Source organism: Carassius carassius, chromosome 9 (assembly GCF_963082965.1).
Source record: "Carassius carassius chromosome 9, fCarCar2.1, whole genome shotgun sequence".
NCBI lineage: Eukaryota > Metazoa > Chordata > Actinopteri > Cypriniformes > Cyprinidae > Carassius > Carassius carassius.
Window position 1 is genome coordinate 25,629,399 of NC_081763.1, and position 118,405 is coordinate 25,747,803.

General features: G+C 37.3%; 4 protein-coding genes across 7 annotated transcripts; 2 read left to right on the top strand and 2 right to left on the bottom strand.

Moving 5' to 3' along the window:
• Positions 1 to 2,076: 2,076 nt before the first annotated feature.
• On the bottom strand, positions 2,077 to 7,360 carry il21r.2 (interleukin 21 receptor, tandem duplicate 2). Its single transcript, XM_059557341.1, has 6 exons — positions 6,905 to 7,360; positions 6,397 to 6,805; positions 5,801 to 6,304; positions 5,583 to 5,670; positions 5,347 to 5,431; positions 2,077 to 3,083 (listed from the first exon to the last, which is right to left on the bottom strand). The coding sequence occupies exons 3-6, from the start codon at positions 5,940 to 5,942 to the stop codon at positions 2,604 to 2,606; spliced, it is 795 nt and encodes a 264-aa protein (XP_059413324.1). The 5' UTR covers positions 5,943 to 6,304; positions 6,397 to 6,805; positions 6,905 to 7,360; the 3' UTR covers positions 2,077 to 2,603.
• Positions 7,361 to 13,915: 6,555 nt separating this feature from the next.
• il21r.1 (interleukin 21 receptor, tandem duplicate 1) lies at positions 13,916 to 21,447 on the bottom strand. 3 transcript variants are annotated; one of them, XM_059558604.1, is made up of 8 exons: positions 21,270 to 21,447; positions 19,773 to 19,896; positions 19,457 to 19,640; positions 19,149 to 19,345; positions 18,370 to 18,515; positions 18,015 to 18,271; positions 17,041 to 17,134; positions 13,916 to 15,019 (listed from the first exon to the last, which is right to left on the bottom strand). In XM_059558604.1, exons 2-8 carry the CDS (start codon positions 19,873 to 19,875, stop codon positions 14,348 to 14,350), a joined length of 1,653 nt encoding a protein of 550 aa, XP_059414587.1. In that variant the 5' UTR covers positions 19,876 to 19,896; positions 21,270 to 21,447; the 3' UTR covers positions 13,916 to 14,347. The 3 variants fall into 3 exon arrangements, with proteins under 3 accessions (XP_059414587.1, XP_059414586.1, XP_059414588.1); XM_059558603.1 differs by lacking the exon at positions 21,270 to 21,447 and adding an exon at positions 20,210 to 20,505; XM_059558605.1 differs by lacking the exon at positions 21,270 to 21,447 and adding an exon at positions 20,210 to 20,503 and having other exon boundaries at positions 19,457 to 19,565.
• On the top strand, positions 21,071 to 25,778 carry ube2ia (ubiquitin-conjugating enzyme E2Ia). 2 transcript variants are annotated; one of them, XM_059558606.1, is made up of 7 exons: positions 21,071 to 21,225; positions 23,465 to 23,559; positions 23,995 to 24,078; positions 24,317 to 24,389; positions 24,482 to 24,591; positions 24,882 to 24,961; positions 25,053 to 25,778. In XM_059558606.1, the coding sequence occupies exons 2-7, from the start codon at positions 23,494 to 23,496 to the stop codon at positions 25,111 to 25,113; spliced, it is 474 nt and encodes a 157-aa protein (XP_059414589.1). In that variant the 5' UTR covers positions 21,071 to 21,225; positions 23,465 to 23,493; the 3' UTR covers positions 25,114 to 25,778. The 2 variants fall into 2 exon arrangements, with proteins under 2 accessions (XP_059414589.1, XP_059414590.1); XM_059558607.1 differs by having other exon boundaries at positions 21,075 to 21,112.
• A 7,420-nt stretch (positions 25,779 to 33,198) lies between these two features.
• On the top strand, positions 33,199 to 84,425 carry baiap3 (BAI1 associated protein 3). The gene is made up of 34 exons (XM_059558608.1): positions 33,199 to 33,507; positions 40,731 to 40,892; positions 55,131 to 55,218; positions 58,797 to 58,874; positions 58,997 to 59,104; positions 62,110 to 62,169; positions 62,751 to 62,817; positions 63,353 to 63,566; positions 63,645 to 63,689; positions 63,778 to 63,855; positions 63,991 to 64,096; positions 64,196 to 64,303; positions 64,732 to 64,824; positions 64,910 to 65,013; positions 65,237 to 65,354; positions 72,342 to 72,466; positions 72,873 to 72,963; positions 74,275 to 74,331; positions 74,595 to 74,692; positions 75,065 to 75,116; positions 75,229 to 75,380; positions 75,572 to 75,695; positions 76,545 to 76,688; positions 76,842 to 76,937; positions 77,224 to 77,439; positions 77,726 to 77,794; positions 77,877 to 77,956; positions 78,139 to 78,247; positions 80,585 to 80,656; positions 80,736 to 80,819; positions 81,509 to 81,629; positions 82,527 to 82,650; positions 82,722 to 82,927; positions 83,739 to 84,425. Exons 2-34 carry the CDS (start codon positions 40,738 to 40,740, stop codon positions 83,840 to 83,842), a joined length of 3,546 nt encoding a protein of 1,181 aa, XP_059414591.1. The 5' UTR covers positions 33,199 to 33,507; positions 40,731 to 40,737; the 3' UTR covers positions 83,843 to 84,425.
• The last annotated feature ends 33,980 nt before the right edge of the window (positions 84,426 to 118,405 follow it).

Consider the following 118,405-nt stretch of genomic DNA (forward strand, 5'->3'; position numbering starts at 1 on the left):
AGTGTTTAGTATATTAAATATAGTGTATTATTAAATGTACACTATATGGACAAAAGTCTTGGGACACCTGATCATTACACCAGTAGTACACTTTAATGACATCGCATTCTACAGTATATGCAAAGACATTAAAATGGAGTTTGTCCTGCAGCTATAACAGTTTCCACAAGAGTTTGGAGTGTTTCTGTGTGAATTTTTGCACTCTCATCCAGCAGAGACTTTGTGAGGTTAGGCACTGATGTTGGATGAGAAGGCCTAGCTCAGGATCTCCATTCCAGTTCATCCCAAAAGTGTTCCAACACATCCAATCATTATGGACCTTGCCTTTTGCACTGGAGCACAGATGCAGAAAAGGGCCTTCCCCAGATTGTTCCCCCAGAGTTTTTCATTTTAATCCTAATTGCTCAAGCATTAAGAGAATTTGCACAAAGAAGCAGTTTCAGAATATGGATACAATTATTAAGGATTCTGTATTCTTAAAGCGGACACTATATTGAACTGTTACAGAGGAGTGTAGGTGGCCATAAGTATACAGTCACCGGTTTCCGTGAACTGGTGGAGCTAGGTTTCATAGTTCCCTCCTTGGAAGCACAAGGTGGGCGGGGGGAAAACTTGTGGGTGTTTTTTTTTTTTGTTGTGTTTAAGTTCTGAAGAAGGCCCAATTGTTCCTGTTTTGGTTATAGTACGGTTTCATAATTGTTTTATTTTTTCTTCTTCTTCTTTGTAATTACATAAATTTCGATTGATACTTATGATAAAGATTACAGTGATAGACTGTTCAATATTAGGCTCATCAGCTGGAATGTCAGGGGTATTAATAGTCCTGTTAAGCATTGAAAGATTCTTTTACATCTCAAAACTTTAGGTTTTATTGAAGAAACACATTTGAAGAAGGGAAGGGAGAATAGATTTAAATCTAATTGGATTATACAATTATCAATCAATCTACATTCTCTATAAGCTATTTTGATACGCAAGAATGTACCATTGGTTCATCATAAGACTATCTTTGATATAAATGGTAGATATATTATTGTGTTGGGCTCTATAAATTCAAAGGAAATTACTTTAGTTAATTTATATGCAGCAAATTATGATGACCCCCTCTTTTTTCAAAAACAATTTAAATTAATCCCCAGTATTTCGGAATCAAATGTAATTATTGGAGGTGATTTCAGTTGTATGCTGGACAATGTGCTTGATAGACAACCAAGTCAGACTGCCAATACGGCATCTAAATCTAATTCAATGTTAAGACAGTATATGCAATCTCTAAACATTGTAGATATATGGAGAATTCTTAATCCCTCAGAGAGAGATTTGTTTTATTATTATATTCATGTGCATAAGTCATATTCGCACATAAAATTTTTTTCTGCTCAATTCAAATTTAGTACCAAATGCATGCAAGTCACAATATGACAACATTATAATATCAGATCATGCTCTACAGTCAGTTGATCTCAGATTAGATAATTTAAGAGGAGAATTTATATGGAAATTAAATAAAGCACTACTATGCGTTTTCCCGCATTTGTATGATGCAAATGTCATTCTTATACCTGAACCAGGTCAAAATCGGCTGCTAGTGTCATCATATAGATCGATTTCTTAACTGAAACCAAAATAACTGGGCAAATTATTGCAAATAGACTGAAAAAGCATATCTGTGATATAAAAGCCTACATCCGGATCAGACAGGCTTAATGCCAGGTAGACATATGTATTTAAATCTATGTTTTATATTCAAACCATAAAGAAGATGCAGCAGTAATGTCATTGGAAGCACAAAGGGCATTAAACCAAGTAGAATTGGGATATATGATGTCAGCCCTGAAGATATTTGGTTTCGGCCACGTGTTAAGAGAATGGATCAAAACAATATAATCCTGTCCAGAACCCTCAGTAGTGACTAATCATATTATCTCAGCTCCTTTCTCAATTTATTGATAGAGCCATTGGCTCCATACATTCAGCAACAGGCAGATATTCAACCAATCTTGATAGGTGGCCTCCCACAACATATTTCACTCTCTGCAGACAATAATTTTTTTAATAAAAAAAAGTAAGTCTCCTCACTGCAATTACAAGATTCAGGAATGTATCAGGTTTTATTGTTAACATGGGAAAAAAGTGACCTGATGACTATTGCGCCCAATACTTTTAAGCAGTACATAAGATCCACCCTATTCAAGATAGCAGAAAACTCCTTTATTTATCTTGGTGTAAATACAGTACTTGTGAACAGTTAAATGTCTATCTTGAAATTGCAGTCAGTTTAAATCTTCTCAGTACAAATATCACAAATGGAAAATATATTCAACACTAATATCACTTAATGAATTAAAGAAAAATACAATTGTTCAATCACTGCACACAAAAACTCAAACCTCACTCGAAATGTAAGCAATAGTAGAGGGAATATCAGAGCTACTTTACCACCGGACAACTTGTTTTTACTGAGGAATAAGAATGACTAGATATTTTTTTTATTTATTTTTTTTTTATGATCAGTCTTAGATATAAATTGAGGATGTCCACATATCTGCAGATGTTCGTTGTGTAATGCTTTCCTGCGTTTAATCATTGGAGGTGTTTTCGTCCTACTCTATATCTCTGTTGAAGGTGGGAACAGGGCCTTTGGGAGTGTTGGTGAGTGTGCAATAGTCTTGTTTGAAACACACAGGCATTGGGTTAATGACAACCGGTGCTTCGGAAGCCTCGAAGTCCTCGAGACACTCGAGACTAAGAGCCGAGTCCTTCAGAGACAGAACATCCCCACTCAGACACGTCACGTTCAGAGACTCGATGAGGTTCCCCATTTTATCAGGCAACTCTTCGCAGAACAAAGAAAAATCCTCACACGAGATGCTTGTCTCGCTGTGCGTATCAGTCATTTGGCACGGGGCCCAGACCTCAGTTGTGGGGCCCACATAAGCTGTGGGGCACTGTGCTGTGGGATACATGCCCATTTTCTCAACCTGATCCTGTAGTGTGGTTATGACCTCGGAAATCTTGTCAATTTTTGAAAAGTCTTCCATAACTTGAAAATCTTGTAAAGGACTTTTTGCCAAAACCCAACACTAATAAAAAAAAGGAGGACAAATATGAATTTATTATTAATATATGGACATATACAGTCATGGCCAAAAATATCGGCACCCTTGGTAAATATGATCAAAGAAGGCTGTGAAAATGAATCTGGATTGTTCATCCTTTTGATCTTTTATTTTAAAAAAAATTCACAAAAATGTATCCTTTCATTGGATAATAAGAATTTAAAATGGGGGGAAATATCATTATGAAATAAAGGTTTTTCTCAAATACTCGTTGGACACAATTTTTGGCACCCCTAGAAATTATTTTTAGTAATATATCTCTGAAGTATATTCCCATTCATATTCATAATTTTGAACACTCCAGCGGGATTATAAACATGAAATTTTCCAGCCATGGCTTCCTGTTTCACATAAATATAAAGAGGAGAGAAAACAAAGCCCAATTTACCTTAAACATCCATCGAAATGAGAAAAACCAAAGAATATATTTCTGATGTGCAGCAAAAGATAATTGAACTTCACAAATTAGTGGAGTGGCTTTAAGAAAAGAGCTAGAACTGCGAACATTTCCACCATCTGGGCAATAATTAAGAATTTCCAATCAACATAAAATGTTACGAATCTGCCTGGAAGAGGACGTGGGTCTATATTATCCTAATGCACGGTTAGAAGGAGAGTTTGAGTGGCTAAAGACTCCCCAAAGACCACAGCTGGAGAATTGCAGAAAAAAAGTTGAATCTCGGGTTATGTCAAACAGAACCTACATCAGCACATGTTGTTTGGGAGGGTTACAAGAAAAATTATCCTAGCTCATCCAAAAACAAACTAAAGCATATTCAGTTATCAGACATGACTGGAACTTCAAATGGGACTGGCTTCTATGGTGAGATGAAACTAAAAAAATTTGCTTTTTAGAAGCAAACATTCAAGATGGGTTTGGTGCACACAGGGATAAAAAGTACCCCATGTGTACAATGAAATATACTGCTGTATTTTTGATGTTGTGGCCTATATTTCTGCTGGAGGTCCTGGACATCTTGTTTAGAGACATGGCATCATGGATTCTATCAAATACCAACAGATAAAAAATAAGTAAGTGACTGACTCTGTTAGAAATCTTATAATGGGCCACATTTGGATCTTCCAACCACACAATAACCCAAACACAAACCTCAAAAACAACACAGAAATGGGTCACTGAGCACAAAACCAAGCTTCTGCTATAGCCATTCCAGTCCTCTGACCTGAAGCCTCTAGAAAATGAGAGGAGTGAAATGAAGAGAAGAAGCATCAGCATGGAGCTGGTAATCTAAAGGGTCTGGAGTGATTCTGGATGAAGGAATGGTCTCTGATCTCTTGTCAGGTGTTCTCTAACCTCATCAGGCATTTTAGGAGAAAATTTAGACCCGTTAAACTGGTAAATAGAGGTTTCAAAAAGTATTGAATAAAAGGGTGCCGTTAATTGTGGCCAGTGTGTATTAGAGAAAAATATTTATTTCATAATGATATTTCCCCCCATTTTAAATTCTAATTATCCAATGAAAGGATTCATTTTTGTGAATTTTTTTAATAAAAGATCAAAAGGATTAACAATGCAGATGAATTTCCACAGCCTTCTTTGATCATATTTACCAATATTTTTGGCCATGACTGTATTACAATTTAAATAATTATTTTCTATAAGAATATAATGTAATTTATTTCTGTGATGCAAAGTTGAATGTTCAGCATCAATACTCCACTCTTCAGTGTCACATGATCCTTCATAAACCATTCTAATATGCTGATTTGCTTCTCAATAAATATTTATTCTTATTATTAATGTTGGAAAGCAGTTAAATGTTTTAGTAAGTAAACTTTTTAAGTTTTTATTTTTTCAAAATGAATTAATACTTGCATTCATCAATGATGAATTAAAAAGATTAAAAGTTATAGTAAAGACATTTATAATATGTATTTAAATTAAATGCTGTTACCCCCCCCCCCCCCCCCCATGATTCTTTGTTGAATGGGGGGGGGGGTTACATCATTTATTTTAAATACATATTATAAATGTCTTTACTATAACTTTTAATCCTTTTAATTCTAATAGCATTGATAATAATAACACTAATTATAACTTAGCAACAAATCAACATGTTAGAATGATATCTGAAGGATCATGTGACCCTAAAACATTATAAAGTACCCACTGTCTCACAAGCCATTTCTACTCAATTAATCAAACCCCAGAATATTCAAACTCTCCATTATAAAATCCTATTCTATTTGAAGTGTGAAATGTTACCTGAAAATTGCCTTGGTGATTTTTATCAAGTGGCTGGAAGTACGTTGCTGGTGTTGGAACCCATGAAATTTCTTTCATCTTAAATCTGTAATGGATAAATCTCACATATTATTTCCAGTTATCTTTCCTGTGACACCTGAGTTGTTCACTAGCTCTGTATATTTATCCCATGTACTGCATACCTACGCAATAAATTTACTTCAATTCACTTCAAGCAGTGTATGATAAACAATTACCTTGCAGCAGGAATGGCCATCAGCAGAATTAAAAGTCCAACCACTGAAAACATTCCAATGGCAATCTTGCTGACTTGACTGGGCTCATCTTGTACAAAATAATAAATAAAAAAAAAAAAAAATACATGGATGGATTGACTTAGATTTTACATTAACAGATTGATTCAAAATTTACATGGGCGTGTAAATGTGAAGCAGTAGTTACCACCAGTATTCACCTTTGTAGGCTGTTTTCCATTTCACTGCACTGCTCCAGTCACTCCACATTCCCCTGTAGTCTGTTCCACGCTCTATCATAGTCTTCACCATCACAGTGTATGTAGTGCCCGGATCAAACTTCATTTCATCAATCTGAATCATATCTTTCTCTGCTTGAACACTAACCGCCTTGGAAAAGTAACATTAATGTTAAGCCATTCATAGAAGTCATTCATTTTCAAAACAGGAATACACAGATAGATGGTGTAATATAAGTTTCTTTGATGTGGGTGAAACAGAGGATGTTCTCAGAGAACATGCCCAATGAATGGCGGACATTCATAATTCAATCATCGTTATAATCAATCTTACACTTGTAGTATTTCCATCTTTGTAGTACTTGAATTGGTGTATGATGGGTAGAGCCATTCTGTAAACATGATTTTCATATCCGCTCTTCCAAGAGAAATTATACATTCCATTTGCATATTGTAACGTCAGATTAAACGGAGTCTTTGGTTTAACTGAGAAAAGAAAGAAGTTTCATGTATGTGATATATAAACTGTCTAAATCATTATTTGTTTTCATTGATTACAAATCTAAAAATCTACTCACTATTTTTTACTGGTTCAAAAGATGCATCCAACAGAGTTGAATTCTCAGTTTCATTTTCCAAATAATAAAGTATATATTTATCAACACTCCTGAAGTTTGATACTGTTAAACTGCAGATGTGATCTTCACGTACTCTCTGCAGTTGGCAGTCATATTTCCTGTGTGTGAAAATCCATGTTTGGGAAAATCTTACACTGTACTGTAAATGCATACTACCATTCGCATATAAAAACTGAAACACAGTCCATGAATTACTAAACAGACAATGGCAATGAATAACTGGAGCATACTTACGGTCCATTGTCTTTTAATTGAGCTTCCAGTCGGTATGATATGTTTCTAGTGGATGTGACTGGTAGTTTTAAAGAGCAGCTGATGGTAGAGTAGTAATCTGACACACAGATGTGCCCTTTATTCAGAGATGAAATAACGAAATGATCATATATTTTTGGAAGTACATGCAAAATCCATTTTGACTGAAACTTCAGATTTAATAGACATGTTTTACCTTGTAAAGTCGCTTTAAGTTGCACTGAAAAAGCCAAGAAAATGAAGAAAATCCCAGTGCGGTTCATCATTCCTGTACAGGACTGAATGAACACGCTCTTCTGGATTTCAGATTTCCAGATTTCAGAACACACACAAGTCAGCACATGCAACTGACAAGAAGTGACTCATATAAAATGTTCACCATAAAGGCAACAATTGAATCATTTAGCAGACTTTAAAGACGACTAATGAATGAGGAATACAAGCATTTTATCTTAAACTGATAAAAAAATACCTTCAATATAAAGCCACTCAGGTGCCATTCATTTAAATCCTAAGTGATTAAAAATCTGGTGCTTATTCTGAACATTTATTTGTAATAAAAATAAAAAGTCAGTCAAAACACCCAAGATGCTTAAAAATCAAGTATCTATCATACATTTCTGTATTTATGCTCTAATTTTAAAGAAGACACATAGCAACTCACCAAACTGATTCTGAAGCATTAGAGAAATATTACATAATAGCAAGAAAGCTGAAGTCTGTGGCAGAAAAGGGCATCAAGATTGCTTTATATACAGAGAAGTGTTCCTGTTTACGTAGGAGGTCTAAACCTCAACATTATCTAAAAAATCTCTCATTAGTGAAGATGGCATCTCATGAGTCTTATCATACGTGAGTCTTTTACATTAATTAAAGGTAACACTTTATAATAACCTTAATTTATAAACCATTAACACACATTATATACTGCTTAATGCATCATTAGATAATATATATGAACATGGCTAGAAATATGAGATAATGTTCTTGTTAACCTTTACTAATGAACTTACTAAACATTATGTAATGATTAATAGATATTTATTTACTGTAACTCGAAATGCTTAAAAATGTCAGTAAACTTTCGTGTTCATGTGATCTTCATTTGTTGGTCTTTGTTTGTTGTGTAGACCTCTATTTATACATCTTAAAGGGTTAGTTCACCCGAGAATGAGAATTCATCCATCATCTACTCACCCTCGAAGCATCCTAGGTGTATGTGATGAAGTTACATTAAAAATTGTCCTTGCTATTCCAAGCCTTTCAATGGGTTAAGCAGGTGTTTGTTGTCAACCATTCAGAAGACTTGAAATAATGTGCGTGCATCTGTAATAATACAGGGGTGAATAAAGGCCCCTTGTAGTGAATCCATGCATTTTTGTAAGATAAATATCCAGCTTTCAAACGTTATAAACACTTTTTTCCTCACTTCTGCTGACTGCTGGGAACCGGAAGACATGCAGGCGGATCCCCACAGTCCAGCAGAAGTGAGAAAAAAAGTGTTTATTAGTTTGAAATCTGGATATTTATCTTACAAAAACGCCTTTATTTACCCCCCGGAGCCATGTGAGGAACACCTAGGATGCTTCGAGGGAGTAGAAGATGGACGAATTTTCATTCTCGGGTGAACTAACCCTTGAATTAATAATCTTTAATTAATTATTTGTTCATGTTTTTGCAGTAGCCATTCTGAAGTGGAAACTATTAATCATTTGTAAATGTTTTTAAATTATTACTAATCATTTAGTATATCTTTATGGGCATTGGACTTATGTAACACGGTTTATGCAAATGCTGGCTAAAGACATAACAGACTGTAATTTTGGTGCAAAAAAAAATAAAAAATTGTATTGCCTCGACACTCACATTAGTAAACCACTCTTCAGTATATCATTAAGGATAGATATTCCTTGAATCAATTTTATATATAATATAATATAATATATAATCAGAAGACTGAACTGTGTTTCCTTAAAATCAAACCGACCCCCTGTTGACCCTTACATCAAACACAAACACATTATCTCACGTTTCTTACTCTTTGAATATATTAACTAATGATCCATTAAGCATTATATAATGTTTGTTAATGATTTATTAATTAAAGTTATTATAAAGTGTTACCAAATTGAATATTGCAGGTAAACACAACCGTCTAGGCGATTTTAAACAGTATATACAACATCATGTAACAGTGTAAGCAAGGAGAAAGTTTTACAGAAGAGGTCATACAGGTATTATACCAAAGGGAGAACCTGAATGCATTTTGAATAGGCCTATAATAAAAGGCACATAATTATTTGTTTTATTATTCTAAATATTCTATGTACTAACATTTCCAGGCAGAAACATCTTGATATGACTTTTCTCATGTAAATGATTCTATAAATGACTGAGCTGACATTTAGTCACGTGATTTGAAAGATAACAAGTTAGAAATATGAACCTTTATTTGTGGCTTCCTTCTGAATGTCACGGTGTCTTATTTTTTTTTTTTTTTATCTTTTAGTTTCTAATGCTGCAGAACGTTTAAAGTGCTCCTGCACATACAATTCCAAAAACAAGGCCACAAATGTTGCTATATAAGTTGCGGTGTCTTACAGATGATTATTAATACTAACAGCATAGCTTTTAAACAAAACGAATTGTACAGTAATAAGACAAAAAAAATTTAAGGTAATGTAAGTTCAAACAGTCCATTCTACTTGTAAATAAAGTCAGTAATCACCTCTAATCATCAAAGTGTCTACTTCCTAAGTAATAAATAATCAGATCATTAAAATAAAGTGCATTGATAATTTCATGAAAATGTAGGCATTAATGGAAAAAAATAATAGGTTAAAAAGCACCAAAGTCCCCCCCTTATCCAACCCCCCACCCCCCACCCCCCTCCGCCACCCACACACGCACCATCTGCTGAGCTCATGATTTATACAAAAGATCTGATATGTAGAAATACCCGTAGTATTATCAGGTAGCTGCCATTCTGTAGATCTGTCTGACACATGCCTTATCTTGCTCTGAGCAAACTGTGATAACTGCAACATTGTGTGCAAAGACAGAAAAACTGCACAGCTCAGGCATTTCTCACGAAAAAAAAGTCACGAAATGCATAATTCTCAGTCTTACCTCATTTCATTATCAGTACCTAAACACTGATCGCACCTCACATCCCATACTTCTGCTACACGCTAAATAAACATACTTCATTTGCTGCTGGGAAAGTAGAGCTGCGGCTGAGTATGTATTTAGACGCTATGTTGGTATTGAGACATACAACCACATCATAAAATCACCACAGGCGTGTTATGTACTGTTTGTGTTTGCATGACGCTAAATTCATAACTTACATACGTATTTTAGGTTCAACATTTATACACATCCTGCAAATATTCAAAGTATTAGTTGATCACAGTATTGCTTTTTAAGTGACTAAATCTTGAACTTTAACTTATAAAGCATGAACAGATTTATCTGTCTTAGCATGTTATTTTCAGTTAGCATGTTAAGTCGATGTTTTGGGATGCACTAAATCTACTCTTGCATAGTAAATGCAGAGGTTGTGTTAACCAAACAAGTGACCATAAATTGAGAAAATTGTGATTGCATAATGACAAATAATTACAAATGCTTTCAATCATTCACACCAAGAAAGCTAACTATAAAGATAACTATGTAAGTGTCCACACCGATGCACATTAATGTTCTGTTTAATATCGGGGCACGCTTTCATTTATCATTTTAAATGCTTGAGCATGTTAAAGCAGAATGGTGTTTTATTGTTCATCAGCTAGAAAACATCTGTCTGAAAGTGTTATATTGATATTGTTCTTCTAAATCGTTATAGTTCTGGTGTGAATTCTCTTAAATAAAGAATGATTTTTAGATCTTTACAGTTATCGTTCTTGGTGTGAACGAGCCTTAACCTCTTGACTGTTACTCCCCTCCCCCTTTTTTTTGAACATAGACGTGAAAGTACACTATTCAAACTTAAATTGTTATAATTCATAAACGCTTTTGAATACAGACCAAAGGTTGACAATCTGTAGATTATTGCAGAAGTGATTTTAATCATTTAATCATTTTAAAAAATGAAAGCTTAAAGTTATAGAAGTTTAAATTTACTGTAAAGGAAATGTACTGTACTATTTTGATTATATTTTATATAAAATAAATATTTAAAAAATATGTTTTAATCCAAAATTGCTAGAAAAAATTTAAGCCATATGTCTCAATAAGTTACAAATTTGAAGCTGATATATATAAAAAAGTAGCATTCTGTAGAATTGTGTTTAGGCATTATACCACAAACAGCCACCTGGTGCCATTCAAACTCCACTGAATTTTTTCGATACATTTTTCTGTCACAAATGCATAAATTTCTCTCTCAATATTATGTCTATGACAAAATAAACCACCAAATATGGAATCTTTAGACTCAGACCTTTCAATGACATGTATTTTGTCAAGACTATGAAAAGTTTTGATTCTAAAAGACATCATATATTTGGAATATGAAACCTCCCACTAAGGGGGAGGAGCCCACTGATTTCAGTGTCTGATTTCAAAATGGTTTTCACAGGATGAATTTGGAGGTGTTAAGGGACACTAATTATGCAATCCTGCCTCAGAATAAAAATAAATAATTAACGTGACTTAATGTTACTTAATTTGTTGCTACTTTGAGCTATAAATAGTCACAATTAACTTATTTATGTATTGGTTTTTACAATTTTATTCCTTGTTATTTCCTACTTTATTTCTTGTGACCTCTAATCTCACAGTTGTTATACCATATATCCCCAAATGTAATTATCTTTCTTATCTTAAACTTTATCACAATTACCAAACAGATTTTTTTTTTACTCCTAGTTGAAAATGGCCTTCCATAGTTTTAGTGATTAGAAGTGAGAGAAAGGGGAGAAAAAGTTTTAAAACGCAAAACATACCAGGAAAAGTAGGATTTGAAAATAATAATTAATGGGATTTTGAAGTTCTTGTGACAAAGTCACATTAGAAATACAGTGTTACAAAATTTTACTGAAATAGAGCATGACAGAAGAAGTATGACCCAGTCCATTAGAGTGACAGATCATTATAATTAGTAGCACAACCTCTGACTTCAGAACTTAATCAGGTTAAACACATATTTAATTTAAGATGAATGAAAACAAGGTGTGAGGGGTAGACTTACAATGTCTTTATAATGTCATGGACACAACTAAAGAGTAAATCGCATCCAAAATAAAAATTTTGTTTACAAAATATATGTGTGTATACTGTGTGTATTTATTATGTATATGTAAATACACAAACATGCATGTATATATTAAATATATATATATATATATATATATATATATATATATATATATATATATATATATATATATATATATATATATATATAATTTATATTATACAGGTGCATCTCAATAAATTAGAATGTCATGAAAAACTTCATTTATTTCAGTAATTCAACTCAAATTGTGAAACTCATGTATTAAATAAATTCAAAGCACACCGTCTGCAGTAGTTGAAGTCTTTGGATCTTTTAATTGTTATGATTTTGGGTCACATTTAACAAAAACCCACCAATTCACAATCTCAACAAATTAGAATACTTCATAAGACCAATAAAAAAAAAATAATAATAATAATAAATCAAATTAAAAAAATTGCGAATTGTTGGCCTTCTGGAAAGTATGTTAATTTACTGTACATGTACTCAATACTTGGTAGGAGCTCCTTTTGCTTTAATTACTGCCTCAATTCAGCGTGGCATGGAGGTGATCAGTTTGTGGCACTGCTGAGGTGGTATGGAAGCCCAGGATTCTTTGACAGTGGCTTTCAGCTCATCTGCTTTTTTTTAGTTTTTTGTGTTTTGGTCTCTTGTTTCTCATTTTCCTCTTGACAATACCCTATAGATTCTCTGTGGGGTTCAGGTCTGGTGAGTTTGCTGGCCAGTCAAGCACACCAACACCACGGCCATTTAACCAACTTTTAGTGCTTTTGGCAGTGTGGGCAGGTGCCAAATCCTGCTGGAAAATAATAATCAGCATCTTCAAAAAGCTGGTCAGCAGAAGGAAGCATGGAGTGCTCCAAAATTTCTTGGTAAACGGGTGCAGTGACTTTGGTTTTCAAAAACCACAATGGACCAACACCAGCAGATGACATTGCACCCCAAAACATCACAGACTGTGGAAACTTAACACTGGACTTCAAGCACCTTGGGCTGTGAGCTGCTTCACCCTTCCTCCAGACTCTAGGACCTTGGTTTCCAAATGAAATACAAAACTTGCTCTCATCTAAAGAGAGGACTTTGGACCACTGGGCAACAGTCCAGTTTTACTTCTCCTTAGCCCAGGTAAGACGCCTCTGACATTTTCTTTGGTTCAGGAGTGGCTTAACAAGATGAATACGACAACTGTAGCCAAATTCCTTGACACGTCTGTGTGTTGTGGCTCTTGATGCCTTGATCCCAGCCTCAGTCCATTCCTTGTGAAGTTCACTCAAATTCTTGAATCAAATTTTGCTTGACAACCCTCATAAGGCTGCGGTTCTCTCGGTTGGTTGTGCATCTTTTTCTTCCACACTTTTTCCTTCCACTCAACCTTCTGTTAACATGCTTGGATACAGCACTCTGTGAACAGTCAGCTTCTTTTGCAATGAATGTTTGTGGCTTACCCTCCTTGTGAAGGGTGTCAATGATTGTCTTCTGGACAACTATCAGATCAGCAGTCATCCCCATGATTGTGTAGCCTAGTGGAGCAAACTGAGATACCATTTTGAAGCCTCAGGAAAACTTTTGCAGGTGTTTTGAGTTGATTAGCTGATTGGCATGTAACCATATTCTAATTTGTTGAGATTATGAATTGGTGGGTTTTTGTTAAATGTGAGTCAATATCATCACAATTAAAAGACTTAAACTACTTTAGTCTGTGTGCTTTGAATTTATTTAATACATGATTTTCACAATTTGAGTTGATAAACATTCATATTTTATAGATAAGTAAAACATATTTTTCTTAAAAATATACAAGCATAATAAATATACACAGTACACCCACATATTATATGTAAACAAAAACTTTTGTTTTGGATGCGATTAATTGCGAATGATCAGGTGACAGCACTACTCACAAATTTGAAAACGGTTTATAAAGTTTTTGTTAACTTACATTTTTTTTCAAGGCATACATTTCCGTTAAGATGTTTCGTTGGCTGAACAATTGGTATATTGTTAAACAACAGTACAATCCTTTGAACGCAATGTACTTCAGTCTCTCACAGCCTCATTTTCAATCCTGTAAAATATTAAATATGGCGCTACCCTGACCAACGTCTATAGGCCTAAAGGAATGATAGTTTGCAAATCGAGATAAGGCCATACATACTGTCCTGCAGTCGTAATGTACAGTAGACCAATGTCCTGTGAACAATCGCACAGCTGATGTCTAATGAGTCTATTTATGTCATTATGCCACAAATACAGTTCAGTGTAACAAAAAAACTGTGAGCAAGTTAGGTGCAACCAGTGAGGTCTTCATACATTTTGTAGATGCTTCCACTTTCTATTGTTCATTATTCAGTTGTGATTGATTTAGTTTGATGTAGCAATCGAAGCGCCCATGAACAGCTAGTTTCCAGTGCTGTGGGCATCAACTTGAACTGATGTAAAAGTCACCCACTGTTTGACATAATTGGAATGGGAGCGACCCACGCCATCCAGTGATGAAGTGTCTATTTGCTCGTTCCCATCAAATGCTGAGGGGCTGGAACAGTCTGACTCCAGAAATCCACTGTCTATGGTGTCCAAATCCAATCCCATTTGTGGGTAACCATCATCGGATTGCTCATTAGAAACGTAGGAGTCTAGCGAGACTTGCTCAATGTTCTCCAGGTCGTGCTCCTGTAGATGCCAGTCATCACAGTCTGAACCCTGTAAACTCCTCCTGCCATCAGGTATAAGAGGCTGCCTTGCATCGATCTCAGCCGCTCTCTGATTGGCGTCTTTGTCGTTGAGGAAGTCCTTTAGGCTCCGTCTGTGGCTGTCACCGGACCAGTCGGCCACGACACCCTCCTGACCGGACACTGTAACGGTGTCTATCGATATGTGGCCGCCGGAGTGTGCGATGCTCTGACTTTTGCTTCCAAGGAAGTAGAGTTTAGATGAGTTTTGACCCACTGGACCACTGCTAGCAGGTTCCTCTGAGCTTTCATTCTGCTGCTTCTCACAAAGCACCTGCAAAGTAGTGCTCTTCTCAAGGACATCAAAGCTGTTGAAGGTCAGGACTGGTCCTACCCATTTCTGAAATAAAACACAAGTAGATCTTTTTTCATTTTGTCATGAAAATGTATTTCTTTATGCCCCCTCAACCATAAACAAATTTCAATTCTTAAAAACATTTTCGTCTACAAGAGGTATATTCAAGTGCATTGGTGATATGAAACATATACACTATCATTCAAAAGTTTGGGATCAGCAAGGCTTTTTAATATTTTTGAAAGAAGTCTCTAATGCTAACCCAGGCTGGATTAATTTAATCAAAAATACAGTGAAAAGTGTACTACTGTGAAATATTACTACACTTTACAAGAACTGTTTTTGTAATATATTATAAATTGTAATTTATTTATTTCGATTTTATACACACTACACTCTTCAGTGTCACATGATCCTCAGAAATAATTATAATATGATGATTTGCTGCTTGAGAAACTTTTATTATCATTATCATTGATATTGAAAAGAGTTGTGCTGCTTAATATTTTTGTGGTAAACTGCAATCAACTTTGATGAATAAAAAGTTCAAAACAACATTTATCTCATAAAGAAATCTTCTATAAAATTATAAATGTCATTTATTTCACTTCTGATCAATTTACTGCATCCTTGCTGAAAAAAAAACATTCATTTATCTAAAAAAAGGGAAAAAACCTTTACCTATATATATATATATATATATATATATATATATATATATATATATATATATATATATTTAGCTTAATGAAATTCAAAGTAAATGAACTTGTTAAAACACTGATTGATATTAACCCACTTCATCACAAACAAAGCCTACTTGCAGAAATAACATCTGTTATCATTGTAACCATCGTTTCCTGACTTTAAAAAAGAAAAGAAAAAAGGGGTGTTAAAAGAGAGAGAGAGAAAAATCATTCATTGAATGCTTTTTATCTGTATGAATGGTTAGTAAATGTTTTTCGATACTTGAAGTAACAATGAACCACAAAACAACATTTATCAGGTCTTTTGGTGCACACAGAATGAAAACTAGTTTTATAAACAATAAATAGTCCAACTACACGAAATAAAAAAAAAATACATAGGGTAAAATTCAATGTTGAGTTATGTCAATCATTAATTTTGTAACATATTCTGAGAGATCTATTCTATAGATTAGAATAAGAGGGGTTGGAAAAATACAGAGGGTGTCACGGAACAATTTACACCAGATCAAAACACTTATCCCACTTACACCTTACTGTTTTGACACTGTAAGGGAAATTCTACTCTTTTAAATATGTCCTTTTGGAATTATTTAAAAAGTTGTTAAAGATGACGCTTAACGTTCCATTTGACGTCACACAGCTCTCGCTGTTGTTAATGCAGCGTGTTACTGCCCCCTACTGGAATATGTGTTTATTTACAGGTTAAAAAAATACAAATCATACTGTACAACCGCCACATTTCCTCAGTAACTGTTAAATGAAACAAAACTGGTGCCACAAGTCTTCCGAGTTCAATACACTGCCACATTTCATAACGCTGATGTTTTACAGAAATCCTCAAGCTCAGAGTTGCCGTTAGTATTAATATCTTGTCAGAGTTCGTCTACTAAAGTTCTATGATGGACAAAAATAACTAAGAAGTAGCTCTCAAACTCCTTGAGAGCTACATTTGTTTTGTGCCAAGCCTGAGATTAAGGGTAGTATTTTCATCTAACATTACCAGCGGAATATTTACTAAATTCCCCTTTAGTTAAAATCAACTATTTATAACTACCCACCTTACCAGAGTTTGAGTTTGAACTCATAGTACTTTCCATTGGAGGGGAAAACTGCTACTTTCAGTTTTTACGTTTAACGCAATCACGTTTAAGCCCTCCTGTTCCTTTGAAGCCCCTACAGACTGACTCATTTGAAAAACATTTCTCATTCCCCGCTTGCAAGTGAGGTTAAGCATGTCGCACAAATGAAAGTCCCCTAACAAGACTTGTTTTCAGGCTCACATACGCACACAGAGACTTCAGCTTATGTACCAGAGATGTATACACACAGCTAGCTGAAAGACAAAAGAGAACATACCTTAAAGTCTCCTTGATATGTATGGTAGAGTGGTGTGAAGTACTCATGAGGGCTTGGGATGTGTTGCCATAAGGATAACTTTTTGATGCCCCCTCTGTAGATGCAAAACAAAGTGTTATATTACTGAAGTGTCGTTTGGTGGATTCATTAAAAACAGGCTGTTATTGTAGGACACATCAAGTCAAGTCAGCTTTATTTTTTAAGTGTTTTAGACAAAAGAGACTGCTTCACACATCATTCAAACATGAAAGTAACAGGATCAATTATGTACACTTCAAAAATAAGGCAAATCCAAATTCTGCTATAAACATATGCTGATTATGTGCTGAAAAAGAAATGAAAAACAGCAGCTGTCATGAGAAATGCCACTCTTTATGCACTTGCACACTTGTAGGTCTGACTTCCTCCAGTTTTAGACCTACATGAAAATCGACTGTCTGCAAAAACATCTCTGCTGCTGTTGTGGTTTTCGTGAACGTGGGACTATTCATATACGGTAAGTGCTGTCATCTCGATTACTGGAAGACTCGTTTAGAGGAGACACTGTTGAAATTTAAGATCATACTCATCTATAGACTTTTATTAAGCCTGCCACTATGTGGGATATCAGCCAAACTTCTCAATACATTATCTTTCAGATTTTTAGGAACATGAATGAACTGATCTCGATGGTTTGAAAGGTTAATGCAGGCTTCAAAGGCTTACGACTTACAGATAATAAAGTGACTCATGTGATTTATAAACGAACTAACGGTCATAATGAAAGAGATTTGAGTTTTCTTCACTTCTCCATATTCCACAAAGTGACTTCTGTACAATTTGTACAATTCCCTAAATGTGCCTCATGGCCTTTATAAAGGAGCCAGACTTCTTGATTTCAATTTTGTCTGTCAAGTAAACAGATCTATTTCATACTACTGAACTGAAACAATGTGAACTATGGGATAATTAAAACAAGTACGATTGGTACTCACAATTTCGCACTGGACACAAGTAGCACCACCACCAAAACAGGAAGTGCCAACAGCAGGAAATAGTACTGTTCTGACTCTGGGTGTTCAGAATCAGATGTCCATTCAACACTGTTGCTCCACTCACTCCACATAGATGTGAACCATTTAGGATCCACAGCAACCTGAACGTCTGCCTCATACTGCCTTCCTGGCAGGAGCTTTTTACTGATGATAACCATTGATTGTTGGTTCTGCTGCAGCGGGTAAATTTTCGCCATCTGTGGAAGCATTACATGGTATTCAGTAAAAAATGTGCTAAATACGTTTGATTTTCCTTCCCTATATATACATATATATAGAAAAAAATAGCTTTTACCTCATCCGGGTCACTTTTAGATCGTAATCGTACTCTGTAGTATAATTTTGTACACAGTTCATGACCCGTATAAGCCACATCCCAAGTGAGGTTGAAGGCATCATCAATTTTTTTAATATTTAAGTTGAAAGGTTTTATTGGCTTAACTATGAAATGAAAAGAAAACCAATGTTAGTGCACAGTACACAAGTAAACAAGACATGTTTACATTACAGTGGGGCCCAAAAAGCCTGCATTTGCATTAAAATCTCTGGGACTAAGTTCTAATTTCAACCAGAATGTTTTAGGATTTAGTATTATGTTCTTCGTCCATTACAGCTCAAGATGCAGCTCAAATCATGCTGGAGAACATAAGCATCAGGTTTGAGCCAAACTTCATGCAGCTTGAGCAAAAGAGGATAAACCGAATACTATGAGATTGTGAAGATCATCATATTAAATTACAAAATCTAAGCAGTAGTGCTCCTAGACATTTGGATCTCACTGTATCCACCTTATTTCGTAAAGCAGAAATGAGCGATTTTCTGTAAACAAACAAAAATTCCTGTTCATCATCCACAATAAGAATAACAGTGCGGTTAATGGTAAAACTACCTGTTTGATAAGAAACAGCGGTTTGCAGTATAAATCAGCATAATAGTGTTTTTCTGCTGCTAAAACAACCTGAAGCGAATTACACCAGAAGTCTGAACAATGTCCACCCGTGCTCTTATGTTAAAAATGAGGTGGATATGATGTTCACTTTTTACACCATTGATCAAGTAGATATTGGGACGTACCAAATTTGTATAAAAGTATTGTTTCAGAGTGACTCTTTGTAGGGGTCTCCATGTTGCCTTGTTTGGCCATTTGTGTTACTATGATAGAGCAGTTAGTATCATAGGACATAATACAATCCACATCATTTGGTTCCATTGTGCACCAGGATTGTGGGGATTTGATACTGCAGCTCCCATTCGCAGAAAGATATTCATCCCTGGAAAACATGAAAATGTGCTAATTAAACAACATGTTGGTCAAAACCAATGAGTAGGCTGGACAATGTCTTCAGGACTCAAAGTAAGAACATGATGTGCTAGATCTGTACCTGCAATCAGCCTCAACGAGACACGAAGCTGCTCCTGCCGAGTCAGAATTAGAGCAGTTCAGCATGGAGATGAAGTCTGTGGTACAGGTCACGCTGCACACGCCATCATCTGCAAACAGTGATGTGAGAGGAAATGTGGTCGTTCGAGATACAGAAGCGGTAGCATTTCTTCTCAAAGCAACACCTGAATAGGTCAAAGGACACCGGCTAAATCACTTTTTCTGCTTTTACTTTTTTAAAATGCTATACATCTACACTTGCTTTACAAGATGCATGATGTAGAGGAATGGATATATTGCAATAAATGTACACTTACTGCACTCAGTAAGTCCACAAATTACAAGCAAGGCTATGGCTTGCCATAAAGCCATCATGGAGGAACAAGGTACGAATCTGCAGTCAGCCCTGCTCAGATGCATTGTACAGAGCCCACATGCAAACTGCAATGAAAGTAAACATGTTTTTGTCCTGCTATTATGTATTAATGTGTAATAAATGAATTTGTTGTAATTCAAATGAACAATGGCATTTATTTTTAATTTCCAAAAAAGAAAAAAAGAAAAACAACAATAAATGTAATAAAAAAAAAACATTTTAATACCTATAAAAAGCTCAAACACATCAAAGTTTTTATTAAAGATTTTTCCTCTTAATCATCATATATAGACTACTTTAGTCTATAATCAATTTGTTTTAATTAAACAAGAAGAAGAGATTGTAGAGTTCAAAAAGAAGATGAAATTTAAGACTTACCTTGATAATATTCCCATTGAACAGGTTTGCAAAAATATTCAATTTGAATGAAAATTTAAAATTCTGTTCTCAGTCAAATACCAGTTGTACATTGCATAAGCATTGCCATTAATATGCCAATCTACTGATCTACATGCACAGTCAGAGTGCTTGTGACGAAAATATGACTGAAGGATGTGGTTATGACTAAAACAAAAGACGCCTAGCCCTCTGCGAAGCCAGTTAAGGATATTTCCTGTTATGAAGGTGCTGTCCTCAATGGCATAAAAGTGCAATGTCGTCAAATTCAGACAGACGATAACAGATAAATCAGAAAATACAATATGAATATATTGTATATAAATATGAGAGAGAGAGAGAGAGAGAGAGAGAGAGAGAGAGAGAGAGAGAGAGAGAGAGAGAGAGAAGAGAGAGAGAGAGAAGTTATAATGTGTGACATTTTATATTTTGGTGCTATCAGATTAGATTGTGTTTTGAATATTAGACTTGAATATTTATTCAACCTTATCTCCTCTATCATATTTACAACACGAATACAATACATGTGCACTGAAGAGATACGAGATCCCATAGGTGTCCGAGAAATGCCTGACTAAAATCTTTACATCTTAAATCAGTGGGTTCTCTAACTCGGTTTGTAAAAACAAGCAATACGTAAGTTGAAATGTATTGTTATTGCACATACTATTAATTATTATGTTTAAATCAGTTAAGTCTTCGTTGTTTGCTTTAAATTGGAAATTCAGGTGACTCTCATCAGCTTGTGTTTATAGAAAAAAATATTTCAACTCATCAGGTTGAAATGAAAGAAAGCAATCCATTCAGGATTCAGGACGTACAGGCATTGCAGAAAGTTTCACACAGGCATCTGGCGTGTGTGCTCACGGGTCCTAATTATCTTGGGTAAATGTCTATGTTTTCTTTTTTACAGGAGAGAATTTTGGCTCTGAGTTTGACTTGAATTCATACTAAAACGGTGCTTGGCCTAAAGTACAGTACTCGTCTTCACTGAAAAGGTACGTATGACATAAAAAAGAAGAGTTAATTTGTGAGCACTTACCGTAGTTTGCGGTGTTTTTGTTTGCGGCTCTTGTTAGCTAGCCACCTATGCTAGGCTAACAGTTCACCCACACACGCGACGCGACAAATACGGCGCGCATGCATTATAATTCAGTAATTGCATTTCATACATGTAGTGTTTACTCGGGCAGATAATACCAAAAAAAAAACAGCGATTTGGACCACATTGAACGGCTAAAATGCTCAGTGAGGGATGCTGGTGTGCGGCAGCGCGCTGAAAACTGCGCATCTGACAAGTCGATTAATTCTGTTCGCGTTGCGTTATTCGCTCTAATCAAACATAGGAGAGTATATTCATTATAGTACACTGCTTTGTTTGCGCTAACTATAGAAATTCTGAAAGTAATTTTCATATTAAGCCTTCGCGCTTTCCCGTTCATGCTCTGATTTTATAACTTACCAGAAATGTACTGTTTATTTTTTTTATTATAGATTTTTAATGTCTGCAAATAGTTTCCCGCGATTTAATGAACCTGTATGGTAATGATTATCACTTCCTCTTATTAAAGTTATCTGCCCGTCAAAGTTTCGGAATAAATTGTAATTTTCGAATTCCTTGGTTATGAGAACCATGCATAATTATTATTATTTTTTTCCATTTTCGCTTCTCCTTTTACAGGTTTTTACTGTAAGTTACATACGTTTTCCGCAAATAACCGAAATCAACATGTTTATAGTTAAGTCGCCTTGTAGTCTGCATGAAATTAATTTCACGTCATCAGTTTTCTAAATGCATATTTGCACACTGTAAAAATAAGGAACAATGTACAGAATTAATATTATAGGCTTTTGTTGTGTTTTAGGGTTAATGGAATGTCAGTAAAATGAGTTGGTTATGGATATGTCCTGGCAAAAAAAAAAAAAAAAGGAATGTAGGGGTTATTGTGAACTCTGCTATGCATATTCTGTGCAAACTGTGCATATGCTTTGGGCCACAGTGTTCAATAAAATGTCATAAATCTTCAGTTGAAATGACCGATTTCTCCGATCATTTAGTCTTCTTAAACCCTGTCCCTTTCTCTGAATCTTGCATTCATTTAAGTGCACTGTCTACATCTCAATATACAGTCGACAACCATTTTATAGAACCAGGCTCCATTCTACTTTTTTGATCATGTATTTTACTCTGTCACATTACAGATGAAAATATGATGCTATTTCTGTTTCATTGTGACTTTAATAATAATTTAATAATTTAATTTAATTTTAATAACATTATTAACCCCTGAAGTGGAAGTATCTAAAATGTCACATAGTTGGTTCAGAATCAGATTAAACAGTAATATTCAGATGTTATTGTACAATATTAGATTATTGCATAATGCACATGAATTTCTCATCCTTTTCCACTTCCACTTAACCTTTTAACTGGTTTCTTCCAGCGCTTTGGTTTTCATTAAAAGTGTAAGCATTGTGAATAATGCACATCTCTGATTGGCCTTTTTTTTACTATTTTTCATGTCACTGCATTGAAGGGAGAGCTGCACTCTTCCTCCTTTCAGAAATCCCAGAGCCCCAGGTTTTAGAAATGAATTAAATAGGGTAACCTATTAAATGGTTGATGTTATGTGAACACATTACAACCTATTAATCACTGCTGATACATTTAGAAAGTAAAGTTCACATTTACTTTACTTAAGAATCACATTATGCATTTTTGCTATGGGACTCCAATAAATTTGTTGAGAGAGGCCTTATTTGTATGATTTTGTAAGATTTTACAATTCACAATCATTGTGTACTAAACAGCGGTGTAGTGTTGCATATCACCACTGCTACAACTTCACTGCTGCATGTTCTTATAAAATAGAAACTTAAAAGCTCCTGTGTTTCAGACACTGGTGACATTTCTTCACTGGTGTGAAACTGATGTTATTACGATTTACCTTTTATGGCAGTCTCAACCAATCGGGTGAAACCAGTGATATTTCAGTCTTAGTTTGTGAAGTTATTTTATTAAAGGTCAGAATGGAAGAAAATACTGATAAATATTATTTGGAGTTTTTTTTTCTAACCATTATTTTGTCGTGTAATAACCTGTAAAGGCTTAATATCGAGTTAAATATTGATGGTGAATATTGACAACAGTTTTTGAAATGGCACGCTGGCTGTGTATAGCCTTACAGATACATGCATTTATTTTTATTTAAAGAGAAAAACATCCTTATTTTTCAGATTTTCAATCATTTTGTGGGCCACAAGTCATGTCTGGTATAGCATTAAGTCGTCTCTCACAAGAACGGAAGGCTTGGCGGAAAGACCATCCTTTTGTAAGTATGAGATGTTTCCAATCATAGATGTGCAGCTGGTATAAAGAAATCTTGTTTAACTTAAGTGTTTGAGGTGTAACGGGGTTTGTGTATATCTATCATTTCCCAAACAACCTTTTCAGAGAATTAATAAATTAATATAATATTAAACTGTGGTATTAACCTACGGAGGAAAAGCAATGAAGGGAACTACTTTCTATCTATGGAGGAGAAACTTATTTCACTTATGTCACTATTTAAATTTATTCTGTTGTTAAGTCACTGTTGAAACTGTTGGGGTGTATTTACTCTCATAAAAGAAACCACAGATAAAACAGTTTCCAGAGTATGACGTTTTGAAACCTTTGCAGCCACCCACCCACAGGATAAAAAAAATATAGAGAATTTTTTTTTTTTTTTTTGCTATTTTTAAAAATTATTTTAAACAATTCTCAGGGTTTTGTAGCCGTACCAACAAAAAACCCTGATGGAACTATGAACTTGATGAATTGGGAGTGTGCCATCCCTGGAAAAAAAGGGGTAAGTGCCAAATTTAGAACATTTAATTTAATGTTTGTTATGAATATGGCATTAATTTTGTAAGGTACTGTAAACCATCACAGAGACTCATTACTATTTACATCTGGTATTTGCATTCATCTCCCAGCATGTTTCAGACCTTGTATGCACTTGGGTTTTATTTTTTAATAAATTTTTTGATATTAAGAAGATGATAAGAGTTGGTGTGTGTGCTTTTTTTCTTTCTCCCCCTTCTCAGACTCCGTGGGAAGGAGGCTTGTTCAAACTTCGCATGTTGTTTAAGGACGACTATCCTTCCTCTCCACCAAAGTGTAAATCAGACGTTCAGTGGATCTAATCATTGTGCATATGACAAAGTGCAAACATTGTCTAATTGTCCCCGGTTTTTATCGTTTGAATTCAGGTAAATTTGAGCCCCCTTTATTCCATCCGAATGTATATCCGTCTGGTACCGTATGCTTGTCTATATTAGAGGAAGACAAAGACTGGAGGCCTGCCATTACAATCAAGCAGGTAAGCTGTAAAGATTGGATCCTTAAAGGTTGCACTGCTTTGTAAATTGATCGACGCATTGTTAAAGGTCTTTAAATGGAGCAGCCAATAACAAAGTGTTCAAGATTAAGGATAAATGATTTTCATTGGATTTCATTTTCAAGTGACTTATTTTTTAATTTTTTTGACCATTTGAACTTAATGACATTGATTTGTGGTGCGTCTTAATCCCCTTTAAACCAAATCTTCAGTGCAATCCTGAAGAGGGCAGTGTTATCTCATAAAGCTCCACAACTGATTTATATTTTTAGATCTTGCTAGGAATCCAAGAACTCCTTAATGAACCAAATATCCAGGACCCCGCACAGGCTGAAGCATACACGATTTACTGGTACGCACCTCCAGCTCAAATATAGTCTTACCTGTGGAGACCGAAATGCTTATTGCCTCTGTTATGAATCTTGTTTGCGTTTCTGTTTCAGCCAGAACAGAGTGGAGTATGAAAAAAGGGTCCGAGCACAAGCCAAAAAGTTCTCGCCGTAAACCTCAAGATCTCACACTGTATTGGAAATGGGTTTTGACCAGGTCTCCTCGCCCCTGTTCCTCCCCCCCCGTACAAACCAGATCCACTTCATGCTAATTTACTGCTGGGCTTGAAGAAATGAATGTGTCGTGCCATTGTCGATCCACTGATGCTCGTCATAACAAACTCTTCCTGGGGGTTTTAAATTTGGTCTTTTGTATATTATCTTTTTTTCCTTGCCATTTGGGCAGCAGAGGAGCTGAAAGTTGTGAGGGGTGGTTTTCTTTTTTTCTTCTTTTTTTGGGAGGGGTGGGGTTGTTTGTTAACAGTGCTACATATTTGCAAAAAAAAAAAAAAAAAGGCACAATATACATCATCCACCTGCAGAAGAAATTATATTCCACCGATGCAGAGGTGTGAGCCTAAAACTGCTTTCATTTTTGCTTAATCTTTTTTTCTTTCAGACTGGCCTCCTTAGTCTCTTTCATGGTTTTAATAATTTAAAACTTGCTATTAATGTCAGTATTTCAACTCCTGTAAAACGATACTTTTATACTTTCTTTACTTTGGATTAGTGTCAGTAGAGAGATTTCCATTCCTGATGCAGGCAGTGTACTAAGCATGTACCATTCAGTATGATGGCGTTGTGCTGCCTTGGCTGTCTGTGTTTTGCAAAAAAAACAAACATACAAAAACGTCACGTAAAAGGCCTCTGAATCAAATGGTTAGTTAACCGCTGCATCAGTCTCTTTGTGTTTATATGGTGTTTTCATGTAAGTGTATAGAGTAAATAAAAATGTTTATACAAAGCCAGTCATGACTACATGTTCTTCACACGACAGGATCGACTGCAACCATCTTGAAAGGTAAGTCTATTCGTGTTTGTGATCATGGTCACTTTTTAATGTTTGACGATTGCTGTGCCACTGGAATGGATCCTTTGTGTGTGTGTGTGTGTGTGTGTGTGTGTGTGTGTGTATATACACAGATAGATAGTGAATGGAGGTGTACACAGAAAAAATCTGGTTTGGTATGCTTGGCAACACTGGAAACTATTTAATAGTAATATACATTTAATATTGTTGTTAAATGTTACATTTGAAAATGGGCAGAAATTTGAAACCCATGAAGATAAGATTTGGTAATTTTAAGCAGAAACTCAGAAAAGATTGAAAATATGATTTGATTATTAAAATAATGCGTAATGTTTTATAAAATGTCAAGTAGACCGGAATTAGAAAATAATTCTTAATTTGATAAATGTATAATTTTTATGCAATCGTAGTAGACATCATAAAACTGAAAGTATGATTCAACCATTTCATTAAATTATTAATAAAGTTGTTTTATAAATAGTGTTAGTCATATGAATGTCAATTTTAAAGTTGTTTTATGTATGTATGTATGTATATATATATATATATATATATATATATATATATATATATATATATATATATATTTATGATTTGTAAAGTCCTACTTTTGACTCAAACGTTTAAGCATGATTTTTGCAATTGTGCAATGGTCTTCACAATTATTTAACAACTAAAAGTGAAAGTGACGTGACATTCAGCCAAGTATGGTGACCCATACTCAGAATTCGTGCTCTGCATTTAACCCATCCAAAGTGCGCACACACACTGTGAACACACACACACACACTGTGAGCACACACCCGGAGCAGTGGGCAGCCATTTATGCTGCGGCGCCCGGGGAGCAGTTGGGGGTTCGATGCCTTGCTCAAGGGCACCTAAGTCGTGGTATTGAAGGTGGAGAGAGAACTGTACATGCACTCCCCCCACCCACAATTCCTGCCGGCCCGGGACTCGAACTCACAACCCTTTGATTGTAAGTCTGACTCTCTAACCATTAGGCCATTAGGAATATAGATGATTAATATTTTAATTTTTGTGCCTTGAGTGAGATTAAGTTCTCTAAATTAGAGGCAATGTATGTGATTAGGTGAAACTTATGTCATGGTGGTACCTGGTCTTAAAAATTGGATAATCACTGCACTGCTATACCAAGATTAAATATGAAGGTGTTCATTTATTATAGCTGTCAGATTTTGCAGAAGATCTCTAGGGTCGATGCTGCCTAGCAGCTGCAGACCAGGACCTCTACTTGAAAGCTCAGTGTTTTGTTGGGCTGTTTGGAGGGATCCAGCAGCCAGATACCCATGAGAAAAATACCCACCGTTGTGCTAACAATGGCTGGCCCTGAATTTGATAAGCCGCCTAAAATGTTATGAGATGTTAAAGCAGGAGAATTTCCATGCTAATTATGTATTCTTCCTCACAAAGGTAATTTTTAATCGCTCTGACATGAACTTGGTTGGGTATTTATACTGCTCTTATTTTCGTGAGAATTGCAGATACTGTGAGCTTGTCCAGGCTGTTCTGATAGACTCCAGCCTCTCTCGGGGGTCAGCACAATTATGAATATGAATATTATCTGCATTATTTCTACAGCCAGAGCTGTAGGAAGCTGCTGGAAACTATTAGGGAGGATATCATGTCACTGTACTGTAGAGACAGAAAGACCCACTTAAGATGTTATTCTGCTAATTGCAGGAGGAGATTGCTGGAGTGTAACTTCTTGGTAATTACTGGGTTGAATTCTTCTGAAAGTGTATTTTGATATTTTGAGTTTTTAACTTTATGCACTTCACTGCAGAGGATTCTACTGACTGAATATCCTAGTGGCTTAGAGATGGGCTGTTTGGCTTGGGTAAGTAAGTAGCATCCACCAAAAAAAATGGACTAACAACCTTTCCAAACACATAACAATGCACTTATCACATCATTGTGCTGGCTTGTTTTGCATGAAAAAAAGAGATCTAATTGGAAATGAATGTTCTCTGTGAGTTTCATAGGACACAATAGGATTTTGAAACCATATGCAGCAGTCTGCATTTTGCTAATTACGTATGGTACAAGAATGTCACCAGGACCTTTTGTGTGTCTTAAGGGATTTCTTACAGTAATCTTGTTGATTGCCATCTTCAAGTTAAATAAGATTAACACACAATGCAAATGACAGTTCTGCAATGCAAATGAAATCATTAACAGTGCTCTACCCACATCCTCGACATCGAAGCATTTCATGCCTCTCCCCTTTTCTGGAAAGGTGGCGTTGATTATTTTTCTCAGTCACGTTTCATAAATGCTGATTGCCATTTAGAGACCTTTTACTCCTGACAGCAATTTCATTTCTAAATTACTTATTTCCTCTGTATCAAGAATCGCTGCATATAATATCCATTTTGTAATCACCGGATGTAATGGGGAAATTGTACATGTTCGGATGTCACAGTCAAAGACCAGGAAGGGAAATACCTTTGATGGATTATTGCAATCCCTTTCCAAATGCTGATCATTTGTAGATTTTGTCAGTGTTAGATCCCAATGCATGTTTAAATCAAAAGTCCCTGGTCTGTGTCTCTATCCGTCTTTAAAGTAAAGCTGTATTTGCTGTGTGGTAGATACTTCAAATAGTCTGATCTAGCTGGAGCAGGGTATTAATGATGTGCCCATGGAACAGATGAAAGGGTCATTGTGAGCCTTTTCCTCTGATCAAAAACCAACAGATATCTGCAGTCGTCCACTAAGGGATCTACCACACATTATAATAAAAGGAATATAGGATATAATGGATATAAAGACTAAAATGTCTAGAAGCTGTCATAGGATGGGAATTGAATGGTATGTGGTGCGTTAGATGAGTCATTTTAATATCAAGACATAACCTTCCTGTATTTGTGCCTGACTGTTTATAGAGCCAAGCTTTGTTGTACATCACTCAAATTAACTAAATTTCTCCATGACTGACTCATGAAATGTGATTTCAGCTGCATACAGCTATTAATAACAGACTTATTCTATTAACAACATGCACAACATTTGGCATTGCTGTATTTGTAATAAACAAATGCTTTGTACAACCAAAATATTTAGTGGAAGAAGTATGTGAGCACTTATAGTAACTTTTTAAACTCTGTGGTCTTCTGTAAGAAAGCAGTTTTCTATCTGATGGTGTTTTTCTTTATTGTTTATATATATATATATATATTTTTTTATTATGTAATGTTCTTTGAGACTCCGTCATATGATCACTTGTGGCAGCACTGAATAACCCCCTAATTTATGAATGCTCACGATTACACAAAGGAGGAGACGCCTGTGCAATGACGATTCAAGCCATGCACAGCTTTGAGTGTTGTTGTGAGGGAGCTTGAAAGAAATATTTCCATTTGATCCTTCAAACTCTGATATATTTGAATACAAAACAGTACGCGGCACCACAAGTGGGGTGGTGAAAGTGGAAACCTCTTGAGCTTCAAAGGATCCATCAATTGTGGCAAATGTCTATTTATAAAGTGCAGGCCTTAATTCTCCATGTTACAAGCACTCAGTGTTTGCAGGAAAACAACATGGTAGCATCCTGTTTAAATCTATTTCATTCTGACCCGACCACTTAGCATGCACTCAAAAAGAAAAGAACCTGTGTGTGGTAGTACATTGGGTTATAGCTCAACAATAGTGGCTCATACTCTTAATTATGTTTTATTTTTTTAATGACTTTTAGCATGTTTTATTTGTTGTGGAAAGTCTGTTTCGATGCTAATCCATCTAATGAAAAAAATTGACATATTAAATGTAACTATTCAGCATAGTAGCCATATGTACCAGAATCAGCTGTAAATCGGGTTTTTCTTTGTCAGGGAGTAAGGTAGTGATGCTACTAAATTAGCAAAAGTAGTTTAATTTAACTGTGTTCAAAGCTTTTCCAATAACGAGCTAGTTTTTAACCCTCATAATGCATTTTAAAATCTGCATAAACATTGGCGTTCTGGGATAAGTTTGAACCCAGTTGAACAACAGCTTGTAAAACCGTATTGCATCTGATCAATAACTTCTCATTAATGAGAGAATTTGCAAAAATGTCAAGGACTTAAATGTTACCATATTTCAACGTTAATGCTACATTTAACCCTTTATAGTTTTTGAAAATTTTAAAGTTTACTACAGAAAATTCACTATTTCATAATATGAAAATATAATTTAAGAATAACCAGTATCAACTGGATTTAGATTCCTTTGAACCTTTTAATAAATGTCTGCTCAAAAAGAGTCAAATTTATGAACGTTACATATCCTTTTTTGTCTAACAAAACAACATCAGACCAACATAAATATTACTCTGGAATATTTTTCAATCAATTTAATACATTTTGCTTTCATAAACCTCTAGGTGAATAAGGTGATGCTGCAATTGTTCATCAATAAGCTTGCATAACAACATTTTGACTTAAAAGTGTGTGAGACATGAAAAAAGAGTATTTTTAAGATCGGTTTAACTCATAGATCCAAAACATCTGCATAACATCATGTATAGATGTGTTGACAGTTGTCTTGAAACATTTTCAAAGTTTGGTTCCCATACTAAAAACTCTTTCTCTAACTGAGCTCGTTCACTTAAAATCCTTCGTTTTTGTACTAGCAAAAATATTTTTTGTAGCTTGTAGAATACCTAACTGCTTGTTCAGTACACTAGCTTGTTTAATTATATGGTTCGCTTGTATCTTGACAAGCAGCAGATGTTTGATGGCGACAATCCCAATCCATTCCAGCGTTGAAGCCAGGTGCTACGATTTCAGTTCAGCTGTGAAATCATTCAAAGTAAACACCCGCCAGACACATTCTCCTATCCTCACCTTCTTGTGTGCAGGTAAAACCGTTTAGAACTTCTTCCAGCCATTTGGAAATCCATTGCTGAGAAGAGATGGAGCTGCTAAAGAATAATTTCAGCATACTGAGAGGCGCCTAACCCCAGCAGCTACGTAATTAATGTGTCCGAGGCTATTTATAGTATAGCGAGGAAAGGCAGTAGAGACGTGGGTGGTGTAGATGGGTGAGTGGTTGGTGGTGGGGTATAAGGAACGAGCCGGAGGGGGTGAAGTGACACTTTGCGTTGCCTCTTCTCTATGAATTCTGAGGCTTCATATGTGGATGACAAATAGTGAAATGTCCTGAGACAGGGTCTGATGTAGCAATAAAAGACACAGATTGAACCGATTATAGAAACATCTGATCTTATACTTTAACCTATTTTGTACAAAAAATACCAGCCGACTATTGTCAGGCACTTTTCTTGAGAGCGTTTGCACTGTTTGAGATCAATTCTACAGAACTCAGTGCTCTTTCATCGCCCGCAGACTTCTCAGTTCTGTTTTTTCAGCTAAGTATCAAATTTGTGTCAGATATTTCTCCTACAATTCGTGATGTGCAATAAAAATAGACCGTTGTTGATAAAGAGCTATAAAATGGATGTGGATAGCATATAAATTATTTGATTTGGAAGAATTTGATGAGAGTTCATATTCAGATTTGACATTTGAATGCAGCAAACTTAACAAATCAGATTATAGTTTGATACATTGCGTTTTGATTGATATCATTTTCAAGACCTTTTTCTGAGGAGAAAAATCAAACAAGTGTCTTCAAGTGTCTCCATCAAATCTAATTTCTGTAGGATAAACAATTGAGATGCTAACTCTATAAACTGTATTTTATTGTATTTGATGCACAAATTTTGAAGGTCTCTGGACTATCAACATGATTGAAAATAAAAGCTGTTGTACACAACCTACTACATAAATTATCATTTGACTGACAGTTTACACTTTTTATACTTTGGCTTTTAATATAAATGTAAAACTTTCCCTCTTCTTGTCATGATACACATTTATTACTTTCACATTGTTATTAATATTTCAAGAATCAACACTTACTGGACTGAAGCAACTTAGGCTTACTTGAAATATCATGTTAAATGTTAAATGTGAGCATCCAATATGTAATGGGGAATATGATATGATGCAGCAGGCTTTTTTTGTTAGTTTTTTTTTGTTGTTTTGCATATTTCATATGTTTTAAATAAAAATTTTAATCATAAAACTAAGCATTTAAATCATCTAAGAGATTTATTGGGAGATACAGATATATATATATATTAACACCTGCATTATTACATGATTTTTTCTTAGCTCTCCATAATTCTTTGAACAAAAATGACCCGTGATTGAAGCACCTGGACTCTGTATGAGTTTAAAAGCTTAAACAAAATGAAAAACTGGCATTTGCCAAAGATAGGGTTTTAATTTCCTGAACTGACTTGCCAGATCTGTTTTTTGAGACTGACATTGGCTAGTCCAATAGCTATGTTGACACTAATCTAATTTAGTTTCCCACATTGAAAGACCGGTAATCAATAACCACAGCTCAATAACATCAGCCTATATTTGTGAAGAAGTAGGCCAATTTTAAAGAAACCTGTCACATGCACCCATTTAAATTAAACCTATCTGGAGAAAACACATCATCTCAGTGATGTTCTTGGAGTGGAGGTCGTTTTCCTCTTGTGATCTAGAAAGACTCCTCAATGTTCTGTGCTTTTGTTTGTTTGTTTTTCTCCGGCCCTGAGAACTTAAAGCATCGTTATTTATCATGTTCACACACACATGTGCATGAACACAAGGCTCTCACACGTTTGGTCTGTGACAGCATGAGTCACCACACTGTTTGGGAGCTCGGGTCCACGCTTTCGCTCAAACTAATAAATGTCTCAGATTTACTGTCTGCAGGGTAGCACCTCCTCCTACTGGTTTGTCTAATTGGAACAAAATAGAGGAGACCTACATAAATGCCAAGTCTCGTCTGTGGCTTTCTTTCAGCAAGCTCTGAAAACAATAGCCTAGAGGTTTGATGGTGGTTTTGTGAAATTTGCCCTAGTTATACAAGGCTGGCAAACCCCACAGTAAGGGAGAGTCAATTATTGGGATGATTTATAAAATTGTAGGCTGTCCAGACTGTGATATTCTTCTGTTTGGCAGGCAATACTCATGCAACCCTTATAGAGAATCTATTATTCTCTATATAAAGCAGATGACTTGTAGCTCCAAATACTCACACTTTTTGGACGTTTATAGCTGTTTTGCATAACGAAGCCTTTTTATTTTATGTCGCAGCACATGATCTACACATAAAAACTAAAACATTTCTTGCTTTATAATAGTATAAAACGCCGAAAAGCTCTTTTTTTTTTTTTTTTGCAAAGCAGCTGACAGCCCCTCAGCAACAGCTCGTGGCATGCAAAGTAGTCTTGCACTTCCCTTTACCATATATGGATCTTACCGGCGCGCAAGAGAGCAGACGGAAACGTCTCGGAGAAATTAAAACGTTTTCCTGTGATTAGATGAGGACAAATTAACGTTTATTGCTTAGTTGACATCTCCCGTCTTAAAGGGATATACCACCGACCAGTTGCGTAGATTTCGATGGGCGAAGAAAAGTCAGAGACGCACAAACAGTCGAGCAAGCATCGCACAGCAGTGAATGAGAAATCCACAGGTGAGAAGCATTTTTACGGATTTATACGTGCATTGTGCTGCCTGAATGGGATGCTTTTATTTAATATTGTGAATTATAGTCTAATAAGCCTGAGTGGGAAATATTACTAGCTTTATTCTATTTTCTGTGAGTGCAAGTCAACATACATTTTGTTAAGTCTTGCTTTACACTTCCGTTATAGGGTTACAGGATTTTTTTCCAATATACTAAATCGCATTATTTTTGTCATTTACTCTGCGTAATGGCTTATGTGGATTTGAATTGCGTTTTAGTGACTGCTTGGGCTTTTTAAGCATTTGATTTAATGGTTTTACGTTTTTTTTTTTTTTACTGCTTGCAAGTCTCTGTTTATATCTTAAAGTACTTTAACACCTGTAGCTATGTCTCAACAGATGTTATGGGTGATAACGTAGCTCTCAGAGGGCGCAGTTTTATTTTATTATTATTATTATTTTTTATTATTATTCATTTATTTGCCTGACAATGTAAAAGAACATTTTGCCTTGAAACTGAACTATCATTTGGCTTTTGTCTTATTTAGTATGCAGTCATTAGACAGAAGTAGAACTGTTCGTGGTGTGATGTACATCATTAAGCTTTAGGTTTTAGGTGAAGCAGTGTTTCATTTCACTTTCATTTGTCTAGATTGTGACAAATAGTGCATAAATAATTGAAAGACGTGTGTCTGGATTACATGGGGTACCATAAAAATCTTAATTTAAATGCGAACACATATTTTTATTTTACCCCTGAGTAATAGGTTGATGGTGCAATGGTACACAAGCCAGTTAGTTGCCAAGACAACAACACATATAGACACAAGACCAGGTTGAAAATCCAAGAAGAAAATTATAAATCAAGTGTAGTATGTTCATTTAAACACAATTTGGAGTGCAAAAACTTTTTAGTACAAAGGGGGGAAAAATCAGAGCAAAACGCAAGAGCTAGTCCCACTGTAATTGAATGTGAAAGCTCCGCAGTCTTCCCTTTGGTGTGTGATTGACAGTTTAAATCTTTGCTGTTCTTAATGGGGCTTGAGCAGACATGTGAGCAGAGCTTCCTGCCACAGGTGAAAGACAGCACTCCATTCTCTCATCTGTCTTTCTGTGAACGTCTCAGTACAGCTAAATCTTTTACTTCTTTGTTTTTTTTAAATATATATATATTGCTATATATATTAATGGGCTGCAATCAGATGCTGTCTTGGAGTTTAAGAGTCTTTTGATTTAAAAGTAACCAGTATTTTATTAGAGCTTTTGGCTTGCAAATGTCTATCCATTTTTCATTTCACTCTAAAATCATGACAGCTCGTCATCATTTACCATTTATGTTACCCAATAATCAGCTGCTTTACTTTAGCAGAGTAAAATTTCCCTGTCTAATTTGAGAAGACTACTTGAAAGTCGCTGTTTATTTGAAAAGTAACCTGTTAGCAAACCATAGTAAATGTCAAATAAATCGAGGCAGTATTATTGTTTCATTCTATCATATGAAATAAGCAGCACAAGATCAATTCCCATTGATATAAAGTGGACAACACAGTCTGACAACTGGAAAATATGTGTAATAGATAGTAATAATTCACCCCAAAATTAAATTTGTCATAATTTACTCACCCTTTCTTCACAGCTTTATTTTTTATGTTGGTAGTTTATAGTGGCATGTCTAGTAAAGTTAAAAAAGGCATGCAATTCATCGTTTCTGTATGCTGTATTCCAAATGTTCTGAAGTCATATTAAGCATTGTGTGATGACCAAACTGAAATTTAAGTCATTATTCACTGAAAATCCATCAGTGAGTTGAATGAGAACCACTAAACTATATTGTCTAGCTGCAGAAGACTTGTATATAGCTCAAATTTTTGTTATGTTTGGAGCTTAATGTTAGTGGACATGGTAATAGTGGAAATGATAACAGAATTAAATTTTTTTGTTGAACGATCCCATTAGCCCCAAAGAAATATAAATAAACTGCTCATTTTCAAGAAGTAAGCTTGTTAAGCTACCTTCTTTTAGCCAAATTTCAGTGCAGAAATGCATGTATCCTTTGTGGAGAAGGTGATTTCGGGATGCACAATGATTTGTGAACAAAATTAAAATAAATAAAAAATAATTAAAAACGTGAAAAAAAAATAAATACAGATGCATGAGAAATACTTTTTACTTTAGAACTTTCAGTACTAAAAATTATCAATTAAAATGTTATGTCTACTATTTAAAACGAAAAAGTTAATTTGCCAGTGGCAGACAGCTCTCGGACTAAATCTAAAATATCTTAAACTGTGTCCCGAAGATGAACGGAGGTCTCACGGGTTTGGAACGACATGAGGGTAAGTTATTATGAAATAATTTTTAATTTTTGGGTGAACTAACCCTTTAAGAGTATTGCAGTGTTACCTTAGCAACAACGTCAAAATGAATTGTGTGTGTCAAGTCTCCTATGCAGAGTGCTATTTGCTTTGCGGCCTATAGTCAAATACATAGTGTACTACAGGACTACAGCATGTTGCCTTTGATTCAAGATGATGGCTAGTTTGCTACAAGAAGTCACAGATCGCAGTGCATGCTGTTTGCTGAAGTTCCTCCAGTGAGATGACTTGTGAGATAACTTGTGACATGTTGTTTGTTGAGCTGTTCTCAAGAATCAACTCTCCCGTTTGTATGGGAGCAAATTCGTGCAGTATGTATTTAAGGATCAGGGAGAAGAATAATCTCGTAACTGACGCACTTATAGTCAGCGATCAGTTGTGTGCACAGCAACATGACAGGAGTCTTTAAGTCTCCAAATTGAGACAATTTCAGCTTTGTAGTACGTGCTTAGCTTATTTAGAAATTTTTTAATAATCTTTTGAGGCGCCATAATGGTTGGGACGCTGATTTAGAAGGAAGTTGCCCATGGCATGTAGGCAGCGAGGCAGATTACTACAGGGCTATTTCACTAGCAGTCATTGTTCAGCATTCAGTGACACAACACATTCGGTGTAAAAGACTGTGTCATTGGACATCTAACTGATTTGTTCCATCACATGGTGAGTGTAAGCGCCTGTAAACATCTCAGATGCAGCTTGGATGGACACAGAACTATAGCTATTCTTATTTAGTTTCATTTCGGAGAGACCAATAGGGTTTCGAGTCCGATCGATCTCAATTGCAAAATGTCTGTGGTATTATGCCTGATGCTAATGTTGATCAACACTGCAGATTGGCTCTTTGAGTATGGCCTTGTGGGGAATAAGCTGGCATAGATCCCCTGATGGCCTCATACACCTTTATCACAGCCTGGAGGATTATTGGTCTTATCAGCTTTGAGATCATAATGATATGAGCCCTGGTTCCTCCCCTGTGCTACCTGCCCCGTATTAATGTTTCCTAACCTTTTTTTGTCACAGGGCCATCGCAGCCCATCAGAAGTAGTAAGTACCAATTAATCCAATTCATCAATATTAAAAAAGACAATATTTACTCCAATATATACTCCGTCTCTCAGTGCTTATCCAGAAACACTGAAAGAGAGCGGTGATTGCGTCGATGACAATCACAGGGCCTGCCATCATAAAATATTATGAAAACAGTGTTCCTGTTGGATTAGTGGGCTGAGAGCAATAGAATAAATAGGAAATAGTGTTCACAGCACATACGATTAATGTTAAAATATAAAAAAATAAATAATGCAAAACAGAACTTTGTGACATCTAATGATGCCAAAATCATTCAAGATGGTCTATTTAGTTAAATATGGCTAGCGAAGGCATAAATACTGACCTGGAAAACCTCATTGTAGTCTGAAAGGTCTTCTCCATTGGATGGCATATCTTGTCAGAAAGAATTTGTCACAATAAATGAAGGTTGAGGAATAGGCACCGGTCAGGCTGCTGAAAGCATTATACAGCAGCCCTGCCTCATTTCGCTAGACAAAGATCAGAAGGTTACCTCATCTCTATAAATGAGAATAAAAATCCATGTGCTGAAGCAGTCGCTCAGCCTTTGTATATGAATGAGAGTAGGAATCTACGAAACAGAAGATTATGAAATCAAAAAAGCAATTGGAAAAATTGAAATCGATAAATCTGAAGCCATGAGAGAAGCATAACAGTGATATTGCTTATCTGATGGGGGTGCCCTTAACTTTTACATGCCAGTGTAGGAATAGAAGATGATGTGAAATTTTTCCTAGATTCCCTTGGTCATCACCGCCAGTTTAACTGACCCAACACAAGGTGATATGATAAATTTGTGCAGCTTTTGTTGAATCCTATGTACCTGCACTGGCGGTTCCTCTCGCTCAGCCGTTACCATAGAGACCCCTCCATCCCCAGCGGAGAAGCCTTTGACTGCCAGGCTTACCGTCTCTCTATTGAGCAGCGATGTCATTCACATGGCCCAAGAACCTTTGTGAGGGACAGAGGCTCAGCGGGGACGACCCGGTGAGAAGGACCCGATGTTCCCGCTCTCGGCTATGGCAGTGCTCCCTCGGCAGCTGTTGTCTTGTGTTTGGTAGCGTGTCAGTTCTCGCCTTTCATGGGAGCTGATGACTGAGATGGAGTGACATTCAATTCAGATGGCGGAGTGTGTAATTGAAATGAGTTTACCTGGGAAGCAGCTGCTCGGTGGCCTGGTGCTAATTGGCACCAGTAAGAGCTGAGAATTCAGGTGAATGCGCCGCGGTGCTCTTCGATGCGCATTACACTCGATTCCAGCACAGCGACTGGTGGAATTTGCTCTGTGGAGGGAGTCGGGAAGGTGCTGGTATTCAGATGGACTGCTTTGCTTTCTCTCTTCTTTTCGACGTTTCTTGATGCACGTCTGGTTAGATAAAAAGAAGGGGAAAAGCAAGAATGTCTTCTCCTCGTGTCCTGCAGGGTTAATCAAGCTGAGAGAAACCAGAAATGAGCTTGCCTTTCTGGAATAGAAAAACCTTAAAGCAGAATAAAGGCAGAAATACACTAATATGACTTTTGCTTCAATGTTTGCCCCTATTTACAGTCTGGATGAGTTGATGCTAGTTACTGAAAGTCAGAGCCAGTCTGCAGATTTGAGTTGACATTAGTGTTGTCACGGTACCTACATTTCAGCAGGCGGGATCATTACCTGTAAAACGTTCCACGGTTCTCTGGTACAATTTCAGTATAGCAAAAACTACTGAAATGCTGTTATTATTTATAAGTAAATACTTTAAAACATTAGCATGTAGCCTTCAAACATTTATCAATTATCTACCTTTTTCCTGAGTAACCGATGAGCGCCGCCATGATGGATTCTAACTTCCGTTAGGATGCTCCTTTGTTCCAGTCTCCATAGAAATCCATGTTAAAACAGGATAAAAAGATTTACTCAATTAATTAAAGTGACGTGACATTCAGCCAAGTATGGTGACCCAAACTCATACTAAATACTGACCCATACTAAACTGACCCATACTAAATATATAAATGTGGGCAGGTTTAAGCTTTTAGGTTGTTGGCTGTCACAGTAACAGCAATAAACTTAAGGAATTCCTGTACAGTAGGCTACTTGTTTTGTGCAGCAACAAATCTGTCTGTGTCCGGCAGTGTATTTGTTGTGATATGTGCACTCATCCGTTTACAGTGCAGCTAACCTCCATCTGGTCATCTACTCTCTCATTAAACTATGACAGGTGAGTTACTGCAAAAAGATGGTCATTGCAACTCTGCAAAGTGATAAAACTATGTCACCATGTGCTTTTTAAAACCATTTTCATAAGTTTAATGTTATATTAGCAGCTCAGAAAATGGTAATATGACTAGAAATGTAAAGCATCGTTCCAGTATGAGTCGGGCGAGACTTCCGCGTTCAGGAAATAAACATTGCATTTAAAAGAACAAATGATAGTAATTAAATACCAAAACCCTGCTTAAATCAGTCAAAAGACAATTTTGACCAGGTTTGGAGACCTGCTACAATCAGCAAACCAGCTTAGGCTAAAACAGGGCTGTACAGGCTTGCTCCTGGAAATGTAACTGTCCTGCAAAGCTTGGTTTCAACCTTAGTTAAATACATCTGAACAAGCTAATCAAGGTCTTCGGGATCATTAGAAACTTCAAGACAGATGTGTTGGAGCAAATTAGAGCTGTAGACAGGGCTAAGATGTTTTATTTTCAGCTGTGTGGACTTCAATGCAATGAAATCAATGCTGCAAATGTCTGCTACAAAAGCTAAACTGGTACTCAGCATAAATCTTTTGGGCCACCTTAATGCTGGTTTTGTCATGTCTGAGAGTTGATCAAGCTGGACTGTAGTAAACAGCTCGAAAAAAAATATGTTGCAATATAAACCAGCCCAAACGGGTCTATGGTGCTTTCTTCACTGATTTAATATGCTAAATCTTTGGAAAAATATGCCCTTAACCAAAAACCTGACAATCTGATGTAGTATTGTGAATATTGTACCAGTGACATGTAAACGTAGAGTTGTTTGTATGTCTTTGATGTATATAAAACAACTGATACGACAGTGGGCTTTAGAACTCCTCCTTGTAACATTTAGAGATTTGACAAAAGCAGTCTGTCATGAAATGAAAGAACCATTTGTACATTTTGCATGTGACATCTCAATCAGAATGATCATCCGCCACTCATTCTGTCAATCGCTTACGATCTTTTTTTCACCCGGTGATTCTTTCTCTCTGTATCGACCCATTGCTTTTCCCAGAGATGTGACTGAATGTGGCTCACGAGTGAGTCACTCTCAGTCTCTTCTCAGAAGTGGCTGTTCTTCGCTCTCAGGCTCCTTGGGTTAAGAGCCTAGAGTTTAAACCTCTGGTTCCAGTCATAACAGAATTAAGAGTCTGTACCGAACTCTCACAATCTCCATCTGCACCACATCTGAGCTGTCGGGTGAAAAATTTGTCGCTGTTTTGACAGTGGGAGTAATCGCTTCTCACACCGATGACCGCTCACTGCGGCTGAAGACAAATGTGCCTGACACGTGCGTCAATTAACACTGGACAGCAGCCGCGTGTGCCCTATGCTAAGTGTGTTTATAACTGGATTATGAGAGGGAGGAATGATTCCTGTAATTACTCATCGTTCCCATTGTGAGCATAGCCAATGGTCGGCCCGAGAGGAGGACGCAGGGTTAATTGTTTTGCCTCTCCCGACTTTCTGAGAAATGCTCTCTGATAATGGCCCCCACACGTCCCCTCATTCTGTCACCTTTCCACCCCTCCTGCGGCGTAGCTGATGCAGTGTGTGGTATTTTCTGCAGATAGTGAATGAGCATGTCGACACTGCTGGATCTGAAGAGCAGTGTGATGAGGCAGGTGCAGAGGAGCCAGTCCCTGAGGACCAGGAGGGAGCCACCGGCCAGCACCAGCGCTGGAGGGAGTCCCCCGACGCTCGCACGCCGCTCTGGCACCATCGTACACAGGTGAGTCTGCACCATGAGAGCACACTCTCTCAAAATGAAAGCTTCCATTACAACCTAAAAGGCTTTTACAGCCTAAAGCTGCTGAACTCACTTCTATATTCACCAGTTCTAATCTGTTTGTACTTTAGAAAGCTTCTTGTTACTTTGTAGGCAAAGTGGAACCCGACTACAACTGCCAAAAAGCACCAGTACAAAGATTTAGGCTTTCTAAAGAAGATAATAGTTCTTATCTCTAAAGAACCATTAAGTCAATTCAGTTTTTATTTGTATGCATTGTGCTTTTCACAATATATTGTCCCAAAGCTGCTTTACAAAGAATAGTGCCTTTGAAACCTCACGGAGAGAAAGACAAATGTGGCAGTGGAAAAGCTGAAAATGTTAAAGGAAATGGGGAAGAAAGCTTGGAAAGAACCATGGATGTGGAGGCCCACTTTTTAATACTTACACATGGGTACAACATTGGCAACACATTTATACATAGCATATTTTGTACAAATTTAAATGAAAACATATGTAATGCAGTCAAACATATGACGTGACGTAACGTAGCATGACATATAATGTAACATAACATCATGTTATGTATCACAACGTCAGTCTAATATGCTGAATTGCTGATGTAAAGAAAATGTCTTTGTCAGCCTGTCAAGTGAGGCTTTACCTGGTGTGTAAACTTATGGCTGGTTAAAAGGGATACTTCAATTCAGAAAATAATTTATTTAACAACCATTATTTTACATAGTGATACAGTAGAGGTTAATACATTTAATTATTGTTTGAATCTTCTTAATATTTCGAGTTTTATATTGATCTATCAACTTCTTCCAGATCTTAGCAGATGGTGGGATGACTGTCCATGAAGAGGCCAGTGACTCAATTAGCTCTTGAACGCCTACTACTTCTATAGTACATTCATGCTTTGAGAATGACTCAATCTTGACACCTTGTTCGATCACATTTCAATTTTTATCATTGTTAAGAATTCAGTACAAGAAGGCCTTTGTGTGGATCATGCAACAATTACCTTCCTGGCTCAGTGCAGTAGACTTTTTCTTTTCCACTCAGGCCAGGTTTTTTTTTTTAGACAATTTTCAGGAAGCAAAGATAAAAGTGGTTTGGTCACTATGCTTAGCGATGAATGATAATGCAAGTCGAAGAAAGTCCTATTACTAGAGGCTATAAATAAAACATGGCTGATGTGCTTTCCAGTGCATCTCCACAGTGTTACAAGAACAGAACATGTGTATTTACAGGTTTATATGCTTGTTAACACATTACTTTGACTTAGTTAGTCCTAGGTAGGTCACATGATTGTTCAATGCTATATGATCAACTTCATGTCCACAAACGTGTATGTTGTGAACGGGTACACTGCTGTAGGGAAACAAAGTCAATTGTTTTTCAGCCGTCCCCTCTGTCTGTCTTGATTTGATTCCTTTTCGACTGATTTCAAAGCCAAACGTAATGATGGGCATATGAACCTTGAGGTTTCTATAGCAACCAAAACATGTCTGTTTATCACAGCTGCTCCTAAAATATGAGCTGCTTTATTTTTAATGACTGCACCTCTTCTGTCTAGGAGGGAAAAACACCTGTTACATGCAGAACTGAACTAAATGATTATTTTGCGTTTGATTTGATGTACCCTTCTTCGTTAATGTTTTTAATACTGTACGCAAGGGTGATTGCTGAAATCACTGACCAGATGTCATTAGCAGCGGTCAATGCATGCAATCCCGCCATTGTTTTCCTAACTAGCAGCTGGAAAAAACAGGATTCAGTCAGCCTCCTATGAGACTCCGAAGTGCGTTTGCCGCTGTTGCCTCGGGCTATATGTCTACCATCATTAGGTCTGCAGGAAGCTGTTTGTCTCCTTCATTAGCACCAAAGAGAATTAATACCTGTAACCCAGATACTCACTCATTAATATTATGCAAATGATACAAAGCTGTGCAGAGCGTCCCGTATTTATTCACATCACAGGAAACCCTGATCTACAGATCAATGGAAATGTTTAAAAACGATTATGTGGAATAAGATCCCGATGCCAGACACAGATTCTTGAGATATCTTTTATATAATATATTACTATGTTATTATTCATTTATTAGGCCTACTATTTAAAAAAATGTAAATGTCACCTTGTCAATGTCACCTTTATTTATATAGCGCTTTAAACAAAATACATTGCGTCAAAGCAACTGAACAACATTCATTAGGAAAACAGTGTCAATAATGCAAAAATGATAGTTAAAGGCAGTTCATCATTGGATTCAGTTATGTCATCTCTGTTCAGTTAAATAGTGTCTGTGCATTTATTTGCAATCAAGTCAACGATATCGCTGAAGATGAAGTGTCCCCAACTAAGCAAGCCAGAGGCGACAGCGGCAAGGAACCGAAACTCCATCGGTGACAGAATGGAGAAAAAAACCTTGGGAGAAACCAGGCTCAGTTGGGGGGCCAGTTCTCCTCTGACCAGACGAAACCAGTAGTTCAATTCCAGGCTGCAGCAAAGTCAGATTGTGCAGAAGAATCATCTGTTTCCTGTGGTCTTGTCCTGGTGCTCCTCTGAGACAAGGTCTTCACAGGGGATCTGTATCTGGGGCTCTAGTTGTCCTGGTCTCCGTTGTCTTTCAGGGATGTAGAGGTCCTTTCTAGGTGCTGATCCAGCATCTGGTCTGGATACGTACTGGATCCGGGTGACTGCAGTGACCCTCTGATCTGGACACAGACTGGATCTGGTGGCCACGGTGACCTCGGAACAAGAGACAAACAGACAAATATTAGCGTAGATGCCATTCTTCTAATGATGTAGCAAGTACATAGGTTGTTATGGGAAGTGTTTCCGGTTCCGGTTTACCTAATTAATGCAGCCTAAAAATCCTTTAACGGATTTGGATAATAAAAGCATATTAGTATGTTATGTGTATGCCAGGTTAAAGAGATGGGTCTTTAATCTAGATTTAAACTGCAAGAGTGTGTCTGCCTCCCGAACAATGTTAGGTAGGTTATTCCAGAGTTTGGGCGCCAAATAGGAAAAGGATCTGCCGCCTGCAGTTGATTTTGATATTCTAGGTATTATCAAATTGCCTGAGTTTTGAGAACGTAGCGGACGTAGAGGATTATAATGTAAAAGGAGCTCATTCAAATACTGAGGTGCTAAACCATTCAGGGCTTTATAAGTAATAAGCAATATTTTAAAATCTATGCGATGCTTGATAGGGAGCCAGTGCAGTGTTGACAGGACCGGGCTAATATGGTCATACTTCCTGGTTATAGTAAGAACTCTTGCTGCTGCATTTTGGACTAGCTCTAGTTTGTTTACTAAGCGTGCAGAACAACCACCCAATAAAGCATTACAATAATCTAACCTTGAGGTCATAAATGCATGGATTAACATTTCTGCATTTGACATTGAGAGCATAGGCCGTAATTTAGATATATTTTTGAGATGGAAAAATGCAGTTTTACAAATGCTAGAAACGTGGCTTTCTAAGGAAAGATTGCGATCAAGTAGCACACCTAGGTTCCTAACTGATGACGAAGAATTGACAGAGCAACCATCAAGTCTTAGACAGTGTTCTAGGTTATTACAAGCAGAGCTTTTAGGTCCTATAATTAACACCTCTGTTTTTTCAGAATTTAGCAGTAAGAAATTACTCGTCATCCAGTTTTTTATATCGACTATGCAATCCATTAGTTTTTCAAATTGGTGTGTAATTGGTGGTAAATCCTCATAGTTTCTTCATTCAAAGTAGGTCTTATTTCCATGTTTCACCAGCTTTGAGTTCAATAAGGTTGTTTTTTTCTTTTCATAATTTGATCCAATTTTGTTTATATTTTGCACAACACTTTACAATGAGGTCTTTTTAGCTGAATTTAGTTAATGCATCAGTTAACAATAAGCAATATATTTGTTTCAATATTTGTTGATCTTTGCTAATGTTAGTTCATTGTTAATTGGTAGTTTGTGTCAGCTCAGGTCCATTAAATCATATTAAAGTTTTAAATATGTCATCTCCATCATTGAAATTGCATTGTTATATTGATTTTTTTTAAATTCTTAGATAAATAGAATGAGAATAATGGTTAACTACTGTACATCCTATTAGTAGCGACACCAGAAAAGCAACATGGCTGCTGAATACAGTAAATACAGGGTTGAACAGAATATTATTTATTGTTATTTTGTCATCACCATACGATTTTCAGTCTGACTGTGGTGGCAGTTCAGTAGAAGGAGCTTAAACATGTTTAGTCTCATTCTTAATCTTAAACATTTGTGTATCTGATGGTGTTGACCCATGCTGAATGGCAGGACGATAAAAGTGCATTGTGTGAGAATATGGGAGAAACAGGACTAAATGAACCTCTGAACTTTTAGATCAATCCAAAATAATTTCTCTTTGCAGGAAAATACGCTTGTTTTTCACATCTTTAGCCATTCATGTTCCATATCTTCAGAATCAGAGCTAGGTTTCCCTTATATTTTGTTATTGATTAGATCAGACGGTTTGTAATAGTGTTTTTGTCTTGGTAGTATCTAATGATGCACACTAATTTGAGTTGATCATTACAGTGAATAGGAGAACATTTTATTTTGTATTGTTAAGCCGACCATTGACTGCAGCTCATACTAAAACACAGAGAGAGCAATTTGTCATCATTTTAAAAGGAGAAAGAGGTGAAATGATGTTTCCACAACAAGCTTTTTATTGAATCACATGATTACAGATGCGTTGCATGACTGTTGGTTATGTACTTCTAGTCTATAAGTGAGTATATAGCTCGATTATAAGGATGCTAGCTTTATAATTCAGTTTTGGGACCAGTGTCTTGTTATATTTATCTCTCTTTTAAAAGTGATTATTTTAGCCCATGCATGACTCAAATTGAATATAAATATTAAAAGTATTTTAATATAAATACAAATATTGACACTTCAATCATTCACAAAATAATTTTGAATTACTGTCTTATTGCCATCTTATTAGAACAGAACATGACAAACTACAAAAAATCAAACTAATGTTAAAATATAGATTCAATATTTTTCCCTCTTAATGATCCACAAGAATTAAGACGTTCACAACAACATGAAGGAGCAGTAGTTCAGCACCATGTTTACTTGATATAATCACCTTGTTGGGAAACAAGCAGTAGTAGGAGCCTCGATGTGTAACATTGATAAAGCCGTGACAGTCATCTAAATTACCTGGTTAAGAGAAAGATCTTGTATTATGATGCGCCCGCAGTACACTGTGGAAAATATGAGGAATAAGGTTGATTGGCGGCAGTATTAGAAATTAGTGTAATCACATGCAGTATGACCTGAAGGGTCCGAATGAAATCAGAGGTAATTAGCTCCATTCAGAATTTTATTTCCTGTTGTGTGGTTGAGAATTACTTTTAATTTCTGCACAAACTCGGCAAAACGATTTGTCTCTAAATGTCGCTTAACCAAAGGATGATTGTTGCATACTTAACATTTAATTTTGCTGGGCATTCATCTGATTCATAAGTGCCAAACCGTATTTTTTATTCTGTGGTCCTCTGAAGTCCAGTCAACGGGAGGCTCCTGCATTCATATGCTTGTATCTGTGTGTGTTTGTGATATGTCAGTAAATTATTTACTTTTCATTTTTTTGGTCTCCAATACAACCTTTGAAGTCTGAATAATGAAAATAAACAATATTGCTAAAATAATAAAAAGCTTCATGGAAAGGTCTGTATCCTAGCAACATGAACATGGACAGCCAAATAAGCTTTGTGCCTATTTGCCTGTGTGTGTGTGTGTGTGTGTGTCACACTTGCATTCATATAAATCACAGAAGTTGTAATAATCCATGCCTCCCATGCAATCACTTTTCAAGTAATAACAGCACAGAAAGGTTTAAAGGCTTTGATTGGAGATGTAAAGCCAAGAACAGATGCAAAAGTGTTCTTGACTTTTAAACAGCAAGCTTATTGGTTTTCAGCAACACCCAGAGTAAAATATTACAGCTCATAGGTTACTATTTATGAGCTTTGTCAGTTATGTCTCAGATGTTTATCTTAAAGACAGGGTAGGTGATTTGGTTCAAAAAATATTTTTTGTTATGCTGGTTGAAAATCTCTTCACGTCCTGATAGCAATCACTAAGTGGTCTAAATGTAATTATATGTATTTATATAATCTGTGGAAGGCATAGGACCATAAATTTCCATCCAATCATTTTGCTCTGTCCGAGGCCTTTAAAATTCCTGAGGAGAAATAAAACAGAAACAAATGGGGCAGCTGTTTATATACAATAAAAGCATACAGTTACAAAATTAATTCAGATAAGAGTTGAGATCATTTTGTTTCAAAGGAATTTGACATTCTGAAGTGTTTAAGAGTTTAGATCAGGATATCTTACTTGATTGCATACTTTGGTGTCTTAGCACAGTTTTGACACTGTGAAACTCTAGAGAAGATGACTAAGGTCTTTTCCCAGGAGACAAAATCTGAGAAACAGGAAACTAAAATGGGCTTCAAGCAATGTTTTTGAATACCACACATGAAATGTCTTTACTGCTTGAAAGATATCACTGAATTATATCATTACCTGTCTCTACCTGACAGTACTAGGCTCTGTACTCAGTTGAAAATAGTGAGAGAAGCAGCCTCTGAAACTAGCCAATCAGAAACTTTCTCTGTCTGTCAGTCATTTTGCATGGTTGCCAATATTATCTATAATAGCTCAAAGACGTGATTTGATATCTGCCATCTGTGCTCATGGGACCATAACTTATTTGAACCAATCCACCTGAGCTGTAAATCTCATGTGACCTAATCACTATGGAGCTGCTCATGAAAACATTGATTAGCTGATGGCAGCACAAAGACAGGGAAAAAGGCTGCATGCAAAAATCACATACTCTCTGTGTAAATATTTCTTTTTTAAAAAGTGCATGCTTAGAGACCTTTAAAAAAAGTATGTTCTATATGGTATGAATGTGTGTAGAAGAATGGAATCCAGATGTACCACATCTGTCATGTTGTCATTGTCATGTCACCTATCAGCGTCAGTTGTGTCGCTACACTGTCATTCACAAATCCTCTCCTGTGGCCTCATGGGATAGTACAGTATCCATCAGATGCACACTTCATGATCTTGCCTGGAAGAGTAGGTCTTCCAGGGACCTTTTGTGTACAATTTGCAAATTGTAAATTAAATGTGTCCTTTTATTATTGCTTGGACAAAAAGCTGCACGTTTTTTTAAAACAGCGGGGAAGTTGTGGCCAAGATATCCTGATCTAAACGATTAGAGTGTTGGACTTGCAATCCAAGGGTTGTGAGTTCGAGTCTCAGGCTGGCAGGAGTTGTAGGTGGGGGGGGAGTGAATGTACAGCGCTCTCTCCACCTTCAATACCACGACTGAGGTGCCCTTGAGCTTGGCACCGAACCCCTAACTGCTCCCTGGGTACCGCAGCATAAATGGCTGCCCACTGCTCCGGGTGTGTGTGCACTTTGGATGGGTTAAATGCAGAGCACGAATTCTGAGTATGGGTCACCATACTTGGCTATATGTCACGTCACTTTCACTAATATAGCATCTAATAATATAAACAAAATAAGGCTTTGTGCTCTTTCCATTTAAAAGTAGAGGCAACCACTGGATTTTAATCCCGATCCAAACAAAGGTGCTGCGTACATGCAACATGAGCAGTTTTTTATCTAAATTAGATTGTATAATTTCATAATTTGAAGCTAAAACAGAATGTTTTGACTTTAGTTTTGTGAAACTATACATACAAATATCTACATGAAACAGAATCGGCAGATGAGCTGAATGAAATGCATATTCACTCTCTGCCAGCAGGTGGCTCTTAAAGCGTCTTTACTGTAAACAAATAAGTGCTGCACTTATGAACTTTAATATGCATTCTACAGAGGCAAGATGAAAAGAAAAATACCTTGTAAACTCTTCTTAAGGCAGTAAGTTCCCTAAATAATAAATTCAGTAAATTCCTAACACTGTGTCTACACATGACAAAATACTATAGAACCACTGATCTATAATAGAGATTAATTATATATATATATCATAGATTGCAGATCCTCAGACATATAATCTTGTAAAATGTGTGGTAATTACTGCCGCTCCATAGTATAAACGTGCAGTCACAAATCTCAAAAGTTATATTGAAACTAAAAAGTGATTCTAAAAGGGGCTGTGGGGGGGTCATCACGATGCAGGCACAACATTATGATGTCTATCAGCCATTGGCAATGGACAATGGAATCGTCTATCGGCCCAACCCTAGTTACCACCCCTTTACAAGGCCAAGATAACCAGCCCAACCCTGATCCATGGGGTTTGCGGACATGTTTTTGGAGGTTGGGATTTTGGACAGTGAGTGTGTTCTTGAAATGAGCAAAATGGTTCAAGTTAGCAAACCGATGCAATCGTTTGCAGCATGTTTGCACGTCTTTTTATCTCTATGCCTTCTATGAGAATCAACTGAGACATTAAAGCTATATCATTTGTGATTTTTCTTTCTCATGGGTACGTACAAAATGGTCTAGACCAGTGGTTTTTAACCTGTGGTCCGCGGACCCCTAGTGGGTCGCGGTGGTATTGCAGGTGGGCCGCCAATTATTTTCTGTTAATTTCCAGTCCATTCTAGGGCTGTGCGATTAAAAGAAATCGTCATAAAATCTCGATTTGAGCGTGCGCAATTTCTAAATCGCTTTATAGCACGATTTTCCGCGGCCCTGACCTCCCATAGTATGCTATCCGATCCAATAAGAATGCATTGCGCCTAGCGCGAGAACAGAAGAGACTGGGCATATGCCTAACTCCAGGTCCACACTCTGTCTGTGATGAGCCTTTTTTCCGAGCCCATGTTAACGGATCAGAGCGTTCACACTGTACGCGGTAAAAGGCTAGAAATAAAAACGTGCGAAAATATCGAACACATGAGCATAGAGAGAATTGTGAGTGCACAGGACGCAGTTTAAGTGAGAGGAGACACGTTTTAAGTACGCACACTCTCTCCGCGCAGAGCAGCGTGTATCTGAGCAAGCACGGTTTTGTGACAGAGCAAAGGAAATCTGCGTGTGAACAGAGAGAGAGATTCGCGCTCGTGCATTATTTTAATGTGTTTTCCCGTTATATTTATGCGCTCTCACTGCTGACCGCATACACATACTGTATACACACTGCAAACACCTGAGGCACCGCTAAAGTTAATGAGCTCTATGAACAATGCATGGCAAAAAAGAAAAAAAAGTCCCTGTACACAGGATTTTTTTTGTTTTGTTTTTTTTGCCATAAGTCTATACATTTTTGTTACATCTTTACTATAGTGATAATTTTGACTTATGTCTGTTCTAAGACGTTACAACTTTTTGATAAAGCTCTAATTGGTTTTCTTTTGGAAATATGTTTTAAATTAATCCTGAATGCATTTATGACTGTAAAAGCATATCGGTGTGTGTCACAATCGCAAAATTGATCAAAGAAATCGCAATAGTTTTGTTTTGTTTTTTTGTCCATATCGCACAGCCCTAGTTCATTCAATAAATACAGTTATTAACCCAAAAATAGCGGGGTCAGTTAATTTTTTTTGAAGTGGGCCGCGCAAACATATGTGTGTGGTTGTGTGGGTCGTGAGTTGAAAAAGGTTGGGAACCACTGGTCTAGACAGTCCTAGAATTATCAGACAATGATATAATGTGTGGCCTCGTTGAGAGTATATTAATATGGATGAATGCAGACTCAAACTGTCATCCCTAATTCATCTCCTGAGGGAATCCCAGGAGCGCTCTGTTGGATATCTGGGGGCACAGATATATAATGCTCACCTGCTGTGATGGTGTTGATAAAGAAATGGTCTGGAGTGGATGGGCTGGATAAATAATGAGATATGGGGGGCTGGAGCTCAACCGAGGGGGTCTGACAGCTGTATGGCCATACTAATGCATTCCCTGCTCATTCCTCCACACTCTATTGAAGTCAGGCAGGGCAGAGCAGGAGAGATGGGGTGATATTCCCTAGGTGCTTCACTCTGCCAACCAATCCTGCATTGAACAGCCTATCATCACCATGACTACCGGGTCTGGAAAATTAGCAAGTGGCAGGGGTCCAGGAGTTCACCCCAGTTTGCGGGAGATGCACGCTTTCCAGCCCCTTGCGATAAGATAAATTAAGTTGGACAGTGTGTAAGAGTCTTGATCGGAAGCGGCAATTTGCAATTGTATACTTGTTGCATTAATGATGTTTAAGCAGTCTAATGAGAATGGAAAATGTCCATCATTTTCTTATCACCATGGAGCCCATTTCTCGGGGATGTGCTTCAAGCTGTTGATTTTCAGGCTTGTCAGAGGGACGAGGAGGCCTGTCACCTCAATTCCCAGTGAGCACAGGCGTTCTGTACATAAACTCGAAACAGCAAGGTCCACAACAAGTCCTGATTTCTGCTGTCAGTGTTTCCCAAGCTTGTTTGTGTCCTAGATTTCAGGGGGCCCAACTCAAAACTGTGTTGGCCAGGGGGATGAAATGAATGAAATGCATTTGTCAGCGTTTCACGCCATCTCAAATCGTGGAAAGCGCTTGAGAAACAGTGTCTATTCCACCACTCGATACGCTTTCAAATATTTTTTTTAGTCTCGAGCAAGACTCTACGACATTTACATAACATGAACTGATTTTTACGTAGAAAAGGCGACAGCACACCGCAATAAAAGAAATGATAATTCATGTTTTCATAACCGCTGGCCAAATTAAAAAACAAAACTAAAATTCAATCTTCTTTGAGAGCAAGCGGGCCCCTTGGTGTTTCGGGGGCCCTACACAACTTGCATATTTTGCATGAAGGGAGGATCGGCTCCGTTTGCCTGAGCCACATCTGCTATCTGATCCCATTCTTTCAGATGTGTAAAGTAATGGATTTATCTGCCTCACTGAAAAGAATAGCATGAATTTCCATTATGCACCAGACTGAGGGGCATTTCCCAAAAGTGTGTATTTGCGGACAAACACCGTTTCCATCCAAAGAGTCAAAGAGAACAAGATTGTCACTTCCTGATAAACTGCCACTATTTTTGCCACTTTTCCTATATAATAAATTACCGTATTTTTCGGACTATAAGTCGCACCTGAGTATAAGTCGCATCCGTCCAAAAATACGTCATGATGAGAAAAAAATCATATATAAGTCGCACTGGACTATAAGGCGCATTTATTTAGAACCAAGAACCAAGAAAAAACATTACTGTCTACAGCCGCGAGAGGGCGCTCTATGCTGCTCAGTGTAGGCTACAGGAGCACTGAGCAGCATTGAGTGCCCTCTCGCGGCTGTAGATGGTAATGTTTTGATTCATTTCTCTCAGTTCATGTCAAGTTAATTTTGATAAATAAGTCGCACCTGACTATAAGTCGCAGGACCAGCCAAACTATGAAAAAAGTGTGACTTATAGTCCAGAAAATACGGTACTTGGACATCAGAATGAGCAGACGAAACACAATAAACACAGTTGTTGCTTTCGGAGGTGGATACTGTTGTTTGATTGGTAGTCGTTTGACAGTTCTGGGAGGCAATTATACAGAAATACTTTGATGGCAGATTTGCTCTGGCATTTCCGAATGACCATAACAACATTTTAGATGCTGTGGAATGAGATCGGTCCACTGGTTAGTCTGCATTTACCATCCCATAGCGCAAAATCACAATACTTTTTTTGATGCGCTTGGAGGAATTTATTTGCAAAATCCAATCCAAATTCTGATGCGATACTTCAAAATGTGCATAAAAGCAGGGTTATGGAAATCCAGCTATTGTTTGGGAAGCACACCACAGGTTAGTGCTAGTTTGGTACTGGCCAACTAGTGAAAATAAAATAAAATGTTTATCAGTGGAATTTATCTAAAGAGGCTGGTTAAGTCATTTGATAATAATAACAAACCAGCAAAGGTACAACAGTATTTATCTGTGCATTTTTCTCCTGTAACCTGATATCATGAAAAAAAGTAACTGTTTTATTTTAAGATGCCGATTTCATATGAATTTGTACAATATGATTTATTTATTTATTTTTATAGAAAATATTAAGCTTGCCCTAACCTAATCACCAGTGGAGTGTGTGCAGATTATATGAAAACATACAAATAAGATTCATCAAATTCATACAAATTAAAATTCGCCAAAACATAAAATAGTTACAAATTGCGTTTAGAGTGTGTTGATCTGTTGGAATGACAAAATTATCTTATTATGTATTCAGATAGAACAGAATGTAGGCAAGGATTAAAAGTGCAATTTTATATATATATATATATATATATATATATATATATATATATATATATATATATATATATATATATATATAATAGACTAAATAGACTTAAAAATAGACTAAATAGACTTAAAAAAAAAAAAAACTTTAAAATTAGGTATTTAAAGCTGCAGTCCGTAACTTTTGACGGTCTAGCGGTTAATAAACAGAACTGCTTGCGTTTTGCGGAAGAACATTGAAGCCGGAGCTACTTCTCTCTGTTTATGTCTATGAAGAATCACAAAGGTACCGGGTTACTCCGCCGCGGTACCCCCGAAGCAATCTAAAATAGTCAGAATATAAACACTTATTATAGATGTACCCTAGTGATTCAGGACAGGCTAAAAACACGGTTTGGAAAATGGATTCATGGTGTACTCGCTTATTATATACAATTTTTAAATCTTGAACACAAAAAAAGTTACGGACAGCAGCTCTGATTGGTTGTTTCTTTACCGGGAGCGGTGAATTTCTGCAAATGGTAATAGGACCACTGGGAGGAGCCAGAGGAGCTTGATTTTTTTCACAGATTATCTGTCTCAAATTCTACTGTCAGGACATAATGACAGGTTTCACAAATACATTTTTACAAAAGTTACCTACTTCAGCTTTAATAGTATCATGGTTTGAATTTCTTAAACACACAATTAATTGAGATACAATGTGACCACCAGAACTTGAAATCACACTATAAGCATTTTCATTCATGATGTTCACATTTTAGTCCTATTAGCTTTATAAACTCACCATTGTGTTGTCATTTTAAATACATCCATTAAAATTTTACTTTTTTTTAAGAAAAAAAGGGTGCTTTTTTATGATGCTCGTTGGATAATCGGTTCAGTTAATATTTTCTTTTTATTATTGTTTCTGTTATAAGTCATTATTTGTGGTATTTAGAAGTGATGTTCAGCACATCCCTAGTATCAACTGGAATTAAAGGAACACTCCACTATTTGTGAAAATAGGCTTTTCCAACTCCCCTAGAGTTAAACAGTTGAGTTCAGTGAGGGCCCACCCCAGCCTGGGGCCCTGGGCTTAAGCCCAGGTAAGCCCATGCATTAATGCGGCCCTGGCTCTAATGTCACTGTGCCTGCTGCATCCATGCTATGGCAGCAAAGTAACTTGATTATTACGCCGGAGTGAGAGTATAGTTCCTTGCCATATCGGCCTAGAAAATCTTTACTTTTCATTTTCCATCAGTCATTGTACACAATGTACCTACTAAATTGGAAAAATATTGAAACTCTTTGGTCATTTTTGAGTGAGATGCTAACAGTCTAATCAGATTCAGTGATTTTTGCTAAGCAAAGCTAAAAGTGTTACCGCCAGACCCGGAGATCATCTGAATGGATTCGAAAATGGTAAAACTCAACTGATTAACTCTAGGGGAGTTGGAATTTGAGCCTATTTTCAAAAAAAGTGGAGTGTTCCTTTAAGTGTTATTGTTTATATTAGTTTTCACATAGAATAGAGAAGTATAACTTTACTGTCATTACAAAATGTTTTTTACTTCTCTTAAATCTAAGCATTGTCTGAAAGTAAAAGCTTCATGCTAATTTGTCTTTGTCCTGTCGTATGTCAACACCACTCTCGGTTTCAGTCCAAATCTGACAGTTTATTACCACTTCTCCATTTATCTATGCTCAAGTAATTACATGTCAACCCAACACAAGCGTTTGCTGGATTCCTGTCATAGCTCTCTCAATGTTGCTCATCTTATCTTATTAGTGTGAATGAGCAGCACTCCAGAGGTCCAGATTAGCTTTTCAGCATATATGTGATAGTGATTACAGTGAAGCAGAGCAGAGAAAGAAAAAAAAAATGTCCCAGACTCGGCTGGACGGGAAACCCTTTTTGAAGCCACACTGTATAATTAAATGTAAACAAGGGTGAAATGTTCCACATCTGAACTAATCCATCTCTTTTTCCAGGGTTGCCAGGGGAAACGGGGAGTTCTTTGACCGCATGAATAAAATCCTCCAGAAACAGGATAGTCTGCTGTCTGCTGGCCAAACTGAGGTAACCACATTCTTCAAAAAGACTGCATCCGGGCTTTTACCAAGGTGTATCCCTGTCACCACATTCCCAAGTGTGCTGAAGAATCAGGTCATATTAAAGTAGTTCTTTCTCCTGAGCATTGCTGTGGGATTCAGAAACTCACCCTCCCTCTTCCCCTCATATAAAGACAGCGCCAGAGTTAATGTGCTTGAATTAGATGTTTATTGAAGAGCGTTCCTCTCCCACTGTTCTAGCAGTATGTTGAAAAGGACAGCAATCAATGCTGCCTGAGTAGACTTTCCTTCAAGTGGTTCTGGGTAATAAAAACATCATTAACACTTAAAATGGGTAGTACTGTATACTCACTATTGAAGAATCCTATAGAAATGGCATACGTAAGATCTAATCATGCAATTAGTGCATGAAAGTATGCTTTTCACATTGTTATTGAACACAGTGATTCATTCACCATCTTTGTTGGGAAAATTGTGCAAACTTAAATTTTTACTTGGAAAATGAGATAATATTGACATTTTATATAGATATTATGAAGGACTGAACAAAGGCTGCATGCACCTAGGCAAATCCTTCCTTCACGTTATGTCATTGAGATTTTGGTGCTGTCTTGCTTGAACAGGCCATGCCACAACATTTCATTCAGCTAAAGGTCAGAACTTGACCATTGGAAAACATAAAATTTCTCTGGTTGTTCTCTGTTATTGATTTACTTGTGTGTTTAAGATCATTAGCATTGCAATGCACGACCTACACACTGCACTTCACCTCGAGGGCGGATATCCTGACATTAACTAGTATATTTCTCTGTAAAAGTCAAGTCAGGTTTAGTGCCATTCTTCTCATTATAGCCCATCTGTAAGGAAAAACTAAATGTAATTCCTCCACAACCTTACAGCGACAATGGAAATGATAGGAGGAAATGTCACATAATAATGGTAATAAATTTCAGCTAACGTAATTGGCAGACAAATAATAATGCAAGCAAAGAGACTAAATGCAGTGCAGAATGAAATACAATGTTTAGTGAGATTGGATACAAAGCAGACAGAGAAATTCACAAACGTTAGCCAGCAGTACTGCTGTGGAGATGAAGAGTACAATTAGGATTCATTATGCCCACAAAGACTGCAAGCTATCCAGTTCTTAGGCTGAAATTCATGATACTCCCACCACCATATGGCACGTCTGCTGTGAGGGTCTGATATCGGAATTCACCATTTTGCTGTGGACGAAAATAACTTTCCCATTTATGTTGTAAAGTTCAAATTTGATCTCTTCACCCTGGTAGACCATTCTGGTGGTATTTAACAAAGATGAAACAGGCAGGACTGTTCTTTTGGCAAGCAGTGAATCCCTCCTTAATAACTTCCCACGCGCACATCTCTGGCTCAGTGTTTTCCTTACAGTGGATTCATGAGCTCTTGACGGCATTCAGTGCTAGAGTTATTGCTAGCAAATTGATGGCTGTTTTCCTGGGATTTTATGATCAAGTGACTGTTTCTGAAATTTGTTTTCCACCGAATCAAAGTGGGAAAATTGCACTAATGGACCTGTTTCACATTTCCGGGTTTGTTGTAGTTGGGTAAAATTATCTAGCAGTGAATGAAAGACTGTATCACATATATATATATACAGGTGCTGGTCATATAATTAGAATATCATCAAAAAGTTGATTTATTTCACTAATTCCATTCAAAAAGTGAAACTTGTATATTATATTCATTCATTACAAACAGACTGATATATTTCAAATGTTTATTTCTTTTAATTTTGATGATTATAACTGACAACTAAGGAAAATCCCAAATTCAGTGTCTCAGAAAATTTTAATATTGTGAAAAGGTTCAATATTGAAGACACCTGGTGCCACACTCTAATCAGCTAATTAACTCAAAAAAGACTACTGCTGAGTGGTCCAAAGTTATGTTCTCTGATGAAAGTAAACTTTGCATTTCCTTTGGAAATCAGGGTCCCAGAGTCTGGAGGAAGAGAGTGTAAAGTTTCCACAGTCAGTGATGGTTTGGGGTACCATGTCATCGGCTGGTGTTGGTCCACTGTGTTTTCTGAGGTCCAAGGTCAACGCAGCCGTATACCAGGAAGTTTTAGAGCACTTCATGCTTCCTGCTGCTGACCAACTTTATGGAGATGCAGATTTCATTTTCCAACAGGACTTGCTACCAGTACCTGGTTTAAGGACCATGGTATGCCTGTTCTTAATTGACCTACAAACTTGCCTGACCTTAACCCCATAGAAAATCTATGGGGTATTGTGAAGAGGAAGATGCGATATGCCAGACCCAACAATGCAGAAGAGCTGAAGGCCACTATCAGAGCAACCTGGGCTCTTATAACACCTGAGCAGTGCCACAGACTGATCGACTCCATGCCACGCCGCATTGCTGCAGTAATAAAGGCAAAAGGAGTCCCACCTAAGTATTGAGTGCTGTACATGCTCATACTTTTCATGTTCATACTTTTCAGTTGGCCAAGATTTCTAAAAATCCTTTCTTTGTATTGGTCTTAAGTAATTTTCTGAGATACTGAATTTGGAGTTTTCCATAGTTGTCGGTTATAATCATCAAAATTAAAAGAAATAAACATTTGAAATATATCAGTCTGTAAGTAATGAATGAATATAATATACAAGTTTCACTTTTTGAATGGAATTAGTGAAATAAATCAACTTTTTGACAAAAAAACTTCCAGAAACAAGGCTGCTGAAAAAGTGGAAAATTTAATAGGCATGGCATTCTGGGAAATAAAGTGTTCTTCCACACTTGTCAATAAATGTGTTAAATATACACATGTATATCTAAATTAAGTACAACTATATTGACTGTAGGTGAATGTAAATTTTAATTGCAATTCTGCATTCTTTGTGCTATTTCAATTCAAAATCAATATTTAATTTTTTATTTTATTTTTAAATTTTAATTTTTTTTTTACATTTTTAAATTCATTAATTATGAATACAACACAAACATAGCACAGTGAGGCTATTCGTTAATAACAGTTTGATAGCGATTGAGTGCTTTATTCATGGCCCATGGTATTTATGGTAACTATCACAAAGTGCTCTAAAGAATACAGTGGTACTACTATTAGTATTAATCCATGGTAGGAAAACCTCTTTGTTTGAGTTTTATTTTCTATTCTTTGTTTCAAATTCTCCCTGAAATAGCTGAGTGTGGAGACATTGATTAGAACATCTGACTCAAATCACTTCTCTCTGAGAACTGATTGCGTTGTAACTATAAAGTAAATGAAATTCATCGACAAAAGTGGGAGGTAATTGCTGTGCCATTGTCAAGATCCCCTTAAACTATTAGCCCAACTCAAATGAAAATAAGCTCATATTTTGGATCAAATTATCAGTTTCTTATAAAGGATCGTTCTGAGGGGCTCATAAACTCTCCTCTTGCCAGCTCATTGCTCTCAGCCAGTGAAGCCCTTGAGTCTACACAGTTAGAGAGATGCTTTGAGCTCATTGTTAAACACAATTAATGATCTCCCCACTTTTCATTGATCACCTCACCTGTCATCATTGTTTCTATTGGTTCTCCATCCTCATGCATTTACAGGAGGAGAGCAGCTGTGCTCCTCCACCCCCGGAGTGCAAAGACCAGGCTTTTGTTCCTGAGAAATCCACCAGGGATGAGGTGAGTCTCCTGGTCATCCTTTCAAAAGCAGCAGTGATTCAGATAGCATGATTCCGTCTTGTGGTTCATTGCAGTTTTTCTCCTAAGGTTACACGATTTTGAAATAAATCATTCTGTTTTAGCTGGATTTGTTGTATGAGGAGGCAATCTACACCATGGTCAATCGCGTTGGGGTGCCGTCGCCAGAATATGTTACCAACGAAGGGGACATTTTCAATTACCTGCAGAAGGTGCTTTGTTGTTTTCTCAATAAATTGTATAGTACATGTTTCAAACACTCCCGCATCCCTCCATAACAACACAAATATCACAATGCATATTGTGCCTCTGGCACTTCAAATCCACCAAGACCTAAATAAATATCATACTTTGATTGATTTCTAAATAAAAATGAAATATACAGAAATATATATCATATATAAATATATGTATATGTATATATATATATATATATATATATATATATATATATATATATATATATATATATTGATCTTTTGAATTTAAAGATTGAATGCTTGCTTTGTTAAAAAAAAAAGATAATCTTTGAAGGGATTGTGGGGGAATAGAGGGGTGTGCTTAGGTGCTGGTGGGGGGTTTGTTTACATTGACTTGGTTTTATGAGTTGGAGCAGATGCTCTTGTCTTAGACATGATTAAACATCAAAGCCCTTCCCCAATGGGGATTGATGTTTGGTGCTTATATCACACCCATGAAACCCCTGTCACTGAGGAGTCTGATTCCATTCTGAGACCTCTAACACAGAGGTGCAGCAGGTCTTACGTTTGAAGTATCTCATCTGTAATGTTTTTTCTTTCAAAAAAAAAAAAAATTTTTTGCCTTAACCGCTGACATAACCGTGATTCCTATCACTGCTTCAAAAGGCAAAGACCCTTTTCTCAATACTCAAGAATCATGTTTGTCAGCACTCATAACCTTTAAATAATTTCTTAAAGATTAAAAAGAGAACAAAGACATATACATGATGTTAAAATGTTTTCTTTAGCAGTTTTTGAAAGTTGAGAAAGACACTAAGAACCAGAGCTTCTGAAACAAGTTGCGCTCATAAGTAATTATTTGACACTTCACTTGGACTCCAAATTAGAGACCCATGAACCACATAAGGGACTTTTGCTCCGAATGTTTTCATAATTCCAATAACTATGGTGAAAGTACCTGCTTTCTGGCTTGTTCGCACCGCAGCAACTGGGAACGAATTTAGTTATGGCAAAGCCTCTTGGGGGGAATACATTAGCTACTATTTCAGTGTAGGGTCTAACCCATTTACATTAAATCATTTAGCAGACACTTTTATCCAAAGCAATTTAGAAATGACTGTAATAGAAGCAAACAAAACAATATATAAGTGGTGTGACAAGTCCTGGTTAGTCTAACGCAGTACACATAGCAAGTTTAATATATATATATATATATATATATATATATAAAGAATAAAAAGAGTTAATGTTATCATTATTTTTATAATTATTATTTTTTTTATATAATTAAAAAGAAAACAAGTAGAAAACAGTTTTAGCAATGATGATCAGGTAAATTTCACAGACCACACTCACAACTCCAAGGTTCCTGGCTGTCCTGGAAGGTGTTATGGTTGGTGCGCTTAGCTGGATTGAGAAATTGTGATGAAGTGTTGGGTTCGCTTAAAAATAATAATAATAATAATTCCTTACATTTATATAGTGCTTTTCTAAGCAGTCGAAGCGCTTTACATCGTCAGGGGGTATCTTCACCACCACCAGTGTGCAGCATCCACCTGGATGATGCGACAGGAGCCAAAGCTAACCAAAACCACACATTAGCTTATTGGTGGAGAGGAGACAGAGTGATGAAGCCAATCAGTATGGAGATTGTTAGGAGGCCATGATGGTTAAAGGCCAATGGGTGAATTTGGCCAGAATGCCGAGGTCATACCTCTACTCTTTTCGACAAGCAGTTCTGTCTTGGTATGGTTGATTTTAAGGTGATGGTTTTTCAACCAGAAAAAAATATCTGTTAGACATGCTGAGATGCGAGCAGCTATCGTTGGATCATCAGGAAGGAATGAGAGGTAGAGTTGAGGGTCATCAGCCTAGCAGTGATATGAAAAGCCATGTTTCTGAATGACATAACCTAGTGATGCCATGTAGATAGAGAAGAGAAGTGGTCCAAGAACTGAGCCCTGAGGCACCCCAGAAGCTAGATGTTGCGACTTGGACTCCTCACCCCTCCAAGATACCTTGAAGGACCTATCTGAGAGGTAAGACTACTAGAACCACTAGAGTGCAGTTCCTGGAATGCTCTTTGCCATGAGGGTTGACAGGAGTATCTGGTGGTTAACTGTGTCAAAAGCAGTTGACTGATCCAGCAAAATAAGTAATGAGGATTTGGAAGCTGCTTTTAAGGCTAGTTTTTAACCACATACTGGCAGTTCCAGAGACCAATATGAAAAGAAATTAGAATATTAGCGGACATAGGCAAAGTGAAGTGTGGGAATTCGTGCTTTGCACTTAACACATCCAAGTGCACACACACAGTAGTGAACATACACACAGAGCAGTGGGCAGCCATATTTCTGCAGTGCCTGGGGAGCAGTTAGGGGTTCTGTGCCTTGCTCAAGGGTCTCACCTCAGTCATGGTATTGAGAGTGGAAGAGAGCACTGTACATTCACCCCCCCCCCCCACACACACACTGACATTTCCTGCATTACCTGCATAACCTTTGGGTTACAAGTCTGACTAACCATTAGGCCATGACTGAGCAGGTTGTCAGGATTGCATTGCCTACACAGTGTGTGACATGTTGTTTGCAAATGTTAATAATAGTAGGGATTTGGAAGTATATAGTAAAGAATGGTCATATAAACTGAAATAGGTGTGAAACAAGTTGTACGAAAGAGGATGAATAAGAAGCAATACTCCAGTCCCCTGTCTGTGTCCTTGCTCAGTGAAGTCACATAGGTAGGGTTGCTGGTCTTTACATTCAGTCTTCACACATGGAGAGCTTCACTGAAGGGCTGCCGTGGTATACTAACCTTTTTATACGAATAAGAAAGTGTACAAAACTGACAAGGCATGTGATAGAGTGCGATACCAAACACCACTTCAGCGTGTCTCAACACAGTAAACAAAACAAGCGTTTTCTAGCAATTGACAACTGAACTAAAACTGATGAGACAAGAAATAAATACAAAATGCTATTTTTCTATAAATCTTTTATCTGATCACTCTCGCTCAGGTCTTTGATATGGGTCAAGAGGAGCATGACATCATCCTCCAGCGAGTCAGAGAATCCAAGGTGAGGGTCACACATAGAGTTTGTTAACTTTTGTCTGATACTACAAACATGACTCTCTTCTTTTCAATCTTTTGTTCTGACAATCACAGCAATAGTGGAATCTGCCGCCAGCTTGATATCAGCTTGATATCAAGAGCCAATACTGATATCTATTAGAAAGCCTCTCTTACTAAACATATGCAGAATCAATAAAAGAAACCATTTAAACCAGTTTTATTTTTTTTGCAAGACAATGAAAGAAGCCCTGGTTACCTCTTGTAACCTCTTAAAAGTCTTTGAAGAGAACAGAAAAATGTTATGGTATCTGAATGTGCATCACAATGATCCGAACCTTCATTGGAACAGCAGTCTCCCACTGCCTGTCATACATAATATACTCACCTCTAACATCTGAAAAAGACAACCTCTATTGATTTCTTTCCTCTAGACAGGCCTTGGCACTACAGCATGGCATGGTTGCATTTATTTTACTGTGCACTCACTCGAGGTGCTGCCACCATGGCAAACAGCCAATGAAACATGCTCAGTTTTTATTACCGGCGTGATGCATTCTAATCCATGTCTGAAACATTCCTTTGTAGAAAGCCAGCTTTTCTCTCAGGGTCTCTGTGATGAAAGGCAAGAATCTCATGGCAAAAGATGCCAATGGTAAGATGTTTTGTGAATTATTTGTGTGTTTCGCTTCTAGTATCATGACTTGTTGTGATATCGGTGATGTTATCGGTGGCATTGACTTTTGTCGTGGAGAAAAGAACAAAAAGGCAAAACATTCACATCTAGACATAATACCCTTTGAAAATCTTCAAAAATCTTTATTTATTTTTAACTAAAGCATCATAGAAATTGTATTAGTTTTAGACTTTATTTTGTCTGCAATGTTTTTTCTCCTTTTGTTGAGCCAAAATTCACATCACACACTCAGGAAGAAAAAAAAGCAACAAAACTGTAACTCAGTACCCTAAGGTACAAAAGCTAAAAGGTACATTTTTGTACCTTATTTACCTAATAAAGTGACAGTTTTGTACTTTTCTTTCTGTGAGTGCATAAATGATCAAACAATAAGACAACACAAAAACCAACAACCTTCCAGTGAAACAGACCATTTGTTTATCTGCTTTGAAACTATTCATACTGACCTTTATTGAATTAATTTGTGTATTTGTTTTCTATTGGTGCTGTATAGGCTACAGTGACCCCTACTGCATGTTGGGAATCCTCTTGGGACAGTCGCCCAAAGACACTGAGGAGAAGAAAGAGAGGAAGTTCAGTTTTCGCAAGAGACGGGAAAAGTTAGAGAAGCGCTCCAGTGTTAAGGAAGTGCTGGCAGGTAGAGATATCCAGGTGACCGAAGTCAAACCAGAGACTCTTAACCCAGTGTGGAATGAACACTTTGTTTTGTGAGTATCCTACTGTTAGAAATGAATAGATAATATTAGATGATCTGTGCTTTTTTAAATGTGTTTTGTTTTCCACAGTGACATTGATGATGTTCACAATGACCTACTCCATCTGGACATATGGTAAGATGAATCAACATATGTCCCTCAGAACGAGAACAGTCATCTCTGCTTTTCTCACTGAAAAATTGTTTGTTATTCTCCACCCTAGGGATCATGATGACGATGTTTCTGTTGCGGAAGCCTGTAAGAAGCTGAATGAAATCAGTGGATTCAGAGGAATGGGCAGGTAGATCACACACTGGCCATTTGTTGTCTTAAAGCTAATGAGCCTGAGATACAGTACATCTGACATATTCTCTGCGAATACTGGCTCAAATGCATGCTGAATGTATGACTCAAACTGTTGCATCATATTATTTAGATATTTCAAGCAAATTGCCAAATCCGTGAGGGCTAACGGGGCCGCTGCATCAGGAAGTGAGGAGAATGCTGATGACTTCCTGGGTTGTATCAACATTCCGTTGAATGTGAGTTCTAATTCCGCACACTTAGTTTCTATAACAGTGAGGCAACTCATTGTGCTTGTCATTGAATCTACTTTTGGATCACTTTCTGTCTATCACTAGGAGATCCCGGTCGTTGGTTATGATAAATGGTTTAAGCTAGAGCCTAGATCCAGTGCCTCTAAAGTTCAAGGAGAATGTCACCTGATTCTTCGCCTCTTCACCACTCAGGTACTGCTGCTCACCTGAGATCTAGCAGCACTCTTTAAAGGGATAGTAACCCTCAAAAATAAAATTCTATTATCATTTTTTGATTCACCCTCATATGTTACAAAACCTGCATGACCTGCATTCTACTATTAGAATACAAAAGTACAATGTTGAAGAATATGTTTGCTTCACTCTTCCATCTACTTATTCAATGGGGGATGCGTACTGTTCAATAATTTTGAAACTCGAAAACACAGATCCATATTTGCATGCATTAAATGGAAAAAGAGCAGCTAGTACTCTACTGTTCAAATGTTTGGGATCAGTAAATTAGGACTTTTTTCCATCAAAGATGCATTAAATAGTTCAAAGGTGACTGTAAAGACATTTATAATGCTACATAAAAATCTTCATAGTATTTATTAATCACTCCTCCTTCTGCTCAACAGAGAGACACAGCACTGAGTAAAATGGCCTCCAATGTATCCATTCACAAGAAGATGTTAAGTCAGATTCTGGACTATGAGCATAATCAAATTCAGGTTTTGCTTTTTTTATTTGCCTAGCATTCATCTGCATTTAGCTTAAAGCTTCTCATAAATACTCATCGTTGCATTTTAATTTCAGAAAGAGCCTTATAACTGGAATGGACAAGTGTGTGCGGCTGCATGGACTGTGCTGTCCCATCATGCAGTGCAGGCTGACCTCTCCCCTCTGCAGCAGGCCATCATGTGCGTATTAAACATCAAACCTGTAGTGAGATCATGTCTCAACTGCGAACCGCCACGCAGTCGGCATGTTTATCGACAGGATGAGCACAACAGCATGAATACAGCAAATGCTTATAACACCAAGACCCATCCTGATAATCGCTGCATGCTTCAGCTACACACGCCTGCCAACAGTGAGACTGACACTAGTGTGTAAAACTGATGTTTTTGCATGTGTTTGCAGCCGTTGGCAGTGTTACAGCAGCCATCACCGCTCTCAGAGGATGAGCTACGCTCTGCTCCTCAGGCTGCTGAAAACTGTGGAGGCAGAGTGGGAGGATACCGCTGTTCACGGGGAGCTGGTGAGTTTTTACAACAGCTCGCTGACCCTGAATATCTGGGCACATAGCACAGAGACCAGAGATCTGTCTGGGGTTCAGCGCTCTTTGGAGTTTTACACATTGGGGTAAATTCATTGCACTGCAGAAAAGCATTTTTTAATCAGGGTTTTTTTTTTCAGTAAAATGCAAATGTTTGTAGAATGAGACATTTAGTTAAGAAGCAAATATGCATGATATTGAGATTTGTTGTTTGAGAATATTTATTTGAGGCAATATTAGTTTTAAGCATATCTATCTAACAATCAAACAAAATGAGGCTTATGTTTATAAAAAAAAAACTCATTATGTATGAATATCCTTTAAAATGTTTGCTTAAAGGTGAAGTAAGTGCTACTGCTGTCATATTTTCAAACAACATTTTTCAACAGTTATTCTTATCCCTATATTTTGCTGTTTGATCTGGGTTTGACAATAAAGAATTTGAACTAAACTTGAGTTTAGCTTACCTGTAAAGAAGAAGCTCCACAAGTTTGGTGTCCCGACTGAAACCCAAGCAATCCATCAAATTCAATTCATTTTGTAAAACACTGGCACAATTCACCCATTTTTTACCCATTGTCTGTCAGTAGCCATGCCCTAAACTATGGGGTTAGAATTGTTGCTTTATTCCAAATAAATAGATTATGATCCACAAATAAATGTAACAAGATTCACAAAAATATATCAAATTCACAAATAAATGTACAGAGTTTCACAAAAAAATATAAAACTCACAAATAAATAAAATGAGATTTGCAAATAAAAATATATATATTTACAAATGTGTTTAATGTCACAAACACAACTCTACCTGGTATTTATTTGTGAACCGCTGTCTGTGCATTTGTAAATCACTGCAGGCATTTGTGTATCGGTTCCTGTGCATTTGTGGATTTGAAACACTTCTAGCGTCGACGTGCAGATAAATCCACCAATAAGTGGACTCCACCCACCGTTTACTCAAGCCAATCAAATAACGGCCACATTGAGCTGACCAATCGTAGCACGTTATCGCTTCAACCAATCACGTTTTGGCTTAAATCCGGGGGGGGGGGGGGGCGTCTTGCCTGATCGGCCATGTTGTGCGTACTTGTCTGTAACGTTACTTGTGGACTTGTGAAATGTCATCAGTCGCTGCCCAAGTACTGTTTCCCTTTTCAAAGTTCACATCTAGCCAAGTCCAGTTCAAATCCCCGGATGTGTTCTTGCTCCGCTCCTTTTACCGAGGATGCATGGAGAGGTGACTTGTGCGGACTTGATACGGGCCATAACCCAGAATTCAGCTCGAACCAGGTTACCATCAATGGCGGAGGAGAAAACTCACAACTGTAAGTTATACATTTCGAAATACTATTGTTGTTTTATCACAAAATGTAACGTAGTTCTAAGAGCTTTGATGCCAGAATGTTGTTTAAACTTCAAAGCTACCGTCGAATTTTAAGGAACTATTTGAAAATTTGCTCAGACGATTTCGTTACGAGTTGAAAAGTAGCCTAACCCTCGGCAAGTCCTCCTAAAAAGTAGCTAGGCCCTGTAACATTTTGTAAAATATGGGGCTGCCTGTGTTGATTCTGTAGTGGATAAACATTTGATATATTTTGCTTTGGGTATATCTAATGGGCAATTGTTTTGCCTGAGGGAAAAGTTTCCTAACTAACGTTTGCCTAACGATACTTATATCAAATGCAAACCTTATTTTAGAGTGCTCTTGTCATTTTAACCAAATAGTTTGCTTGTCTTTATTTACATTTTTTTTACAAATTCTTTTATAATTGTATTATTTTTCATCAACTTAAATTAAGCATTATTTTTTAGCAAGGGACTGCTGAGGAAACTCGGGCCTTGATTGAGTGGCGGAGCGGCCAACGAAAGGCTTTTCACCGGGAGGCGCAATTCCTCCAAAAGTTGATGGGAGTGAGTATTCATTTTGAGTGCCTGTATAATTCCCTGCATGTCTGAAGGTTTGGAGCTAGATTTGGACAGTCTTCATCCATAAAAATGAATACGTTATTGAAGTGGAATCATGTAAATCTTTATGGTTTTGTTTTGGCTATAGGCATTTTGTTCCACTTCTGGTTTGGCCATAACTGCCAAACAGGCAAAGAAAAAATTGAATAACCTAAAAGATAAATACAAGGTAATCTGCCTGTTTCTCTACTTTCTGTTACTGAAAGAGGCTTACCAAGATGTGTGTAAAGACTTTCCGGTCATATTTGAAACCTAACATAGATGCATTGGCCCTTACATTTTATTTTGTAAAATGTAGTTTACTCCGTTTACATTGTTTACTCTGAGACTGTAAAAAGAATAGTTCACCCCAAAATGAACATTCTGCCATTCACCTACAATTTTAAGTTGTTTCACACCTGTATACACTATTTATTTATTCTTTTTTTTTTTTTTTTGCTTTACACAAAGGAAGAATATTTGTAACCTAAGAGTTCTGGGGCACCACTGACATGTGTAATTTTTTGGTGCCTCAAACTGTTAGGTTACAAAAATTCTTAAGAATATCTTCCTCTGTGTAGAGCAAAAATAAAAAATGTCTAAAAGTGTGGAACAACGTGAGGTGAGAACATGACAGCATTTTGCTTTATTTCAGGAGCTTAGGGACCCATCCACAGGAAAAGGGGTAGAGGCCGGTAGTGTGACTGCTGCCACCTGGCAGTGGTACACTGCAATGGATGCTGCACTCCAGGGGCAGCACTCAGTTACTATGCCCGTAGTTGTTGCATCAAACCCACTGCCACTACAGGTGGCTCAGTCAGCACACCAGGTTCAGCCCCTTCTGTGGAAGCCAGGAGTAGCCAGCAGTCAAGAAAGAGGCGACGGGACAGCCAGGCTCTTCTTTAGTTTCTAAAAGAACAGGCAGAGAGGGAAGAGGAGAGGGAGAGAGAAGCATTGGCGAGAGAAGAGGAGAGAGAGAGGGCAGCAACAGCCAGAGCAGAGACATATTTCTCTTTTAGAAAAACTTAATAAATTCTAAATTAATGTTGTATTTAATGATAAATGATTTTATATAGATTATTTGAATTAAAAAAAATAAAAATGAATGTTTCAATTTCAACCCTGGCAAATCATTGTTATAGCAACAGTGTATTCTTTATATTTACAACAAAAACACAAATAATATAAAATAATGTAATATCCAATGTCTATAGTGGTATACAATTATTTACAATCATGCAGTTAAATCTCAAGAAGAACATACCAACATTAAGAAAACGTATAAATGTATCTATACCCATCTACTTGCACATTTATTCATACCTATCTTTCTAATTAATGTCATAGCTATTTCAACTGTTTATGTTGCTCTTTTAATGAACATGACAACATCTGGAAAGGTTTACTGTCTAGATGTAGTACTGTTCAGTTAGACACCCAGGCAGTTCCACGGGAGAAGAAAGCTGAGCAGCCAGACGTCCTCTGAGATGGTTCCCTGATAGGTCCCTCTCACCCACTGCTGCATTCTCACCATCTTCGCTGTCTTCTTGTCCTTGGCTTTCCTCCTCCTCCTCCAAGAGATCACCTCCCATCACACAGATGTTGTGGAGGATACAACAGGCACCAATCACCTTTGGGGCGAACAGTGGCCTGATCTCTAGGGCCCGCAAGAAAATTGCACGCCAGTGAGTTTTTAACATCCCAAAAGTGCGCTCGATGATGTTCCGTGCTTGTGCATAATGCCTGTTGTATCGGGCTTCAACTTGGCCTGTTAATCAAAAATCGTGTAGAAAATGTGTAGTGTATTGCAAATTCATAACAGTAAAAATTTGGTTTATCGTGTGTGTGTGTCTGTCTGTCTGACATGAAAAAAGTGTTCTTACTTGCGACAGGCTGGCGGTATGGGGTCATGATTGCAATAGGATGCTGCAAGCAAGGGTATCCCCCATCTCCCAAAAGATAGTATCCAGCTGGTGAATACAAAGCCTGCTGGTACATTGGTGATCTGCGCAGCACAAGGGCATCCTGTACAGAGCCTGGATTGCCAATATACACATCTATAAATATGCCTTTAGCATCACAGGTGCCCTGTAGAATGATGGAAGGGAAGATCTTTCTATTTATGTAGCATCTTTTTTGTGGCATTGCAGGAGGAACAATCCTGATGTGGCACCAGCAGCACAGCGGAATGCCTCATGGCCAGCAAGGCCCCCAACCTCATCCATTTCCTCTGCTTTTGGAAAATGAATAATTTTGTGGAGGATGGTCATCATCTCCTCCACAACATTGTGAACAGTCCTACAAACTGTTGAAAGTGGCATGCTGAAGTCATCGGATGTGACCCTGTAGGATGCTCAACAGGCAAGCCAATAAACCGTAACAAGTACTTCAATTTCACGGCTCCATCCATGGGCTTTTTGACGGGGCAGCATCTGTACCAGCATGTTGATGCTGTTCCTGGAGAGCCTGAAAGCTGGCTTTAAATCCTCTCCAGAAAAAAACTTGACCAGGATTGGTACCTGGTCATTGATCTGTGAATACCTGCGAGTGGGACTTTGTTCCTGTTAAAATATATAGATAATATATTAAGAATGTTTTTACTTTTGTTGTATTATGTATTTGTTATATGTATTGCTTTTAAAAAGTTGTTACTATATGTACTGTCGTTGCATTGTATTTATTATATTTTTGGATTTAATATAAGCTATATACTCAGTTGTTTTAAGGATTTTGTCTAAAATTTACTAAAATCTGCCATAATTAAATCTCCCTCTAACATTTGCTCTTTTCGTGAAGTATTTCTTTATACTCTATTTCGGTTTCATTCATTTATTGATAAGCTCTAGCACAACATTCATCCCAGAGTCTAAAAGTTGTAGCCTATATGATTATTATAGATATTAAATTGTCCTGTTTGTGTTAATGCAGTAATATGATGTGCACCTAGCTATATAAAGATGATAAACTATAAACTTATTTGAGCACCACAAAGACAAATAAAAGGTGTGTGAAGTGTAAGCTAGTTAATTTAAATGTTATCAACTGTCAAACCTATTGTACCTGTCAGTTTATTTGGTATACTGAAAAATCTAATGTTGTCTCATTACATCCCTGCAATAGTTTACATAACTTTTTGTGAGATAGTACTTTGTAGTCTGTTGATAGGGTGCCTATATGATACATTATAATAAATTTTTATTATGACTTTTCATTTGGATATACCTAACTAAGTCCACATAAGTATATGGGCAGTTTATGAAGAAAGAATAATTAGAAAAACGTACAATGCTAGAGAGACATGCTAATATGGCACGTCTCTTCGCCATCCTCCGCTGCATCCTGGCTTTTCTTTGAAGGATTTGTCTCCTCCGTTCGGCAGCCTCCTCTTCAGCATCTTGATAAATAGCAATTGCAATGGCAATCCTAAGCTGTTCCATTTTGATTTACACTTATTTACAATTGATTTACACTTTTCAACCGTATTATTTAAATTGTAGCTGAGTGGGTTTATTGCTAGATTGTTCTTAATGAAAAGAGGCAGTTGTTTCCACATATTTTATTTATTTTGAACGACGTAAATATAATCACAGTATTAATGTTACCTGAACCACATATTAATGTTTAATAGTTTTTAAAATAAAAAAGAGACAGTCGTTTAATATTATATTCAATTTCATTATAAATATAAAGTGAAAATAATCAGAGTAGGTAAATATTAGTTTTTTAATACTAATATATTTAATATATTGAAAATAAAAAAGAAGTTAATTCAAGTAAAACATGCATGCTGAGTGAAGCTATCAAGTACGCTGCCGTTCCATTTGTAGAATGACTGGACTCGCGTCCTCCCGTCCTCGAGAGTTCGTTCTTCTGAGTCCAACTTGGCATGTCCAAACTCGGAAGGACGGAAGTCCAGACTCTGCGAACTTGGTATTGAGAAATGCCCTGACTGTCTGTTGTTGGTCTCAAGTTCGGTGTCTATTCCCGCAGTTCCCCTGGCTGTAAGCCAAAACGTGATTGGTTGAAGCGATAACGTGCTACGATTGGTCAGCTCAATGTGGCCGTTATTTGATTGGCTTGAGTAAACGGTGGGTGGAGTCCACTTATTTGTGGATTTATCTGCACGTCGACGCTAGAAGTGTTTCAAATCCACAAATGCACAGGAACCGATACACAAATGCCTGCAGTGATTTACAAATGCACAGACAGCGGTTCACAAATAAATACCAGGTAGAGTTGTGTTTGTGAAATTAAACACATTTGTAAATATATTTTTTTTTATTTGCAAATCTCATTTTATTTATTTGTGAGTTTTAAATTTTTTTGTGAAACTCTTTATATTCATTTGTGAATTTGATATATTTTTGTGAATCTCGTTACATTTATTTGTGGATCATAATCTATTTATTTGGAATAATGCAACAATTCTAACCCCATACTAAACTCTCACTATTAGTTGAAGTGAAAAGAAAGTCTGAGTTGGCCAGTGTTTAAAATTTTGGGGAGATAAAATCATATGTAGGCATAGTGACCAATAAACTACACTCTTAAGTAAAATGTTTCTAAACAGAACTAAACTGGGATTCTTCAGTTGTAACAATAACCGAAACATTTAATGCCAAATAGAATCCTTTTTATAAGGTTCCAAAAGTAAACATGATTTGAAAGTTCTATATATTGTACGACCTATGCAAAAACCCAAGTAATAAAAAAATCTAACAATGGATCATAAATTCACTATCTCTGTCATTTATTTAACTGAACAGAACTGGTCACATTTACATGTTCTGTTAAACTACAGAGAGAAAAATACATGATTGGTAGGCATATTCTAATTGGTGCTAATTTACTGCATAATTCTTTTAGCGAATCGGGTGCTAAAACAACGCAGTTAGCGTGTGCAAATAAACAGCGCTATCACTGGATGTAATTAATTCTCTGTGAATTCCCCACTAAGGCTCTAGTTTGGAAATAATTCTTTTCATCTGGGTCCAGTCTGTAATTATGTGTTTCTGAGTGCAGGAGTGTCTCTTGGCAGAGAGCTTCAGACTTTACTGTGATTACTGCCTGTCTCAAATCAAGAGTATGCGTCAAGTATTCCCCTGCAACAATTCTGCTGCCATCATACGCTGTGAGCTTATGCTGAGGTGAATTCATACACACACACACACACACACACACACACACACACACACACACACACACAGGTTCACTCATAAACTCACACATATCCAAAGAAACCCACATTCATGAGTTCGATTCCCTGGCCAAAGGACCCAAATAAAACCATTGAGATTCAGATATTTCTGCAATCAACTGCAGCAGCTGTGTCTGGGAACTCATGGTGATCTGCCCTTTCAAACTTCTATGGGTAGATCTGTTATGGGGAGCGCAGCACTCAAAAATTGACATCTTGTGGCATTTCTAGTGTTGCTACTACAATGTAGTACTGTATACTGAGCTCAGATACACACAAAACAGTTCATGCAGTTTCCACATGGTGTTGTTGAAACCGTTCTTTGGATATTGATCTTCTGTGTATGTGTGCTTTAGGAGCATTGGTCACATGCAGTCAATGGCAGCCTTTAGAGCAGTGTGTTCAAACCGCAGTGAACTGCACTTGGAAATAGCAACAGTTATAAAGGTAATAAGGTGATAAAGACATACAACAGTGAGACATATATTGGTCCCAAAAGGTATTTGGACACTGAAGCCACACTTGTCAAAAATATACACATACAACTGTTCAAAAGTTTGAGGTTACTAAGAATTTTATTTAGTAAGGAACCATTAAATTGAGCAAATTTCTCAGAAATGTGTTGTAACATCATATATGGCTTTACAATTTAAAAGAAATGCTGTTATTTTTCTAATTTTTAATTTAATCAAAGAATCCTGGGGGGTGGGGTTGGATGGTGGGTGATCACAGTTTCCTCAAAAGTATTAAACAGCACAGCTGTTTTCAACATAGAATATAGTTCCTGTAATGGTTAATTTATTACATTAATTGTATGACTTCATACATGCACTTCTCATCTTGAGAGTCCACATGGTTAAATGTCAGTCACAGCTCACAAAAACCTAAGTTAGGCCGGTGACACACTCGCTGCGTGGTGTGAGCATGGCGTTTCTGCTGCGTGTCAGTAGCGTGGTGGCTGCCTCACGTTTTCTGTGTCTTTACACACCAGAACCGTGCCTGACCCGGCATTGGCATGCTGCTGCTGCGGTAGGTAACATAGAGGGAGGCCGCCGACAGACCAGGCTCTTGTTTTCACGACAACAATATCTATACTTCATGTTAAGCATAAATATTAAGCCTACTGATAAAGGACACTGTCAACAGTATTGACGGCAAAATAGACTATGTTTGACAGGTGCAATAATTGAAAATCGGTAATTATTTATTTAATTTTTAAATTACATTTATATCTGAAATTATGTCAACCTATAGACTTTCAAACATCAAAATGTCATTAATTAATATGTATTTGTGTACAAAATGACATTTAAACATATTTTCCTATTCTATTTTGCCTGGATATGCTTCCAACACGCTTGCGTGTCACGTGAAAAATAGGCTATTTCTAGCATGCACGCGTTTTCCGCCGCGCCTGAGACGCACCTGAGACGCGCGTCTCACGCAGGCAGTCTGCAAACTCAAACCTATTAACATGGGAGCCGAATTAAAAACGGACACGCATCCAATGTGTCACCGGCCTTAGTTCTGAGAAATGCTCTAGCAGATGCTACTTGATGTTATATTTTGTATCGAATGTGACATTCAGAAAATTCTACAGTACAGTAAGTTGGGTTTTTGTGTCCAAAATTGTCCAAATATTTTTTGGTCCACTGTACACAGTGATTTTAAATAGTTAATATTCTATTTCATTATGGATGCATTTGTATATTATTACTGTCTGTAATTTTCGGTTTCTTTGTTTATTCCTGACTTTAGAAAGGCACAGTTGAGTGGTATGAAGGAATAATATCAAACATTAAACCAGATGAAGGCGTAAGTATTGATGTTTTCAAATGTAGCTCCAACCATTTAGCTACAGCACAAAGACAGCTTGGAAACTAAAATAAATACCTAGTTTCAGTGGCTCTTTATATTATGATTTATATTAGCATATACTGTAGTATAAACCGGGAACAAACAGAACATTTTGTACTGTCCAAAGCATCTGTAGATTTTATGTTGCTCATAACTGAACAGGAAAGCACTAGTCAAGCATTACTGAATCCGATGTATCTGTTGTCTGCACATCTCTACAGACTCTAGAGGAGCAGCTGAGGCGTTTGGTTATGGTGGTGGATGCGGTATGTGTTGATGTGCAGAGAGGACAAAATGTCTTCAACACACTTTATTACAGGTAACTTTTGACATGTAATTTCAGAATTGCAAAAATAATGACTATTTTCAAACAGGTTTTCAAAGCATGCTCCCTGCCTACCATTAGTCAGTCAGTCCCAATACAAACTCACGCCAAGTCAGTATTGTTGTGTTGGGCTGATCGAGATGCTCAAACAAACAGAACATGGGATTGTCATTGTTCATTGTCAAACAATGGTTTGATTCATTGCCCCACAGAGATAGAGCATTTACACATTTTGGGAAAACTGACCAATGAATAGTTTATTTAAAACACACTTAATTTTGAATGAGATGGATTGCGGCACAACAACAATCAAACAAGCTTAAAACAAAACATAGAAAAAACTTGTTTTTGTGTCTTGTCTTTTAGCTCTGTGAAGGTTGACTTCTTCAGCATCTCCTACCGGCAGTTAGAGAAGCTTGTAAGTTTGAGAACCCTTGCCAATGTTTACAGATCTCTAAAAATAAGTCTTGCCTTGACAAACAAGAGTCAGGGAATCGAGAGGGAGCTTTAATGTTTTGCTGTGTCTCCAGGTGGCAGATGACGTGAATGTAGCAATGGAGAGAGTGTGTGGAAACCTGGAGCAGGAGAGTTCACGGCTTACCCAAACCATGGGAGAGACCCTTTTTGAGCTCTTCATGTCTCTTAAGTCCCTCAAGCGCTTCAGGGAGTTTCTGCCTCTCAAGTTAGTAATTGGGTTCCTATTCTGCAAGAGAGCTAATTCATTGGCTAGACTAATTATATAAAGAGGGATTGTACATGAGGGTTGATAGATAAATGATTATACCAATAACTGAAAAGGTTATCTACTAGGTTAGGTTATCTGAGTGATCCTAATTATGACTTTGTGATTCACATGTGGTAATTTCTTTTCAGAGACACTAAGATGTTGGCTCTAACTGGATTTCATAACTGGTTTAAGACCTCTATTCATAAATGGCTTGAGATTGTACATGAAAAGTCCACTGAAAGGATCCGCAAAGCTGTGGAAATGGATCAGGTGAGCATTATAGCATATATTATAGCTACCAATACAATACGTGCCCAGTCAATCAGAGTTCTTCAATAGCGATGTAAAGAAGAATAGCATGAAATGCATACAGATTATATATAGATTTCCTGAACATTGACTTGACATGAACATACAAGCTCTTCTTATCAATATCTGCATTGTAATCTTATTGAATCACATTGAGGGCGTGTCACCACGACCATGGTCCACTTTTTTTGCTAGGTGTGGGGCGAACAATAAGATGGAAGCTGTGTTTTAGGCAGATTCATTTTAAAAACGTATTTAAAGTGTTGTACATCAATAACAGTGATAGCAATTCCGCAGATGAGTAGATAAGTAGAGAGAAATAGCTTATGGAAAGTGAGGAATATGGTGTGGGGCGACATGATGACAAGTCAAGACATGTGTAATGGTTTACATGCCTGCCAGTGAGTTATTGACCGAACCGTTTCTACTGTAAAGACAGCATGTCCACTCCCGCTAAATATTATTCATATAGTTGTCTGCAATAGTCACGCCATTATTTTTACCAACATTGGTTGACCACCCAAAATTTTTATTTTATTTTATTATTTCACTTTAAATAATTATAGATTAGTTTTTATTTTTCAAATTTAAATATTAATGCTTTTGTTAAAAAGAAAAAAAAAAGAAAAATATATAACAATAGTAGCATCAACTGTATTAAGTTTAGAGATATTTTTGTGGATTTCCTGCACAACTTTTCCAGTTTCCAGACTTTCTAGTACTTGTTACAATGCTTTTGGAATCAACTTCAGCCTATAATTTATTAGTATAAATAAATAATAGTATAACGTTTATGTTTTAATTATACAGCTGGAGCCGATCCAGAGACAAACCAAACACAGCTCCTCGGCGGTGGACGTTACAACATGCTTTAGCCAGGTCCAGGAGTTCTGGGCCCAGCTGGCGTGGCCTGATTCAGCAGGAGCCTTCATTTTCATCACACGCCTGACGGATGTGAGCGCCTCTTAGCTCTAAGCTACACTTTAAAAGCATACAGTTTAAGCTTGCACTGCTGGGGACCGGTGGTCAAAAACACCGAAAATAAAAAGCATTCTCGTAATGGAAAGGAGAATTGATGTGAATTTATTTTTTCTTGATGTGTGGCAGAATTTTTGCAGTGAGGCGGTGTGTTACGCTGAGTTGATCAAGCGCAAGATTGAGAGGGACCAGCTGGGACGAGACCACAAGAGTTTCATCATGCAGGTACTGCTTTTGGGCAAGGGAGGGTTGGCTTACATTACAAGCGAAGTAAATGTCAGCGTTGAGTATTTTTCCCTGACAACACTGACGTCTCAGCAGTGCATCTGTGTCACAGTGTGTCTGACCTCGTTAGCGCCCCCCTTTTCATTTTGCACTATATGCTTTCTCTCTCCCCCCACCCCATTTAGACCTCCTTATTTTCTACCGTTTTGTTCTTTCCACTCTTTACTTCTCCTTTCTTCATTTCCGATCTCCCTTCCTCTTCTTCCTGGCTGCTGCTTTGGCGCAGGTTTGTGTCGCTCTGAACAGCTCGGAGCATGTGCGTGTTTACTTGGGAGATCTACCACGGGAGCTGGACTGGCGGGGGGTCGAACAGGCCATGGAGGAGTCTTGCGGATTGGAAGGGAAGGACCAGGTCAACAAGTCCCTCAATGGGCAGCTCTACAATGCTGATATCGACCTGCAAAGGGAGGCCAAACGTATAATTGCACACCTTACTGATAGGGTAATGGCATGCATCAAAAAGCACAGTTCAACTGCTAATAGACCTTATTTCAGATTAAAAAGAAATAAATTAATGGCAGATTATTTCTGTAAAAGCTAGTCATGTCTGTTTCACGGAACCATAGTAACTTTGTCACTCATCCGTTGTTTGAACCGCATTGGTTTAACACTAATGAACTGTCATTAATGACGTCACAAAAGTGTTGGAGCAATAAAACCCCTGATTGGTTAGCTTTCCACAGTTTCTGGAGTAATAAGTCAATCACATGAAACTCTGTCCTACTCAGATGCTTCCTGAACTCAGAAGATGCATTCAACACATCAGCCTATCTCCAGACTCCATTAACAATGATGAGGCAAGTATGAATAAAATAAGTATAAATAAAGTATGGCCTAATGTGTTTTTCAACTTATGTCCTCTTCGATGAACTGCTCCAGGCTGTGGCTCCCCTGATGAAGTACCTAGATGACACTGTAGTCATCCTCAATGAGTCACTGGTTAAAGAGAATCTAACAAGGTAATTACTTGCTTCATTTAGTGATAAGAGGGACATACTGTAGCGATAACAGTAATGACACAGATTTATCCTTTGAAGCATGTTTTCCAAGTAGATTGGGCTCTGTAAAGTGGTAATCGACTGTGTGTGGAGGAAGTCACTGTGTCTGTGAGTGTGATTTTTCTGGTTGTTGTGCACCCCAGGGTTCTGCAGAGTCTGTGGGAGCTGCTCCTGCAGATGATCATGGACACAGTGGCGGAAAACAGGGGCGTCCAGGTGGAATTCTACACAAGGTTCCAGTACACCGTAGAGGTCAGTACGAATGAGTCACAACTGCTGCTTTTCCACTTTAGTATAGGGTCCAATTCACACTAATAACTAGTTGCTTATTAGCATGTCTATTATTAACATATTGGCTGTTTATTAGTGCTTATAAAGTACATATAATGCATAATATCCATAATCCTACCCAATACCCTAAACTTAACAACTACCTTATAAACTATTAATAAGCAGCAAATAAGGAGTTAATTGAGGCAAAAGTCATAGTTAATGGTTAGTTAATAGTGAGAATTGGACCCTAAAATAAAGTGTGACCATATTCTTGTTCCATTCCGTGCCAATTCCAGCTCAGCCAGTACAGATATGGTTTCATTTTCCACTGTGGGGCTGTTAACAGAGCTCGTAATACAATGCATCAGTCACTGCCTTGGTAATGCAAGTTTTTACAAACAGTTTGAGATGTAAATAGTGACTGTGATATGGAGGATGATCAGATAATTCTGTTTACAATGCTCAAATAACATCTGACCAGCTAGAGAGAGAAACTGGTAGCCAGACAACAGACCAGTGACCAATCCTGAGTATCGATGTCATTACACATAGTCAACCAGCATGGTTACAGGCTGAGAACCGTGCCGTCCAGAACCAAGCTCAAGTGGAAATATAACTGTAACTGTTCCTTATCATTCTTAAAACTGTTCGGGCCGACAGTTTAAAAGTGGCTAATGAACATCGCAAATTCCCTTTCAAATAAAATCAATTCACTCTATGACTATTTACAACACCTCCTGGCAGCCATTCCACTCATGCAAACCCAGCTCTTATATACTTGAATGGGGAAATATCAAAAGTCTCGAAAACAGCTTGCCAAACTCACATTTAACATATTTCAAATCAGCTATAAAATCTGACATGAACTGTCTTATAAATGTTTTTTCTTATGCTCAAATAGTGTAAAAAAAATGCTTCTAACAGCAGCTGTAATGATGCAATGACTTTACCAGCTGGCTTTTTACTTAGAAGACAGGACTTATTCTGCAATATAGTGTTACAGTTTATCCCATTTATAGTAATATGAGTGAACCATCTTGGTGTATATACAGTATAGTCCTTGCTTTCCATAGACAGATTGCTGGTGCTCAACCTGGAATCATTCCACGTGTTCCCATTGGAAAAAGGGTGATTTTAGGCCAAATAAAATTGCTCCACAATGGTCCAAAATCCCGTACATCAATCAGTATTGCAGCAGTCTAGCAAGAGGTACGGCCAAAAATGTGTGTGTGTGTGTGTGTGTGTGTGTGTGTGTGTGTGTGTGTGTGTGTGTGTGTGTCTGTGTGAGTGTGAGTGTGAGTGTGAGTGTGAGTGTGTGAGTGTGTGAGTGTGTGAGTGTGTGTGTGTGTGTGTGTGTGTGAGTGTGTCTGTGTCTGTGTCTGTGTCTGTGTCTGTGTCTGTGTCTGTGTCTGTGTGTGTGTGTGTGTGTGTGTGTGTGTGTGAGTGTGTGAGTGTGAGTGTGAGTGTGTGTGTGTGTGAGTGTGTCTGTGTCTGTGTCTGTGTCTGTGTCTGTGTCTGTGTGTGTGTGTGTGTGTGTGTGTGTGTTTGTGTGAGTGTGTGAGTGTGTGAGTGTGTGTGTGTGTGTGTGTGTAAATTGATTCTGAATCAGAATACTTAAGATGTCAATATATGTTCACAAAACTTGTAAGATCAAAAATATTTAATATCCTATGACTGGATGGAATCATAATCTAAGGATAAAAAAATCAGAGTCTGTTTTGAGAGAGGTTGGCAGGTCTCTTGCCTGAGCTCCAGCAGCATTTTGAGGGAAAATAAGTACTATATTAGTTAGAAATGCTCCTGAAAGCCAACGATGAGTTTTGCTAGCTGGTGGTTTATTACAAGAACTCTGTGACTGCAGAGGGCAGCGATCCTCATGTCCGGTATCTCTCAGCCTGTATTCACACTCACGGTTTTACATCATGCCTGAAACCGTCAGAAGCCTATCAGATATTCGCCAGTGCTCTTGGCCACAGCTCAATGGAGAACTTAGGATGTCCCCAGTAGCATGTCAATATGTAAGATCCAGTATTCCAACAGAGAGGAACTAGCAGGAACTCACCACAGATTTACATGAAATCTCATGATGTGCTGAGCGAGCATGTGAGCTGAACATGTCCTTCACCATATAGTTGGTCTGTTAGCATAACAAGTCACAAGAGTGTGTTACGAGACTCTGTGCATGTCTGCTGGAGTCCATACAGTCAATGAAAGAGCACAAGACAAAATGGCGCATGGCATGAAGTACAGTGACTTGTATTGACTGTCAGTTGGGAAGTGATCAGACAACTTAGTAACCAAGCTCTTTTTGTGCAGACACTGGTGCGGTTCTTCCATGCTGATGGAGAAGGGCTGCTTTTGGAAGATCTTAAAAGTGGAGATTATAAGGTATTCTCACCTTTAATCAATTTGGCTGACGAAATGAATAAGCATGGCTTCATCCACCTTCCCTCTTCCTTCCCATCAGGCCCTGGACGAGGAGCTGCGTCTGAACAAATGCTCCTCCTTTGAGCTGATTGAACAGTATTTCCTGGAGAAAATCTCCCAGCAGGTGGGTCGGAGTCCTGCGGGGCCTCCACAACCTTTAGCTCTAGCCCTGCAGAGAGAGGAGGTGTTGATTAGGAGCTAAGACATCACAAATACCATTCCCTCCTCTGATGATTAAAAGTTTACATCAGTCATTTCCTCTTTGACTAAGCGTTCTTTGCACTGAGTAAGATTTCGCAGTCTCTGACTGTCTCAAATCCTGCTAAGCTGACTTGCTGTCTGCTGCCTACGGGGGCAGATGTCTGCATAACCAGCATGCTACAAAACCGAACCCAACTTTAATGTCTGATCTGAACTGCTTTTCACAGGCAGCAACTTTACTTTAGTGTTTAATAACGTATAATTGTGCCTTCAGATCTTCTTATGTTCTTACGAATTTAAAAGTTTCTTTGATTTGTGCATTCAGGTGATTTTGCTTAGAATATGAAAACTTTAGGCAATTTTATATTTCTTTTCCTCCTTTTTCATGTGTAGCCTCATAATTTAGTTAAATGAGTGGTCTTTCTTTTTAGCTTTACTTCATGAATAGCACAGCAGATGCACACAAAATAAATAATGTTCCATACATTTTCACTAAAAGCAATTGTAGGGTCTCAACACTCCTTAATGTGTTATTAGTTCTTAACTAGATGCAAATGTATGCAATATATGCTTGAGATAGTAGTCTTTAACAGATGCACATTTGCTTTACAGAGAATCTTAAAGCACAGTCGTTTTGGTCGCATCAGTGTGAAGTGTTACTATGATGCCCCTGAGCAAAGACTTACTGTGGAGATACTGCATGCAGCTGACCTCATTGCCCTGGATGCTAACGGTAAATATATATCTACTATATATATATAATCTGTAAGTTTAAATAAATTGTGTTTTACATGCAAAGCATTTAAATTAGTAGGCCTAAGGGTTCACAGTAGAGACATTATTAGAAAATGGATATATATATATAGTAATGTAAAAACACTATCAAATGTAATATTTAGCATAATTTAAAGTGATGCATTATAATGTTGAGATACCTAAATTCATTAATAACATTCAAAACTATATTTTTTTTTTCTTTGGGATTTAATTTATTCAGACAAATTTGTATAAATTAATGATGCATTATAATGTTGAAATGCCTAAATTCATTAATAGCATTCAAAACTATATATATATATATATATATTTCTTTGGAAGTTCATTTATTCAGACAAAATGGTATGAATTTTAATATCTGACAGATTTTTCCATATTGGTGCATCCATATTCTACTAATGTCTCTACTGTGAACCCTTAGGCCTACTAATTTAAATGCTTTGCATGTAAAACACAATTTATTTAAACTTACAGACTCCATGTATTTGTTTATTTGTAGAGAGAGAGATAATTTTAAGATTACATTTTTTTATAAATTAAAATATCCTGTTGACTTACATTGACATTGTTCAGAATTCAAGAGGGATGATGTCATAACATTTGCATCCTGAATTTGTATTGCTGTTCCTTACATCTGGGCTTTCCTGCATATTTCAACCATTTATAGCCAATTTTACACTGCAAATACAGTATTAGATTGTATGTTGATTCTGACGTGAAAGTTTACCTAAAACTTTGGCACTATTTCTTTGCTGCTGTGCAAGCACTGGTATTTCCTCCCAAACTAACTACTTACTGATATTTTCTGTTGTTATCTGTTACTGGATTTGTCTCCAAACTCGTTCTTTCCTAGGCCTCAGCGACCCATTTGTCATCGTGGAGCTGTGTCCTCACCATCTGTTTCCCACGGCTCGGAGTCAGCGCACCCAAGTGAAGCTCAAAACCCTGCATCCTGTTTTTGATGAGCTTTTTTACTTGTGAGTACCACACCAACTGCTTGGGTCCCAGCACCCCAAACAGCTTTTTGATCCCATTTGCTTCTTCACAGCCATGTCAGCCCTGAGCAGTACAGGCACAGGTGTGCCTGTCTGACCTTCACTGTGATGGACTATGATTGGTTGTCTACTAATGATTTCGCTGGCGAGGCTGTTGCCCCACTGAGTGACTTTTGCTGGCCGGGCAGGCCGAGTGCCACACCTGCTGGAAAGACCCTTCAGCCCATTATCCTGCACTTGTCCCGCCAAAAACCAAGCGGTATGCTAATCTGTCCATTTTATCCCCTGACCCGTGACATTTCTCCATAAGAGTAACCATACAAATCTTAAATCAGGGGTACCTCACGCTACTTTGGAAGACCTACTGAACCTTCCTGTAGAGTTTAGATCTAGTTTAAATCTGAATAAAATAGAAGTGTTATTAAGAAATATGAAAATATCTGGCTAAGACAAAGTGCTACTGCTATAAATGAAGAGCACATGTACTTTAGCATTCTTGTGCTGCTGTTTCTCTCACAAACCTGTCAGCTATAAACCTGATAAATGGGTCGATTTCAAGCTGAATTTATTGCAATTCTTCATCAATATTATACAAAATAAATAAAATAAAATAAATAAATACTAATACATATTATGCTCAATAACATATTGCTTCCACAATGATTCTTGAACCATTGACAAACTGGCCTAGAAGAAAATCTCAAGTTCGCATCAATATATCATAAATACAATTTTTGACTTGATTTAAGCTAGCACAGACAAAATCAACTGTTTTATAGAAACAGGGTTGAGTCCAGTGGAATAATGTGTAATTATTTTCAGCAAATATTACATATTATTTCAAGACTGCTGATTATTTCTAGATTCAGAGAGAAAAAGGAAAGTGTTACTGGTTAGATTTCGTTGTTTTGTCAGCATTGCTTGGTGTTTAGTATCTGTTGCAGCCTGTCCTCTTGAAAAGATTTTCAATTACAAGTGTCATTGTCTATTGAGAGGACTGCCACCTCAACAATATTGTCGTGTCTGGTCTAATGGATTCATTTCTGACTGAGTTGCTTCTTTTGATACAGAGAAGCCCATCATGAAGATGCTGGAGGCAAGAACAGGAAACAGAGAGGCTCAAGAGTTTGTGCGAAAGCTGAAAGAGATCGAGAAGTCAATGGAGGAAGAGTAATGTGTCCCTTGCAGTGCATGTATTTCTGATGGTGATCTTTTTTACATGTTGTGCTATGTTTACTCTTTAAAAGCAAACTCTTTTAAATGTATTTTTCACTGTTGTCCAGATAAAAAGGTAAGGTAAATGATCATGTTTGAAGATCAGTATTTTATCACTGTTCAGCACTTAATGTGTGCTGTTTTGATGTTGAAGCCCTCTGATGGAGCTTATTGTTGATAGAATTGTATGCATTTAGTAGTAGAAGGGTCTATTTTGAAAGAAACATTTATCAGTTGAATTGAATTCAAATGCTTATCTGAGCTATAGATTGTGACTTGAACTTAGAGAACTTGAACTTTGAAATAAACACAGAGGTTTACTTCAGGATTTTCAACAAGCACTATAAGAGTAACATAATTTCTGTTCATGCAGCAGTTCTGCAAGGCCACGTACACACTGCAGATAAATATGGTTCACTGCAAAAAATATCCTTTCTTGATCAATATTTGTGACTTGTTTTCAAGTCAACATGTCCAAACATTCTTTTTAGATATTTGTTTTCAGAGAATATTTAAAATGAAGGTTCTTTTTCTTACCTCATAGGTGTATGTATGTGTGTATATATATATACAGTACAGACCAAAGGTTTGGAAACATTACTATTTTTAATGTTTTTGAAAGAAGTTTCTTCTGCTCATCAAGCCTGCATTTATTTGATCAAAAATACAGAAAAAAATTAGATATTGTGATACATTATTACAATTTAAAATAATTGTTTTTAAATTTATTATACTTTAAATGATCATTTATTTCTGTGATGCAAAGCTGAATTTTTAGGATCATTATCACATGATCCTTTAGAAATCATTCTAATATGATGATTCATTATCAAAGTTGGAAACAGTTCTGCTGCTTAATATTTTTTCAGAACATGTGATACTTTTTAGGATACTTTGATGAATAAAAAGTAAAAAAAAAAAAAAAAAAAAAGAAGCTATGTTTTTGAAATATAAATATTTTGTAATAACAATATACACTACTGGTCAGTAATTTGGGGTCAGTAATTTTTTTTCTTTCTTTTTTTTAAATAAAATCAATACTTTTATTCAGCAAGGATGTGTTGAAATGATAAAAAAGTGATAGTAAAGAAAATATATTATTAGAATATATATTATTAGAATTTTTTTTTTTGAATAAATTCAGTTCTTTTTAACCTTTTATTCATCAAATATATTAGACAGCAGAACTGTTTCCAACACTCATAATAAATCAGAATATTAGAATGATTTCTAAATGATCATGTGATAGACTGGATGTTACATGTGACACTGAAGAATGGAGTAATGACACTGAAAATTCAGCTTTGCATCACAGGAATAAAAAATTTTTTTTTAAGTATATTCAAATAGAAAACTTTTATTTTAAGTTGTAATAATATTTCACAATATTATTGTTTTTTTCTGTATTTTTGATCAAATAAATGCAGGCTTGATGAGCAGAAGAAACTTCTTTCAAAAACATTAAAATTAGTAATGTTTCCAAACTTTTGGTCTGTACTGTATATATATATATATATATATATATATATATATATATATATATATATATATATATATATATATAATACAAGAAAAAAAATTAATGGTAGTATATTAAAATTATTTAAAAAATACCTAAACTGAGTGTCTCAAGCTACAAGCATGCAAGAGAAATTCATAAGTTGAACTGGCCTCTAATATTTCCCCAGAAAAATTTGAGATGGATAATGTTGATTTTTTTTTTTTTTTTTTACAGCAAAACTCCTGTATTCCACACACACACACACACACACAGAAGGGATTCACTGCAGCATTTAAATGCAGTTGTCACTCCCAAAACTTTGTACTGAGTACGTGGCCTACATGTAGCATAAAAGGCAACAGAATGTTGATGACTTTTTCATGTAATCATACAGCAGTGCCGTTATGATAATGTTTACCTTATCAGTGATCGAAAGTGTTCTCTGTTCGCTCTTATCAAGGAAAATTCTTTCAGAAAAGTCCTTTATCTTAAACTGTGAACGTTCAGTATTTGTCCTTGAATCCCACTGGATTGTGTTGAGATTTTATCGTAGCATTTCTGTAAGATGTTGTCTTTCCTAAAGAATGTATTCGTTTATGCCAAGTGGTCTATCAATTTACGGGTTTAATGTTCAGATGGTTCTCTTCTCTCGTATTTTCTCTGCCAAATTACTTGTTTCTATTGCCAGTAAATGATTAGGGTAAAACGTAGGACTTTTTCACACCGCAAAGGCTTTTCACCACAATGTTTTGAATGTCTGATTACCCTTGTGACTGAAGCAGGTGCAGTATATGGGGGTTTATTGGATTTATGAACTCTTCTATCACATTCTTTCCCATCTGGACATTACCAATAGCACTCAGCAGGCCACTTCCTGTTCAGCTATTATAACTACAGCCTGTTACTTTTCCTCAGCAGCATCTCTCTTCCTCTGACCTTCACACTTATCATGTGCTATTCACCTCCCAGTGAGTGAAAACCACCCGAAATAAGCCACTGGCAAACAAATGAAGGCCAAGCCTGCTGAAACATACCGCAGCACCCAGCAACACTGATATTATTGCTCCACTTGAAACACACTCAAGAATGTGATACTGTCAGCAACTCTGTCTCTTTTGTGACTCCAGTAATGGTGTTGGCTATATGGTGTGTGTGCATGCACGTTGTGTGGCTGCGTGCACTTTTAATTCAATAAAGAGATGATAACAACTAGAAAGAGACGTGCTTATTAAGTTACAATTCATAAAAATTACAACAGAGTTTAACGGTACAGCAGACTATTTTCTGTGAATATCCGAGACTTCCGATTCATTAGCCTCTAGGTAAATAACTAGAAGAATAACGAAGTGCAGTAAATGGTAAAAATATTAAAAATATTTTTTTGTTTTTTGTAAAATAGCTGGAAGGTAAATGAGAAGCTCTGCACGTCCACCACTAGGTGTCCTCACAGATTTCAGTATTACTTCCTTTAGTTCCTTGTCTGGACACTAGATGGCACGTATTAAGAGGTGAGATGGGTCATTTAGTTGTAACCGTAAACAAAATAGTCCGTTATTAACCCGGATCAATACTAATAACTGACAGGCCTCTTTAAAGAACAGAGAACAGTATCATAAAAGTCAAAAGTGTAACACGCCCTCTGTAAGAGGTGGGAAGCTGATCTGTGTTGCGTTGCAGCATCGTAATTACGAACACACCATTAAAGCACTGAGAAGACACCTACTTATTAACTCCACTTATTACATATAGTTGTTATACTTATAATTGAACAGTCCTAGTTCAAAACTAGCATGGCAACACTGCCTCGTATTGTTTACAATGTATTATTAGACTGCTAAAATTAGATGTGTTTTAATACTGCTTTGGCTTTTAGGCTATTGTGAAACCTTTTTGCATGCATATAATAATAATAATAGAAAAGAGCAATACAATGCTTAAAGGTATTTCATAGCTGATGTGAGTGAACCTCAGAAATCTTCTCAAATGTCACATCTGTCATATCTCACTCTTAAAATATATTATTATATATAGCAGCTTATCCATTTTATTGGAAAAAAATGCATTGCTTAAACTGTAGTATTTAATACATCATGAAAATATTAGCAGATATTTCACACATTACATGTGTATTCAAATGGTATTTGTCAAGGTACCTTTTTTTTTTTTTCAAACTCCTGCTTATGCCTTCAGCTGGAAAGTGACCTGAAATGTCCGCTTCGAGCCTCCTTGCACATGTTTGTGTCCTGGCAGCGTCTCATAAAGCCAGCCATGGGCTGTTAAGCTCTAAGTGGCTCCTGCTGATGGTCAGGCTCTGTGGACTGGTATACCTGGAGTGTGGGCCTGATTGGACCCAACAGACTGGTCTCTGTTCCAAATAAACCACTTCACTGCCTACATGGTCAGCACGTCTTCTAAGACAGCAGCCGTAATGGCACTTCACATGTTAGTGATTTGGAACGCTCTGTTTGGACAGATACAGCACACTACATGGGAGACTAGACTTGCAGTTGACTGAAATAGAGAAATAAATTGAACAATATAGAATAAATATACAAATATACTACAACGGGTAAATCTATTTGAATTACACTGCAACATTATTTACAGATAAATGGATGATGGTATATGGTATATGCATTTGCTTGTTTTTTCCAGCATCTTGGATTTTTGTTTTCCAGTCAGCCCATGTAAAAAATAAACATATAAAAAAGTACAAGAGGGTAATTATGTAAATAATATTCTTCAAAAGAATTCTCCACACTTCAGTGTGCTTATAGTGTGTGTGTGTGTGTGTGTGTGTGTATATATATATATGTATATATATATAGATGTGAAGTATAATACGATTAAGTGCACTTTTTCCCACAAAGTAGCTTATGGCAATACATTGTAGGCAATCCCTACAAAGAATATGTACTGCTGCTGCTGCATATGCAAACAATTTGACTAAAATCTGTTATCTTGTAGGTCAGTGTAATAAAGATGTGTATATTTTCAAAAAGATTTCATGTAGAAGTATATTGAAGTAATGTATTAGAAGTATAGAAGTAAGTAGTTCGCCTCTGTAGGCAGCCAACAATGATTTGTGAAAGAGCAATGGACTCAAGTGAGATCCCCTGATGTCACGAACAGGAACTGTTTTATCTGCATGACCATTACATTGCATTATTAATAACACATAACAGGCCTAGCTGTGTCTGGTGGTGGGGGGAGGGCTAATTGCATTTCCATTCCATTTATCACACATTATTAGTCGTGATGGACATCTCCTTACACATGGTCCTCATCCAGCCTGGACGTCCTAGTGCTGTTAAAAGAGACAGATGCAGCAGGCTTCTGTAACCCAATAGCACTCATCCTGGGAGCGAGACCCTCTTCTGAGTGCATATGTGAGGGCCACATGGTGCTTGGGATGCCTGCCTCAGAGTAACAGCTTAGTGGGGAACTGTCCTGAATGACAGGTGCCGGCTAATGAAGAACATTGGGTAGATGAGGAGAGAATTGCAGATCCACTGTCAATCCTTTATAAATATTACATAGAATGACTGATGAAGGGCACAGAACGAGAGCATGTTTGATAAGATAGAATGTGCTGATATGAACGCCCACGTCCTGCTGAACGTCGTGAATTATTCAGGGGACATGCAGTACTGCGTCTTCACAAACATGAGTTAATTCTCTGAACTACCATATTTTGGTAATCAGCACTTTTTTGTTTTGTTTCAACTCATTTAGAAAGTTGGATGTTATGCCTTAAGGATCGGCTATTGCTGGAGATGCAAGCTATTGCTGGAGATGCTAATGATTAGCACAGAAAAAAAAAAGCTTCATCCCTCAGTAGTGAAAACACATTTACCCTTTTTTTAATGCTCTAGCAATGCAGTAAATGTTATGCAACTGTTTATTTTTTTATTTTATTTTTTAAAATTGTTTCAAAATGATAACACTTAAAAATTAGCTTTAGAATGTATTAGCATAAAAGAATGAGTGTTTCCACAAAGCATTGCCTGCTTCAAGCCAACTCCATTAATATTGTGAGAAGTTCATCCACTTAGAAAAGTAGTCCCCTCTAAAAGGATGCATTAGTCAATTTAGCAGCTCAAATTTTAGGAATCAATGTAAGCACTTCAACAGAAAAAAAAAAGCTTTACATTCATTTAATAATAATAATAATAATAATAAAAACAAAAAAACCTCCAGAACACTTGTTTGATAATGCATGACTGTTTTCAATTCTTAATTACAAAATAGAATAAGAGTTAGAAGTGAAAATTTGTTTCTGTGGTAATTTATATACATACATACATACATATATATATATATATATATATATATATATATATATATAAATTACCACAGAAACTAATTTTCACTTCTAACTCATATATATATATATATATATATATATATATATATATATATATATATATATATATATATATATATATATATATATATATATTACTCTTATTCTAATTTAATATGGAAAGACAACTATAAATATAGGCTGATTTCACAGAAAAATAAAATAAAATAAAAAATCAAACATGCAAAAAAAGCATACTAGCATATTACTTAATATGGCTTATTCCAAAATATCAATATATATATTTTAAATAAGTACATACACTTTGACAATTAAAAAATATGTCCTAGTATTAATTTGTTTATTATAAATATAATCTGGATGTACTACAGCTGTCATGTTGTCATTGACATGTGAGCAACCAGCATCAGTGTCATCACTTTCCTGCCATTCATAAATCCTCTCTAGGCCTTAAAGGAATAGTTCACCCAAAAATCTAAATTATGTCATTAATAACTCACCCTCATGTCGTTCCAAACCCGTGAGACCTCCGTTTATCTTTGGAACACAGTTTAAGATATTTTAGATTTAGTCCGAGAGCTTTCAGTCCCTCCATTGAAGCTGTGTGTACGGTCTACTGTCCATGTCCAGAAAGGTAAGAAAAACATCATCAAAGTAGTCCATGTGACATCAGAGGGTCAGTTAGAATATTTTGAAGCATCGAAAATACATTTTGGTCCAAAAATAGCAAAAACTGCGACTATTCACCATTGTCTTCTCTTCCGTGTCTGTTGTGTGAGAGAGTTCAAATCAAAGCAGTTTGTGATAACCGGTTTGCGAATGAATCATTCGATGTAACCGGATTTTTTTGAACCAGTTCACCAAATCGAACTGAATCGTTTTAAATGGTCAGATAATGAACTAAAGACTGAAACGTTCTCGAGTCAAGAATCGTTTCTGTCAGACGCGTCCGATTCGAGAACCGAGGAGCTGATGATACTGTGCATCTGTGATTCAGCGTGAAGCAGACTGACACACAGAGCGTCTGAACCGAACTGATTCTTTTGGTGATTGATTCTGAACTGATTCTGTGCTAGTGTTATGAGCGCGGGTAAACCGAAGCCTTGAATCAAGGGCAATCATCGCCAATGACGCCATTACATCGAGCGCAAAAGAACCGGTGAAGCGTTTTCTTCAACCGGTTTATTGAATCGAACTGTCCGAAAAAGAACTACTGGTGATCCGAAAACCGATGCAACCGGTTCTTGACTCGTATATGAGTAAGTCTTTTGTTCGTTATCTGGCTCGGCTCTGTGTTCATGTTCAGTTCTCTCTTCACAGCAGTTCAGTAAGTGTACTGTTTGAGTGCATGAATTACTCGAGGATATTGGTTTGTTTTAATTCAGAGGGAGTTTCAGCCACGTTAAAAAAGTTAACAGCTTAAGTCATTTGTGGATTAATGCGTATTGGAGATGCAAACCGTTTTAAACGATTCAGTTCGATTTGGTGAACTGTTTCAAAAAGATCCGGTTACATCGAATGATATATATATATACATCTGGGTGTGTGGAGAGTGTCTAAGACAAAGAAAGAGTGGAATGCTGGCAGAGGGCTGTGCTTAGGGGTGGGTCTCAGTTTGGATCTGGCTCAGTCAGGTACATTTAACAGCGCTCTGATCTCACATCCCTTATCTGTTCTCTCACAGCCTTAATCTTCCCACAGAAATGTAGAAGTGAAGAGTTTCATCAATAGCAGGCCAACCCCTCCAAGGCCCCGCCATAGAGTTACACGTGCATGTCCTCCTGTGTAACCTGAGCAGCCCGCATTTCAGGATTAGTAATAATATCAGATGGGATATGTTTCCATTTGAGATTTATGCATGCTGGGCTGTCATTAACCTCAGGGTTTGCGTTACTACTTTCATGTTAAAACATGTTGTCTGAAAGCCAAAATCCTCTCACGGGGAACTTCCAGACTTCCAGCAAGTCAAAGAAAATGCCATCAAAGGCACAGAAAACTGATCTGCTCTTAAAATATATATATATATATTTTGCACAGCTCATCAGATCTACAGTATCAAAATAATTGGAATATCCCATGAAAGTCAAACCAATAAACGAAAAGAAAGTTCCTGGCAAACACTTCAACAACAAAAAAGGTTGTGTTAAATCTTTTGCTTTGTTTGAGAGCACATAATTAGATTCCCACAGATAAATGCTGAAAAGAGGCACCTGTTGAAATGCCCTTTGGCAGAAGACCACAGGTGGACTGCAGATTGGAAGTGGCGTCGGGGTAATTAAGCATTTCAGAAAATAAGGTTGGGAGAGCTGGGGTGAGGATAGACCAGCACAGCGACTCCTTTGTGATTGCCAGAGCTCCTGTCAAAGGGAGCAGAAATTATATTGGACAGCTCGCCCCTGAGGAATGCAGCTGGACCGGCAATAGGGGCTTAGCTCAACCCCTTCCACTGTCCCTGTCCCTCTCGCCTCAGAGGACTTCTGAAAGTGCAGAGTCATTCTTGTTATATCCACTGAAGAGAAGGGAAATACAATGAGTGTGCAAAATGAAGAAGGAAGATAGGCTGTTATTCTAATCACACCATGTTAGCAGGCCAAATAGTTAAGCAGCACATGGTTTCCCAGATCCACACCCAAGATATTTTAGCATAAATTACCAAAAATATAGCATTGTTCTGTCCATACCAAGAAAAAGCATTTATACCTTGTAAATGTGCATTATTTACACAGCGATCATAACTGCGGAAAACAGAATCAGCAACAACATGATGCTGATGAATTGGGTTAACAGAAGTACTGTAGATCATCTTTATCTGTTCTCCAACCACCCATTTTCCATACCACTTGTGTAGGGTCACAGGGATGCTACAGTGTCTCAGGCACTGCTACTCAGGTACTGACCAGTTAGGATTTATGCTTTCTTACCTTTATAGGTATTATCAAAGCTAATTTGATTTTTCACAACGAGTATTTCACATTGCACATTTAATTTCATGGCCATTCATCATACTGGCTTGTGAATGCAGGGGAGTTTCTAGACTTTTAACGCAGCGTGAGACCCATCAAATTACTTTTACTGATAAATTCTTGTCTTTCAATGAAATGTACGGTATACCAACCTGAAAATAATTTTCCATGAGCATTGCATGTGCAGCTTGTTATACGCATATATCCAAAATAGTACAAAAAATATACGGGGCCTCTTTCTTGATGTGAGGCCTCTGTCCTCTGATGAAAGGCTAGAAATACCCCTGTATGAAACTGTTTATGTTGGGACCTTTGTTGGAAAGGAACACCCCAGGACTATTGTATGGAACATAAACACCCTTTAAACACTGTGTGTCACAGTAACATCTAGTCACAAACAGCATTCTACAGAACGCATGATAAGAATTACAAAGAGCAGCTGACACCAGTGTAGAGCTTCAGGGTTGGGAAGTGGGAAAAGGTCAATCCTGAATATAAACGATACATTCTATGCACTAAGATCAGGGCATTTCTATATGTTGCCTCACTGGAAGGGGTTTACATATATGAAGAACTGTTAGCGATTATAATGCTAGGAGACAACATTTCTGGAACCGTTGACTCCATAAATACACTGGCAGGGAATCACATGAGCCTAATCTGATTTCTTTCCCTTGTCCTTGTGTTTCTGCTGTTGATATTGTTTTCTGAAACAGAATGGCATTAAGCCAGCATTGTAGAGAGGAGCCAAACAGTCCATACGTTTCATAGTCTCATGGGTCTTTAGCTTGGGCAATTAATTAGCTAAGGTTGGCTCACTTCCTTCAGTGCAATCAAAAAACATCAGATTGGTGGACTCATTTGTTTTTCCTGCCCTCAGCCAAATTTGAGCTCCGCTTGCAATTTTGTGTGTGGATAAAAGCAGAAAGGCCTTCCCAACAAAAGAGGGGGACAGTCGGGGAGTGACGTTAACCCACTCTGGGAGCATTTTCTGAGGCCTGAGATGTTCATTTTGGGAGCGCTCTAATGCGGTAGATGTTTGTTCTGCTGGGTGGAGCAGAGGGGGAACTGCACAGTACCCATTATTGTGGTGAGGCTGGGCCACATCAACCATCTGTTTATGCCTACAGCTCTGCATACTGAGACATTCTGCCTCCTTCTTCTGCAGTCTCCTCACACACATATCAATGCTCCAATGAGCAAACCTCACACATGGACTCAAATGACAGCAAGTGGACCAGAACTTTCCTATTAACTTCATATTGAAGGTTTAGTCCACCCAAAAATGAAGATTCTATCATCATTTATTTACCTTTATGTTGTTCCAAGCTATTTCGATCATTCTTTCTTCTGTGGAACACAAAATATTTATGTGCAGTAATAATGAATGAGGTATTCAGACTTCAAAAATGAAATGACGCAAAAGCAGCATAAAGTAGTCCATTCAGCTTGTGTGCTAAACCTGAAAATTTGGTCTTGGACTCAAGACCAGTCTCAAGTACTTCAACACTGTTCATTAAAGAGTGTTCTTTTGAATCATAGAGTACACAAATCATAAGGGTATGATTTTCTCTCTCTCTTTTTTTTTCTTTTTTTGTTGAAGCTTGAAAAGCTCTGTCCTCATTCATTAGATGAAAAAGAATTTCTCATAGCAAATCTAAATCCAGATTTCAAATATGAAATTCCTTCAAATTGTATGTAACAAAAATCGACGATAGCTAATGTAACATAAGTCGAACCATAGACATACATCAAGGAGAATGAGCTATAAAAGAGATTTCAGTACACATTTTTGAACTTGTCTCTCATAATTTAAAGACCTCTAAATGCAGTTAGTTCACCTTTTATAGGTTATCAATCTAAAGTAAGGACAAGGGTAAGCAAAAAGAAGCACAGGCTTACTCAGCACAAGGTTTAATTGAAAGTAAAGGTCCACCGCACTTGTTTGCTTATGTGTGCACCCCTCCGGCTGTTCTCTCTCCTGCCATGCACTAATACCATCAGAGGCTTATACAGAAGTGCCACCCTGAATCCTTTGACACCGCATTGCAGTATAGTTCATTTCCTATCATGACTCCCCAAAACCGGACATTTTAACGTTCAAGTGGTCAGTCGTCAAGCCCAAGTGTCCACAGCTCCTTCCCTTTGATGTCTTTCATGACCAGTGAAGTAACAAAGACCATGGTAGCCATGACCACCAGCAGAGCAAGAAAAAGAATGAACCCGGTAGCCATGGATGCAGTCTCCTGGTTCATTTGAAGGTCACTGGAGCTCCTCCACTTCTCAGTGCGCAATGCACAACGCGGCACATTTAAATGAATAAACACTTACATCTTTAGTTTCAAAGCCTCCTTCAATGCTCCCTAATAACAAGTACAGTTGACCTTTATCATCACAGACAAATTATCAGAGTCTTACAGTTTACTCATTACAGAGATAGTCTCTCCTGAGCAAACTGAGGCTTATTGTGTTACTCAATGATACAGTGGTGCTAGTTCATGGATCGCACCAATGTTCAATCACTCACAATGATTATCAGACTTGACCTTGTGCTATTGAACGTAACAACTGTATACCTATATTGTTAAGTGAAGCACTGGGAAGGAGCATTGAAATAACTAAATAAACTAAATGAAATAACTAGTGCTGATATTCTGCACAATAGCCTTGACCTAATTTAACTTCAATACACAATACAATAGAGTTTTTATGATATTGTTAAGATTCTGAACACCCCTCCTCCTCAGGTTTACATACCTGATTTATACAGGTCTGATGCAACTAAATGCCTTAAAATTACATAAATTTCAGTGGTCATTGAAAAAAAACACACACATTTTAAAATAGAAATAAGTCAATCATTTAAAATACTGACAGGTTTGAAAAAAGTGTTATTTGTGTAATCTCTCTTTTTGAGTCTTTAGCTTATATGCTTTGCACACATGAAACTGTAAATGCTGTATACAGTATTTTCCCCTCTTTTTTACTTTATCTTAACTTTAATGGTTGATACGTTGTTGGAATTTTATTTATTTTTTACATTTGACATCTTCAAGATTAAGTGACATCTCGATTAACAGCTAAAAACTTTTATTAGAACTGTATGTGAAGATGTAACACTGGGTGACAGTCTGTTATGTCCACTGGAAAAAAGGCAGGTGTATGTGAGTGATATCACATTCATCCATCCATCCATCCATTCTTTCTTCAAAGCAAACTGTGTAAGGTCGCACGATGCTGGAGTCTATCCCATTGTCTCGGGTCAAAGGCAGGAAAACACCCTGGACGTATGACCAGTCTATCACAGAGCTAAAACACACACAGATATACACACATTCATAGTGACTTTACATCTCCAGTGAAGCACACTACACACTACAGAGTACACAGTACAGTGTGTAGACCACAGTAGCCAGACCAGTCGGTAGAATTTGCTTGAGAGTTCCCGCAAATCATAGTGCTGAAATAAGTGTGCTTATTAGGATATTTGTCAAGGGCAACCATGAAATTACTGTACTTCCCTACGACTTCATTAGAAGTGCCATAAATTGTCCCCTGGTGTGAGGCGCAGGCTCATATAAACCATCTTTCTTCTTTCCCTCTGACCTTTATCTCCTGGTCAGCTGAGTTGCTGAGTAACTGTGGGAATGCTTGTAGGGATACCTCCCACTTGGGACGTTAGAGTATGAGAAACACAAATTCCTCAAGGATTGCTGGTCATGAGGGCTTGTGGGTACAGTGTTCTTGTATATAAGGGCTAGTCAGGACATCAGCAACTCTCTCAGACCCTGTGTGTCCAACCACACAGAAAGGGTCCAGTTCATGGTATTTGCCCTCCTCACCACTCACAAAGGCCCCTAAATCGGCCTGCTGCCATTAGCCTGAGGGAGGCAATCTAGCCTATGCTCCACTACAGGAGGTGAGCAATGGAGTGTTTTGATGGGTACTGAGCAGCTGTTAAAATGTTATCTTAACGTTTTTTCAAAATGCATAGAAACATACCATTTCAACAACATGTGGCATTGTCTCAGCTGTTCCTCCTCCCCAGCTTAGATTCTGTGAACCTCACTGGGAGCATGTGTTTTTCTCTTTAACTCTTATGTCTTTATTGTTCCTTCTCAAGTATGTAATGGATTACATTCATTTGTAGTGGTGTTTGTTCATGCAAGCCTCACTTTTACTACTGGATTATCCAAAACCCCTAATCCTAAATATTAAACTCAAGCATATATAATTTATCCCACATCACGAATGATACCTCAAACACAGAAGCTTTTTTTAAGTGATCAGACTTTAAACATCATGGACTTGTACTGAAGGAGGGACCTGGATATCAAGAGGCTTGAAGGTAGGCTCCTTTGACTCGGGTCAGTAAGTAACCACCCAGAACACCCTACTAGCAACTCGCTAAAAGCCACAGAGTGCATTAGCGCCCTCCCACTTTTTCAGCGGCGCTGGTTCCAGAAGTATTCTTTTCCATTATTGTTCCCAAAGGAATTTTAAAAAGACTTCATTACAGCGTTATGATCAATTAAACAAACCAACAAGCTGCAAAGTGAGTCAAAAAAATTAAAGGCAAAGGTGCAAGACTGTGTACTTAACGGCTTTTAGCCCATGAACCACTGTGTATGTGGTTCACATACATAATCAAATTAAAAACTATGGCAAAATCTAAAACTATCCATTTGAAGTTGTTGAATGTCTATATATTCAAAAATAATATATTATAAGTTTAAGTGGTGGAATTTTCTGCACAGTATCATGGGTAATGTAGTTTTCACAAGGAATCCTGGTGTTAAATATGATTATTTAAAACTTAAGTTGAAATAATACAAAGTGATGGCTCCAACAAAAGCATAACTCCGATTAACAACCTCTGAGCTCACAATAGGTATTTAAAGGGGTCAGGACATGAGAAATCAAATTTGGTTTAATCTTTTGATATATAAGAGGCCTTTGTACCATTAAAACATCCTGCAAATTTCATAGCTTAAAAAGTCCTCCTCATTATAAACAAAGCATTTATTTAATCAAGCGTATCGAATACGAGCGTCGCGTCGCAAGAAACTATAAACACTGATGCTGTTTGCAATGGATACATTACACAAAAGCACATTCGGTTTCTGATATTCTCAACGTGCTCTGGTCTGCTGACAAATGGAAGAGTGAAAGAAAGTTCCCGACTGAACCCGACTGCTGCACTCTATATTGGTTGTGCCTTAGCAACCACATAACAACCCCCTGGCAACCACTCATAACACTCTAGCAACCAAACAGCAATGCTCTGTCCCCTCTCTGGCACAGCATTTGTTTAGATGATAACACTCTGTGAAACTGGAGGGAAATTATGACTCATTCAACTCAAGCTCTCATTTACTGTCATTGCTTTCTTAAAAGGATTTTGTTTCACTCCCTTAATGTGTTCTTGCTGACAAACAGGAGCTTTGGAAAACAATTTTCTTTAATAGACCTGTTTACACACCACCATCTATCAAAAATAGGAGCTTTGTCAGAAAGGCAGCTCTCTGTGAAATTAATACAATGACTCCAAGCAATCTTCCATTAACAGAAAAGTCAGATCAAGTAGAGTTGACTGGGCAAGATTACATTGTCACTCCATCCATCATGTTCACGCTCAAGGTTACACTAACAGCTCTCTACTCACGTCCTATCAGCATCCAGCAACCACAGAGCAGAGGTTAAACTTTAGTCTCACATAGCCATAAGTTTCACTTATGGATGAAAGTCCCAGAGTGGCATCCGTCAACTCCAGCTGAGGCCACTCCTGATGTAACCTCTGTTAAACCTGTGATTCTGACAAGCACACATGGAATTAGCTTGTATGTGTACAAGTTTGGTTCTAATCAAAGGGGAGATGTTTGTTTGGTGCACCGCTTGCGGAAGATGAAGCCCAGCCGGGAGAACAACTGGATCCAGATGACTGTTAATGGATAACACCAGCCTGCACTGTCCCTTTGCACTTCAATAGCTGTCAGAAAGCACATCACAGTCTGGATACAACCCTCAGATGGTCTCTTTCGTTCCTCCCTTTTGTTCCTCTCCTGTTTTACGTGCTCTGCTCCTCGTGGTTCCACTTCTCTCTTTCATTACTGCACACTTTGTAAATAGCAATTACTCATCCACACTATTCAGTGCAGCTGGAGGAACAAACAATGTGTTAGAGTATACAGTGTGGTCCAAAAGAATGAAAGCACTATAGCGAAATAGAGAAAGTCAAGTTTTTTTCTCATTTTTACCAAAATGTATTGTGTAAATTAAAACTTTAAAATGTAAAATTAAAACACATGATTTTCAAAGTGATCTCATATTTTTGGACCTCACTGTAAATTTGATGACAGTATAATAAGGCATAACAATAGTTAACAATTAAATGTAAGAAAATATGTCTTATCATTATGTTTTTTATTAAAAAAAGGTTTTGCATTAATGAAAGGAGCAGTAGTGGAAATTAGAATTTTATTTTATTTTATTTTGTCCCCCTTTGTTTTAAATAACAGCAGCACATGACATGATTTTTAAAGTGATCTCATACTTTTGGACCCACTGAAAATTTTGATGGTAGTGTAATAAATCAAACTTTTTTTTTTTCAAACAATTAAATGCATAAAAAAATAAAGTGTAATTAACTATTTTTATTTCTCAATGGAGGACTTTTAGATGAGGAAGTCCCAGCAGGGATGATTCACCTAATGGGAAATGTTACAGAAAAACACATTAGATGCTCTGCTTCTCTGGAATCACTCCATGAAAAAGCAGGCCGCAGGCTAAAAGCTTTCCAGGGAAGTAAAAAAGTGCCAAGGTCTGCCTCCACGGTTTATTTGCTTTCCCTAAAGCAGAGGTGCTATGACATCTCTGACATACTTTACAGCAGATTACAACCACAGACTGTCTCATGCGCACACAAATGCACATAGGCAGATGACTTCACTGACTTATTGTATTGCTCATTAATCAGTTCTGCTTTGGCAAAGTAAAAATTGCTGTCTGCCAACAGCACAAAGAGAAAGAAAAAGCAAAAAATGCTGCTTTGGCTCATTGCACAGCCCCGTCTGCTTCTTTTTAATTGTCCTAGACATTGTGGCCATTTTAAAGGAAAGCCATTAAGGAAGATTATGAGCGTAAAGATGCTGCAAGATCATTATTGTGCACATAAATGTGTCAGCACTTTCCCAGCAAACTGGAGGTTTCTACTAAACAACTTTGAAACAGTACACAGCATGGACTTGCACAAGAAGTGGATAATATTTAATAAGCAGGGGTCACACATGACTCTGGATAATGGCTGCTATAAGACTGTATTCGTTACATGTAACCATGTAGTTATTCGTGCAAACTCTGGCTGCGTTCCAGCAGTAAGTGTTGCTGCATAGGCTGCCAAAACATTCTGCATCACTTGGCGAGAAGTCTTTCAACAAAATGATTAAATTTTCCCCCTGCTTGCCATAAACAATAATGATGTCCACATTCGGATTATGTTCACAATGCAGAGATAGACAAAAATAGCCTGCTTTGAGATTATTATACCACAATGGAGAAAAATAATTTGCGAATACTTCAAGATGTCTTTGAAGGTTTGCCATCCGCCATTCACTGTAGGAAGAATTCTGATGACAACAACAGAACTTTATGTTCCACCCTGAACGGTTTCATCTAGTCAGAGAAGACTGCATATTTAATGTGACAACAAAAAAAGAAAAAGCTGTGAGGCATGGAAGTACAGTCTGTTCCATAATTCAGTAACTACAGTCCTGGCCAAAAGTTTTAAGAATTACATAAATATTGGAAATTGGAAAAGTGGCTATAAGTTTTTATAATAGCAATTTGCATATACTCCAGAATGTTATGAAGAGTGATCAGATGAATTGTATAGTCCTTCTTTGCCATGAAAATTAACTTAATCCCAAAAAAACCTTTCCTCTGCATTTCATTGCTGAGGACCTGCTGAGATCATTTCAGTAATCGTCTTGTTAACTCAGGTGAGAATGTTGACGAGCACAAGGCTGGAGATCATTATGTCAGGCTGATTGGGTTAGAATGGCAGACTTGACATGTTAAATGGAGGGTGATGCTTGAAATCATTGTTCTTCCATTGTTAACCATGGTGACCTGCAAAGAAACGCGTGCAGCCATCATTGCGTTGCATAAAAATGGCTTCACAGGCAAGGATATTGTGGCTACTAAGATTGCACCTAAATCAACAATTTATAGGATCATCAAGAACTTCAAGGAAAGAGGTTCAATTCTTGTAAAGAAGGCTTCAGGGCGTCCAAGAAAGTCCAGCAAGCGCCAGGATCGTCTCCTAAAGAGGATTCCGCTGCGGGATCGGAGTGCCACCAGTGCAGAGCTTGCTCAGGAATGGCAGCAGGCAGGTGTGAGCGCATCTGCACGCACAGTGAGGCGAAGACTTTTGGAAGGTTGGCCTGGTGTCAAGAAGGGCAGCAAAGAAGCCACTTCTCTCCAAAAAAAAACATCAGGGACAGATTGATCTTCTGCAGAAAGTATAGTGAATGGACTGCTGAGGGCTGGGGCAAAGTCATATTCTCCGATGAAGCCCCTTTCCGATTGTTTGGGGCATCTGGAAAAAGGCTTGTCCGGAGAAGAAAAGGTGAGCGCTACCATCAGTCCTGTGTCATGCCAACAGTAAAGCATCCTGACACCATTCATGTGTGGGGTTGCTTCTCATCCAAGGGAGTGGGCTCACTCACAATTCTGCCCAAAAACACAGCCATGAATAAAGAATGGTATCAAAACACCCTCCAACAGCAACTTCTTCCAACAATCCAACAACAGTTTGGTGAAGAACAATGCATTTTCCAGCACGATGGAGCACCGTGCCATAAGGCAAAAGTGATAACTAAGTGGCTCGGGGACCAGAATGTTGAAAATTTGGGTCCATGGCCTGGATACTCCCCAGATCTTAATCCCATTGAGAACTTGTGGTCAATCCTCAAGAGGCGGGTGGACAAACAAAAACCCACTAATTCTGACAAACTCCAAGAAGTGATTATGAAAGAATGGGCTGCTATCAGTCAGGATTTGGCCCAGAAGTTGATTGAGAGCATGCCCAGTCGAATTGCAGAGGTCCTGAAAAAGAAGGGCCAACACTGCAAAAACTGACTCTTTGCATAAATGTCATGTAATTGTCGATAAAAGCCTTTGAAACGTATGAAGTGCTTGTAATTATATTTCAGTACATCACAGAAACAACTGAAACAAAGATCTAAAAGCAGTTTAGCAGCAAACTTTTTGAAAACTAATATTTATGTAATTTTCAAAACTTTTGGCCACGACTGTATGTTGGATGTCGATCATTCAGCAAACAAAACTTTGATACGTTTTCAAGGAATTTCCAGTGGAAAATAAGTTGTATAATCAATATTTCATTTTTGGAATTACTGAAACTGAATGACTAAAGCAACTGTACTGACATTCCTCACAGCTTTACTTTCATCCACATCCAATTGAATAAAGGCTATTTAGCCTTGTTTTTCAGACTAAAGTACAAATCATGTTTTTTTATTATTATTGAAAGATGAATATTTGTAGAAATACAGGCATTAAATTATATTTCTAATTAGCAAATGACAGCTAACACTATGATAAATCATAATAAATTTTAAAATGGTTAACCTTGTTTAAGGTCTTCTCATACCAACATATATTTTTGGATATTTAGATGGCACCATGAAAATTTAATTCACCATTAATCACCATTAAATCACTATTTAAAAGGTGTTTCAAATCAAATCCATATTTTCTGGTCTGGTCTTTCTATGCTTTCATCATTCTGACAGGTTGGAGCGGCACTACAGGGTGGATGCAATAATTTCTCTAACAAGTAATAACGAATGACATAGGAATGCCGTGTAGTCATAGTTATTATGTGCGTCTATGGTACTCCCTTCTGTCGAATGATACAGAAAGTATTACCAACTCTGTTGAAAGCAAGTCTCCATCGGGAAAACAGAGATGTAGCTTCATGCTGAGCAACTCAAGATAATCTGAAACAAATGTTACAACGATCATAACGTCATGTACCAAAACAGCAAGGACCAGGTCATGATCTGTCACTGTCCTAACCCTCTGTCAAACAGAAATGAAACAACTTGTCCAGAATATAAATTGTTGCAAAAATCTGGGCAAAAGTCATTCCAGTCTTATAGTTAGTGTGAACCTTTTTTTCCTAACCTCTCCCAATATTCAATTCAATTCAAGTTTATTTGTATAGCGCTTTTCACAATATAATCGTTACAAAGCAACATTACAGAAAATTATGTTTCTACAATATTTAGTAATAGCTTATAAGTGGTGACTGTCAGTTTGTGCACGTATGACAGGATTTTTAGAAAAAATGAATACAAGACGTAAAAAATTAATAGAAGACGTAGTCAGCCAGACGATGAACATTATTAACAGCAATTATTATATGATGCAGTCACACTTGTAGCAATATTTGTTAGTTCTGTTGTTGATTCAGGGTTAGCATCATCTGGGGTCCTCTGAGGGTCAGCATCATCTCTTCTCAGGTGTTCTGGATCCAGACTGGAGCTTGTATAAATCCTAGTTACCACGGGATGTAAATCCTGTGGCAAAACATAGAAACAAATAGAGACATCATTAGCATTCCACATATTCCACAGGGAAAAACTTCAGCTTCACTATAGCGGTCTTAAAAAGTTAACAGTAAGTAATGACCAAGATAATGTTCACCTCATGCATACACTCCTTCAACCACTGTCTTTTATGAACATGTATAAAATTCTGCTAACGGCCTATGTAGGGATTGTGGTAAAGGCAGCTTTGTCGCTGCTTGCAAGAACACCATTCTAGTGCATCCCTGGTGGGTGGTCCTCCCAGCCCAGGGGGAAAACTCTTATTAATGACTGAATATATGGGCTTTAATCAAATCCCCTTCCTGAGAGGATCCAATTAGGGGCAGGAGATCACTGCCTTCTGCAATATAATAAACAACATGCATCCTGCACTCTGGCATCGCTGCAACACTGTCTGATCTAGGCCACAAATATGACAGCGCACACAAAGAGCTCCTTGTGTGGGGCCGAGAGGAATGCTCGACTTACTATGTGTCTGTTTTCGGAGCTTGTTCTTATCTGATGCATTGTGAGGAGAGGTTCAGGCTTTGCCATTGTTCCAGCTCTAAAACAGACTGACTGTGCCTGCTTGAAAGGGGACACTTCGGCTCTAGGGATGAGTGCACACTGCTGTCTCACTGATACAGTATCACACACAGCCAGACTGATAGCAAGTCTCAAAATTCTCAACTTACTGTTTTCAATTAATGCAGACAAACTACAAATCAATAAAGGGCTGTGTAAATACTTCAAAAAAAAAGTGTATAAAATATATATCTTAGTGTTAAATATACACGTGTATATATATATATATATATATATATATACACTTTTTACTTTATATTATATATTATACAATTCCGTTTAAAATACTTTTCAACAAGGATGCATTAAAATGATGAGAATTAATAGTACAGACATTTATGCTACAAAGGTTTTCTATTTCAAATAAACTTTCTATTCATCAAAGAAGCCTGACAAAATAATGTATTTTGGTTTCCACAAAACTATTAAGCAACACAACTGTTTTTAACTAAATTAAGAACATAAGAGCAGCAAATCAGCATATTAGGATGAATTCTGAAGGATCACGTGACGCTGAAGACTGGAGTAATGATGCCTCAGCTTTGCGTCGAAGGAGGAAATTACATTTTCAAATATAATAGAAAACTGTTATTAAAGTGTAATAATATTTCACAATATGACTTTGCAGTGAATTTTTATCAAATAAATAAAATAAATACAGCCTTGGTGACCATACAAAAAAAAAAAAAACATCTTTTGACCCCAAATATTTGAATGGTAATGTATGCATCTATAGTATATCTGTGTGTAGTTTGAACTAATATGTGTCTCTGATTGTATTTCCCTGCTTGATTATTTATTTAAAGTCATTATTTATTTATTGAATACAACAGATCTCCCTCCACAGATGTGTTTAAATGATTGCAGTCATCATGTAAAATGCAAGAAATTGCATGACTTTATTAATTGCATGAAAATTATAAAGCTCCAATAACCGTAGTGCCAAAAAGATCACAAGATAACAGCAGCACTAGAACGGTTTGCTGCTCAGATGGTGTTGCCTCTCTCAGATGTTACAGTGCGGACAAAATCAGAACTCCATTCTTGAGACACGCTCTTGGCAGCGATAGCCGCTCGACGAGCGGAGAGAAAAACAGAGACTCCCTTAATGATCCTCTCCCTCTCTATGGGCCCCACCTCAGCTATGACCTCACAGTACTGGAGACCCTCTCCGTCTTGGTGGAGCTTATAGAACTTTTCATAGCTTTTCTAGGGTTTTGTGGTAGGTTGTCAGGATGTTCCTGAGTGGCATTTGCTGTGTTGCTATGCGGTTGCTTACTGCCCCAAGTCAAAAGAGTCCAACTTTTATAATCCGCTGAGTAAAAATCTTAACATTGATCAAAGCAACTTCAACAAACCACATGATATAAGATGAGATGAGGCATATTGGACAGGTTATGTGCTGTTTAAAGATTTGTACAATTGCTAGGAAGAATTTCTCAATGTGGGCTAAACTGCAGATCGTTTATCATTGCTTTGGCACAAAATGTATTCAGTGACTACTGTACATCTTTCAAATGACATGAAATATTTGAAACACAACCAAGTTCAAAACCGAACTTAATACAAAACTGAATATGACAGCAATTTGATACATTTCTACATGTAATAGTCTGATTTGGGCATTGGTCCAAATTCAAAAAGCTCTCTGAGCTTTAACCGTTCTTTTATAAAATATGTTGTGCACATGGACTGCAGCCAGTTCTGCAAACTCAACATGAAATCATCCTGGTTCCCAAAAAGAAAACAAGGTTTAGGACTAATCTCTACAGAGAGCGAACAGTGTACGGCTAACAAAACTCTTTTATGGGCTGAGGGTTAAGCCATCTGCTAGTTTGTTTGTTCCTGAGGGACAGGCCGAGTGGATAATCTAGCTGTAGGGTGTATGAAGCACATACATATGAGTGTGTGTTTGTGCTTAAGATTGAATTGGTTGGTCTTGTATGTCACAATTGTGTGTCCGATAGTGTTTGTGTGAAAAGCTGTATGTGCATGGGTTTACTTAACTATACTTTATAGGAAAAGTAGTCTGCAGAAGTTATCTAAATCTGTCAAGAACCTGGGGATTTTCATTGTTTTGGAAAAAAAATAAAGGCCAAATGTTTGGGGTAAAAGTTTTATATGTTTTTGAAAAATCGCTTATGCTCACCAAACCTGCGAACCTCCAATCTCTGTGAGTTGAACTCGGGATTCGTAAAACGGTTCTGCTAATCAGCTGTGGCCCTCTTTTGTTTGGAAATGTGTCGATTAATATAGAATGTAATTTTTATTACTTGGAGTCATGATAAAGGATGGAGCAATACGTTGGTTTAGAAACTGCAGGGATTTATCAGTGCTCCCTGTCTGTTCGGCTAACGCATATAACATCATTGTTTGGGTCTTTACTACCAAGCTGTGGGTCTGGTTCGCTAACATAAGTGTAAAACAGATGCCATCTTCTTGGTCTATACATTGTGCACTCTCTCCAGTTATTAATAAGTCGTAATGCAGTACTGGTGATGAGCGGATTGTTTCTGACTTTCACTGTACGCAGTAGACCAATCACAACTGACTGGGTCATCGGCCCAATCAGAGCAGAGTTGCCTCATGCTACAAGGAGAGGTCCTTTTGTGTGTGGGTGTAGGCGGGTTTGGGGTTTAGCTAAATTCTACTGATATTGACAGCTCTCTTTGAACACACCCACCAAGATAACAATAGAGATTAGCAGGACTTCATTGCAGAAGAGGCCCACGCAAGGTCTTCAGCACATACAGGCCACACAGCACAAGGACAACCTGATCACAATACAAACATCTCAAACCTTTAGAAGATTAAACTAAGATCTTAGGCATGATCCCTCTTTGTTCAACAGGCTGAAAATCAAACTACTGTATGTAAAAACCCTTTACAATATGGTTGAAATTTGATACATGTTCCACATTCACATGATGTTATAGACCACTTCTAGCACAGCTCTTATAAAAGACCCTTAAAGGGACAGTTCACCCAAAATTGATTCATTATTTACTTTTCCGCATGTTATACCAAACCCATTTGATATATAAAGACTTCAGAAGCCGAAGTGCCATCTGAAATGTTAATCTAAAATTAGCATTTTTATCAGGCTCTTATATTTATTTTCAGTTATTCAGTCACTTTAATGGCATAGAAAATACCTATACATTATACCTAAAGTGAAATTACTGAACCTAAACATAGGAGCCTGATAAAAATGCTCATTTTAGAAGAGAATTTCAGACGGCACATATAGGGATTTTTTTTCAGTATATTCAAATGATTTCTGAATGATTTCATGTGACACTGAAGACTGGGGTAATGATGCTGAAATGTCAGCTTTACCATCACAGGAATAAATTACATTTTAAAATATATTCAAATAGAAAACTGTTATTTTAAATAGTAATAATATTTCACAATATTACTATTTTAATTGTTTTTTTATTAAATAAACAAATCATTGATGTGCATAAGATACTTACAAAAAAAATGACAAAGCATTACCAACCCCAAATTTTGAGTGGTAGTGAATGCGTATAATAATGTGAAAGAAATCAGCTATTTTGAATCTAAGCTACAGATATTTCATAAATACTCCCTGAACTGTCAAATCCAACAAAACAGATAGATGAACTTTCTCACTTCTGAAAATCTGCCATCTGATCTCAGAGTTTATTTGTACATCGAAAAAGTCAGAGCAGCTTTGAGCAAGCAAAGGCACGGATGCCAGAAGACAGCGCTTTTGCAAGCCATTGAATTTATGAAGAGACATTTTCCTCCAGTTCTGCCTGTCTTCAAAGCAGCTGCTGCCAAACAGAAAACATCTTAGGTTCTGATGTGTACCTGGTTTATATAGAACCACAGCAACCCTTGATCGCTTTACTGCACCAAATATGTCTATAGCCATGGTTGATTTTCTTATTGTTCCTCCTTTTTTTTCAATCTCGGATTAATGTTTAAGTACTTCAAAGAAGGAATTATTTATATTTGTGTAGCCCTAACTGAAAATCAAAAATTCAACATGCCAAAAATGCAGGAGTCCGTATCAAAGTTGACTTGTTTGCTGTTTTTTCAGCATGTCTACTTCCTCTGTGCTTTGCATTGACACATATCACACTGATGGCTTTGAGCTAGACTATGTAAACACATTTTGTAGCCAAACATGATATGTGAGGAGACTGAAGCATATGGAAGTTCCCTGCTTTCGGGTACCATGTTAATGGGTAATAAATGTTGGTTATTTAACTGCACTCTTTTGGTGCACCGCAATATGCAAGCACGTTAATACAGAAGCATGTCCCACATAAAACAACTACTGATGCATTTGATTGGGTGAGAAAATTGAGAGGGAAAGTTGAGGCTGTAATGATGACATCCAGTGTACAAACAAAGCTCAGCAAATTTAACAATCTGTGACATAGATGTGTTTCTGGAATAAAGCTGAACACAATGTATTCCTAATCCTAGAAAATGGGATTCCTGGGAAGTCCAACTTGTGGTAATGAGAGGGAAAATGTTGCGTTGGCATGTCCAAAAATAAACATGTACTGTGTGTGAGTGTATACATATGAACCCACATGTTGCTATGTTTTAACAAGACATCAATTGTACAAAAATAGTAAAAAAAACAAAAAAAAAACATTTTAATAATTTTTTCATAAAAGATATGTGTAAAAGTGAAATAAAACTTTTTTGAATAGGTTTCAATACACAATTACAAGTGAAAATGTAGTGCAATTTGTCTTTATTACTATATTTGTTTTACTATATCCATACATGGTACTTGCATACATTGCATTATATTGCAAAATATAAGCACTAGTTACCATGTATGGAAATGTATTATTTAATATTTAGCATTATTTTGTTGGTGTACAGTGATTAATATTCATGAGCCATGCCTATAAGATAGAGAATGTGTTCCACTGTTAATCCCTATTCAGATGGGACTTATTTTCTAAACAACGTTTGAGTTACAGCTCTTATTATTTGACGTCTGTGAGTCCACGTATGGACTCGGACAGGACTAACATCTCTGAGTGTATTACAAAGATGGAAGGTCTGTTTTGTACATCTGGGCATTGCACAGATCACATCCTCTGTATGTATACTTTACGTATAGTCATAAACTATAACATTACAACAACCATATTTTTATTTATTTGTTTATTAATTAATTAATTTATCTTTATTTCTTTGCCGGCAAAGTCATTGACATCCATAATGAATGGCAGGCACCAAGCAGAAAATGCACATTGTAGTAAGAGCATGTAAGGTAGTTTGCACAAGGAAACACGTTGTGAAAAAAATTGTCACCAGACACAGACATTCACATTGGGGGTTCAGAGAAGCACTGAGTTTGCTGAAAAACAGCAGGTAATTTTCTCTGGAATTATTACAGAGGTTGTGTGAGAAAAAGACAGATTTGGCAGATTCGGAGGGGATTAAAATCACAAAGTATGTTTGTGAAACACAGATTTCTCTAATGACCCCCTGGAAAACTAGTCCTGTCCGAATAGGTCTTTAGAGTGTGTTTCTGAGATAGGTGTTTTCCCAATCCAGAAAAATTAGTATAGAGATTATTCTTGGGAAGTCTGATTAATTCTGACTGCAGCTGGTTGTACTGAGGAGGAATGTATTGCGTTTGTATTCCAGAAAGCAACACTTCTGAATGGATGGCCAGGTGGTGTTTGGCCAAGAAGAGTTATTTTATTTATTTTATTTTTTTTAATTGGGGTTGACATGCTGCATTTCTTTGCTGTTGCACTGAAATGGGAACACAACCATGGCAGTTAAAACAATTTGTGTCAGAGACACGGATTACAGTCTTATCTGATGGATGCTGAGGGTGGAATATTTTTCTATGATAAACATCACGCCTTTAAAAATCTGCTTAGACGGTGTACAGCAAACAAATGTTCAAACACCTGCGTGCTGCTCTGGAGCCAAAGGTTGCTTTCAATGCAGTTTGGGCCAGTGAGCAGAACAGTGTTGGTGTTATCTGATCAATGGGCCCCATGGCAACTTGGGGCTGGTCGAGCTTGTGGAACTGGGTTGGAGAAGGGGGGTTAAATTTCTGCTCCATTAAGATTGAACGTAGGAGGCCCTATGCCACTCCGCACCGAGGGGGCTTCACTTGCAAATAGCTTTTAAGAGCCTTTCATCTCGGATCACCCTGTACAACACAAACACGCATGAGACTCAGATACCCAAGTACACTTTTAGGCGGTTCAGATCAATCCCAAACCAATAAAGTCTTTACACTGGAAGCAGACTAAAGACGTGATGTCGACAGAAGTGAACATAAATTGGGTAGCGTCACAAGTCCGGTCAAGTTACCAGTGTCTTTTATACTGTGCCAGGGTGGCTCCTCCATTACCACTGGATGAGTTCAGGCCTAACAGTGACATGCATTTAAAGCTAATGTTGGCTAAAACTGGATATGACACTGGTAGATGAAATCCATTTCTACCAAAAAGCCTGAACAGAACCACTCTAAAGCATAAAGTCTTTTGGGGTTATGCAACGAACCTTCTCAGGCAAAAAAACAAAGAACATGAGAATGTTTTCACAGTGTTGGTTCACTTCAGCCCTTAGCACCCTGTAAAATCATAATACCACTGATCTGTCTGAGAACACTCTGACGAATGAGTAAATGCACAGCAGAGACTATAACCAGTAGATTAATGTTACCTTTACAGCTGTTACAGCCAATTGCACCAACTCCTTTCCTCCATATGTGAACCTACCAACTAAATAAGATAACATTTATACATGCAGAATCAGTCTTTCAATCCTTACATATAAGTACTGGTGGTTTCATGGTATAAAAGTGGTAGCAAGTGATATGATCATGGTACTTTGCTATATGCTATGGTGCATATAACATGTACACGGTGCTTTTGGGAAATACCCAAAAGCACCGTGTACATGCTATATGCACCATATTTACACCATTCATTCATGTTTTTTTTCCATTGTCATTCATGTTTTTTTTCCATTTTTCCAACAAACCAAAGATTTGCTGTTAAGTAAACTTATATTATCAGAAAAAAAAATACCCTCAACAGATACCTCAAGTTTCTCCTCCATCATTGCAGTCTACGGACGTTCCCATCAACTATATCTTCCGTAGTCACAACCCGAAGGCCTGCCTATCCATTCATTTGAATGGACAATGGAAAAAAAACATGAATGACGTCAGGCGCTTTTCTGCTTAGAGTTGCTTTTTTTTCAATTTCAGGCGCTTAGAGTAATCCTGAAAATAATGCTAAAACGCATTGCGCTCTGGGCGCATAAACAGTGTGCAAAACGTTCACTGCAAATAGAAAACAATTTTAAAAAGGTGACTCTCTCAGCAAAAAATGCACTCTGTCTGATCGGGGCCTAACTAACTAGTTTTTAGAATGTGTGCCCCCCCCACTTTTCAGATTGTTCCTTTCCCCTGGTTGGATGCGTTATAGAGGTCAGATCATGTTCCATACACAGTTACACACATTCTAGTATTTCATGTTTATTGGTAATATGAAATAAGCTGTGAGGTCTACACTATAAGTTATTTTGCTTTTTCTCTGCCTGATTTGCCCTCTTGTTGCTCATGTTTTTAGATTTCAAAGTACTATGATTTCAGAGGCTTCTGGGAAAATCAACATGGAGTACTGTACCTGTTGAGATACTCCTGTTAAGAGTCGCCTTTCTCACAGCGACCAACCAAGCCTCCAATTTAGCAAGATAATTCACCACAAGCACACTGAAAGTAAATGGCTCTCTAGTCAAAGCTCATGGATCGGAATCACTTAACTTCACTGGATTTTTTTTTTTTTTTTTTTTAAAGGCTGCGTTCAGGCAGCCAAAGGCACTGGCTGTTTTAATGTCTCATATGCCTCACCAAGGAGTCTTTGTTTGAGGGAAAAAAAAGACCTTCAGGACTGTTTTTCAAGGTACTAAGATGTTCCTTTTTTTTACGTAAGAATTTTGCAATGGTTTCTTAAGAAGGATGTGGTCAGTTGATGTCATCCCTGATTTTAAAACAGAGACACTTCACAATAGACGGTTGGGATACTTTCTTTCAAATAAGTTTTTTATCCGTCACAAAAAATACCATTCTAACCACAAATGTGAAAAAAAAAACATATAACGTATGTGTCTCTGCATTATCTGACTATTACATTTGGAGAAGACAAGTGCTGGACAAAACAACCATCAGATTCTTAGCCAACCTCCTCATATGCAAACCTCAACAACACGAGTTGAACAACAGTCAACCTTTTTAAATTGATGGGGTCAAATGCAATAGTTGACCACTATATTAAGCAAAAAAAACTAAACTTAAAACTCTTAATTTGAAACGCTCTACATGAGAAGTGTGATACACACAAAGTATGTATACAATTGTGTTTTTTTTATTTTTCACTGAAATCTGTATATTTTTAAAAGTTCAACGATCACCTTATTTTTTTATGCAGTGTGCAAATTAACGTATGTATATTGGTTTACATGGACAACGAAAAAGGACTCTTATTTTGATATTCTGACCCGGGAGTCGCGACAGACTGGCGAACTGCGCATGCTTCCTCATACCAACAGAGGAGCTGTGAAGGAGCAGATGTGACTCTTCCGGTCTTTTCATTTTATCCTGTTTTTACAGGTAAAAGCACGAAAACTATAAGGAAAGGTGTAAAATAGAGAGTTGAATGTCTCTGAGAAGCTCATTCTGTTGCCGCGTTTGGCGCGCTTGGTGGTCACGTCACCGGGCACTGAGGGAAGATTAGAAAAGCACACTGTTTTCTTCCATTATAGATACTCGCCTGTGAGGGGAAAAAAGTAGTAAATTGTGTTAATATTTACAACATACAATATATATTTACAATGTATAATATTTTGAAGTAAGACTGTGGGTTAAGAAAAATACTTTTATATATATATTGAGTAAATCTAATTCTAAGTTATATTGTCTTTATAAATATTAGTATTGATGTGTGAGTATTCAGGTGTCAACAAAAGGGGAAATGGAAGACAAGAAAAATGTTAATATGATTTTATTGTGATGACAGTGACATTAAAGGTGCTCTAAGTGATGTCACACATTTCTTAGGCCAAAACATTTTTGTCACATCCAGCTAACATCTCCTCACTATCCGCTAGCTGCTTGTCCCCTGAACACACTGTAAAAAAACGGGGTCTCTCTAGACACCACAGACTCCACAAACAACAAGAAAAACAAACTGGGCTCACCCGCACCACAAAACTTAAACTGTTCCAGCCAATAACCGACAAGAAAGATTTGGGGGTGGGGTTAGGGGGGTTACTGCACGGATGAGGCGGAGGGAGGGTCTAGCTAGCCTCCGTTTTGTTTGACAACAATTTGAATGTCAACAAGAAGTTGCGACTCCCGGCATTGCTTAGAGCACCTTTAAAGTGCTGTCTAAAAAGAGACACAACAAAATGTAAAGCAAAGCTTTAAAAAACAATTGTATGTATCTGAAATTGATTTTGCACTGAATAAAGATACCAACAGAGGAGCTGTGAAGGAGCAGATGTGACTCTGCCGGTCTTTTCCTTTTATCCTGTTTTTACAGGTACAGTAATCTGTCTCACGGGCCTCCGGAGGCGGGGCCTGCAACAGAAGCAACTTCAGGAATTAGGAAAATGCAAAAGAGAAAAATATTTCTATCAACAGTTTTATGAGTACATTTCTGGTCTATGTGCTTCATAGATTGCTGCACTATTTACAATGGACTTTTTTTACCAATGAAATTTTACCAAAATGTTGCTAATATGACCACACCTTTATGAGGCAGTATAATTTGCCTACCTTTTAGAACAACGCTTGCATCAAGAGATTTTACATCACAAAATTGTTCTGCTTTGCTGTATCTGATTGTTTGAAGATCATCAGAAAAAGTGCAGTCATACGACTCATTTGCTACTCCTAGTTATGGTGGTGGATTTACAGTGCATTTTGACATGTGATATTAATGCCCAAAAGCCATCAATAAAACAAACAATAGACATGTTCAGTGCATAGAGCTTCCTGAGGTGAGCCCACACATCACAAGACAGTCTTATGAGGAGTTGATCTAGGGAGAACCAAACCTGCAGAATGAAAGAAAGAAAAAAAGAAAGAAATACATGATAAAACATAGTTCATTTGTAATAAAATTTAATCCTGAATCATTTTTTCTGTATTTATTTCTACATTTATTTCTATTCTTTTAAAAATGTATTTTCTTATTCTTTCATTTATTTTTATATTTATTTCACTTATTCATTTATTTTGATACATATTTATTCATTAATTGATTTAATTTTTACATTTATTTATTTATTCCCACATGTATTTATTTCCATATTTATTTATTTATTGTTTTTATTTTATTTTTTACTTTTCTGTGTGCAACATGGATATGAGGGAGGCGGTCCTTGCAGAGCTCTGTCAGAAGCATCAGATCAAACTAACGATAGAGATCTGAGTTTGCTACGGGATGTGTCAGATCAACTGGAGAGTTCCAATTTTCATAGATATTTTCACAGATTCATATTATTATGTCAAATTATTTTATAGCAACTGAATTGACTATATATGCATGGGTACTTCCTGGTTTTTGATAAGCCAGCTCAGTAATTTCCGGTCAACTGTCACATTCAGCTGTGATATAAGGGGAGTGACGGTTTCTCGGTTTCTCGGTTTCTCTACATAATCCATTCACAATTTGAAGAAAAGTTTTGTTTGTCTGAAAGGACCAAACGTCCACGTATACTGTTTCATGAAAAACAAACATGAGTGTAAAAACTTACGTGAGTGAATTCCCTAAATTGTGCCGCGAGTCATTGCTGTGATTGACAGTGATAAAGTAATGGACGGAACAAAACATCTGTTATGCTCCACGTCTGTGAATAAACCATCTGTGATTGGGCCGTGTTTCCAAAAAGCGTTGCTTTTGGGAGTCAAGATTTTCTCTGTGATTACAAAATGAACACAGCTTTGAAACCTCCCCCCAGTGTGTCTAGGTGCCATCAACCTAGAATCTCATCAACAACGCTGATGGTTCTGGGCTTAATGAGAAAACTGTGAGGACAAGTAACTCTGCCGTGCAAAGGCAAAAGGCCATAACTTCGTTTTTGGTTGAAAATTTATATTTTGGGGACATTCTCCTTTATCATGTGCATAAGTATCTTGAGTCAGTTGCAATGGTATTTTGGTATTTGGTATATGGTATGGCAATTTTTTTATAATGTAGATTATTCACTCAGTGCCAGTCTGTCAGTCCAATTTTAGTTGCATGCGTGTGGACTTGAATGCCGTGACGGCGTAATATGTATCACACATAAATTCAGTAACAGTTCGCAATTGAATCCATATCCTACCTTTTAATCCACAATCATCCTGAGAATTATTCCTACTTGCTGGCATTCACATCAATCCATAAATTGTTATTTTAGGTCAGGTTATTTTTAATAATTTCCATGTAAAAGCAATTAGGCTATTTTTTTCATCCTTTTACGTTAGTGAACATTGCAAATAAATTAGTTGCCAAACGGTCTCCACTTACATGTTTAACTTGTCTTGTTTTTACAGTCAGAAAAAAACGATTTATAGTCACATTACTATATGTTGTAGCCCATGATCACTAGATTTTATACAGGTGTTACTGTAATGATTTTTTAAATGGTGATCAGCAACTAGATATTGATAATGTGGAAGATACTGCCTTTTGCCTTTGCGTGACTTCTCACTTTTTGCAGACAATTCAAAGGCAGAGTACAGTAACTTGAAAATAGATGTAAAAAAAAGTTTAAGCTCATAATTGTTTTTTTTTATGTAGATAATTGTAATTACTAAAACATTTAATTACCAGAGTTCCAGTGTCCTAGCTATAATTAATTTGGCTGGACAAATCAAAATCTTTAAACTATTTTTTTTTTTCAGTTCCACACTCCAGTGAGTTCTGACTTTTGCCTATGTAGGTCAGAGCTGAATTCAGTCGCTATGAAATAATTTGACATAATAATGTGAATCTGTGAAAATATCTTGGAACTCTCCATTTGGTCTGATTCATCCAATAGCAAACTCAGATCTCTATCGTTAGTTTGATCTGATGCTTCTGCGTGAGCTCTCAACCAATGAATCACTGGAGCTCCGCAAGGACTGGATCTCTCTCTCTCTCACTCTCTCTCTATTTTTAATTTCTGCATTTTTCAGCCTCCATATTGATCAGCATTATTATGATTTAAGAAAATCACTGCTCTGCTTGGCTCTAGTGCACCACTTTTATCAGCTGATTGAACAAGCTCAAGCAGTGTCCTATAACTAAATGCACTGAAAACCACAACTGATTATAAACAGTAATTATTTTAAATTTGAAGCTTATAACTTTTACTTTCTCCAGTTCTTACACATTATGGACACAAATACAAGCACACACACCCTTTGGCAAACTCTTCTGCGGATAGCCGGCCACAAGGAATGAGCCTCATGCCAGAGTAACCTCACAGCACTGAATATCTTTAATGAGACCCAAACCAGAGCACAACACTCCAGAATATAGGCTTAGTTATATGCAATAACAGCTGAGCATGCAATTTACATAAAAAATATATGTCTATATCTATATATATATCTATATATATCTGTAAAGGCATATATATAATATAATATATATATAATCTTCAAAGGCACATTATGGAATTCGCAGCTCTTTGGTCTTCATCAACTTTTGACATATTTTCTCTGAGCTCTTTGGTTTTCAACAAAACAGGCTTTCTTAATTTTCTTGTTTTTTGCTTTTTTAGTTTTACTTTTTTTTAATGTTAAAAAAGCAATTGAATATTCAAGACAGAAAACAAACAAACCAAAATAAAGACCTGTTAACACTAAGAAGAATGTTTGGTATGAAAATTCAGCCCAATTTTCACATTCAGATGAATCCGTAAAGAAAAAAAAGAAAAAACGGTAGAAAGGCTAAATGAAATGACTCTCTGGCAATGGGTGTTATATATTCTATACTATAAACCCCTGGTACACATGTGACCAAAAGCACAAACCTTATTGGTTTGACAGCATTATTCACAGTGTGATGGAAAAGGGATTAACACCTATCCATAAAAAACAGGATGCATTGATGCCATGTGGATGTTCACGTCGGCCTGAACAGAGGCATCAACTTTCAATTCATAATATTTATCACACATAAACATTTCTCTTGGTGTATCCAGGCCTGAAGCCATATAAACCGGTGCCACGTTAGTACATCAAACTATCAACTATGCAAAACTTTTATCTTTTACAAAATGACTCGAATTACCCAACTTTGGCTACCTTACATGATGCCATGAGGTATTTTCCATTGGAGGGACTCTTTGTTCTCGGCTTTTGTTGCCAGTAACAGTTACCGTGAGCTGACGGAAGCATGTTATGGTGGCATGACATTAGATCTCACATGCTAATGGTGCCAGAAAAAGGGTTGCTTGTTCAGCCATTCCAACAACACTGCATTGATCTTATTCAGACATCTGTTATTAGTTTCAATTCGGATACTGCAATTGTCATAAGAAGATTCGTATGCAACATTGGTAACATCACCACAAAGCTCTGATTGTGTGTGGCATTCTAAACTCTGCACATCCCCTCAGACTGCTTTGATTTGGGGGATGGTTGCGTCATGAATTAATTAACAAACATGCCACAGTCAGATGCCCCCCTCGTCTGGGATGGCCTGGTGCACAATCTAGAACATCTGCTTCCAGGCATTTCATTAGAGTGCCATTTCTCCGCAGGGAAAGCACCACTGAGGTTATTTCAGGGAGAGTCCGATTTCCTCAAGAGCTTCCATGCTGCACTGAGAATTTGGGAGATCCTGCTGCGCGACTGCTCTAGGGTGAAGGGATCAGAGGAGGAGAACTGGACATTATGAAACATGGAGACACACAGCTGTTTCTGGACAGTCTCCCACTGTGCCACAGAAATCCATTAATCCCCTTAAATATCGGCCGCCTAGGCCAGACGGAACCCATCCGTGGCACTGCTGCATCTGGTGGAACCAAACAGCAGAATCATTTTGGCTGACACCGCGAGAGCCACGGGTCAGGGGCCCAGACGTGGGTCTGACGGCCGCCTCTGTCTGGCTGCAGGGAGAAAGGGGGGAGGAGCAGAGGGGTGATGAGATGATCAGATCAACCACAAGGGAAATCAAACAATGGCCCCATGTGACCGCCTCTTTACTATAGCGGCGACAGACCTTGCATGAGCCATGTCACAGGAGCTCATGCACACTAATGAGATCATGCTCGCAGAGGGATGAAGCATCTTTCACAGGTGGATGCTTTATTAGTGTTAGATTGGGCTGTTGCCTCATTTTGGCACTCTTCAAGTAATGCACTCTGGAAGGATTAAAATACGAACGTGCAAACATTGCTTTGAGACAGCTGCATGCAATCAGCAGCTTTGGGAGGCATGATATGAATAACAAATCATTTACTATCCAAGGACACATGGATTCAGTGAAAGTTCTTGCAGTCATGCAGTCTTTTCCAGGAA

Coding starts and splice junctions, on each gene's coding strand:
- il21r.2 (XM_059557341.1), bottom strand. CDS start 5,942: ATGATTCAGATTGATGAAATGAAGTTTGATCCGGGCACTACATACACT. Junction 5,671..5,800: donor ATGGAAAACAGCCTACAAAG/GTGAATACTGGT, acceptor ATTTTGTACAAG/ATGAGCCCAGTCAAGTCAGC. Junction 5,432..5,582: donor ATGGCCATTCCTGCTGCAAG/GTAATTGTTTAT, acceptor TATCCATTACAG/ATTTAAGATGAAAGAAATTT.
- il21r.1 (XM_059558604.1), bottom strand. CDS start 19,875: ATGCATCTGAGCAGGGCTGACTGCAGATTCGTACCTTGTTCCTCCATG. Junction 18,272..18,369: donor CTAAAAGTGACCCGGATGAG/GTAAAAGCTATT, acceptor ATGCTTCCACAG/ATGGCGAAAATTTACCCGCT. Junction 17,135..18,014: donor CTTGTGTCCAGTGCGAAATT/GTGAGTACCAAT, acceptor TTGCATCTACAG/AGGGGGCATCAAAAAGTTAT.
- ube2ia (XM_059558606.1), top strand. CDS start 23,494: ATGTCTGGTATAGCATTAAGTCGTCTCTCACAAGAACGGAAGGCTTGG. Junction 23,560..23,994: donor GGCGGAAAGACCATCCTTTT/GTAAGTATGAGA, acceptor AACAATTCTCAG/GGTTTTGTAGCCGTACCAAC. Junction 24,962..25,052: donor GAAGCATACACGATTTACTG/GTACGCACCTCC, acceptor TTTCTGTTTCAG/CCAGAACAGAGTGGAGTATG.
- baiap3 (XM_059558608.1), top strand. CDS start 40,738: ATGAGCATGTCGACACTGCTGGATCTGAAGAGCAGTGTGATGAGGCAG. Junction 76,938..77,223: donor ACAAGAGTTTCATCATGCAG/GTACTGCTTTTG, acceptor GCTTTGGCGCAG/GTTTGTGTCGCTCTGAACAG. Junction 80,657..80,735: donor TTAAAAGTGGAGATTATAAG/GTATTCTCACCT, acceptor CCTTCCCATCAG/GCCCTGGACGAGGAGCTGCG.